The sequence below is a fragment of the Procambarus clarkii genome, chromosome 3, assembly GCF_040958095.1.
Source record: "Procambarus clarkii isolate CNS0578487 chromosome 3, FALCON_Pclarkii_2.0, whole genome shotgun sequence".
Classification (NCBI taxonomy): Eukaryota; Metazoa; Arthropoda; class Malacostraca; order Decapoda; family Cambaridae; genus Procambarus; species Procambarus clarkii.
In genome coordinates, this window is record NC_091152.1 from 45579451 (window position 1) to 45723629 (window position 144179).

The window sequence follows — 144179 nt, forward strand, 5'->3', positions numbered from 1 at the left end:
TATCGCAATAATTAAGGCAATACTCCAACTAATTTTAAAGACACGGCATTCTCCCTGGGAAATTAAACAAGAGAGGAAGCGGGCCGTGTAAACCACAGTTATCCGGAGAGTTTACAGGACGCAGAACTGGCGCTGTGGGATAAACCAAGCTTCGAGTTAAGGGGCCTAAATGAATGCTCACGCCGGAGCATTCCGGCGTGAGCATTTGACTGAGCATTCTAAATGAATGCTCAGTCGGAGCCTCGTAGAGGTGACCAACCATAACAGGGAAGATATTACCTGGTGATGCGAGGGTGTGTGGTGATGCGAGGGTGTGTGTGGTGATTGTGATTACATTTCATTACATTTACTGTGATTGGTTACATTTCAACTGACAGAATTTGAGTATAACAGATGCCAGGGTGTGTGTGTGGTGATGCCAGGGTGTGTGTGGTGATGCGAGGGTGTGTGTGGTGATGCCAGGGTGTGTGTGGTGATGCGAGGGTGTGTGTGGTGATGCCAGGGTGTGTGTGGTGATGCGAGGGTGTGTGTGGTGATGCGAGGGTGTGTGTGTGGTGATGCGAGGGTGTGTGTGTGGTGATGCCAGGGTGTGTGTGTGGTGATGCCAGGGTGTGTGTGTGGTGATGCCAGGGTGTGTGTGGTGATGCGAGGGTGTGTGGTGATGCCAGGGTGTGTGGTGATGCCAGGGTGTGTTTGGTGATGCGAGGGTGTGTGGTGATGCCAGGGTGTGTTTGGTGATGCCAGGGTGTGTGTGGTGATGCCAGGGTGTGTGTGGTGATGCGAGGGTGTGTGTGGTGATGCGAGGGTGTGTGGTGATGCCAGGGTGTGTTTGGTGATGCGAGGGTGTGTGTGGTGATGCGAGGGTGTGTGGTGATGCCAGGGTGTGTGTGGTGATGCGAGGGTGTGTGTGTGGTGATGCCAGGGTGTGTGTGGTGATGCGAGGGTGTGTGTGATGATGCGAGGGTGTGTGGTGATGCGAGGGTGTGTGGTGATGCCAGGGTGTGTGGTGATGCCAGGGTGTGTGTGTGGTGATGCCAGGGTGTGTGTGGTGATGCGAGGGTGTGTGGTGATGCGAGGGTGTGTGTGGTGATGCGAGAGTGTGTGTGGTGATGCGAGGGTGTGTGTGGTGATGCGAGGGTGTGTGTGGTGATGCCAGGGTGTGTGTGGTGATGCCAGGGTGTGTGTAGTGATGCGAGGGTGTGTGTGGTGATGCGAGGGTGTGTGTGGTGATGCCAGGATGTGTGGTGATGCGAGGGTGTGTGTGGTGATGCCAGGGTGTGTGGTGATGCCAGGGTGTGTGTGGTGATGCGAGGGTGTGTGTGTGGTGATGCGAGGGTGTGTGTGGTGATGCGAGGGTGTGTGTGGTGATGCCAGGGTGTGTGGTGATGCGAGGGTGTGTGTGGTGATGCCAGGGTGTGTGTGTGGTGATGCGAGGGTGTGTGGCGATGCCAGGGTGTGTGGTGATGCGAGGGTGTGTTTGGTGATGCCAGGGTGTGTGTGGTGATGCGAGGGTGTGTGTGGTGATGCGAGGGTGTGTGGTGATGCCAGGGTGTGTGTGGTGATGCGAGGGTGTGTGGTGATGCGAGGGTGTGTGTGGTGATGCGAGGGTGTGTGTGGTGATGCCAGGGTGTGTGTGGTGATGCCAGGGTGTGTGTGGTGATGCCAGGATGTGTGTGGTGATGCGAGGGTGTGTGGTGATGCGAGGGTGTGTGGTGATGCGAGGGAGTGTGTGTTAATGCCAGGGTGTGTATGGTGATGCGAGGGTGTGTGTGGTGATGCGAGGGTGTGTGGTGATGCGAGGGTGTGTGTGGTGATGCCAGAGTGTGTGTGTGTGGTGATGCCAGGGTGTGTGTGGTGATGCCAGGGTGTGTGGTGATGCGAGGGTGTGTGTGATGATGCGAGGGTGTGTGTGGTGATGCGAGGGTGTGTGTGATGATGCGAGGGTGTGTGTGGTGATGCCAAGGTGTGTGTGGTGATGCGAGGTTGTGTGGTGATGCGAGGGTGTGTGTGGTGATACGAAGGTGTGTGTGGTGATGCCAGGGTGTGTACTCACCTATTTGTGCTTACAGGATCGAGCATTGACTCTTGGATCCCGCCTTTCTAGCTATCGGTTGTTTACAGCAATGACTCCTGTCCCATTTCCCTATCATACCTAGTTTTAAAAGTATGAATAGTATTTGCTTCCACAACCTGTTCCCCAAGTGCATTCCATTTTTCCACTACTCTCACGCTAAACGAAAACTTCCTAACATCTCTGTGACTCATCTGAGTTTCCAGTTTCCACCCATGTCCCCTCGTTCTGTTATTATTACGTGTGAACTTTTCATCTATTTCCACTTTGTCATTTCCCCTGAGTATTTTATATGTCCCTATCATATCTCCTCTCTCCCTTCTTTTCTCTAGTGTCGTAAGGTTCAGTTCCTTCAGACGCTCTTCATATCCCATCCCTCGTAACTCTGGGACAAGCCTCGTCGCAAACCTCTGAACCTTCTCCAGTTTCTTTATGTGTTTCTTCAGGTGGGGGCTCCATGATGGCGCGGCATACTCTAAGACGGGTCTCACGTAGGCAGTGTAAAGCGCCCTAAAAGCCTCCTCATTTAGGTTTCTGAATGAAGTTCTAATTTTCGCCAGTGTAGAGTACGCTGCTGTCGGTATCCTATTTATATGTGCCTCAGGAGTTAGATTAGGTGTCACATCCACTCCCAGGTCTCTTTCTCGAATCGTTACAGGTAGGCTGTTTCCCTTCATTGTGTACTGTCCCTTTGGTCTCCTATCACCTGATCCCATGTCCATAACTTTACATTTACTGGTGTTAAACTCCAGTAGCCATTTCCCTGACCATCTCTGCAACCTGTTTAAGTCCTCTTGGAGGATCCTACAATCCTCGTCTGTCACAACTCTTCTCATTAATTTTGCGTCATCCGCAAACATTGACATGTATGATTCCACTCCTGTAAACATATCATTTACGTAAATTAGAAAGAGGATTGGTCCCCAGCACCGATCCTTGAGGTACTCCACTTGTTACTGTTCGCCAGTCCGACTTCTCGCCCCTTACCATTACCCTCTGGCTCCTTCCTGTTAGGTAGTTCTTCACCCATACTAGGGCCTTTCCGCTTACTCCTGCCTGCCTCTCAAGTTTGTATAGCAGTCTCATGTGCGGTACTGTATCAAAGGCCTTTTGGCAGTCAAGAAATATGCAGTCTGCCCAGCCTTCTCTGTCCTGCCTTATCCTTGTTACTTTATCATAGAATTCTAAAAGGTTTGTTAGGCATGATTTCCCTGTCCAGAACCCGTGCTGGTGCTTGTTTACAAACCCAATGCTCTCCAGGTGCTCAACAAGTCTTAGCCTAATTATTCTTTCAAGTATTTTGCAGGGGATGCTTGTCAGTGATACGGGTCTGTAGTTAAGTGCCTCCTCCCTATCACCTTTTTTGAAAATCGGTACGACATTTGCCTCCTTCCAGCAACTGGGCAATTCTCCCGACATAAGTGACTCATTAAAGATCATTGCCAGAGGCATGCTGAGAGCCTGCGCTGCCTCTTTAAGTATCCACGGTGATACTTTGTCTGGTCCAACAGCTTTATTAGCATCCAGTGTTGTCAACTGTTTCATTACATCCTCTGCTGTCACCTCTATATCTGATAGTCTTTCATCTTGGGTAATCTCTTCTAACAATGGGAGCTGCTCAGGCTCGGTTGTGAACACTCCATGGAATTTTGCATTCAGTACCTCGCAGATTTCCTTGTCGCTTTCTGTATATGCCCCTTCTGTTTTCCTCAGTCTTGTCACTTGGTCATTTACCGACATCTTCCTTCTTATATGGCTATGTAGTAATTTAGGTTGCTTTTTCGCTTTGACTGCAATATCATTCTCATAATTTCTTTCCGACACTCGTCTTATGTTAATGTAATCATTCCTAGCTCTGTTACATCTAATCCTGTTGTCCTCTGTCCTTTGTCTTCTGTACTTCCTCCACTCCCTCCTGCTTCTCTCCTTTGCTTCCTGACACTGTCTATTAAACCATGGGTTATTATATTACCTCCTGCTTTTTTCCTTTATTGTTGGAATAAATCTCTCTTCAGCCTCCTTGCATTTCAATATGACTTGGTTCATCATACCTTGCACTGTTTTTCCTCTAAGTTCTTCCTCCCACTGCACTTCTCCCAGGTAGTCACTTATCCTTCTGTAGTCCCCTTTTCTGTAATCAAGTCTCCTTTCCCGGACCTGTTGTCCTTTGGTCACAATTTTAAGCTCCATCATGTAGTCAAAGACTAGGACACAATGGTCACCAGCTCCTAGTGGTATTTCATGTTCCAACTGCTCGATGTCTTCTACATTCTGGGTGAAAATGAGATCTAATAGGCTGGGCGTATCCCCTCCTCTTTCCCTAGTATCTTCTTTCACATGCTGTGTTAGGAAATTCCTGTCAATAACATCTACCAGCTTCGCTCCCCAGGTCTCCTCCCCGCCATGGGGATTCCTCGTTTCCTAATCTATCTCTCCGTGATTTAGGTCCCCCATGACCAGCAGCTTCGCTCTCATTCTATGCGCTAAAGTTGCTGCCCTCTGCAGTTCATCTATACATGTCTTGTTGCTGTCCTCGTACTCCTGCCTGGGCCTTCTACTGTTTGGTGGAGGATTGTAGAGTATCAAGATTACAATCTTCTTCCCATCCACTGTCAGAGTTCCATGTATGAAGCTCGTGCTTTCATTGGTACCCGGATTTTCCAGCTCATCAAACTTCCATTTCCACTTTATTAGGAGTTCCACTCCTCCTCCCTGTCTCTGTGTCCTTTCTTTTCTTATCACCTGGTACCCCTCTGGAAAGATTGCATCCGAGATCATGCCATTTATTTTAGTTTCCACTATTGCCACTATGTCTGGGTCTGCCTCACTAACTCTTTCTTTTATCTCTTCTGCTTTATTGGCTACCCCATCAGCATTGGTGTACCAAACCTTGAGACTCTTTGTGGAAACTCGGGTGTCAGAGTTCCCCCTTTCACCAGGGGTCTGGGGGGAACTGGGGGGTGTCTGGGGGGCAAGTGGGGGCTGTGGGGGTGAATGGGGGGGTGCTAGGGGGGTGCCTGGGAGTGCCTGGTAGGCAAATGGGGTCTGGGCATCTAGGGGGGTAGGAAGGGCATAATAGGTCTGAAAGTTAGGGGTCTGAATAGCATAGGGGGGGTTGAGAAATAGAGTGAGACTGAGAGTCAGATAGAGGTTGAGAGGTTGGGGGGGGGGGAGAGGGATACTGAGGGCAGAGGGCTGAGATGAGAATGGAGCATGGGTGCTGGGAGTGGAAGAGAGGGTGTATTAGTTAGGGGGGAATCGGGGGTAGGTGGGGGTTTTGGGGTAGAAGAGGGGAAGAGGAAGATGGGTGAAGGTGTTAGGGGGTCACAAGGTGAGGGGGTTAAATGTGGGCTGGAGGTGCATAGGAGGGGTGAGGGTTGGGTGGGGTTTGGGGGTGAGTGGAAGAGGGGTGCAGTGGAAGCTGGGATGGAGTAGATGGAATTGAAGTCAATGGGGTAGAAGGGGCAGGGGAGTAGGAAGGGGTAGTTGGGGAGGGGGGATGGGAAGGTGGGTTTGGGGAAGGCATGGCTTGACCCACTGGGGTCGTTGACAGGTGTGATGTAGCAGGGGCAGGGGAATCGTTGGGGAGGTGCAAATGTGGAAGGGACAGGGGGGTTTTGGGGGGGCTGAGGCAGGGGGGAGGTATAGGAGGGCTGAGTTGGGGAGGATGCGACCTGGGAGGTGGCCTGGGAGGTGACCTGGGATGTGACCTGGGAGGTGAGACTACCTGAGAGGCTAGTTCGGTGTCGTTGTTGCCATCTATTCTTGTGGGCTATTTGCTCATCTTTCATCATAAACCTCTCTATAAACACATTGTAATGGGTTTCACTTTCTCTGAGTAAATGCTTGTTCCTCATTATGTACTACACAGCCTCCTCATTGGAGAATTGCACCAGAACAGGTCTATTCTTGGTACAATTGTAAGGTCCAACCCGGCGGCTGATATCCACCTCGTGTTCTGCCATTCCTGCTCCAATACATCTCAATATCTCATGCAATTCGTATTTTTCCGTTTCTATTCTCTCTTGTCTTGTTGGTGCTCCAGATTCGAATAATCCATGTATTATAATAGACCGTTTCCTCAGTAATTCAGTGTCATGCTGGTAGCCTGTCCCCTGGGGATTCTCCATCCCAACTGCAGTCACTAACCCATCCCCCACTAATCCTCTGTCCTTAGCCATGCTGTTAATCCTTCCTAATTCGTTTGTGATACGAACACATTCCCTCTCCCAGTCCTCTCTTCCCTTCCTAATCTCTTCCTGAACATAGAGCATAAGTTCTTGTTTCTGCCTCTCTACCGCATCCTGTATTTGCTGAAATACCTCACTTTTAATCCCTTGGATTAGATCGTCCATCCAATAGCTCCTTCTCTCTACAAATTTCCCTATTAATTTGTCTATAAATCTGTCCTCCTCCTCATCCCTGCTTGTGATTGACCTTGAACCCCTTCCTGATCTAGTCATTGCAGTAACAACCTAGCCAAAAAGGCGCTCCTCAATACCTTGCACAATCTGCAGCACAAACAGGCGAGAAAGTACTCCACGCGGCTGGTCAAGATGTGAGGTCACTGCGTCCTGCGTCACAGCTGGTGAGGTCACTAGTGGTGAGGTCACTCCGGCTCCACAATTTCACAATACCACGATGTACTCGACACTTATTTTCAGTGGCGGTGTTTGTACTGTTTTTCTTCACTTTCTTGTGGTTTGAGTGAGCTTACTAGATATTCAATCACTCATATACACTCATATACGCATATACGCTGATTATTCCCCCCAATTCACTAGCTACGCAAGAGCTTCCCAGACCCTTCTGACCTCCTTCTGTGTGTGGTGATGCGAGGGTGTGTGTGGTGATGCGAGGGTGTGTGGTGATGCCAGGGTGTGTGGTGATGCCAGGGTGTGTGTGGTGATGCGAGGGTGTGTGTGGTGATGCCAGGGTGTGTGTGGTGATGCCAGGGTGTGTGTGGTGATGCCAAGGTGTGTGTGGTGATGCGAGGGTGTGTGTGGTGATTCGAGGGTGTGTGTGGTGATGCGAGGGTGTGTGTGGTGATGCGAGGGTGTGTGTGGTGATACGAGGGTGTGTGTGGTGATGCCAGGGTGTGTGTGGTAATGCCAGGGTGGGTGTGGTGATGCCAGGGTGTGTGTGGTGATGCCAGGGTGTGTGTGTGTGGTGATGCGAAGGTGTGTGTGGTGATGCGAGGGTGTGTGTGTGTGGTGATGCGAGGGTGTGTGTGTGGTGATGCGAGGGTGTGTGTGTGTGGTGATGCGAGGGTGTGTGTGTGTGGTGATGCGAGGGTGTGTGTGTGTGGTGATGTGAGGGTGTGTGTGTGTGGTGATGCGAGGGTGAGTGTGTGTGGTGTTGTGAGGGTGTGTGTGTGTGGTGATGCGAGGTTGTGTGTGTGGTGATGCCAGGGTGTGTGTGTGTGGTGATGCGAGGGTGTGTGTGTGTGGTGATGCGAGGGTGTGTGTTTGTGGTGATGCGATGGTGTGTGTGTGTGGTGATGCGAGGGTGTGTGTGTGTGGTGATGCGAGGGTGTGTGTGTGTGGTGATGCGAGGGTGTGTGTGTGGTGATGCGAGGGTGTGTGTGTGTGGTGATGCGAGGGTGTGTGTGTGTGGTGATGCGAGGGTGTGTGTGTGTGGTGATGCGAGGGTGTGTGTGTGTGGTGATGCGAGGGTGTGTGTGTGTGGTGATGCGAGGGTGTGTGTGTGTGGTGATGCGAGGGTGTGTGTGTGTGTGGTGATGCGAGGGTGTGTGTGTGGTGATGCGAGGGTGTGTGTGTGTGGTGATGCGAGAGTGTGTGTGTGTGGTGATGCGATAGTGTGTGTGTGTGGTGATGCGAGGGTGTGTGTGTGTGGTGATGCGAGGGTGTGTGTGTGTGGTGATGCGAGGGGGTGTGTGTGTGTGGTGATGCGAGGGGGTGTGTGTGTGGTGATGCGAGGGTGTGTGTGGTGATGCCAGGGTGTGTGTGGTGATGCCAGGGTGTGCGTGGTGATGCCAGGGTGTGTGTGTGTGGTGATGCGAGGGGGTGTGTGTGTGGTGATGCGAGGGTGTGTGTGGTGATGCCAGGGTGTGTGTGGTGATGCCAGGGTGTGTGTGCTGATGCCAGGGTGTGTGTGGTGATGCGAGGGTTTGTGTGTGGTGATGCCAGGGTGTGTGCTCGGTGATGCCAGGGTGTGTGCGCGGTGATGCCAAGGGTGTGTGTGGTGAGGCGAGGGTGTGTGTGGTGATGCGAGGGTGTGTGTGGTGATGCGAGGCTGTGTGTGTGGTGATGCGAGGGTGTGTGGTGATGCCAGGGTGTGTGTGGTGATTCCAGGGTGTGCGTGGTGATGCGAGGGTGTGTGTGCTGATGCCAGGGTGTGTGTGGTGATGCGAGGGATTGTGTGTGGTGATGCCAGGGTGTGTGCGCGGTGATGCCAAGGGTGTGTGTGGTGAGGCGAGGGTGTGTGTGGTGATGCGAGGGTGTGTGTGGTGATGCGAGGCTGTGTGTGTGGTGATGCGAGGGTGTGTGGTGATGCCAGGGTGTGTGGTGATGCGAGGGTGTGTGTGGTGATGCGAGGCTGTGTGTGTGGTGATGCGAGGGTGTGTGGTGATGCCAGGGTGTGTGTGGTGATGCGAGAGTGTGTGTGTGGTGATGCGAGGGTGTGTGTGGTGACGCGAGGTTGTGTGTGGTGATGCCAGGGTGTGTGTGTGGTGATACGAGGGTGTGTGTGGTGATGCGAGGGTGTGTGTGGTGATGCGAGGGTGTGTGTGGTGATGCGAGGGTGTGTGTGTGGTGATGCGAGGGTGTGTGTGTGTGGTGATGCGAGGGTGTGTGTGTGTGGTGATTGCGAGGGTGTGTGTGTCTGTGGTGATGCGAGGGTGTGTGTGTGTGGTGATGCGAGGGTGTGTGTGTGTGGTGATGCGAGGGTGTGTGTGTGAGGTGATGCGAGGGTATGTGGTGATGCCAGGGTGTGTGGTGATGCGAGGGTGTGTGTGTGGTGATGCGAGGGTGTGTGTGCAGATGCCAGGGTGTGTGTGGTGATGCGAGGGTGCGCGGTGATGCCAAGGGTGTGTGTGGTGAGGCGAGGGTGTGTGTGGTGATGCGAGGGGTGTGTGTGGTGATGCGAGGCTGTGTGTGTGGTGATGCGAGGGTGTGTGGTGATGCCAGGGTGTGTGGTGATGCGAGGGTGTGTGTGGTGATGCCAGGATGTGTGTGGTGATGCGAGGGTGTGTGGTGATGCGGGGGTGTGTGTGGTGATGCGTGGGTGTGTGTGGTGATGCGAGGGTGTGTGTGGTGATGCGAGGTTGTGTGTGGTGATGCCAGGGTGTGTGTGTTGTGATACGAGGGTGTGTGTGGTGATGCGAGGGTGTGTGTGGTGATGCGAGGGTGTGTGTGGTGATGCGAGGGTGTGTGTGTGGTGATGCGAGGGTGTGTGTTTGTGGTGATGCGAGGGTGTGTGTGTGTGGTGATTGCGAGGGTGTGTGTGTCTGTGGTGATGCGAGGGTGTGTGTGTGTGGTGATGCGAGGGTGTGTGTGTGTGGTGATGCGAGGGTGTGTGTGTGAGGTGATGCGAGGGTATGTGGTGATGCCAGGGTGTGTGGTGATGCGAGGGTGTGTGTGTGGTGATGCGAGGGTGTGTGTGCAGATGCCAGGGTGTGTGTGGTGATGCGAGGGTGTGTGGTGATGCCATGGTGTGTGTGTGGTGATACGAGGGTGTGTGTGGCGATGCGAGGGTTAGTGTGGTGATGCGAGGGTGTGTGTGGTGATGCGAGGGTGTGTGTGTGGTGATCCCAGGATGTGTGTGGTGATGCGAGGGTGTGTGTGGTGATGCCAGGATGTGTGTGGTGATGCGAGGGTGTGTGGTGATGCGGGGGTGTGTGTGGTGATGCGTGGGTGTGTGTGGTGATGCGAGGGTGTGTGTGGTGATGCGAGGGTGTGTGGTGATGCGAGGGTGTGTGTGGTGATGCGAGTGTGTGTGTGTGGTGATGCGAGGGTGTGTGTGTGGTGATGCGAGGGTGTGTGTGTGGTGATGCAAGGGTGTGTGTGTGGTGATGCAAGGGTGTGTGTTTGGTGATGCGAGGGTGTGTGGTGATGCGAGGGTGTGTGTGGTGATGCGAGGGTGTGTGTGGTGATGCGAGGGTGTGTGTGGTGATGCCAGGGTGTGTGTGGTGATGCCAGGGTGTGTGTGGTGATGCCAGGGTGTGTGTGGTTATGCCAGGGTGTGTGTGGTGATGCCAGGGTGTGTGTGGTGAGGCCAGGGTGTGTGTGGTGATGCCATTGTGTGTGTGGTGATGCGAGGGAGTGTGTGGTGATGCCAGGGTGTGTGTGGTGATGCGAGGATGTGTGTGGTGATGCGAGGGTGTGTGTGGTGATGCGAGGATGTGTGTGTGGTGATGCGAGGGTGTGTGTGTGTGGTGATGCGAGGGTGTGTGTGGTGATGCGAGGGTGTGTGTGTGGTGAGGCGAAGGTGTGTGTGGTGATGCGATGGTGTGTGTGGTGATGCCAGGGTGTGTACTCACCTAGTTGTACACACCTAGTTGTGCTTGCGGGGGTTGAGCTCTGGCTCTTTGGTCCCGCCTCTCAACTGTCAATCAACAGGTGTACAGGTTCCTGATCCTATCGGGCTCTATCATATCTACACTTGAAACTGTGTATGGAGTCAGCCTCCACCACATCACTTCCTAATGCATTCCATTTGTCAACCACTCTGACACTAAAAAAGTTCTTTCTAATATCTCTGTGGCTCATTTGGGCACTCAGTTTCCACCTGTGTCCCCTAGTGCGTGTGCCCTTTGTGTTAAACAGCCTGTCTTTATCAACCCTGTCATTTCCCTTGAGGATCTTGAATGTGGTGATCATGTCCCCCCTAACTCTTCTGTCTTCCAACGAAGTGAGGTTTAATTCCCGTAGTCTCTCCTCGTAGCTCATACCTCTCAGCTCGGGTACTAGTCTGGTGGCAAACCTTTAAACCTTTTCCATTTTAGTCTTATGCTTGACTAGATATGGACTCCATGCTGGTGCCGCATACTCCAGGATTGGTCTGACATATGTGGCATAAAATGTTCTGAAAGATTCCTTACACAAGTTTCTAAAGGCCGTTCTTATGGTAGCCAACCTGGCATATGCTGCTGCTGTTATCCTCTTGATATGAGCATTAGGGGACAGGTCTGGCGTGATATCAACCCCCAGGTCTTTCTCTCTCGCGGACTCTTGAAGTATTTCATCTCCTAAGTGATACCCTGTATCTGGTCTGCTTCCTACCCCTATCTTCATTACATTACATTTGCTTGGATTAAACTCTAACAGCCATTTGTTCGATCATTCCTGCAGCTTGTCCAGGTCTTCTTGAAGCCTCAAGCTGTCCTCCTCTGTCTTAATCCTTCTCATAATTTTGGCGTCGTCAGCAAACATTGAGAGGAATGAGTCTATACCCTCTGGGAGATCATTTACGTTTATCAGAAACAGGATAGGTCCAAGTACAGAGCCCTGTAGGACTCCACTGGTGATTTCACGCCAGTCTGAGGTCTCACCCCTCACTGTAACTCTCTGCTTCCTATTGTTTAGGTACTCCCTTATCCATTGGAGCGCCCTACCAGTTACTCCTGCCTGTTTCTCCAGCTTATGCATCAACCTTTTTTGGGGTACTGTGTCAAAGGCTTTCCGACAGTCCAAAAAAATGCAGTCCGCCCACCCTTCTCTTTCTTGTTTAATCTTTGTCACCTGATCGTAGAATTCTATCAATCCTGTAAGGCAAGATTTACCCTCCCTGAACCCATGTTGATGGGTTGTCACGAAGTCTCTTCTCTCCAGATGTGTTACTAGGTTTTTTCTCACAATCTTCTCCATCACCTTGCATGGTATACAAGTTAAGGACACTGGCCTGTAGTTCAGTGCCTCTTGTCTGTCACCCTTTTTGTATATTGGTACTACATTAGAAGTCTTCCATATTTCTGGTAGGTCTCCCATTTCCAGTGACCTACTATACTCTATGGAGAGTGGTAGGCAAAGTGCTCCTGCACACTCTTTCAAGACCCATGGCGAGATTCCATCTGGCCCAACAGCTTTTCTCACATCCAGCTCCAATAGGTGCTTCTTGACCTCATCTCTTGGAATTTCGAACCTATCCAAGGTCACCTGGTTTGCTGCCACCTCTTCTAGCGCCGCAACATCTCCATGTTCTATTGTAAAGACCTCCTGGAACCTTTTGTTGAGTTCTTCACACACCTCTTTGTCATTCTCTGTGTACCTGTCCTCTCCCACCCTAAGTTTCATCACCTGTTCCTTCACTGTTGTCTTCCTCCTGATGTGACTGTGTAGTAGCTTTGGTTCGGTCTTGGCTTTATTAGCTATATCATTTTCATACCTTTTCTCAGCTGCTCTTCTCACACTGACATACTCGTTCCTGGTTCTCTGGTATCTCTCTCTACTTTCTGGTGTTCTGTTATTACGGAAGTTCCTCCATGAACTTTTGTTCTGCTCCTTTGCTTTCATACATTCCCTATTAAACCACGGATTCTTCCTTTGCTTCTCTGTTTTTTTCCTGACGGGCTGGGACAAACCTGCTTACAGCCTCCTGACATTTTTGGGTGACATAGTCCATCATGTCTTGTACGGACTTGGTTCCGAGTTCTGTGTCCCAATGTATATCGCATAGGAATTTATTCATTTCCTCATAGTTTCCCTTTCGGTACGCCAGCCCTTTGGTTCCCAGTTCTTTTTTGGGAGTGATAATTCCCAACTCAACCAGGTACTCAAAGCTCAATACACTATGATCACTCATTCCCAAGGGGGCTTCCAACTTAACTTCCCTTATATCCGACTCATTTAGGGTATATATCAGATCAAGCAAGGCTGGTTCATCCCCTCCTCTCATTCTTGTCGATCCCTTGACGTGTTGACTTAGAAAGTTTCTTGTTGCCACATCCAGCAGCTTAGCTCTCCATGTGTCTGGGCCTCCATGTGGGTCTCTGTTCCCCCAATCTATCTTCCCATGGTTGAAGTCTCCCATGATTAGTACTCTGGATCCGTTCCTGCTAGCCACAGAAGCTGCTCTCTCTATTATATTGATGGTGGCCAAGTTGTTTCTATCATATTCCTGTCTGGGTCTTCTGTCATTTGGTGGGGGGTTATATATGACTACTATTATAATTTTCTGTCCTCCAGTTGCTATGGTGCCTGAAATGTAGTCACTGAAACCTTCACAGATCTGAATTACCATCTCTTCGAAACTCCACCAGTTTGGTGGAGGAAACTGTGTGGTGATGCCAGGGTGTGTGTGGTGATGCGTGGGTGTGTGTGGTGATGCCAGGGTGTGTGTGTGGTGATGCCAGGGTGTGTAGTGATGCCAGGGTGTGTGTGGTGATGCCAGGGTGTGTGTGGTGATGCCAGGGTGTGTGTGTGGTGATGCGAGGGTGTGTAGTGATGCCAGGGTGTGTGTGGTGATGCCAGGGTGTGTGTGGTGATGCCAGGGTGTGTGTGGTGATGCCAGGGGGTGTGTGGTGATGCGAGGGTGTGTGTGGTGATGCCAGGGGATGTGTGGTGATGCGAGGGGGTGTGTGGTGATGCCAGGGGGTGTGTGGTGATGCGAGGGGGTGTGTGGTGATGCGAGGGTGTGTGTGGTGATGCAAGGGTGTGTGGTGATGCGAGGGTGTGTGGTGATGCGAGGGTGTGTGTGTGGTGATGCGAGGGTGTGTGTGTGGTGATGCGAGGGTGTGTGTGTGGTGATGCGAGGGTGTGTGTGTGGTGATGCGAGGGTGTATGGTGATGCGAGGGGGTGTGTGTGGTGATGCCAGGGTGTGTGTGTGGTGATACGAGGGTGTGTGTGGCGATGCGAGGGTTAGTGTGGTGATGCGAGGGTGTGTGTGGTGATGCGAGGGTGTGTGTGTGGTGATCCCAGGATGTGTGTGGTGATGCGAGGGTGTGTGTGGTGATGCCAGGATGTGTGTGGTGATGCGAGGGTGTGTGGTGATGCGGGGGTGTGTGTGGTGATGCGTGGGTGTGTGTGGTGATGCGAGGGTGTGTGTGGTGATGCGAGGGTGTGTGGTGATGCGAGGGTGTGTGTGGTGATGCGAGTGTGTGTGTGTGGTGATGCGAGGGTGTGTGTGTGGTGATGCGAGGGTGTGTGTGTGGTGATGCAAGGGTGTGTGTGTGGTGATGCAAGGGTGTGTGTGTGGTGATGCGAGGGTGTGTGGTGATGCGAGGGTGTGTGTGGTGATGCGAGGGTGTGTGTGGTGATGCGAGGGTGTGTGTGGTGATGCCAGGGTGTGTGTGGTGATGCCAGGGTGTGTGTGGTGATGCCAGGGTGTGTGTGGTTATGCCAGGGTGTGTGTGGTGATGCCAGGGTGTGTGTGGTGAGGCCAGGGTGTGTGTGGTGATGCCATTGTGTGTGTGGTGATGCGAGGGAGTGTGTGGTGATGCCAGGGTGTGTGTGGTGATGCGAGGATGTGTGTGGTGATGCGAGGGTGTGTGTGGTGATGCGAGGATGTGTGTGTGGTGATGCGAGGGTGTGTGTGTGTGGTGATGCGAGGGTGTGTGTGGTGATGCGAGGGTGTGTGTGTGGTGAGGCGAAGGTGTGTGTGGTGATGCGATGGTGTGTGTGGTGATGCCAGGGTGTGTACTCACCTAGTTGTACACACCTAGTTGTGCTTGCGGGGGTTGAGCTCTGGCTCTTTGGTCCCGCCTCTCAACTGTCAATCAACAGGTGTACAGGTTCCTGATCCTATCGGGCTCTATCATATCTACACTTGAAACTGTGTATGGAGTCAGCCTCCACCACATCACTTCCTAATGCATTCCATTTGTCAACCACTCTGACACTAAAAAAGTTCTTTCTAATATCTCTGTGGCTCATTTGGGCACTCAGTTTCCACCTGTGTCCCCTAGTGCGTGTGCCCTTTGTGTTAAACAGCCTGTCTTTATCAACCCTGTCATTTCCCTTGAGGATCTTGAATGTGGTGATCATGTCCCCCCTAACTCTTCTGTCTTCCAACGAAGTGAGGTTTAATTCCCGTAGTCTCTCCTCGTAGCTCATACCTCTCAGCTCGGGTACTAGTCTGGTGGCAAACCTTTAAACCTTTTCCATTTTAGTCTTATGCTTGACTAGATATGGACTCCATGCTGGTGCCGCATACTCCAGGATTGGTCTGACATATGTGGCATAAAATGTTCTGAAAGATTCCTTACACAAGTTTCTAAAGGCCGTTCTTATGGTAGCCAACCTGGCATATGCTGCTGCTGTTATCCTCTTGATATGAGCATTAGGGGACAGGTCTGGCGTGATATCAACCCCCAGGTCTTTCTCTCTCGCGGACTCTTGAAGTATTTCATCTCCTAAGTGATACCCTGTATCTGGTCTGCTTCCTACCCCTATCTTCATTACATTACATTTGCTTGGATTAAACTCTAACAGCCATTTGTTCGATCATTCCTGCAGCTTGTCCAGGTCTTCTTGAAGCCTCAAGCTGTCCTCCTCTGTCTTAATCCTTCTCATAATTTTGGCGTCGTCAGCAAACATTGAGAGGAATGAGTCTATACCCTCTGGGAGATCATTTACGTTTATCAGAAACAGGATAGGTCCAAGTACAGAGCCCTGTAGGACTCCACTGGTGATTTCACGCCAGTCTGAGGTCTCACCCCTCACTGTAACTCTCTGCTTCCTATTGTTTAGGTACTCCCTTATCCATTGGAGCGCCCTACCAGTTACTCCTGCCTGTTTCTCCAGCTTATGCATCAACCTTTTTTGGGGTACTGTGTCAAAGGCTTTCCGACAGTCCAAAAAAATGCAGTCCGCCCACCCTTCTCTTTCTTGTTTAATCTTTGTCACCTGATCGTAGAATTCTATCAATCCTGTAAGGCAAGATTTACCCTCCCTGAACCCATGTTGATGGGTTGTCACGAAGTCTCTTCTCTCCAGATGTGTTACTAGGTTTTTTCTCACAATCTTCTCCATCACCTTGCATGGTATACAAGTTAAGGACACTGGCCTGTAGTTCAGTGCCTCTTGTCTGTCACCCTTTTTGTATATTGGTACTACATTAGAAGTCTTCCATATTTCTGGTAGGTCTCCCATTTCCAGTGACCTACTATACTCTATGGAGAGTGGTAGGCAAAGTGCTCCTGCACACTCTTTCAAGACCCATGGCGAGATTCCATCTGGCCCAACAGCTTTTCTCACATCCAGCTCCAATAGGTGCTTCTTGACCTCATCTCTTGGAATTTCGAACCTATCCAAGGTCACCTGGTTTGCTGCCACCTCTTCTAGCGCCGCAACATCTCCATGTTCTATTGTAAAGACCTCCTGGAACCTTTTGTTGAGTTCTTCACACACCTCTTTGTCATTCTCTGTGTACCTGTCCTCTCCCACCCTAAGTTTCATCACCTGTTCCTTCACTGTTGTCTTCCTCCTGATGTGACTGTGTAGTAGCTTTGGTTCGGTCTTGGCTTTATTAGCTATATCATTTTCATACCTTTTCTCAGCTGCTCTTCTCACACTGACATACTCGTTCCTGGTTCTCTGGTATCTCTCTCTACTTTCTGGTGTTCTGTTATTACGGAAGTTCCTCCATGAACTTTTGTTCTGCTCCTTTGCTTTCATACATTCCCTATTAAACCACGGATTCTTCCTTTGCTTCTCTGTTTTTTCCTGACGGGCTGGGACAAACCTGCTTACAGCCTCCTGACATTTTTGGGTGACATAGTCCATCATGTCTTGTACGGACTTGGTTCCGAGTTCTGTGTCCCAATGTATATCGCATAGGAATTTATTCATTTCCTCATAGTTTCCCTTTCGGTACGCCAGCCCTTTGGTTCCCAGTTCTTTTTTGGGAGTGATAATTCCCAACTCAACCAGGTACTCAAAGCTCAATACACTATGATCACTCATTCCCAAGGGGGCTTCCAACTTAACTTCCCTTATATCCGACTCATTTAGGGTATATATCAGATCAAGCAAGGCTGGTTCATCCCCTCCTCTCATTCTTGTCGATCCCTTGACGTGTTGACTTAGAAAGTTTCTTGTTGCCACATCCAGCAGCTTAGCTCTCCATGTGTCTGGGCCTCCATGTGGGTCTCTGTTCCCCCAATCTATCTTCCCATGGTTGAAGTCTCCCATGATTAGTACTCTGGATCCGTTCCTGCTAGCCACAGAAGCTGCTCTCTCTATTATATTGATGGTGGCCAAGTTGTTTCTATCATATTCCTGTCTGGGTCTTCTGTCATTTGGTGGGGGGTTATATATGACTACTATTATAATTTTCTGTCCTCCAGTTGCTATGGTGCCTGAAATGTAGTCACTGAAACCTTCACAGATCTGAATTACCATCTCTTCGAAACTCCACCAGTTTGGTGGAGGAAACTGTGTGGTGATGCCAGGGTGTGTGTGGTGATGCGTGGGTGTGTGTGGTGATGCCAGGGTGTGTGTGTGGTGATGCCAGGGTGTGTAGTGATGCCAGGGTGTGTGTGGTGATGCCAGGGTGTGTGTGGTGATGCCAGGGTGTGTGTGTGGTGATGCGAGGGTGTGTAGTGATGCCAGGGTGTGTGTGGTGATGCCAGGGTGTGTGTGGTGATGCCAGGGTGTGTGTGGTGATGCCAGGGGGTGTGTGGTGATGCGAGGGTGTGTGTGGTGATGCCAGGGGATGTGTGGTGATGCGAGGGGGTGTGTGGTGATGCCAGGGGGTGTGTGGTGATGCGAGGGGGTGTGTGGTGATGCGAGGGTGTGTGTGGTGATGCAAGGGTGTGTGGTGATGCGAGGGTGTGTGGTGATGCGAGGGTGTGTGTGTGGTGATGCGAGGGTGTGTGTGTGGTGATGCGAGGGTGTGTGTGTGGTGATGCGAGGGTGTGTGTGTGGTGATGCGAGGGTGTGTGTGTGGTGATGCGAGGGTGTATGGTGATGCGAGGGGGTGTGTGTGGTGATGCCAGGGTGTGTGTGGTGTAGCCGGGGTGTGTGGTGATGCTAGGGTGAGTGGTGATGCGAGGGTGTGTGTGGTGATTCGAGGGGTAAGTGTGGTTATGCCAGGGTGTGTGGTGATGCAAGGGTGTGTGGTGATGCGAGGGTGTGTGTGTGGTGATACCAGGGTGTGTGTGGTGATGCCAGGGTGTGTGTGTGGTGATGCCAGGGTGTGTGTGGTGATGCCAGGGTGTGTGTGGTGATGCCAGGGTGTGTGTGGTGATGCGAGGGTGTGTGTGGTGATGCGAGGGTGTGTGTGGTGACGCCAGGGTGTGTGTACTCACCTAATTGTACTCACCTAATTGTGCTTGCGGGGGTTGAGCTTTGGCTCTTTGGTCCCGCCTCTCAACTGTCAATCAACTGGTGTACAGATTCCTGAGCCTACTGGGCTCTATCATACCTACATTTGAAACTGTGTATGGAGTCAGCCTCCACCACATCACTTCCTAGTGCATTCCATTTATTAACTACTCTGACACTGAAAAAATTCTTTCTAACGTCTCTGTGGCTCATTTGGGTACTAAGTTTCCACCTGTGTCCCCTTGTTCGTGTCCCACCCGTGCTGAAGAGTTTGTCTTTGTCCACCCTGTCAATTCCCCTGAGAATTTTGTAGGTGGTTATCATGTCTCCCCTTACTCTTCTGTTTTCCAGGGATGTGAGGTTCAGCTCCTTTAGCCTTTCCTCGTAGCTCAATCCTCTCAGTTCCGGGACGAGCCTGGTGGCATACCGCTGAATCTTCTCTAACTTTGTCTTGTGTTTAACTAGGTATGGACTCCAGGCTGGAGCTGCATACTCCAGGATTGGTCTTACATAAGTGGTATACAGGGTTCTGAAAGATTCCTTACACAAGTTTCTGAAGGCAGTTCTTATGTTGGCCAGTCTAGCATATGCCGCTGATGATATTCTTTTGATGTGGGCCTCTGGGGACAGGTTCGGTGTGATATCAACCCCCAGATCCTTCTCTCTATTTGATTCTTGCAGGATTTCCCCTCCCAGATGATACCTTGTGTTCAGCCTCCTGCTCCCTTCGCCTAATTTCATCACCTTACACTTTCCAGAGTTGAACTTCAGCAGCCATTTTCTAGACCATTCCTTCAGTTTATCCAGGTCATCCTGTAGTCTCTGTCTATCTTCATCCGTGTGGTCACGCCAGAGTGTGTGTGGTGATGCCAGGGTGTGTGTGGTGATGCCAGGGTGTGTGTGGTGATGCCAGGGTGTGTGTGGTGATGCCAGGGTGTGTGTGGTGACGCCAGGGTGTGTGTGGTGACGCCAGAGTGTGTGTGGTGATGCCAGGGTGTGTGTGGTGATGCCAGGGTGTGTGGTGATGCGAGGGTGTGTGTGGTGACGCCAGGGTGTGTGTGGTGATCCCAGGGTGTGTGTGGTGATGCGAGGGTGTGTGTGGTGACGCCAGAGTGTGTGTGGTGATGCCAGGGTGTGTGTGGTGATGCCAGGGTGTGTGGTGATGCCAGGGTGTGTGTGTGGTGATGCCAGGGTGTGTGTGGTGACGCCAGAGTGTGTGTGGTGATGCCAGGGTGTGTGTGGTGATGCCAGGGTGTGTGTGGTGATGCCAGGGTGTGTGTGGTTATGCGAGGGTGTGTGTGGTGACGCCAGGGTGTGTGTGGTGACGCCAGAGTGTGTGTGGTGATGCCAGAGTGTGTGTGGTGACGCCAGAGTGTGTGTGGTGATGCCAGAGTGTGTGTGGTGATGCCAGGGTGTGTGTGGTGATGCCAGGGTGTGTGTGGTGACGCCATAGTGTGTGTGGTGACGCCAGGGTGTGTGTGGTGACGCCAGAGTGTGTGTGGTGACGCCAGGGTGTGTGTGGTGACACCAGAGTGTGTGTGGTGATGCCAGGGTGTGTGTGGTGACGCCAGAGTGTGTGTGGTGATGCCAGGGTGTGTGTGGTGATGCCAGGGTGTGTGTGGTGATGCCAGTGTGTGTGGTGTTGCAAAGGTGAGCGGTCATTTGATGTTCCAAATTTTCTGATGGGAACATCAGATCATTTGGGAATGCATCGGATGAGGGAGTGGGGAATGGTGGGGAGGACGAGGGGACGTGGGGCGGGGGAATGGTGGGGAGAATTGGAGGACAGGGGAAGGTTGCTGAGCCACAACAACGTGTGACCGAGTACAGCTAGATCTAAATAAGAATGTTCCTATATGAATATATGTTATATATATATATATATATATATATATATATATATATATATATATATATATATATATATATATATATATATATATATATATATATATTATATAATATATACATAATATATATTATATATATATATATATATATATATATATATATATTTATATATATAATATATATATATTATATATATATATAATATCAAATCTAACTCTGTTAGCTTTGCCGGCCGACCAGACGGAATCACACTGCGTCCGTGGTGGGGTGGCAGACAGTTGGCATGGGACTATACTTGCGTATCCACCCTGGCAACCACATACATCAACCTCTCTTTAATATCTAATAAAATATTAGTATATTTTCGTAACCATTCTTTCTTGTAAACATATGTTGTTGAATATGACTGAAAGGGAAAGATTAATGATTCTAACACGAATCTTTCCAATATTTCTTATTTTTTTTCTTAACTGTCGAGGGAAGTTGACAAATTAACTCTCCAAAGTTCATTTTCACACTTTATTATGGTCTGACGCCTAGGGATGTATTTCGCAAGATACTCCTAACATTTTGAAAGAGAAGTTTACCATGCTTTTGTAAAGGCTTGTATTATGTTGGGGTGAGGTGGTACAGCACCTGATTGAGATAAACAAGTGGATGAAACATAGTTGGATATTAATAGGCTATTACATGCATATACATAAGCAGCTTATGTTCTTGCTGCTACTGTCTCTGTGTTGGCTCGGGGTCTTGAGGTGGCTAGAATGTTATGTTGTGTTAACTGGCTGTTGATTGTTGGTCGTGACTTTTAGATGTGTAGTGCCTCGCTGATGTCCAGACTTCTGTTGTCTTCTGAAATAATCTGTCGATTATTTCAGTGTTGCTTGTTAAGATGTCTCTGGTGATGGTCTGGTTCTGTGAGAGATTATATATTCCTTGACGCAGCCCTGTTGTTTGTGCATTGTTAATCGCCTAGAAAGAGACGTTGTTGTCTTGCCTTTATACTGAAATCTTTGGGGCTGACAGTCCCCAAGTGGGCATGTGAAGGCATAGACGACGTTGGTCTCTTTTAAGGCGTTCTCTTTAGTGTCTGGAGAGTTCTCCATAAGTAGATTGGCGTTTTTTTTGTAGTAAAATGTTAATTGTATCTTCTGATTGGCGTCTGTGGGGATAACGTTCATATTAATATTTTCTTTCAGAACTCTTTCCTCCGTTTTATAAGCTGCGGAAAAGAAGTTCCTGTAAAACAATATAATAGGCGGTACAAGTGTTGCATTAGTTGACTCTTCAGAGGGTGTATGGCGTGTCATCTTTCTTTTTATGACGTCTTCACCATAAACGTTAGAGAAGCCATTATTGACTAGGACCTGCCTTATCTACAGAGTTCCTCGTTGACCTGCATCCAACCATAGCTGTGAGTGAGAGCTCGGTCGACGTAAGTGTTGACAAAACTCCGCTTGTACCTGTCCAGGCAGTCACTGCTGGCATTAAGGCACATTCCTATGTTCGTTTCCTTAGTATAGACTGCAGTGTAGAAGCCACCATTCATTTCCACGACTGTCATATCTAGAAAGGGAAGCTTCCCATCACTCTCCATCTCGTAAGTGTAACTTAACACCAAATTTTGCTGTAATGCTTCCTTGAACTGTTGCAAACGTCTGACATCAGGTACCTGCATTAATATGTCGTCAACATATCTGCAGTATATGGCGGGTTTTAGGTCCATGTCAACTAAGACCCTCTGCTCTAATGTACCCATGTAAAAACTCGCGAACTGGACACCTAGAGAAGAACCCCTGGCGATCCCATCCACTTGTTTATACATGTGCCCATTGGGACTGAAGAAGGGTGCCTTATTAGTGCAAGCTTCCAGTAACTTCCTCAGTTCCCTCTCGGGTATGTCTAGAGGGGTACAAGCTGGATCACGATACACTCTGTCCATCATCTGAGTGAACACTTGTGCACTCTCTCATATCAACTGAGTGAACACTTGTGCACTCTCTCATATCATCTGAGTGAACACTTGTGCACTCTCTCATGTCAACTGCACATGACACTTGCAGTAAGAAGGGACATTGACCAGAGTTACAACTCTACACTTGGTTAATAGTCAACACATGAATTACACATAACTATCGATGACTAATTCATTCCTACAACATTAAATCTCTGGAATTACTTCCACAATGATTAATTACTCATCACAAAGACATTAATAATCACTGAAAGAGAGTGCACATCATTTATTAACTTATTTATTTATTTACGCATGAAAGTACATTTGTGAGAGTACATAACATTGTTGTTGTTGTTTTACAGTCTAACAAAGCCACAAACAAGCATATCGTTTCTGACAGACATATCACTAAGAAATATAACAACAATGAAATAATCATAAGTCACTGAGACAATATCGAACCCTCGCTTATGAGTCATTGAGATTCATTAACCATTGACTCACACCCAGGTCACTAAGACGAAGAATTATATCAATGTTTTATCACGCGTCACTGGAACTCCAATATTCACTGAAATTATCACACGTGACCCAGACAAATATTGACAATCAAATAGCACAGGTCACCGAGACCATACATGGACTTTACCCTGAGGTACAGAGCATTTAACTGCGCTCGGACTCGATTTTAATTGATTGACTGTTACCCTTTGTGTTCAGTTCTACAGGAAATTGAGTACCCAGCGTCCCACTTTACCAGTTATACCCATTGACCTCATCGTGTGTGCTATCACTCCATGGTCACATTTGTCGAAGGCCTTTGCAACGTCAGTGTAAACAACATGTGCATTCTGTTTTTCTTCTAATGCCTCAGTGATTTTGTCGTAGTGGTCAAGTAGCTGTGAATATCAAGTAGATATTGCACTTTAAGACAATTCCTTTCTCTTTCACTCTCCAAAGTGTATTACATCTTAAACAGAAGTTTTAAGATATAAGAGATGAAGTTCAATTTTAATATTAAAATCAATTATTAGATAATTCCTTATTACTTGTTGAAAATTAAAATTGGTCATAACGGAAATATATATATATACATTCTCGATAAGAGAGAATTTACCCACTGTGAAATAAATAATATTTGAAGAGGGAATGAGGCCATCTGTCAAGGCCAAAGTGGTGGTAGAGGCAGGAAGAAGGTGGTATGACATTAGGAACACATTAACCCTTGATCAAAGAAAGGTACGACAGTCTTCCTCGCCGCCAAAAGTCCCGAAAGATGATTGTGTTGCGGGTAGTGAGGAAGAGCAGAGTACCGTGGCCACTACTCCAGTGGTGTAGAGCAGAGTACCGTGGCCACTACTCCAGTGGTGTAGAGCAGAGTACCGTGGCCACAACTCCAGTGGTGTAGAGCAGAGTACCGTGGCCACTACTCCAGTGGTGTAGAGCAGAGTACCGTGGCCACTACTCTAGTGGTGTAGAGCAGAGTGCCGTGGCCACTACTCCAGTGGTGTAGAGCAGAGTGCCGTGGCCACTACTCCAGTGGTGTAGAGCAGAGTGCCGTGGCCACTACTCCAGTGGTGTAGAGCAGAGTACCGTGGCCACTACTCCAGTGGTGTAGAGCAGAGTACCGTGGCCACTACTCCAGTGGTGTAGAGCAGAGTGCCGTGGCCACTACTCCAGTGGTGTAGAGCAGAGTGCCGTGGCCACTACTCCAGTGGTGTAGAGCAGAGTGCCGTGGCCACTACTCCAGTGGTGTAGAGCAGAGTGCCGTGGCCACTACTCCAGTGGTGTAGAGCAGAGTGCCGTGGCCACTACTCCAGTGGTGTAGAGCAGAGTGCCGTGGCCACTACTCCAGTGGTGTAGAGCAGAGTGCCGTGGCCACTACTCCAGTGGTGTAGAGCAGAGTGCCGTGGCCACTACTCCAGTGGTGTAGAGCAGAGTGCCGTGGCCACTACTCCAGTGGTGTAGAGCAGAGTGCCGTGGCCACTACTCCAGTGGTGTAGAGCAGAGTGCCGTGGCCACTACTCCAGTGGTGTAGAGCAGAGTGCCGTGGCCACTACTCCAGTGGTGTAGAGCAGAGTGCCGTGGCCACTACTCCAGTTTTGTAGAGCAGAGTGCCGTGGCCACTACTCCAGTGGTGTAGAGCAGAGTGCCGTGGCCACTACTCCAGTGGTGTAGAGCAGAGTGCCGTGGCCACTACTCCAGTGGTGTAGAGCAGAGTGCCGTGGCCACTACTCCAGTGGTGTAGAGCAGAGTGCCGTGGCCACTACTCCAGTGGTGTAGAGCAGAGTGCCGTGGCCACTACTCCAGTGGTGTAGAGCAGAGTGCCGTGGCCACTACTCCAGTGGTGTAGAGCAGAGTGCCGTGGCCACTACTCCAGTGGTGTAGAGCAGAGTGCCGTGGCCACTACTCCAGTGGTGTAGAGCAGAGTGCCGTGGCCACTACTCCAGTGGTGTAGAGCAGAGTGCCGTGGCCACTACTCCAGTGGTGTAGAGCAGAGTGCCGTGGCCACTACTCCAGTGGTGTAGAGCAGAGTGCCGTGGCCACTACTCCAGTGGTGTAGAGCAGAGTGCCGTGGCCACTACTCCAGTGGTGTAGAGCAGAGTGCCGTGGCCACTACTCCAGTGGTGTAGAGCAGAGTGCCGTGGCCACTACTCCAGTGGTGTAGAGCAGAGTGCCGTGGCCACTACTCCAGTGGTGTAGAGCAGAGTGCCGTGGCCACTACTCCAGTGGTGTAGAGCAGAGTGCCGTGGCCACTACTCCAGTGGTGTAGAGCAGAGTGCCGTGGCCACTACTCCAGTGGTGTAGAGCAGAGTGCCGTGGCCACTACTCCAGTGGTGTAGAGCAGAGTGCCGTGGCCACTACTCCAGTGGTGTAGAGCAGTGCCGTGGCCACTACTCCAGTGGTGTAGAGCAGAGTGCCGTGGCCACTACTCCAGTGGTGTAGAGCAGAGTGCCGTGGCCACTACTCCAGTGGTGTAGAGCAGAGTGCCGTGGCCACTACTCCAGTGGTGTAGAGCAGAGTGCCGTGGCCACTACTCCAGTGGTGTAGAGCAGAGTGCCGTGGCCACTACTCCAGTGGTGTAGAGCAGAGTGCCGTGGCCACTACTCCAGTGGTGTAGAGCAGAGTGCCGTGGCCACTACTCCAGTGGTGTAGAGCAGAGTGCCGTGGCCACTACTCCAGTGGTGTAGAGCAGAGTGCCGTGGCCACTACTCCAGTGGTGTAGAGCAGAGTGCCGTGGCCACTACTCCAGTGGTGTAGAGCAGAGTGCCGTGGCCACTACTCCAGTGGTGTAGAGCAGAGTGCCGTGGCCACTACTCCAGTGGTGTAGAAGGCTCAAGAATGAGCATTTACAGGTAATATGGGGGACACCTTTAGCCAGCTGTAGGGTTGTGTAGGATGGTGTTATGCACGCTCACGCACACACGCACACGTACGCACAGAACATTTTTGGTGACGCTGCTGATGTCTAGACACCTTTGGTGATGCTGCTGATGTCTAGACACCTTTGGTGATGCTGCTGATGTCTAGACACCTTTGGAGAGGCTGCTGATGTCTAGACACCTTTGGTGATGCTGCTGATGTCTAGACACCTTTGGTGATGCTGCTGATGTCTAGACAACATTGTTATTGTTGCTGATGTCTAGACAACATTGTCGCTGATGTCAAAATAACTCTGCCGTTGCTGTAGACATCTAGATAACTGTGGTGCTGCTCAAGACGTCTTGATTACTTCGATATTGCTGTTCATGTCATGATAACTTTGGTGCTGCAGAAGACGTAAAGATAACTTTGGTTTTGTTGAAGACAACATATACGCCAACGCACCAGCATAAAGTATTATAGACCGCCCTTACTAGTCAAAAATTGTCGTTTTAATATTTTAACATTCGCTTCCCCCAGTAATCTCCTTCATGCCCCTGCGTCTTGCCTGCCCTCCTCAAGGACCTCCTCCAGGCGCCCTCCTCCTCCATTGTTACATTTTTGGGCCGGTGAGGCAATTTTGGTTATTGTGTGAATTCAATCTGCAGGTCCTCCCCAGATTAAGGCTTGAGCCCCTCATCGCCACACAAGGGGACGTGAACACAAGCCCCACTGCAACAATGACAAGCATTCACAAGAACACAGCTTTTGTCTGCAGTGCAACAACGACAAGCGTTCATAAGCAGTTTGCTTGCCACTCACCTTGGTGTGCGATAAGTCACTGGAAACAGGAGACCTGCCAGAAGTATGGAAGCCGGCTAATGTAGTCCCATTATACACAACCGTTGACAGACAAGAGGCACTGAACTGCAGGCCAGTGTCCTTAACTTGTATACCATGCATGGTGATGGAGAAGATCGTGAGGGGGAAAACTTAGTAGCACATCAGGAGAGAAGGGACTTCGTGACAACCCATCAACATGGGTTCAGGGAGAGTAAATCTTACCTCACTGGCTTAATAGAATTCTATGACCAGGTGGCGAAGATTAAGCATGAATGAAAGGAGTAGGCAGACTGCATTTTTTTGGACTGTCGGAAAGCCTTTAACAGTACCTCATAAGAGGTTGGTGCATAAGTTGGTGAAACAGGCAGGAGTAACTGGTAAGGTGCTCCAGTGGATAAGGAAGTACCTAAGCAATAGGAAGCAGAGTTACAGTGAGGGGTGAGACTTCAAATTGGCGTGATGTCACAGGTGGAGTACCACAGGGCTTTGTATTCGGTCCTATGCTGTTGCTGATATACGTAAATGATCTCCCAAAGGGTATAAACTCATTCCTCTCAATGTTTGCTGAGGACGCCAAAATTATGAGAAGGATAAAGACAGAGGAGGACAGCTTGTGGATTCAAGATGACCTGAAGGAATGGTCCAACAAATGGTTGTTAGAGTTTAGCCCAAGCAAATGTAAACTAATGAAGACAGGTAAAGGGAGCAGGAGGTCAGAAACAAGATACCATTTGGGAGATTAAATCTTTCAAGACACAGGGAGAGAATAAGACCCGGGGGTTGATATCCTGCCACACCTGTCCCCTGAAACACATATCTAGAAGATATCATCAGCGGTGTATACTAGACTGGCTGTAACAACTGAAGCTGTTTTAAAATGAAAAATTGTATGAGAGCGAGTGGGAAGGTTGGAACCAGGTGTAAGGACCTGACCCAAGCATGGCCGCATCCCTGGGGGGGATTGGCGGTGAAAATAACTGCCGCCTTTGTTCACAATTCCGTATAATGAATTATTCCACATTATTCAGTAATTTAGAGAAATTAGTCTTCATTCAAATTGTATAATATTCCTGTTTATAGTATCAAGAGTATCCTGATTGTCAGAATAATGAGTAAGTCACCATCAGTGACGTCATGAGCCGGGATTAGATTTTGCTGCGGAGTGACCTCAGTGGTCACAGGTCATCAGAGTTTCCACGTCCACTATTTCTCAAAGGTCAAATAGCCATTTTGTAATCGGAAATAGCCCTTCCTTAAGATGCTTGTGTACCTAACTTCAGTTAAAAGAATTCAACCAACCTGGGTCATTCAGTACAACAGAGATTAGTTGTTAAACTTAAGCCCTGCTAGTAACTTAGTAAACTAGGCGGAAGAATACCGATCTGTGCTTCTGGGTAGAGGAGCAAGTGGGAAAGACAGTGTGGTACCAGGAGCGGCCCGGGCAGGTGACCTTCGACCCACTTGCCCCAAAACCTAGCACTAACACAGAGCTGGTCGCCTCAAGGTAGAGTTGTTAAGAGTTTGGTATCGGGAATTTGTTCAACTCATTGCTTTCATATCAGGGAGTGCTCAGTTTAGGGAGTGCTTTGATTTAGATTTTGTTTAGTTTTGAAAAAAAACATTTAGCTAGTAAATTGTCTTCTTATTAATTTCCATTTTATGTAATTTATTTACATTGTCCCAGACGACGTGGGAAGCCTAAGAGGCCAAGTTGAGTTGGACGCATTCTAACACCGAATAAGAATTTATTATCCCTTTGATTTTATTTAATTCCACACCTAACGTAAAATTCAATTCATATATTACTAGTGGGGATCAAGCCCCGAGGTTTATTGATTAGCATGATCGATCCAGACCTCGGTCATTGCTCAGTGGTAATGGTCTGGTGGTGGCAGCGCAAGGCGATTCTAGAGTTTTGCTAGAAGTCTGTTTTCACGTCATAAGGTTGTAGAATCTTAAGCCGGTCAAAAGGTTTAAGACCACGTAGCGTGGGATCGGCTTTAGTTAGGCCCGGGGGGTCCCTTGGTTTGAAAAGCGAATAAAGATTAAGGACCAGGTGAAGGTAAAGAAGATCAAAAGAAAAAACGAATTGCCCGTGTTACAATGGTGGCAGCGGTGGGATTCGTTCTTCCTTTTAATCGTCTTTACCTTCACCCGGTCCTTAATCTTTATTTGCTTTTCAAACCAAGGGTCCCCCCAGAGCTATACTGAAGCCGACCCCACGCCACGTGGTCTTAAACCGTTAGACCGGCTTAACACTTTGGCGCACCAGGCCGGGACCTCACTACCCTAGGTGGGCATGGACGTTCCGCGGGAGCATGAGGGAGATTCTCGTCCTAAGATATTCAATTTGGTATCAATATGTTCGCAATAGAATTCCCTACAGGACTAAATGCATATAAACTCCAAACGCCTGGCTTACCATCCGCAACTAACAGAGAAAGTGAGAGAAAGTTACCCCGGAACACACAAGAGTGATAAAATGTTTACACTCTTTTCAGTTTTGTCAACTCAATTCTCGTCCTAGGTCTTTCATTTTGGTATCAATGTGTTCGCAATAGAATTCCCAACAACTCTATATGCATATAATATCAAAAACAGCAGCGATCTCCACCCGCCGACATGATGAAAACAGGCCGTGGTTACAAGAGAGTGCTGCGCCACCCCAAAGCGCTTCTCACTATGAAAAGTGAATATTCTTTTCAACTTTGTCATCTCAATTCTCGTCCTATGTTTTTCAATTTGGTATCAATGTGTTCGCAATAGAATTCTGTACATGACTAAATGCATATAAAGCCCAAAAGCCCGGCGAGAGAGTGACAAAGTGAGAGCGTGTTACCCGGGAGCGAGCCTGAGCAATAAAATGTGTACACTCTTCACTTTGGACATCTCAATTCTCGTCCTAAGTCTTTCATTTTGGTATCACTGTCTTCGCAATAGAATTCCCTACAGGAGTATGCAAATATAAAGTCCAAGAGCCCGGCGTATCATCCACAACAAGCAGAGAAAGTGACAGAGCGTTACTCCTGTGAGCGCTAATAAAGAGCAATAAAATGGGTATTCTGTTTTTAACTTTGTTACCTCAGTTCTGGTCCTAGGACTTTAATTTTGGTATCAATGTATTTGCAATAAAATTCTCTACAAGAGTATATGCATATAATGTCCAAAACCGCAGCAAGACTTTCCCGAAAAAAACGCTACTGTTACCGCATTTAGGACTCAGTGTTGAGTCCTCGCCGGACTTGCCCCTATTTAGCAGAGGACTCAATGCTGAGTTATCGCCGGGCGAAAGTGTTGATTCTACAACCTTTTGACGTGAAAACAGACTTCTAACAAAATTCTAGAATCACCTTGCTCTGCCACCACCAGACCATTAGGGTTACTTTCAGGTAATTCAGAATAAAAAATAATTATAATTTAATTTAAATTCAAAATAATTTAATTAATCAAATATGTGAAGACATGCAACCGGTGCTAGAGGAGAAAAGGCACCCTTAAGGTACAAGCCCCACTTCAGGAATTTCCTGAAATTCGTGAACCTTTAGATTGTGTGAGGGCCAATTTGATTGATTTACATCACAGTCATTCTGGGAATAGATACGTGTTGGTGCTAGTTTACCATTTGTCCAGGTACACTACACTAGTTGCATTACCTTGGAAGGATTCTCGAACGGTTGCAGATGCGTTCTTCCATAGGTTCGTTACTGTATTCGGACCTCCTAAAGTTTTAGTCTCTGACCGGGGTCAAGAATTCAATAGGAATATATTAAGGGAAGTTTGTAAGATTTTAGAGACAACTTCGGCTTTTACAACAGCCTACCACCCACAAGCAAACGGAATGACGGGACGGACTAATCGTTCAGTCAAGGATATGCTTGCAATCCTTTCTGAACATGATGCGAACTCTTGGGATGAACACCTACCCTATGTTCAATTAGCCTTGATACTGCCATCCACCAATCAATTAACACCCCACCCCTTCATTTGTTTACCGGTAATTCATGCAATTTTCCCTTAGGTCTGCTTAACAGACATAATGTTGCATACGGGGAGGACTATCCTTCAGAGGTCCTTGGAAAAATGAGAAATGCATGGAATACTGCAGCTGAAGCGTCCAAGAAGGCACGGAATCGGTATGCTCATTTTTATGACAAGAAAGTGCGCCTCTTGAGTTGAAGGAAGCCTCGTCTTCAGAGTGAATGAGGCTGCGCCCGCCAATCAGAGTAGGAAACTAGCTCCGAGGTGGCGAGGGCCATATAGAGTAGTTAAAAGGGCAGGGCCGGTTAATCTTGTTATAATAGGAGTATTCGAGGACCAGGTGGAAAGGACAATTCATGTAAATAAATTTAAACAATATCATGCTAGAGAGGAATTAGAACTGCCTTCAGCGGGTCTAGTTCCTGACTCAGCAGTGCTGACTCATGGCTTCACCAGCGAGTCAGGGGATGAGGATGACCCTCTGTCATCGCTCGTCAGTAGTCAGGTGCAATCTTGCCACCCTATGGTGACGAGATCTCGCGCTATACAGTAAACTAACTTCCTTGGTTAGTATGCCTTAGTATTCATTAGATTTTCCTGTAGAGGCAATGTGAACTATTACTATACTTAACTCGGGTAGCAGCTTTTACCATGCTCTGGGGTTCCACCTCCGCCAAACGCAGAGTATATCTATGCTTCCGCTGTGTTGTCTGTCTGTCTGTTCCCAGGTCTGATTGGTACACCGACCCAGTTGTTCCAGCCACACGTGAACCCTTGTCTGTAAAGACCGAGGGGGGAGGCACCTTACACAAAGCCCTCCCCCCACCAGACCCAGTAACCCATACATCAGTTACTTTGGGGATGAGTGACTATCCAAGAGTCACCCGGCCGACGCCTCACGTCACTAACGAGGTTGTCAGGGCCAGCGAGCTGTCCACATATAGTAGTCACCGGAGGTACCATACAACGCCGGGGTAGTTGTCTCGAGATCACCACTACCCAACTGCTGCGTCATCAAGAATGCAGCCATTCCAGCAGTGTTGGAGGAGAGGTGAAGAAATGGAAAGCACTTAGCAGTACTCAAGAGTTTCGCCGGAAGATTAATGATTATGTCATCTGAAGCAACAGGAACGCGGAACTAAGGCGGTCACAGGTGGAAGGCACGGTCTTTCTACAGAGTTCTGGGACTCGCCATAGAAGGTCGCAAAATTGTCTCCTTTGGCCTAAAGTCAGCGGTACGAGGGTATACACAGTTGGTGTTTACGGCCTAGTAACCTGGTGACATCAAGAAACGCCTGAGATGACGTGAGCAATGATGGAAGATGGGATTCACCTGTTCTGCAAACAAGCAACCCGCCTCTACGACCCTCTGACACCACTCCTGTTAAGAGACCGTTGGTACATCCAGTCCTGCTCTGCTGTGGTCATCTGCGACGTCAAGTTTAACATCAAGACTGCTGTGTGAACTGCGATTGATACGAAGGCGTGTGGACTGTCGGGAGCAAGATCAATGGTCGAAGTAACAGTATTCTACAGCTGTCACTTGGCACTCCGCTCTACTACACTCTGTCGTCATTCAAGACTACCGGATGGGAGTACAAGAGGACCAGGTATCGACGATGACGCATGGGAGAAGCAAGATTGACAACATCATCGTCAACGACTACATTCAGCGTCCAATAGCATCGTTTTTTATTACTCAATAAGAACATTTGGTACAAAAGATAAAGTTGGCTCTGAACATCTGTATAAAAACTATCTGAGCACTTTTGTTTAAATGTTGAATCACAGATTTAGAATCACAATACTTTATAAATGTTGGAAAACAGATTTAAAATAATTATTATGGTATATAATGATATGAAAATTCTACTCTATAAATTGGTCAGTGATTAAAATCGAAGCCCCTGTTTAATTGTCTAAGTCCAAAACAAACCGTTATGGAAAATATTGTGCTATTTTTTTTCAGAATGTTTGAAACACAGGAGAGGCGGACCAATATAAACATTGACACTCTTACAGTGAGTGCGAACACTTGGCTCTACAGTCAGCTGAAACCTGTGATATAGTATAGTAGGATTTTTTTTATATATATGTTAGATACATGTAATCAAAACTAGGTGTGTTACTTGAGAATGTCCAGGTGACATTGATTGGGGAGTGGATAGTACACGGACGTGAACTTAGTAGAGTTCAGTGGTACGCTCCCGGATGACTGAAAGTTCAGTTGGTAGATACAACTTTTATGTTTTATGTTGAGCACGGTGTGTCCGGTTCTAGAGGACACATGAGGTTGGCTAGTGAAGAGCCAAGAGATGTTAATAGCTAGTCTTTGCTGTTAGAGAAGGGACATGTTATTTAGTTATGTCAGTAAGTGTAGGATGTATGTTTCCTGATGTTGGAGGATTGCTGTCAGTTGACAGCCGACACATTTATGTATTTGAATATGTTTATTGTGATACTGTTGGACAATTTGATGATTGTCAAATTTTCGTAGTTAGGTTAACTTTTGTTTGTGGCATGAGTTTGAGTTTACTGAGGATTTGGATACTAAACCTCATTATTTTGAACAAATTAACAAGGTTTACTAAGTTGCTTGTGCGGTGGGGGGGGGGGGGTTGTAACAACTGAAGCTGTTTTAAAATGAATAATTGCATGAGCGAGTGGGAAGGTTGGAACCAGGTGTAAGGACCCGACCCAAGCATGGCCGCATCCCTGGGGATGATTGGCGGTGAAAATAACTGCCGCCTTTGTTCACAATTCCGTATAATGAATTATTCCACATTAATCAGTAATTTAGAGAGATTAGTCTTCATTCAAATTGTATAATATTCCTGTTTATAGTATCCTGATTGTTAGAATAATGAGTAAGTCACCATCAGTGACGTCACGAGCCATGACTAGACTTTGCTGCGGAGTGACCTCAGTGGTCACAGGTCATCAGAGTTTCCATGTCCACTATATCTCAAAGGTCAAATAGCCATTTTGTAATCGGAAATAGCCCTTCCTTAAGATGCTTGTGTAATTAACTTCAGTTAAAAGAATTCAACCAACCTGGGTCATTCAGTACAACAGAGATTAGTTGTTAAACTTAAGCCTTGCTATTAACTTAGTAAACTAGGCGGAAGAATACCGATCTGTGCTTCTGGGTAGAGGAGCAAGTGGGAAAGACAGTGTGGTACCAGGAGCGGCCCGGGCAGGTGACCTTCGACCCACTTGCCCCAAAACCTAGCACTAACACAGAGCTGGTCGCCTCAAGGTAGAGTTGTTAAGAGTTTGGTATCGGGAATTTGTTCAACTCATTGCTTTCATATCAGGGAGTGCTCAGTTTAGGGAGTGCTTTGATTTAGATTTTGTTTAGTTTTGAAAAAAAAACATTTAGCTAGTAAATTGTCTTCTTATTAATTTCCATTTTATGTAATTTATTTACATTGTCCCAGACGACGTGGGAAGCCTAAGAGGCCAAGTTGAGTTGGACGCATTCTAACACCGAATAAGAATTTATTATCCCTTTGATTTTATTTAATTCCACACCTAACGTAAAATTCAATTCATATATTACTAGTGGGGATCAAGCCCCGAGGTTTTTTGATTAGCATGATCCATCCAGACCTCGGTCATTGCTCAGTGGTAATGGTCTGGTGGTGGCAGCGCAAGGCGATTCTAGAGTTTTGCTAGAAGTCTGTTTTCACGTCATAAGGTTGTAGAATCTTAAGCCGGTCAAACGGTTTAAGACCACGTAGCGTGGGATCGGCTTCAGTTAGGCCCGGGGGGTCCCTTGGTTTGAAAAGCGAATAAAGATTAAGGACCGGGTGGGGGTAAAGAAGATTAAAAGAAAGAACGAATCGCCCGTGTTACATGGCCAACATAAGAACTGGCATCAGAAACTTGTAAAAAGAATCATTTAGAACCTTGTATAACACGTATATCAGACCAATCCTGAAATATGCAACTCCAGCTTGGAGTCTGCAGCACAAAACAAAATTGGAAAAGGTTCAACGATATGCCAACAGACTTGTACTCGAGCTGAGGGGTATGAGCTACGAGGAGAGACTACAAGAACTAAACCTCAAGTCGCTAGGAGACAAGAATTGGGGAGACATGATCGCTACATAAAAGAAACTCGGAGCAATTGATGTGTTAAATAAACTGTGTTTATTTACCCTAAGTGGAACCTGAGTGCCCAAATGAGTCATAGAGACATTATAAAGAACTTTGCAGTGTCAGAGTAGTTAACAGATGGAATGCATTAGGCAGTGATGTGGTGGAGGCTGACTCCATACAAAGCTTCAAGTATAATGATAGAGCCCAATAGGCTCAGGAATCTGAACACCAGTTGATTGACAGTCGAAAGGTGGGACCAAAGAGCCGAAGCTCAACCCCCGGAAGCACGATCAGATGAGTACAAGAACACAGCTTCCTTCTGCAGTACAACAACGACGAGTGTTCACTCTACATTGTTCACCGTTTATACACAATCATTCACATCTTTAGGGAAGAACAAAAAATGAATCATCACTGTTTTCTGAGTCTTTCTGTAAATGACCCCATTGTTGCTTGTGGGGTAACCTGACCCCATTGTTGCTTGTGGGGTAACCTGACCCCATTGTTGCTTGTGGGGTAACCTGACCCCATTGTTGCTTGTGGGGTAACCTGACCCCATTGTTGCTTGTGGGGTAACCTGACCCCATTGTTGCTTGTGGGGTAACCTGACCCCATTGTTGCTTGTGGGGTAACCTGACCCCATTGTTGCTTGTGGGGTAACCTGACCCCATTGTTGCTTGTGGGGTAACCTGACCCCATTGTTGCTTGTGGGGTAACCTGACCCCATTGTTGCTTGTGAGGTAACCTGACCCCATTGTTGCTTGTGGGGTAACCTGACCCCATTGTTGCTTGTGGGGTAACCTGACCCCATTGTTGCTTGTGGGGTAACCTGACCCCATTGTTACTTGTGGGGTAACCTGACCCCATTGTTACTTGTGGAGTAACCTGACCCCATTCTTGCTTGTGGGGTAACCTGACCCCATTGTTGCTTGTGAGGTAACCTGACCCCATTGTTGCTTGTGGGGTAACCTGACCCCATTGTTACTTGTGAGGTAACCTGACCCCATTGTTACTTGTGAGGTAACCTGACCCATTGTTGCTTGTGGGGTAACCTGACCCATTGTTGCTTGTGGGGTAACCTGACCCCATTGTTGCTTGTGGGGTAACCTGACCCCATTGTTACTGGTGGGGGTAACCTGACCCCATTGTTACTTGTGGGGTAACCTGACCCCCATTGTTACTTGTGAGGTAACCTGACCCCATTGTTGCTTGTCAGGTAACCTGACCCATTGTTGCTTGTGGGGTAACCTGACCTCATTGTTGCTTGGGGGGTAACCTGACCCCATTGTTGCTTGTGGGGTAACCTGACCCCATTGTTACTTGTGAGGTAACCTGACCCCATTGTTGCTTGTGGGGTAACCTGACCCCATTGTTTCTTGTTGGGTAACATGACCCCATTGTTACTTGTGGGGTAACCTGACCCCATTGTTACTTGTGAGGTAACCTGACCCCATTGTTGCTTGTGGGGTAACCTGACCCCATTGTTACTTGTGAGGTAACCTGACCCAATTGTTACTTGTGAGGTAACCTGACCCCATTGTTACTTGTGAGGCAACCTGACCCCATTGTTACTTGTGGGGTAACCTTACCCAATTGTTGCTTGTGAGGTAACCTGACCCCATTGTTGCTTGTGGGGTAACCTGACCCCATTGTTACTTGCAAGGCAACCTGACCCCATTGTTGCTTGTGGGGTAACCTGACCCCATTGTTGCTTGTGGGGTAACCTGACCCCATTGTTACTTGTAAGGCAACCTGACCCCATTGTTGCTTGTGGGGTAACCTGACCCCATTGTTACTTGTGAGGTAACCTGACCCCATTGTTGCTTGTGGGGTAACCTGACCCCATTGTTACTGGTGGGGGTAACCTGACCCCATTGTTACTTGTGGGGTAACCTGACCCCATTGTTACTTGTGAGGTAACCTGAACTGGAACTGGCGACCCTGGGTGGCCAGTTCCTTGGCCACCCAGTGCCAGTTAACCAGGACCTTGGCCACCCAGTGCCAGTCAACCAAGACCTTGGCCACCCAGTACCAGTCAACCAGGACCTTGACCACTCAGTACCAGTCAACCAGGAACTTGGCCACCCAGTGCCAGTCAACCAGGACCTTGGCCACCCAGTACCAGTCAACCAGGAACTTGGCCACCCAGTGCCAGTCAACCAAGACCTTGGCCACCCAGTACCAGTCAACCAAGACCTTGGCCACCCAGTACCAGTCAACCAGGACCTTGACCACCCAGTGCCAGTCAACCAGGACCTTGGCCACCCAGTACCAGTCAACCAGGAACTTGGCCACCCAGTGCCAGTCAACCAAGACCTTGGCCACCCAGAACCAGTCAACCAAGACCTTGGCCACCCAGTACCAGTCAACCAGGACCTTGACCACCCAGTGCCAGTCAACCAGGACCTTAGCCACCCAGTACCAGTCAACCAGGAACTTGGCCACCCAGTGCCAGTCAACCAAGACCTTGGCCACCCAGAACCAGTCAACCAGGACCTTGACCACCCAGTGCCAGTCAACCAGGACCTTGGCCACCCAGTGCCAGTCAACCAAGACCTTGGCCACCCAGTACCAGTCAACCAGGAACTTGGCCACCCAGTGCCAGTCAACCAAGACCTTGGCCACCCAGTACCAGTCAACCAGGACCTTGACCACACAGTGCCAGTCAACCAGGACCTTGACCACCCAGTGCCAGTCAACCAGGACCTTGGCCACCCAGTGCCAGTCAACCAGGACCTTGGCCACGCAGTACCAGTCAACCAGGACCTTGGCCATCCAGTACCAGTCAACCAAGACCTTGGCCACCCAGTACCAGTCAACCAGGACCTTGGCCACCCAGTACCAGTCAACCAGGAACTTGGCCACCCAGTGCCAGTCAACCAGGACCTTGACTACCCAGTGCCAGTCAACCAGGACCTTGGCCACCCAGTGCCAGTCAACCAAGACCTTGACCACCCAGTTCCAGTCAACCAGGACCTTGGCCATCCAGTACCAGTCAACCAAGACCTTGGCCACCCAGTACCAGTCAACCAGGACCTTGGCCACCCAGTACCAGTCAACCAGGAACTTGGCCACCCAGTGCCAGTCAACCAATACCTTGGCCACCCAGTACCAGTCAACCAGGAACTTGGCCACCCAGTGCCAGTCAACCAGGAACCTTGGCCACCCAGTACCAGTCAACCAGGAACTTGGCCACCCAGTGCCAGTCAACCAGGAACTTGGCCACCCAGTGCCAGTCAACCAAGACCTTGGCCACCCAGTACCAGTCAACCAAGACCTTGGCCACCCAGTACCAGTCAACCAGGACCTTGGCCACCCAATACCAGTCAACCAGGAACTTGGCCACCCAGTGCCAGTCAACCAAGACCTTGGCCACCCAGTACCAGTCAACCAGGAACTTGGCCACCCAGTGCCAGTCAACCAGGACCTTGGCCACCCAATACCAGTCAACCAGGAACTTGGCCACCCAGTGCCAGTCAACCAAGACTTTGGCCACCCAGTACCAGTCAACCAGGACCTTGGCCACCTAATACCAGTCAACCAGGAACTTGGCCACCCAGTGCCAGTCAACCAGGACCTTGGCCACCCAGTGCCAGTCAACCAGGAACTTGGCCACCCAGTACCAGTCAACCAGGACCTTGGCCACCCAATACCAGTCAACCAGGAACTTGGCCACCCAATACCAGTCAACCAGGAACTTGGCCACCCAGTGCCAGTCAACCAGGAACTTGGCCACCCAGTGCCAGTCAACCAAGACCTTGGCCACCCAGTGCCAGTCAACCAGGAACTTGGCCACCCAGTACCAGTCAACCAGGACCTTGGCCACCCTGTACCAGTACCTTGACCACCCAGTGCCAGTAGCTTGGCCACCCAGTGTCAGTACCTTGGCCACCCAGTACCAGGACCTTGGCCACCCAGTACCAGTCAACCAGGACCTTGGCCACCCAGTACCAGTCAACCAGTACCTTGGCCACTAGTACCAGTCAACCAGTACCTTGGCCACCCAGTGCCAGTCAACCATTACCTTGGCCACTAGTACCAGTCAACCAGTACCTTGGCCACTAGTGCCAGTCAACCATTACCTTGGCCACTAGTACCAGTCAACCAGTACCTTGGCCACCCAGTGCCAGTCAACCATTACCTTGGCCACTAGTACCAGTCAACCAGTACCTTGGCCACTAGTGCCAGTCAACCATTACCTTGGCCACTAGTACCAGTCAACCAGTACCTTGGCCACCCTGTAACCGGGTCAGATCTGAATTAACTTCTCTTGTTTAGCTACAACAGGTCGTTATGTACTGTGATGTATGATGATCACCAGAGTTGCGGCTTGCTGTAACCTTCAGTCCAACTCCTCGGACCTGAAGCGTTTGATCTCCTACCTGTCACGACACGAGAACCTTGTACCTTAGTGAATTGCCTGGTATTAGAGACTTAAAGAACGCCGCCACCACCTGACTTAATTCCTTTACTGACAATCCCCCTAACTGACGGTGAAGCAGGAAACTGTCAATTAGCACTTGATCCCTGAATGTGGATCACCAATTATCCGAAAGGGGAGATGAGATTTACTTTAAATGTGCTGTTTGACTCGACAAAAGGGCTTATAGTGAATAGAATAAGAGATGCACCACGGGGACCTAACAAGTCCACGTGGTGTAGTGGTAAGACACTCGCCTGGCGTTCCGCGAGCGCTTTGTCATGGGTTCGTATCCTGGCCGGGGATGGTTTACTGGGCTCAAATCCTTTACTGTAGCCTCTGTTTAACTCAACAGTAAAATGTGTACTTGGATGAAAAAACGATTCTTCGCGGCAGGGGATCGTATTCCAGGGACCATAGGATTGAGGACTTGCCCGAAACGCTACGCGTACTAGTGGCTGTACAAGAATGTGACAACTCTTGTATATATCTCAAAAAAAATATTTGTACAGTTCAGAGGAGTGTATTCGATAATCAGGGGCGTGAATAAACCTTATCGAAATAAACGAATATAACATATACACTGGGGAAAATTCCACTAAATACTATAAATTCTAAACAAGATCTATTAAAACATAAATAATTATTATGGAACAAATGAATATTCCACGCTGAATTTATTCCTAACGAAAATTCTTCTTAAAGTAGAGGAACTGATTAATGAATTTAAAAGGAACTGAACCAACTTGTAAGCACTTTATCCAGACGGCCGCTCCTCACACTGCTCTAACACTCACTCTGACCTGTGAAGCTGACCTGGGCTAGTTGACAAACCTCACTAACAAGCCTAGTTATCAAGGGTAACTCAGTGTACTGGTCACTTACGATGACAAGATTCATATTTCAAAATTGATGACAAATAACATAGGTACTTGAGTCATGGTGATTATTAATTATAATATTGAATAATACTTCATGGAAATTATCAATTCAGAGTAACAGACAAGATGATCAGCACATATTTTCCACCTCGTGGATGTTCTCATCCTAAGATAACATCCTAATTGTCGTTAAATTAACAGTTAACAAGGAACGTTATTAATATACCACTATTAATTACTTCTACTATCTGAATTTCTCTAAACCTGATGAATTAATTCAGGGGAAGGCTGTAGCACTCGTGCCTGCCTCACTCCCCTGCTATTATCTCGGGACACCCTTATCTTGAGAGCCTTTCTGGGAACAGCTTAAGTACAAACTTCCCTGAAACTCCAAAACCTAGATTATCCCTGTCTACAATACTATACAAGGTCTCTAAGCTTCTAAAACAGCTTAGACTGTTACAGCTCTCTTGATCACATGTTTAGGTAACATTGTTTTTAATCTAAAACACGATGATTATTATCCTAATCCGTTACATTACAAAGAAAAATTTAACCAAATGCCTAAAAAAAGTCTACGGTACCTTAAAATCACTACAATCAGAAGTTTGTATCACAATAAACATTTAAAACATGCAGATCCCAGCATTTGAATCTCGACTGTCAGGCTAACAGTCCAACAGTTACCAGTCAGGTGGACGAAGGGGAGGGTGGACGAGGGGAGGGTGGACGAGGGGAGGGTGGACGAGGGGGAGGGTGGACGAGGGGGAGGGTGGACGAGGGGAGGGTGGACGAGGGGGAGGGTGGACGAGGGGAAGGGTGGACGAGGGGGAGGGTGGACGAGGGGGAGGGTGGACGAGGGGGAGGGGGGACGAGGGGGAGGGTGGACGAGGGGGGGGTGGACGAGGGGAGGGTGGCCGAGGGGAGGGTGGACGAGGGGGAGGGTGGACGAGGGGGAGGGTGGACGAGGGGAGGGTGGACGAGGGGGAGGGTGGACGAGGGGGAGGGTGGACGAGGGGAAGGGTGGACGAGGGGAGGGTGGACGAGGGGGAGGGTGGACGAGGGGGAGGGTGGACGATGGGGAGGGTGGACGAGGGGAGGGTGGAAGAGGGGGAAGGTGGACGAGGGGGAGGGTGGACGAGGGGGAGGGTGGACGATGGGGAGGGTGGACGAGGGGAGGGTGGAAGAGGGGGAGGGTGGGCGAGGGGAGGGTGGACGAGGGGGAGGGTGGACGATGGGGAGGGTGGACGAGGGGAAGGTGGACGAGGGGGAGGGTGGACGAGGGGGAGGGTGGACGAGGGGGAGGGTAGACGAGGGGGAGGGTGGACGAGGGGGAGGGTGGACGAGGAAGGGGGTGGACGAGGGGAGGGTGGAAGAGGGGGAGGGTGTGCGAGGGGAGGGTGGACGAGGGGGAGGGTGGACGAGGGGGAGGGTGGACGAGGGAAGGTGGACGAGGGGAAGGGTGAACGAGGGGGAGGGTGGACGAGGAGAGGGTGGGCGAGGGGAGGGTGGACGAGGGGGAGGGTGGACGAGGGGGAGGGTGGACGAGGGGAGGGTGGACGAGGGGGAGGGTGGACGAGGGGGAGGGTGGACGAGGGGAAAGGTGAACGAAGGGGAGGGTGGACGAGGGGGAGGGTGGACGAGGGGGAGGGTGGACGAGGGGGAGGGTGGACGAGGGGAGGGTGGACGAAGGGGAGGGTGGACGAGGGGAGGGTGGACGAGAGGAAGGGTGGACGAGGGGAGGGTGGAAGAGGGGGAGGGGGGACGAGGGAGGGAGGGTGTGGACGAAAGGGGGAGGGTGGACTTGGGGGAGGGTGGACGAGGGGGAGGGTGGACGAGGGGGAGGGTGGACGAGGGGAGGGTGGACGAGGGAGAGGGTGGCCGACGGGAGGGTGGACGAGGGGGGAGAGTGAACGAGGGGGAGGGAGGACGAGGGGGAGGGTGGACGAGTGGAGGGTGGACGAGGGGGAGGGTGGACGAGTGGAGGGTGGACGAGGGTGGGGGGTGGACGAGGGGAGGGTGGACGAGGGGGGAGAGTGAACGAGGGGGAGGGAGGACGAGGGGGAGGGAGGACGAAGGGATGGTGGACGAGGGGAGGGTGGACGAGGGGGAGGGTGGACGAGGGGGAGGGTGGACGAGGGGGAGGGTGGACGAGGGGAGGGTGGACGAGGGGAGGGTGGACGAGGGTGGACGTGGGGGAAGGTTGACGAGGGGGAGGGTGGACGAGGGGGAGGGTGGACGAGGGGGAGGGTGGACGAGGGGGAGGGTAGACGAGGGGAGGGTGGACGAGGGGGAGGGTGAACGAGGGGAGGGTGGACGAGGGGAGGGTGGACGAGAGGAGGGTGGACGAGGGGGAGGGTGGACGAGGGGAGGGTGGACGAGGGGGAGGGTGGACGAGGGGAGGGTGGACGAGGGGAGGGTGGACGAGGGGGAGGGTGGACGAGGGGGAGGGTGGACGAGGGGAGGGTGGACGAAGGGGAGGGTGGACTTGGGGGAGGGTGGACGAGGGGGAGGGTGGACGAGGGGGAGGGTGGACGAGGGGAGGGTGGACGAGGGAGAGGGTGGCCGACGGGAGGGTGGACGAGGGGGGAGAGTGAACGAGGGGGAGGGAGGACGAGGGGGAGGGTGGACGAGTGGAGGGTGGACGAGGGGGAGGGTGGACGAGGGGGAGGGTGGACGAGTGGAGGGTGGACGAGGGTGGGGGGTGGACGAGGGGAGGGTGGACGAGGGGGGAGAGTGAACGAGGGGGAGGGAGGACGAGGGGGAGGGAGGACGAAGGGATGGTGGACGAGGGGAGGGTGGACGAGGGGGAGGGTGGACGAGGGGGAGGGTGGACGAGGGGGAGGGTGGACGAGGGGAGGGTGGACGAGGGGAGGGTGGACGAGGGTGGACGTGGGGGAAGGTTGACGAGGGGGAGGGTGGACGAGGGGGAGGGTGGACGAGGGGGAGGGTGGACGAGGGGGAGGGTGGACGAGGGGAGGGTGGACGAGGGGGAGGGTGGACGAGGGGAGGGTGGACGAGGGGAGGGTGGACGAGGGGAGGGTGGACGAGGGGGAGGGTGGACGAGGGGAGGGTGGACGAGGGGAGGGTGGACGAGGGGAGGGTGGACGAGGGGGAGGGTGGACGAGGGGAGGGTGGACGAAGGGGAGGGTGGACGAGGGGGAGGGTGGACGAGGGGAGGGTGGACGAGGGGAGGGTGGAAGAGGGGAGGGTGGACGAGGGGGAGGGTGGACAAGGGGAGGGTGGACGAGGGGGAGGGTGGACGAGGGGAGGGGTGGACGAGGGGAGGGTGGACGAGGGGGAGGGTGGACGAGGGAAGGGTGGACGAGGGGAGGGTGGACGAGGGGGAGGGTGGACGAGGGGAGGGGGGACGAGGGGAGGGTGGACGAGGGGAGGGTGGACGAGGGGGAGGGTGGACGAGGGAGGGTGGACGAGGGGAGGGTGGACGAGGGGGAGGGTGGACGAGGGGAGGGTGGACGAGGGGAGGGTGGACGAGGGGGAGGGTGGACGAGGGGAGGGTGGACGAGGGGGAGGGTGGACGTGGGGAGGGTGGACGAGGGGAGGGTGGACGAGGGGAGGGTGGACGAGGGGAGGGTGGACGAGGGGAGGGTGGACGAGGGGGAGGGTGGACGAGGGGAGGGTGGACGAGGGGAGGGTGGACGAGGGGGAGGGTGGACGAGGGGAGGGTGGACGAGGGGGGAGGGTGGACGAGGGGAGGGTGGACGAGGGGGAGGGTGGACGAGGGGAGGGGTGGACGAGGGGAGGGTGGACGAGGGGGAGGGTGGACGAGGGGAGGGGTGAACGAGGGGAGGGTGGACGAGGGGAGAGGTGGACGAGGGGAGGGTGGACGAGGGGAGTGTGGACGAGGGGAGGGTGGACGAGGGGGAGGGTGGACGAGGGGAGGGTGGACGAGGGGAGGGTGGACGAGGGGGAGGGTGGACGAGGGGAGGGTGGACGAGGGGAGGGTGGACGAGGGGGAGGGTGGACGAGGGGAGGGTGGCCGAGGGGGAGGGTGGACGAGGGGAGGGTGGACGAGGGGAGGGTGGACGAGGGGAAGGGTGGACGAGGGGAGGGTGGACGAGGGGAGGGTGGACGAGGGGAAGGGTGGACGAGGGGAGGGTGGACGAGGGGAGGGTGGACGAGGGGGAGGGTGGACGAGGGGGAGGGTGGACGAGGGGAGGGTGGACGAGGGGGAGGGTGGACGAGGGGAGGGGTGGACGAGGGGAGGGTGGACGAGGGGGAGGGTGGACGAGGGGAGGGTGGACGAGGGGAGGGTGGACGAGGGGGAGGGTGGACGAGGGGAGGGTGGACGAGGGGAGGGGTGGACGAGGGGAGGGTGGACGAGGGGAGGGTGGACGAGGGGGAGGGTGGACGAGGGGAGGGGTGGACGAGGGGAGGGTGGACGAGGGGGAGGGTGGACGAGGGGAGGGTGGACGAGGGGAGGGTGGACGAGGGGAAGGGTGGACGAGGGGAGGGTGGACGAGGGGAGGGGGGCCAGCGCACCAACAATACTCATATTAACGGTTCAGACAACATCACAATAATTCAGACAAAACCTGTTATCAACTTGAGGACCCAACTTGAGGCCGCCTGTCACAGATAACTGTACCTCAGATGTCCTGTCATGTGAGTTGTGGGAGCGTGTCTCCCGGGGTGGTGGCTCCCGCTTAACAACTCTGCCACAATACATGAACGGCACTATTGTAGCACAATACATGAAGGCCACTATTGTAGCACAATACATGAACGGCACTATTGTAGCACAACACATGAAGGGCACTATTGTAGCACAATACATGAAGGGCACTATTGTAGCACAATACATGAAGGGCACTATTGTAGCACAATACATGAAGGCCACTATTGTAGCACAATACATGAAGGGCACTATTGTAGCACAATACATGAAGGGCACTATTGTAGCACAATACATGAAGGGCACTATTGTAGCACAATACATGTAGGGCACTATTGTAGCACAATACATGTAGGGCACTATTGTAGCACAATACATGAAGGCCACTATTGTAGCACAATACATGAAGGACACTATTGTAGCACAATACATGAAGGACACTATTGTAGCACAATACATGAAGGCCACTATTGTAGCACAATACATGAAGGCCACTATTGTAGCACAATACATGAAGGGCACTATTGTAGTACAATACATGAAGGCCACTATTGTAGCACAATACATGAAGGCCACTATTGTAGCACAATACATGAAGGCCACTATTGTAGCACAATACATGAAGGGCACTATTGTAGTACAATACATGAAGGCCACTATTGTAGCACAATACATGAAGGGCACTATTGTAGCACAATACATGATGGGCACTATTGTAGCACAATACATGAAGGCCACTATTGTAGCACAATACATGAAGGCCACTATTGTAGCACAATACATGAAGGCCACTATTGTAGCACAATACATGAAGGGCACTATTGTAGCACAATACATGAAGGCCACTATTGTAGCACAATACATGAAGGGCACTATTGTAGCACAATATATGAAGGGCACTATTGTAGCACAATACATGAAGGGCACTATTGTAGCACAATACATGAAGGGCACTATTGTAGCACAATACATGAAGGGCACTATTGTAGCACAATACATGAAGGGCACTATTGTAGCACAATACATGAAGAGCACTATTGTAGCACAATACATGAAGGCCACTATTGTAGCACAATACATGAAGGGCACTATTGTAGCACAATACTTGTAGGGCACTATTGTAGCACAATACATGAAGGGCACTATTGTAGCACAATACATGAAGGCCACTATTGTAGCACAATACATGAAGAGCACTATTGTAGCACAATACATGAAGGCCACTATTGTAGCACAATACATGAAGGCCACTATTGTAGCACAATACAGGAAGGCCACTATTGTAGCACAATACATGAAGGGCACTATTGTAGCACAATACATGAAGAGCACTATTGTAGCACAATACATGAAGGCCACTATTGTAGCACAATACATGATGGCCACTATTGTAGCACAATACATGAAGGGCACTATTGTAGCACAATACATGAAGGCCACTATTGTAGCACAATACATGAAGGGCACTATTGTAGCACAATACATGAAGGGCACTATTGTAGCACAATACATGAAGAGCACTATTGTAGCACAATACATGAAGGCCACTATTGTAGCACAATACTTGAAGGGCACTATTGTAGCACAATACATGAAGAGCACTATTGTAGCACAATACATGAAGGCCACTATTGTAGCACAATACATGAAGGCCACTATTGTAGCACAATACATGAAGAACACTATTGTAGCACAATACATGAAGGCCACTATTGTTGCACAATACATGAAGGCCACTATTGTAGCACAATACATGAAGGGCACTATTGTAGCACAATACTTGTAGGGCACTATTGTAGCACAATACATGAAGGCCACTATTGTAGCACAATACTTGTAGGGCACTATTGTAGCACAATACATGAAGAGCACTATTGTAGCACAATACATGAAGGCCACTATTGTAGCACAATACATGAAGGCCACTATTGTAGCACAATACATGAAGGGCACTATTGTAGCACAATACATGAAGGGCACTATTGTAGCACAATACATGATGGCTGTATCACAAGACAGGGAGGAGGTACAGGGAGGATGTATCCTGGATACATGCACCGTAACTCAGTGCCCGGATGGTTGAATGGTTATAAACTCACAGGTAGGGAAGATCGTCTAAACAAAAATTTGAACACTTGCTCTGCGTTGATGCGAAGGTAGGGCAACGAGGCTGTTGTGGTTGGGTCGGTGCATTGATGTTGCAGAATTGAACCGTGATGGTCTGCCAGCGTATGTAAATCCCTGGAGCAATTCTCGGTAGCCAAACATAATTTTCCATTAATATTTATCTTCGGCCAATTACCTTGGCTAGTGAGAGCTTGTCCTCAGAGAGAAACTGCCTTGTAACTTCTGCTTGAAGTTAGTAGTTGACTGTATTGCTGAACCTGTAGCCGACAGTATTGCTCCAGCTGTATTGTTGTGCTGTAATTGCCACATATTCAACAGCCCTGAGAGTTCCCTTGCGCCCATCACTTGAAATTGTCGTTGGTTTTCATCCAAGAAACATATACAAATAGTAGGTATTTTTTGTAATATTTTCTATGTCATAATCATGTTTTGTTTGTTAGTCCTGGGACCTGCTGCTCACCTCAGAGATCACTGCACTAACTCACTAAGGAACACCTACACCTCTGGACCTGCTGCTCACCTCAGAGATCACTGCACTAACTCACTAAGGAACACCTACACCTCTGGACCTGCTGCTCACCTCAGGGATCACTGCACTAACTCACTAAGGAACACCTACACCTCTGGACCTGCTGCTCACCTCAGAGATCACTGCACTAACTCACTAAGGAACACCTACACCTCTGGACCTGGTGCTCACCTCAGAGATCACTGCACTAACTCACTAAGGAACACCTACACCTCTGGACCTGGTGCTCACCTCAGAGATCACTGCACTAACTCACTAAGGAACACCTACACCTCTGGACCTGGTGCTCACCTCAGAGATCACTGCACTAACTCACTAAGGAACACCTACACCTCTGGACCTGCTGCTCACCTCAGGGATCACTGCACTAACTCACTAAGGAACACCTACACCTCTGGACCTGCTGCTCACCTCAGAGATCACTGCACTAACTCACTAAGGAACACCTACACCTCTGGACCTGGTGCTCACCTCAGAGATCACTGCACTAACTCACTAAGGAACACCTACACCTCTGGACCTGCTGCTCACCTCAGAGATCACTGCACTAACTCACTAAGGAACACCTACACCTCTGGACCTGCTGCTCACCTCAGAGATCACTGCACTAACTCACTAAGGAACACCTACACCTCTGGACCTGCTGCTCACCTCAGGGATCACTGCACTAACTCACTAAGGAACACCTACACCTCTGGACCTGCTGCTCACCTCAGAGATCACTGCACTAACTCACTAAGGAACACCTACACCTCTGGACCTGGTGCTCACCTCAGAGATCACTGCACTAACTCACTAAGGAACACCTACACCTCTGGACCTGCTGCTCACCTCAGGGATCACTGCACTAATTCACTAAGGAACACCTACACCTCTGGACCTGCTGCTCACCTCAGAGATCACTGCACTAACTCACTAAGGAACACCTACACCTCTGGACCTGCTGCTCACCTCAGAGATCACTGCACTAACTCACTAAGGAACACCTACACCTCTGGACCTGCTGCTCACCTCAGGGATCACTGCACTAACTCACTAAGGAACACCTACACCTCTGGACCTGCTGCTCACCTCAGGGATCACTGCACTAACTCACTAAGGAACACCTACACCTCTGGACCTGCTGCTCACCTCAGGGATCACTGCACTAACTCACTAAGGAACACCTACACCTCTGGACCTGCTGCTCACCTCAGGGATCACTGCACTAACTCACTAAGGAACACCTACACCTCTGGACCTGCTGCTCACCTCAGGGATCACTGCACTAACTCACTAAGGAACACCTACACCTCTGGACCTGCTGCTCACCTCAGGGATCACTGCACTAACTCACTAAGGAACACCTACACCTCTGGACCTGCTGCTCACCTCAGGGATCACTGCACTAACTCACTAAGGAACACCTACACCTCTGGACCTGCTGCTCACCTCAGAGATCACTGCACTAACTCACTAAGGAACACCTACACCTCTGGACCTGCTGCTCACCTCAGAGATCACTGCACTAACTCACTAAGGAACACCTACACCTCTGGACCTGCTGCTCACCTCAGAGATCACTGCACTAACTCACTAAGGAACACCTACACCTCTGGACCTGCTGCTCACCTCAGAGATCACTGCACTAACTCACTAAGGAACACCTACACCTCTGGACCTGCTGCTCACCTCAGAGATCACTGCACTAACTCACTAAGGAACACCTACACCTCTGGACCTGCTGCTCACCTCAGGGATCACTGCACTAACTCACCAAGGAACACCTACACCTCTGGACCTGCTGCTCACCTCAGGGATCACTGCACTAACTCACCAAGGAACACCTACACCTCTTCTGTGTAACGACTTGTATAATGTGTTAGGAATAATGTTTATGTTTCTGACTCTGATAATATACACTGAGAACAGTACTTTAGTTCTGACCCCCATGTTCAGGACTATAGTTGGCTTGTTGGCTGGTCGGAAATAGGCCTTCCTCGATGATAGGCCTTGAACCCAGCACTATACCAGCCGTCTCACAGTAGTCGTGGGCAAGTACTTCACCGTAGACGGCTGCATCTGTTCACCGCTGAAGTATCTATATGCGGAATCACTCATATTACTGTAATTTTGAAGTTTTCCTACGTTAGTTCATCAATAATAAAGCCACTTGAGCTAGACGGTAGAGCGACGGTCTCGCTTCATGCAGGTCGGCGTTCAATCCCCGACCCTCAAAGTGGTTGGGCACCATTCCATCCAGCCGTACCATCCCAAATCCATATCCTGACCCTTTCCCAGTGCTATGTTGTCGCAATGGCTTGGCGCTTTTCCCTGATAATTACAATACCTTACCCCAACAATGGTGACAAAACGGACTAGTAAAACCCTATACAAATGTGTTATACTCAAATTCTGTCAGTTGAAATGTAACCAATCACAGGCAAGTAGGCCTCTGACGTCATGCCAGACAGAGGAGCATCAAGCATGCTCCCAGCAGCCTCAGTTATCCTCACAGACCCAGAGTAGGTGGACCTCGGCTGGCCAGTTATACACCTGTTTGCCTCACTCAATAAATATATACAGAAGCGACTACTGTGTCTACATTCAACCCGAACAAGGCAAACGAATACTGGTAGCAGCGGTGGGATCCAGAAATTTTTTTCTGGAAGCAAAAGTTCCAGTACCCAGCATCGCCTCGTGTTCCAGCCAAAACCGCCGCCACCGCCACCGCCATAAGCCGCCGTCCTGCCACCCACGCATCAAATATTGTGCCAGACCGGGGTCCTGCCATCAACCACTACTCCAGGCTAACGTTTTAGAAGTAAGGGTCAATATTTTCCTGTGAGAACGTTCACTCATCTCATCAGTGAGGAGGAAGGAAGCTTCCCGCGCCAGCCATTTTTGAACCTCGCGCCACCACGTGGGAACCACCTATTACACCCACCACCACCACCACCGCCACCCAAGCTGACAGTATCAAGCTTCGTGAGGGTGCAAGCTACTGCAATCGTCGTCAGCCATCGTCGCAAGTATCAACTGGTTATTCCATCGTCGCAATATTGTCGTCGTCAGAATTTATCTTCGTGCCTCTAGCCTGAACAGTGTGGGGTCCCTGAGTCTCGCGCCACCGCCGCCAGGAGCGCTGCCGTCGCATCCAGTTTGTAAACACGCCTCACATGGGCCTCTTCAGATCTTCACGACGCTTCTCCTACTTTGGCTACTGGTGATCCTCATAAATTACAACCCTGAGATAAGTAATTGCTAGTTGAGAACAACGTGCCAAGTGTTAAAAAGTGACTTATGTAATAATTCCCATAATATCCTGTGAATTAACCATTCAGTGACTTGTTAAATATTGGAGCTGGTTCAGTACTGCACTCCCCACAGTTTTCCTGTGTGATTTCAACATTCCTGCTTCTTACAGTAATTTCATTGAATTTTCATTGTTCTCCTAGAGTGTTATTGGTAAATTCAAATTCCAGTGAATTAAGAAATCCTTGTTTTAGTAGCAGTTAAGGATTTGTGCAATATAATTTTTTTTAATTTCTCCAGACCTAACTTGAAATTTATCCTTTAAGCATTTTATTTTAAACTTTTACCATAGGAGTTATATACATTCCTGTGTCCAGTTTATGTGCTACATCCATATTTCTTGCATTGCCACTTGTTGTGTTGAATCTTTTTTAATGAAATTTTGCAATTGCATTTCCCAGTTTTTATTCTAAATTGCTGTGCTTAGTCTGGTTTAATTAATTTACATACATCTAATTCCAGTCATTTTTTAATGAAAGATTGCTAAATTTAGTTTACAATTGCTTGTTCTTAATTATTTTCTTGCCTAGCCCAATTTAATAATTTTATTTCTGCCATTTTTACTTTAGCCAAGTTGATATTTTTTGTGTTTATTTTTGTGTATACTATTTCTGATGCCAGGTGCACTTAATTATAATCTGCGTTCAAATATTACTTCCACGGCTGTGACAATGCCTACCACTGTTGAAACCCCTTCAGAATCAATGGGAACAGTTGCTTGTCCCAATGGCCAGAGATCAGCTCAGGAAATGGCTATTCCTCTTTTTGCTGGGGAATCCCGCTTATTAGAGTCATGGTTTAGTAAGGTTGAAGCGAAAACTGTTGCACGTTTTTCTAAGCCTACTGATGCCGAATACTTAGCAATTGCACGGTCAGCTGTGGACACAACCAAAGGTGATGCACGTTTTGTTGTTGATGAGAAAGCCATTGTTAGCCTCCAGTCTTGGCCTGAATTTAAGGATTTCTTTCGCCGTCGCTTTGTTAATAAAGGAGACCTTGACCCATATAGGTTAGTCAAGAAAATTGCCAATGCCACCATGCAGCCTGGTGAATCGTTTAATGCGTTTACTAGCCGTCTCGATCAGTATCTGTATGCCTTAGTTTCTGCTATGAATAATTCAACTTGGTTAGATAAAGACAATAATCTGTCCCCTGAGGCTATGGCCAAAATGATAGCATTTGGTACTTTAATGCATTTTGCCCCCGAGCATACAAAACCAATCGTTGAGCAACAAAATTTTGGTGTTAAACATGAAATTGGTGAAGTGTTTGAGGCTATTAACAATGCCGCCGATAAACTAGCTCCCCGAAGTGCTCAACTGTTGCCACCCTCTGATGCTGTAAATGTAGTCACAAGCTCTCAGCATCCTCCCACAAATTCTCAAAACTCTTGGTCGCAGAAGCGTACCTATGCTCGTAGCCCCCAGTCAAATTCGCCGCCTCATAAAATGCCGAAACGCCATAGTCCACAACCATCCACTCCCTCATGTTGGCATTGTGGTAAGAGTAACCACCTTGCAAGGGACTGTTGGTCCGCCCCTAGATCATCACCTCCTAGACAATTCTCTCGGCCCCCTCATCAATCTAATCATTCTAGGCTTCCATATTGCACGTACCATAAACAAGTTGGTCACCACACTGCGGATTGTAGAGCTAGGCAAAGGACATCTCCACCTCGTAACTCCCATGGTCAGTCTTGGCGAGGCTCACAGCGTCCAAGACATTATCAGAACTCTCGTAATTACAACTCCCAGCCCAGCTATAATGCAATTTCAAATTATAATGCTCAGTCACAGAATGCTGGAGCTCAGAATGTTCACTCCATGTCGTCGGGAAACCCCCAAGGCCATCCGCTAACCAATTCAAGCTAGCCAATCCTAGTGCCCTCCCTGTGTATTCAGTAGCTACCCAAAATAGATTTGGACACTTGACAGAGGAGGACACTGACTCTAGACCAGTTGTAGATGTTGACGGATCCACAGTAAATTTGACACAAACAAGACGCAGATATCCCAGACAACATAAGTCAAAAATAGTAACTTGTCCAGTCTCAAGTGATGGTCCCCTTGTATCAGCCATTGTACATGGTAGAGTTTTAAAAGTTTTTCTTGACTCAGGTGCAAAAATTAATATTGTCAAGCCCTCAGCTCTTAGAGACATTGAAAGTAAGCACCCTACTATTTTAAAACAGTCACACATACCTTTTCTAAGTGGTATTTCAGGAAATAAAGTAAAAGTTCAGGGTGAAATTGACCTCCCACTCAAGTTCAATGATGTCACATTGTCTATAACATGTTTAGTTGTTGACATTATTCATTTTCCTGGAGACATTCTCTTAGGTCTGTACACCATGATTGATGAAAATATTGCATTGTTTCCCCATCGTTGGAACATAAGTATCAAAGACCATGTCATACCTTTGTGTAGCATGTATCGACAGGGCCATGAGTTCAACCTTCAATCAGATTACGTTAATTTTGTTGACACCCGCCTTGCTAGCGTAGGTTTGTCAGATCATTGTCGTGGTAGCATACCCGAGAAAACAGGCACTCGATTGAAGCATAGTAGTTGTACAGTTGTTAAGGAGAATGAGTATCGGGACTTTCTGGAAGGGGACGCCCTAACGGATTCTCGTTGTCTCGCTCGCCTGGCAGCTTCCATCTCTGAAGTCAGTGGTTCCACGGCTACTGACACTGTGCTACACCCTCATTCTCTCACCAGAATAAGAGTTAAGGTTCAGGGAGTGCCTGAGTTGTCGGATGTGATTGCGGAAAGTGAAACATGTAAAGTGAATGGTACATTTGTTGAACCCTCCTGGCACACAGTGCAGGATGGTACTGTCTCACTTTTTATCGCGAACACAAGTAATGCCGATATCCATCTCCAGTCTGGTACCCATGTTGTAGATTTTGCCCATTACTCGTTACCGGTGCGAGTTGTGGATGATGTCTCCATGGATCATACTGTTTGTACACTCACACCAGGAGAACAGGGATCTCAGCCAGAGGTGCAAGCGCAACACCTCAGTCCTACTGATTTTCCTGACTCTGTGGCTCAGCTTTTGAAAATTTTGAACAAGAATAGAGCTGTTGTTGCTCTACCAGGAGAAAAATTAGGTCTCACTCCTCTCATTACACATAAAATTCCCCTTGAACAAGGAACTACGCCTATTTATGTACCAGCTTACCGTCTTCCCCATTCTCAGAGAGCAGAAGCAGATAGACTTGTAGAGGAAATGTTACAGAGTGATGTAATTGAATCGAGTAATTCGCCATGGAACGCTCCATTGATTCTTGTACCAAAGCGAGATGGGACTTGGAGACCTGTAATCGATTATCGCAAGCTTAACAGAGTAACAATACCTGATCGTTTCCCACTTCCAGTTCTCAATGATTTGTTGCAAAGTATTGGTCGAAACAAAGTATTCTCAACGTTAGATTTGTTGCAGGGATTCTGGCAAATCCCCCTTGATGAGGAAAGTAAACAATTGACAGCCTTTAGTACTCCCAATGGTCATTTTCATTTCAAAAGAATGCCGTTTGGTTTGCGTAGTAGTCCAATAACCTTTTCACGGCTCATGACAAATCTATTTCGTAGATTGATAGGAAGTACGCTTCTAGTTTACCTTGATGATCTCATAATCATGTCGCAAGATGTTCAGACTCATTTCCAGAACCTTGAAAAAGTACTTGCAAAGCTCGCTGAAGCTAATTTAAAAATAAAGCTTGCAAAATGTTCATTTTTAAAGCAAAAGATTAATTTCCTAGGTCATACAGTTACACCTTCAGGTATTACATTGAATGAATCAAAAATTATTGCTGCCCGTGATTTTCCAACACCTCGTACCGCAGAAGCCGTAAGACAGTTCACAGGTCTTGTAGGATTTTATCGTTCATTTATTGCTGGATTCTCTATTATAGCCGCTCCGCTTTACAAGTTGCAAAGAAAAGATGAACCCTTTGTTTGGGGAGAGGCCCAGGATCAGTCATTCAAAAAACTCAAAGCAGCCTTGATTTCGTCACCTGTCCTTAGGTATCCAGATTTTTCTAAACCTTTTACGTTGGTTACAGATGCTAGTGACATAGGTCTAGGTGCTGCATTACTTCAAACAGAAGGTCACAGAGATCACGCAATAGCTTATGCTAGCCGCACATTATCCAAAGAAGAGAAAAATTATAGTGCAACAGAACGAGAAGCCTTGGCAGTTGTTTGGGCACTTAAACATTTCAAGGATACAATTTATAATTACCCAGTTCATGTTCTTACAGATCACCAACCATTAATTCCCTTGTTCAAAAATAAGAATCCAGTTGGAAAGTTTGCTAGATATTTGCTCACAATTCAAGAATTCAATCCCACATTTGGTTATATTCCAGGAAAGCAAAATGTTGTAGCCGATGCGTTTTCTCGACACGTAGCTGCGATTCAGTTAAATTACCCAGCATTAGATGCTACAGTAGTAGAAACGGAACAAAGACAAGACCCCATATGGGCACCCGTCATTAAATTTTTGATTAAGCAAGACACTCGCCCGATTCATAAACCGCCAGTACCATTGAAAGAACTAGTTATGTTGGACAATTTACTGTGTAGAGTAGTAAAGCTAGGGACAGCCCCGAGGAAATGTTGTCAGTTAGTTGTTCCAGCTGTCTTGGTACCAACTGTGTTAAAAATTATCCATGATGCTCCTGCAAGTGCACATCCAGGAAAGGATCGTACACTCCAACAAGGTCGATTGAAATATTTTTGGCCAAAAATGGCTAAGGAGATTGCTCATTATGTTGACAGATGTTTAACTTGTTTACAGCACAAGGGACATGTTTCAGGACCTAATCCAATTCAGGTGTACCCAGCAACTAAAGCTCCTTGGGAACGAATATCGATGGATTTATTGACAAATTTTGCGGAAACAGAGAAAGGGAACAAACATTTGCTTGTAATGGTCGATAATTTTTCACGGTTTTGCGAACTAGTTCCTATCCCGAACAAAACAGCAGAAACCATAGCCAGCGCATTCCATGACCAAATAATTTGTAGATATAGTATGCCTAAAGTAATCCTTTCAGATAATGGACCAGAATTCAGTAATAGTATTCTAACTAGCTTGTGTGATTTATATAACATCAAAAAATGTAGCATTATGCCTTACCATCCGGCAAGTAATGGACTAGCTGAACGTACTAACAGGAAAGTGTTAGATGCCTTGAGAGTCACGTTGAATTTTGATAACAACAATTGGGATGATTTTATACCCTTAATTCAGTGTGCTATAAATTCTTCAATTAATGTTTCTACTGGTGACACACCTCACGCTATTCTTTATGGTACAGATAAGATCCTCCCTAATGAATTGATTAACGTACCTCCTACTCCCTTATATAACGTAGATGATTTTGTTCAAGTGAAGCGTAGACAAATGCAATTAGTATTCAAGAAAATACGAGAACAACTGTCCAAAGCAACAGCCGAGTTCACTCTAGCAAGGAATGCACGAGCTAAACCCAATAAAATAACTATTGGATCTGTAGTAATGATACTTAACCAACACAGGTCTGGTCCTATGTACAAGTTAACTAAGAAATTTTTGGGTCCATATAAGGTAATCGAGCTTATTAAAGGTAACAAATACAGACTTAAGAACTTGTTAACAGGAGAGTATATAAATGAACATTTAGACCACATGAAGTTAGCTAAAATGACTGTTGACGAGACTGATGAGGAAGATGACAATGAACTTACCCAGACAGATACTCCTACTCGGACACCACCTCCTGTGGTTGACAGACCACTGGATGTTCAGCAACCCCATACTAGCAATTATAATCTTAGATCTAGACCTCTCGTTTCAACCGTGCACTCACCACACGTCCATTGGCTAGATGTTAACGAGGATATCTCTCAAGATGATAGTTTGTCACATGAAGTTTCATCTGTTCCGGACCTTCAGTCAGAGCCAGAGTTGTATAGTGCTTTGGATGAGCTAGGTGTAGATATCCGCAGAATTTATAATTGATTGCACTCTGCAGTTATTCTGTTTGTTTTGAAAAAAAAAAAAATCATTTGCAGTATTTCTACCACATGTGTCTTATTATTACCATTATATATAATGTATAGTTTTTCTCAACTTTATTTTGTTATAAATTAGATGCCATTGTTAAGTCTACTACCATTTGTATTTTTACAGTGCTTGTCATAAGAGTTATTATTGTTCTAGCAACCACATTGTGGCCAGTGAATCCTGACTGCTATCACGCAGATGTTAGTCTTCTTGATCCAGGTCTTGTATATGCTTGTAAATATATTGCACATTATATATATTGTACATTGGTCTTGTAAATATATTGTATATTTCGAAAAAAAAAAAAAAAAGAGAAAAAAAAAAAAAAATTATCTATCTTGAAATTCAATTGTGGTTGTTAGGTCAGAACTTTGTTCCATTAATGTAATAATTGTTTAATTTTGTATGGTTTTCAAGCACATGCCATTGACACATGTTAATAATTTTGTTTAGGCAATACCTTGAGTTGTATTGTTCATATCTGATCAGTAGACATACACATGTTCTTAATACTCTGATTTAATCAAAGCATTGTTACCATGATTTTCACCTATTATGATGAATTTTTTTTTTGGTGCATATATGCCGAGTTGTTTGTATTACGCACACCGGATCTTCTTTCAATGTTTTATTATGCAAATTTCACATGTAAGCCATTATTGTATGCCACCGAGGTCCTTTCAGTATCATTGTAACTATATAGCTAGCCAGAGCTTGTCGACAAGGGACGTCGACTTGGTAGCGTGTCCGAGCGGTGTTATACTCAAATTCTGTCAGTTGAAATGTAACCAATCACAGGCAAGTAGGCCTCTGACGTCATGCCAGACAGAGGAGCATCAAGCATGCTCCCAGCAGCCTCAGTTATCCTCACAGACCCAGAGTAGGTGGACCTCGGCTGGCCAGTTATACACCTGTTTGCCTCACTCAATAAATATATACAGAAGCGACTACTGTGTCTACATTCAACCCGAACAAGGCAAACGAATAAATGCTGCTTATGATATATATATATATATATATATATATATATATATATATATATATATATATATATATATATATATAATATAGCGAAGAGTTATAAGATACAATGATGAGCATTGTTGACAAAAATATATTTATGAACAAAAATGTAATATAATCAAAACAAAAATGTAAATATATATTTTCCTGTTTATTTATTTAATCAGAATAAATTATAATCAGGAATGGTTAACATCTGAAGGCCACTGAACGTCTGAACGTTGACTTTAAGCAGATTTTGTCTGAGAAGATATACGTTCTGAGGTGTTCATGGAAAGTCACAGAGAGCCCCACTAGAGAGTCCCGCTGGCGAGTCCCACTGGAGAGTTAAGTTTTAGTTCTTTTATTCACAAAGTTTACAGTTCAGTTTCTTTTCTTAATCATCAAAGAATACTCCAGGTATTATAGAACACAGGTGCTCCAGGTATTATAGAACACAGGTGCTCCAGGCCTTATAGAACACAGGTGCTCCAGGCCTTATAGAACACAGGTGCTCCAGGCCTTATAGAACACAGGTGCTCCAGGCCTTATAGAACACAGGTGCTCCAGGCCTTATAGAACACAGGTGCTCCAGGCCTTATAGAACACAGGTGCTCCAGGTATTATAGAACACAGGTGCTCCAGGCCTTATAGAACACAGGTGCTCCAGGCCTTATAGAACACAGGTGCTCCAGGCCTTATAGAACACAGGTGCTCCAGGCCTTATAGAACACAGGTGCTCCAGGCCTTATAGAACACAGGTGCTCCAGGCCTTATAGAACACAGGTGCTCCAGGCCTTATAGAACACAGGTGCTCCAGGCCTTATAGAACACAGGTGCTCCAGGCCTTATAGAACACAGGTGCTCCAGGCCTTATAGAACACAGGTGCTCCAGACCTTATAGAACACAGGTGCTCCAGGCCTTATAGATCACAGGTGCTCCAGGTCTTATAGAGCACAGGTGCTCCAGGCCTTATAGAACACAGGTGCTCCAGGTCTAATAGAACACAGGTGCTCCAGGCCTTATAGAACACAGATGCTCCAGGCCTTATAGAACACAGGTGCTCCAGGCCTTATAGAACACAGGTGCTCCAGGCCTTATAGAACACAGGTGCTCCAGGCCTTATAGAACACAGGTGCTCCAGGCCTTATAGAACACAGGTGCTCCAGGCCTTATAGAACACAGGTGCTCCAGGCCTTATAGATCACAGGTGCTCCAGGCCTTATAGAACACAGGTGCTCCAGGCCTTATAGAACACAGGTGCTCCAGGTCTTATAGAACACAGGTGCTCCAGGTCTTATAGAACACAGGTGCTCCAGGCCTTATAGAACACAGGTGTTCCAGGCCTTATAGAACACAAGTGTTCCTGGCCTTATAGAACACAGGTGCTCCAGGCCTCCAGAGAGGGTCGAGGCCTCGGGTGAGTGAGCTTCATCAACAGAGGCAGTAGAATCATGGGCAGATAAGAAGCGGAGGTCAGGTGACGAATAAGCTTGGTCTAGTGCTGGAGAAGTTTGCATGAGTCAGTTGAGACGTCATGTTGAGGAGGCGTAGGAGCGCCTGGAGTGGCAGCGTGCAGAGGTGGTGCAGGAGCTGTAGCAGGGGAGGTGGTGCAGGGGGTGTAGCAGGGGAGGTGGTGCAGGGGGTGTAGCAGGGGAGGTGGTGCAGAGGGTGTAGCAGGGGAGGTGGTGCAGGAGCTGTAGCAGGGGAGGTGGTGCAGGAGTTGTAGCAGGGGAGGTGGTGCAGGAGGTGTAGCAGGGGGGGTGGTGCAGGGGGTGTAGCAGGGGAGGTGGTGCAGGAGCTGTAGCAGGGGAGGTGGTGCAGAGGGTGTAGCAGGGGAGGTGGTGCAGGAGCTGTAGCAGGGGAGGTGGTGCAGGAGCTGTAGCAGGGGAGGTGGTGCAGGAGGTGTAGCAGGGGAGGTGGTGCAGGAGCTGTAGCAGGGGAGGTGGTGCAGGAGGTGTAGCAGGGGGGTGGTGCAGGGGGTGTAGCAGGGGAGGTGGTGCAGGAGCTGTAGCAGGGAGGTGGTGCAGGAGGTGTAGCAGGGGAGGTGGTGCAGGAGCTGTAGCAGGGGAGGTGGTGCAGGAGCTGTAGCAGGGGAGGTGGTGCAGGAGCTGTAGCAGGGGAGGTGGTGCAGGAGCTGTAGCAGGGGAGGTGGTGCAGGAGCTGTAGCAGGGGAGGTGGTGCAGGAACTGTAGCAGGGGAGGTGGTGCAGGAGCTGTAGCAGGGGAGGTGGTGCAGGAGCTGTAGCAGGGGAGGTGGTGCAGGAACTGTAGCAGGGGAGGTGGTGCAGGAGCTGTAGCAGGGGAGGTGGTGCAGGAGCTGTAGCAGGGGAGGTGGTGCAGGAGGTGTAGCAGGGGGGGTGGTGCAGGGGGTGTAGCAGGGGAGGTGGTGCAGGAGCTGTAGCAGGGGAGGTGGTGCAGGGGGTGTAGCAGGGGAGGTGGTGCAGGAGCTGTAGCAGGGGAGGTGGTGCAGGAGCTGTAGCAGGGGAGGTGGTGCAGGAGCTGTAGCAGGGGAGGTGGTGCAGGAGCTGTAGCAGGGGAGGTGGTGCAGGAGGTGTAGCAGGGGGGTGGTGCAGGGGGTGTAGCAGGGGAGGTGGTGCAGGAGCTGTAGCAGGGAGGTGGTGCAGGAGGTGTAGCAGGGGAGGTGGTGCAGGAGCTGTAGCAGGGGAGGTGGTGCAGGAGCTGTAGCAGGGGAGGTGGTGCAGGAGCTGTAGCAGGGGAGGTGGTGCAGGAGCTGTAGCAGGGGAGGTGGTGCAGGAGCTGTAGCAGGGGAGGTGGTGCAGGAACTGTAGCAGGGGAGGTGGTGCAGGAGCTGTAGCAGGGGAGGTGGTGCAGGAGCTGTAGCAGGGGAGGTGGTGCAGGAACTGTAGCAGGGGAGGTGGTGCAGGAGCTGTAGCAGGGGAGGTGGTGCAGGAGCTGTAGCAGGGGAGGTGGTGCAGGAACTGTAGCAGGGGAGGTGGTGCAGGAGCTGTAGCAGGGGAGGTGGTGCAGGAGCTGTAGCAGGGGAGGTGGTGCAGGAGCTGTAGCAGGGGAGGTGGTGCAGGAGGTGTAGCAGGGGAGGTGGTGCAGGAACTGTAGCAGGGGAGGTGGTGCAGGAGCTGTAGCAGGGGAGGTGGTGCAGGAACTGTAGCAGGGGAGGTGGTGCAGGAGCTGTAGCAGGGGAGGTGGTGCAGGAGCTGTAGCAGGGGAGGTGGTGCAGGAGCTGTAGCAGGGGAGGTGGTGCAGGAGCTGTAGCAGGGGAGGTGGTGCAGGAGCTGTAGCAGGGGAGGTGGTGCAGGAGCTGTAGCAGGGGAGGTGGTGCAGGATCTGTAGCAGGGGGCCGAGGGTGGGCGTCAGCAGGGAGGAGATCTGCCTGTGTATCTGGAGAGATGGTGATGTCAGAGGCTAAAGCAGTATTAGTGGCTGAAGTCGTAGTGGTGGCAGTGGTTGAGGCTGTAGTCGTGAGGAGTTCCTCAGGAACATTAAACGTCGGTAGACCATTAGCAGCGTAGAGTATGCTCAGAAGTTGTACGAATACCTTGTAGTTTGCGATAATTTCTGCCAGGCGTGTAAGTTTAGTGACGGTACTATGAACGGTGTTGGGGCCAGCTACTGGTATGGTAAAGGCTGGCTTGATAATTGGCCAGAGAGAGGTTGTGGCTGTTGCGGCTGAGTCGATGATTGGTTGGCGGACTGGGAGGTAGGTCCCCATTGGCTGGCTGGCTGCATGGTAGCTCCTGCACCACCCAGAAGCTCCGGGAAGTGGGCGGCTTGCACGTTGACAGTTGTTGGTGCACTGCGAGTGGTGTTGACCCGCCTGGCGTCGGACATGTTGATTTCTGCAAGTCTTCGGGAGCACTCAGCGGAGACGGCAGTGTGTTCACCTTGACAGTGATGGCTGTGGAGAAAGTGGTTGGTGCAGTCTGTGAAGTGGTGGTTCCCGGCGCACTTGCCGCACCGTTGGTCTTGAGATGTACAATTCTTTGTGAAGTGCTCGTAGCTATAGCACTTATACCATCGTCGAAGCCGGTAATAGTGTTCTTTGGTGATCTGTCGAGGTGTACTGGCGATACCAAAGCACCGGAAGCCGTTGTTAGCAGCATTAGTAGCTTCCTCAGGCGCTGTAAAGGTGACCTTCATGATGGAGGGTCACTCTCCGAACAAACACCGTCGTGGCTGCGAGGTAGTGACGTGGTGGGGTGAGGATCATGTGCGCCTCCTCATGAGCGGTGAGCGTGGTGGGGTGGAACAGACCCTGTACAGCTGCGGCACTGATGAACACCAGTTGGGGTCCTTCATCGTCGGTGACGTCCAGGGCTGCAACAGTAGTTCTTGTAGTGATCAAGTCCAGGATCTCTGGCCGGGTAAGCCTCGGAGTAAGTACCGGGTAAGGGAAGGTCCCCCTCTGAATCGCACGTTGATCCTGTAGATCATGGTACACAGGCTGGGCAAAAGTCGGGTGAGGTAGCGCGGCAGTGGTAGTGCTTCTTCATTCTTGGTAGGAACAGTCTGTCCTCTGGTGGTGTCTTCATTCTTGAGTCTTCTTTCTTCTTACTTCTTGTTTCTATTTGTTCCTACTTGTTCCTTCTTCGTCCTTCTTTGATTGGCTTCTTGTCATCATTTTTTGTTTATATTCCTGGTAATCATTTGGTATAAGTAATGGTTCGGGAGTGGCTTCATCACATAGTTCCTAACTTAACTGAGGTTGTAACCAAAAGGTGCGCGGCCGTCGAGTACTGGACAGGTCTGGGTCTTATATCTTTAACAAGATATAAGACTCCAAATAAAATAAAGGGAGTTTTATGGCTTAAACCGAGATTTGAATCCATTTTCCTTTATGCTATTAAATCCATTTATATATTTATTTATTTATGTATACAAGAGTTCCTATATACTAGTTCTTATATCTTATATAAGATCTTATATTCGAGTTATTGTTTATTATAATTTTATTATTTCTTATTAGTATATTATTTTTTAATTATCAGTATTAATACTAATATTAGTACTTATTATTTACGAGTTCTTATATATCGAAAAGCCACTAGCACGCATAGCGTTTCGGGCAGGTCCTTAATCTTAGTTTTCCTTAATACGACCAGATAATTCGTTTAACAACCATGTGCCTATTCACTGCTGGGTGAACAGAGGGGTACAGTTTAGGATTGGCGCCAAGTCAATCCTCCCCGGCCAGGATACGAACCCAGGCCAAACGCGGCGAGTGTTTTACCACTGCGCCATGGGGGACTGCTTCTATATATTGCAGCTGCAGTTATATCAAGATACTTGCCAGCTAAGTAAAAGATACTTGCCAGCTAAGTAAAAGATACTTGCCAGCTAAGTAAAAGATACTTGCCAGCTAAGTAAAAGATACTTGCCAGCTAAGTAATAGATACTTGCCAGATAATTAAATATAACTAGCTAGGTTAATTAATACTTAAATTATACAGTGCAATTGTTTAAAAATTAATATAATTTGCAATAAATGAAATCTCCTCAAAAAGAATTAGTCACCATGTTTGTCATTGTTTATATATATATAAATGATCGAACCAGGGCACACTACATTAAAAGTAAGGTTTAATCTCACAACCTGAAAGAAATGTATTCACGAATCAAGTAATTGAGAACAGCGTCATTCCTTCAGTTCTCCCTCAGAGAAGAGGGAACCACTTCAGGATTACTCGAGAAGAGAAGTCAAATTATCTACTTCTAACAAACAGTTAAGATATAAATTGGTTTTTGAGTTATCCGGAAAATGCTACAGACACACACACACACACACACACACACACACACACACACACACACACACACACACACACACACACACACACACACACACACACACACACACACACACACATTGCCCACAGAGCCCACAGATCCCACAGATCCCACAGATCCCACAGATCCCACAGATGCCCACAGATCCCCCCTGCCCCCAGTCATCCCCCAGACACCCCCCAGATCCCCCAGATCCCCCCTGCCCCCAGTCACCCCCCAGACACCCCCCAGATCCCCCAGACCCCCAGAGAAAGGGAGAACTCTGGTACAAGAGTTTCCATGAAGAATCTCAAGGTTTGGTACACCAATGCTGATGGGGTATCTAATAAAGCAGAAGAGATAAAAGAAAGAGTGAGTGAAGCAGATCCTGACATAGTTGCAATTGTGGAAACTAAAATTAATGACATGATCTCAGATGCAATCTTTCCTGAAGGGTACCAAGTGATACGAAAAGAGAGGACACAGAGACAGGGAGGGGGAGTAGCACTCCTAATAAAGCGGAAATGGAAGTTTGAAGACCTGGGAAATCGAGTTACCAATGAGTGCACAAGCTTCATACATCGAACTCTGACAGTAGATGGGAGGAAGATTGTGATCTTGGTAATCTACAATCCCCCACCAAACAGTAGAAGACCCAGGCAGGAGTATGATGACAACAACAAAGCATGTATAGATGAACTGCAGAAGGCAGCAACACTAGCCCACAGAATGAGAGCGAAGCTGCTGATCATGGGGGACCTAAATCATAGAGAGATAAATTGGGAATCAAGGAATCCCAATGGACGGGACGAAACGTGGGGAGCAAAATTAGTAGATGTTATAGACAGGAATTTCCTGACACAACATGTGAAGGAAGACACAAGGGAAAGAGGAGGAGATGCACCGAGCCTATTAGACCTGATTTTCACCCAGAACGTAGAAGATATCGAGAATTTAGAGCATGAAATACCTCTAGGGGCCAGTGACCATTGTGTCCTAGTCTTTGACTACATGATGGAATTCAAACTTATGACCATGGGACAAGAGATCTGGGAAAGGAGAGCTGACTACAGGAAAGGGGACTATATGAGGATAAGGGACTATCTGGGTGAAGTGCAGTGGGAGGAAGAAATTAGAGAAAAAACAGTCCAAGATATGATGGACCTAGTCATACAGAAATGACAGGAGGCCGAAGAGAGATTTACACCAACAGTAAAGGAAAAAAAAAGGAAGGAATATAATAACCCATGGTTTAATAGACAGTGTCGGGAAGCAAAAATGGCCAGCAGGCGGGAGTGGAGGAAGTACAGAAGACAAAGAACAGAGGACAACAGGATCAGATACAACAGAGCTAGGAACGATTACATTAACATAAGACGAACATCGGAAAGGGACTATGAGAACGATATTGCAATCAAAGCAAAAAAACAACCTAAGTTACTACACAGTCATATAAGAAGAAAAATGTCGGTGAACGACCAAGTGACAAGACTAAGGAAGACAGAGGGGGCATATACTGAAAGTGACAAGGAAATCTGCGAGGCACTGAATGCCAGTTTCCATGGAGTGTTCACTATCGAGCCTGAGCAGCTCCCATTGTTGGAAGGGGTTACCCTAGATGAAAGACTATCAGATATAGAGGTGACAGCAGAGGAGGTAATGAAACAGTTGACAACTCTAGATGCAACATCTAGACATCATCTAGATAGATGATGTCTGGTCCAACTAAAGCAGTTGGACCAGACAAAGTATCACCGTGGATACTAAATGAAGCAGCACAGGCCCTCAGCGTGCCTCTGGCAATGATCTTTAATGAGTGACTTATGTCAGGAGAATTGCCCAGTTGCTGGAAGAAGGCAAATGTCGTGCCGATCTTCAAGAAAGGTGATAGGGAGGAGGCACTTAACTATAGACCTGTATCACTGACAAGCATCCCCTGTAAAATACTGGAAAGAATAATTAGGCTACGACTGGTTGCACACCTGGAGAACATTAGGTTTGTGAACAAACATCAACATGGGTTCTGGACAGGGAATTCGTGCCTAACAAACCTTCTGGAATTCTATGATAAAATAACGAGGATAAGACAAGACAGAGATGATTGGGCAGACTGCATATTTCTGGACTGCCAAAAAGCCTTTGATACAGTACCGCACATGAGACTGCTGTTCAAGCTCGAGAGGCAGGAGGGGGTGGGGGGAAAGGTCCTAGCATGGATAAGGAACTACCTAACAGGAAGGAGCCAAAGAGTTACGGTAAGGGGCGATAAGTCGGACTGGCGAACAGTAACAAGTGGAGTACCACAAGGATCGGTGCTGGGACCAATTCTATTTCTTGTATATGTTAACGACATGTTTACAGGCGTAGAGTCCTACATGTCGATGTTTGCGGATGACGCAAAGTTGATGAGAAGAGTTGTGACAGATGAGGATTGCAGGATCCTCCAAGAGGACCTGAACAGGTTGCAGAGATGGTCAGAGAAATGGCTACTGGAATTCAACACGAGCAAATGTAAAGTTTTGGAAATGGGACTAGGAGATAGGAGACCAAAGGGACAGTACACAATGAAGGGGAACAGCCTACCTGTAACGACGCGTGAAAGAGACCTGGGGGTGGACGTAACACCTAATCTATCTCCTGAGGCACATATAAATAGGATAACGACAGCAGTGTACTCTACACTGGCAAAAGTTAGAACATTATTCAGAAACCTAAGTAAGGAGGCATTTAGGGCGCTTTACACTGCCTACGTGAGGCCAGTCTTAGAGTATGCCGCCTCATCATGGAGTCCCCATCTGAAGAAACACATAAGAAGACTGGAAAAGGTTCAGAAGTTTGCGACGAGGCTTGTCCCAGCGTTACGAGGTTTGGGATATGAAGAGTGCCTGAAGGAACTGAGCCTTACGACACTAGAAAAAAGAAGGGAGAGGGAGAATATGATAGGAACGTATAAAATACTTAGGAGATTGACAGAGTGGAAATAGACGAAATGTTCACACGCAATAGTAACAAAACGAGGGGACATGGGTGGAAGCTGGAAACTCAAGTGAGACACAGAGTTGTTAGAAAGTATTCTTTTAGCGTGAGAATAGTGGAAAAATGGAATGCACTTAAGGAACAGGTTGTGGAAGCAAATACTATTCATAATTTTAAAACTAGATATGGTAGGGAAATGGGACCGGAGCCATTACTGTGAACAACCGATGGCTAGAAAGGCGGGATCCAAGAGTCTATGCTCTATCCTGCAGGCACAAATAGGCGAGTACAAATAGGTGAGTACACACACAAATACACACACAGAGGAGGTTAATTAAGCCTCTTGAGGAACAAGACTTCCCCACTATTACCCCCCAACAGCCACCTGTGTGTCCTGGGGTAATTAGCCTCGCGCCTCTAAGTCATCGCTGACTTTTATCTGTAATTCACGGATTATATTTGTAAATATTTTGAACAATATCACTAAATACAAATCTGGAAGCACCTTAAGTGTATCGTATGTGCTTCAATGTATCGTATGTGCTTCAGTGTATATCGTATGTGTATATAGAGCATAAACCTCAATTTGAAACCAATCTATTAAGCGCATTATATTACACCATCAAAGTCAACCTTCAGAGGTTTCGCCAGAATAATACCCAGACAGAGCTTAGAACAGTATGGTTGCTTACAAGCTGATTCTTCTTCTTCTTCTTCTTCTTCTTCTTCTTCTTCATAATATTATTATTATTATTATTATTATTATTATTATTATTATTATTATTATTATTATTATTTTCTACCACAGATGTGGCCACATATTTACAATGGTAACCACATATATACATTTTCTTCTGTCTTCCATGGACAGGGTTAGAGATCTGTTAAATATATAGTTCAGTGATATTGAACAATCAACCACAGAAGGTGATTGTAGAGCTTTTAAAATGTTAATCCAATCTACATACCTAAATATATTGATTTACGTCTCTCTTACATAAACAGCGTTTGAGGTATGTCTTTTTACAACATAATGTGATTAATGTATGTTTACATAGATGAAGTTCTGACCAGCTTACACAAACCCTGTGTGCACATGCACACATATGTGCGTAACGTTTGCATGATCCTCCCTATCTAATATACATCCGAAAACTCTTGACCCCTGAAGGACACGAACCCGGTCAACTGGGGTCCCCATGTCCCCCAGCAGTCCGGTGCTGTAACCACTCAGCCACTGAGGGCTGTAATTACTTCCCAAAAGTATTGGGAAGTGGCGAGACCTTCAGGCACCCCAACACCCGGCAACACTCGTGGCATGACTTCCCAATACTTTTAGTCAGTCGTTGGATGAGTGGTTACAGCTTTGGACTGGCGAGAGCATGGAGACCCTGGCTGACCAGGGTTCGAGTCCTTAACGGGTGAAGAGTTTTCGGATTGGTCGCCCGGATGGTATCACAGTGAACCCCTGGAAGAATGGCAAGCAGTTGGTATGGGACTACACGTGCGTATCAACCCTGGCTAACACCTACATTAACCTCAGTGTTGCACAACCAGGTGGCGCTGCCACCCACAGGGAAGCAGCCAAATCCCGTAAGTATAGAGAACTGGATCACCACTACAATTTTGTCCCCATTGCTTCTGAGACACTCGGCGCCTGGGGTAAAAGTGCTACCAGTTTTTTGAAGGAACTGGGTTCTAGGCTCATTGAAACAACAAGGGACCCAAGAGCTGCAAGCTTTCTTTTCCAGCGCCTCAGTGTGGCGATACAGAGGGAAAATGCGCACTGCATCCAGGGTTCCTGCCCGCCATTTGAGGAGCTGGAGGAACTCGACAACCTATGATAACCATCTTTGTAACCCATATGTAACTCCTTTTTTGTAACAAAGTTCAAATAAAGTAAATATATATGTGTACATACAAAATAATGGGGGTGGTAGGAGAAGATAATATTAGTGTTCAGTGAGAAACCACAAGGTCTCCTCTGAATACTTTTTATTTTCTTCTCCGAGGCTATGGGTCCCCACATTGGCACCAGAGGTGGTACCCTCACAAACTATATATATATATATATATATATATATATATATATATATATATATATATATGTATATATATATATATATATATATATATATATATATATATATATATATATATATATATATATATATATATATATATATATATATATATGTCGTACCTAGTAGCCAGAACGCACTTCTCAGCCTACTATGCTAGGCCCGATTTGCCTAATAAGCCAAGTTTTCCTGAATAAATATATTTTCTCAAATTTTTTTCTTATGAAATGAAAAAGCTAACCATTTCATTATGTATGAGGTCATTTTTTTGTTATTGGAGATAAAATTAACGTTGATATATGACTACCTAACCTATGACTACCCTACCTAACCTAACCTATCTTTATAGGTTAGGTTAGGTTAGGTAGCCGAAAAAGTTAGGTTAGGTTTGGTTAGGTAGGTTAGGTAGTCAAAAAAAAATTAATTCATGAAAACTTGGCTTATTAGGCAAATCGGGCCTTGCATAGTAGGCTGAGAAGTGCATTCTGGCTACTAGGTACGACATATATATATATATATATATATATATATATATATATATATATATATATATATATATATATATATATATATATATATATATATATATATATATATATTGTGACGGTAAAGTGTTGGAGTGTTGATGTTCGGCAGTCCTCCAATGGCAGGTGGCAATGCCTTGTCACATTTACAGAAAAAAAAGAGACTGCTTGCCTGTTTGTCTGTGGTAAGATAATGGGAAGACACACAAAACACAAAATATAAACAATGAAATTTTAATTACTTTAGAAAACAAGATATGAACAAAGACAATCCCTTGGCTTACGTAAAATTCAAAACAAGTAAACAAACAAAACATGAATAATTGATAAATGTGAAATTTACTCTAAAACAAAATGAAGTGCAAGACAATAATAATATTAATCAGGTGCTGAGAATACTGGCTAAAGCTGCCACCTCCCTTAGTACACGACAGCCAGGGCTTAGTCTACCAGAGAGAGATGTCAACTTCTAAGAGCACAGAGATATTCTGAGGAGTACGGCGTGAGCTGGCCCAGACGTCGACTCAGGTAGAAGGCGTGAGTGCAGGTGCAGGTGCGGTCGGCGATACACCAGCCAATCAGTAGCAGGCAGGCGGAGAATGGGTAGTTTGCTCATTGACGATGGGCGGAGCCGGCGTGTCGGGTGGTGCAAGGTACGCTTTGCTTCCTGGGCAAAACGTTTGGCGATACTGGTGGACGTATCTTCATAATAGTATCTTGTACTTGTAAAATGACGTGAATGATATAGGGAAGAGCAGGCTCAATCTCTCTTGAAAGAGATTATCGTCACAACTCTCCCCCGAAGCCTGCGGTTCGGGAAGAAGTTACGTCTTCATGTGGTAGAGTGATAGGTGGAGTTGCCTCTACTTCATAGACTTTGGAGAGGGCGTCGGCTATGATGTTGTCAGAACCTTGATGTAGAAGATCTCCAGGTTGAAATCTTGTAGATATAAAGCCCATCGTAGAAGACGTTGGTTATTGAATTGGGCTTGATGTAAGAAGCGGAGAGGATTGTGGTCTGAGTAGATGGTGGTAGACCTGGCACCTTGTAGGTATGGAGCAAAGTGCTGTAGATTCAGGACGATGGAGAGTAGCTCCTTCTCGATAGTGCTGTAGTTCTTCTGGTGGGGTTTCAACTTGTAGCTGTAGTAGCTAACAGGTAGAACCTCCTCGCCTCGTTGCTGCATCAGGACACCCCCGATGCCGGTACCACTGGCGTCGACATGGAGGATGAAAGGCTTGGTGATATCTGGCGAGCGAGAATAGGATTAGAACAGAGCAGGAATTTGAGTTGTTCGAAAGCAACGGTTTGCTGAATGGTCCAATTATACCGTTGCTTTGGACTGGTTAAAGTGATTAATGGTGTTGCTACCGTACTAAAATTCTTCACAAACCTACGGTAGTAGGAGGCAAGACCAAGGAAGCGCAGGAGCTGCTTCCTGGTGGTAGGCTGTGGATAATGCTTGATGGCTTGAGTGTGTATGTTTAACGGAGCTAGGCTGCCACTCCTAGTGAGCGTGTTAGTGAGCCGTGTTGCCCCGGTCTTTAGACTCAGCGTGGGCCCTGGCTTTTCCCTCTGCTTCTTCCCATTTGTTCCTTACGGATTTTTCCCAGTTGTCTGCTGCTGCTCATGTTGTGATTTTTTTGCTGCACTCTTGTGTCATTGTGAGGGATAGTCTCACTGCCCTGGCAGTTGGTTGAGTCAGAGTCTTGCCTGCTGTTTGTTGTGGTGGGTCTTCTCTGGTGTTGGCAGCCGGGTCCGTTGCGCTTTCCCTAGCCGGGTCCGTTGCTTGGGACTGGTTAAAGTGATTAATGGTGTTGCTACCGTACTAAAATTCTTCACAAACCTACGGTAGTAGGAGGCAAGACCAAGGAAGCGCAGGAGCTGCTTCCTGGTGGTAGGCTGTGGATAATGCTTGATGGCTTGAGTGTGTATGTTTAACGGAGCTAGGCTGCCACTCCCTATTACATGACCCAGATAACGTACTTTACCTTTGGCAAATGTGGACTTGCCCAGGTTGATGGTGAGGCCGGCTGTCAGGAGCTTGGCGAACAGTCGTTGCAGCTGAAGCAGATGTTCGCTCCAGGTGTTGGAAGCTACAACGATATCATCCAAATAGGCGTAGGTGTTATCCAAGCCCTGGATGACGCGGTTGACAGCTCTCTGAAAGATGGCCGGGGTATTACATAGTCCAAAGGGAAGGCGTTCATACCTGAAAAGTCCAAAGGGAGTGATAAAGGCAGATATTTCTTTGGCTCGCTCTGTTAAACACACTTGGTAATACCCCTTGAGCAAGTCCACTTAGGACAAGTACCGGGCATTACCAATGGCGTCAAGAATGTCATCTATCCTTGGCAAGGGGTATGCATCCTTGACAGTCACATTATTTAATTTCCGATAGTCGGTGCACAATCTAACCTTACCTTGGGGTTTTGGCACCAAGATACAGGGTGAGGCCCATGGGGACTCACAAGGTGTGGCCAGTCCATGATCCAGGAGGTACTGTACCTCAGCACGCATGACTTCCTTCTTGCTAGGGCTGATTCGGTAGAAGGGTTGACGAATCGGCCGGGTGTCAGGGAGCAGTTGGATGTCGTGCTGAGTTACATTACACTTTTGGGGGTCATCTCGGAACAACTCCTGATGTTCCTTGAAGATTTTGATGAGAGGTGCACTATTATTGTCCTGAAAATAGTTATGAAGATCAGTTAGGATTTCCGAATTGGAAAGCGCTGACTCAGTGTCAGTGCTTTCGGGAGGAGAAGCAGAGAAGGTCTCACTGTGGATGTATGGACCTTTAAAGGTAGAATATGCTATTAACACAGTGGGAGGAGTACCGTTATATAGCTTCAGGAGGTTGACGTGGCACAACTGGGTCTTCCGCCGCCTATCTGGAGTCTCTAGAACGTAGTTGTGGTTGTTTCTGCACTCCTTGATGCGGAAGGGTCCTGAAAACCTGTTTTGCAAGGGAGAACCTGGGATAGGGAAGTAGGCAAGCACGAAGTCTCCCGGTTTAAATTTCCTTACTTTGCTGGTCTGGTCGTAATGAGTCTTCATCCTCTCCTGTGCTTTCAATAGATTATCCTTAGCAAAGTTATGCACCCTCTCTAGAATGTGTTGTAGGTTTTGAAGAAACTGGGGCACATTCTGATGCTCACTGAAGGTGGCATCACGTAGAGAGTCTTTAAAAGCTTTGAGAGGAGTACGGCACTTACGTCCGTAGAGCATCTCATAAGGAGATACTCCTAGAGACTCATTGGGAAGACTTCTAAATATACACATGATTAAATCTATTTGCTTATCCCAATCCTTAGAGGTTTCATTGCAAAACTTCTTCAGGAGTGCTTTAATAGTCTGATGACTACGCTCAAGAGAACCCTGTGAAGCAGGATGATAGGGGCTGGACAATACCTGTGTGATGTTGAACTCTTCCAGTGTCCTCTTGAAGAGATCACTGGTGAAGTTGGTGCCACAATCACTCTGAACCTCCCTTGGAAATCCATACTGGGTGAAGATCTTCAATAAGTGTTTCACAACCGTAGCAGCCGTAATGTTCTTTACTGGAACTGCTATGGGGAATCTGGTGGTAGGACACAGGATGGTTAGTATATAGGCGTTGCCAGAACTGGTCCGAGGTAAAGAACCAACACAGTCTATAATAAGTCTGTGGAAAGGTTCTGCAGGCACCTGGATGGGTGTCAGTGGTGCTCTGGAGATAGAGAAGTTCGGTTTACCTGCCAACTGACATGTATGACACTGTTTGACGTACTGTTTGACGCTATTTACCATACCTGGCCAGTAGTAGTCTTGACGGATTCCGTGGTAGGTCTTGTTAAATCCGTAGTGCGAGAGTGCTCCATGGGCCAAGTGTAGAATAGTGGGCCGCAGGCTGGCAGGAATCACTAATTGTTCGACGTTGGCCCAATCGTCCTCCTCCTTCAGTTTACTGGGTCTGTATCTGCGGTAGAGCAACTCGTTCTCTAGGAAGAACCCAGAAATACTGTCAGGTTGAATCTCAGCCTGGAAGAATAATGGTGTCAAGGTAAGATCTTCCCTCTGTAACTTACGGAACTCCAACGTGGTCAGATTCGGGGGTAGTTTCTGAGGGTCTTGAGGGACAGCGGTAGCAGTAGAGTCAGCTGGCTGTGGTCGTGCAGCTTGTGCACGGGTGGTCACTAAAACCGGAGGAGAAACTTCATCACTCTCTTGAACCTTTGCTGGAACATACTCAAACATGGGATTATCCATTACAGAGGTACACACCTGGGGTTTGTCCATGACGATCAGGTTGGTCGGTTGCAGGTCTTCTGCCAAGTCGTTGCCCAGGAGAAGTTGCACTTCAGGCATGGGAAAAGGCTTTTCCCTGATGCCGGCTTGGACTTCACGGGTCACGAAGGGACAATCCAGGTGGACTCTGGCGAGAGGATAAGGAGTGGTAGCAGTGAGGTCAGTGATGAAGACGGTTTCCCCAGTGTAGGCGATATTGGGCACAGCTGATTTCAAAATAATTGATTGAAGAGCGCTGTGTCCCTCAAGATCTTCAGTTGGAAACGTCTCTCCGGATCTAAACCGTTGGTAGAGACAGTTCCAGGATACAGGTGTCTACTGAAGAGAGAAAGATCATTAACATGAACACCAACATTCATCACAGGCTTACCGGACTTAGGAGGAGTCTGTTTGGGTTTAGTGGATTCAGTATTACCTTTGTATTGAGACTTACCACATTTATCTATGGTATGTCCATAGAGTCTACAATACTTACAGTACAATTGCGAGCCAGCTTGATCGGTACTCACTTTCTCGTAACTGTACCAAGACTTCTTACTGGAAGGTGGTTCTGGTGTCAGCCGGTGGATGAGGCTGTAAGTGTCAGCCGACTTAGCACACTTTAGGTAGTCGGTCTCTTCTCTATCTGCTAAATATAAACGGACAGGAGGCGGCACACGCCTCAAGAATTCTTCAACTAGCATGAGGTTGACGAGTTCTGCAAAGGTAGAGACATGTGCTGCTTCCAGCCATTTCATAAAATATCTCCTTTTGGTATTAGCAAATTCTAGAAAGGTGGTGGTACTTGCCTTTAGGTGGTCACGGAATTTTCTTCGGTAGCTTTCGGTGGAGAGAAGGTAGGCGTCCAACACTGCTTGTTTCAGAGTCTGGTAGTCATTCTCAGACGCCAAAGTACTGAGTGTAACTGCAGCTCTACCTGTGAGATGTACTTTGAGAAGGGTAGCCCATTGGTCGGCAGGCCAACTAAGTTGATTAGCAAAGGTCTCAAAGGTGGTAAAAAATACGTCGACTTCTGTCTCTACAAATGGTGGCATTAACTTACTTGCATGGGAGATATTGAAACTTACAGGAAGATTGGCAGTAGCTTGCTGGCGTTGAGTGAGGTGTGTAGTTCCAATGCGAATTCTTGTTGACGACATTCCATAGCCAGAGCTGCTTGTTGTTTGTCATGCTCGCGTTGCATCTCCAGGTGGCGTTGTTTTGCTTCAAGCTGTACTTGTTCACGCTCACGGAGTATTGCAATTTCACGTTCCTTGAGGGCGATTTCACGTTCCTGTTCTTCTTTCCTCATTGCAGCTTCTCGTTCTTTTATTTGTAGGGCTTCTTTTTGTTGTTCTCGCTCGATCTTGGCAAGCTCTAGTTTGAGTTTCAGAGCTGCCAAATCAGGTTTATCTGCAATAGAGTAAGTTTCGTGAGTTTCAGAGTCAATCTTACCTTCCTCTAAGAGATAACCCAGTAACATGTTATGCAGTTCATTTTTGTTGGCTCCATGGGGAACGTCTAGTCGATACTCATGTGCAAGAGTTTGTAATTCAGTCCTCTTGGCACGACTTAAGTTCCCTATTGCACCTGATGGATCTGCACGGAAAGCTTGGAGACGAAACATGGTGAAATTAGCAAATAAATGCACAACGAATATACTGTTGTGATATGGTGAATGTCAGAAACAGGACAACGTGGCAACTGGTACCTATCCTGTGGAATCTTTAACAATTAATGTTAATTTCAAGATGATAAATGATTAATAAATCAAGATCGCAGGAAATCTTGTACCCGGTACTCAATGTAAGAGGATAAGGGCAAGAAAATCCTACTAAGTAAGCGAAACTGAGTTTCTAAAACAAATGAAACATTTAATTGCCTCAAAAGTGAATTAGGTAGTCCAAGAATGTAGGCATAGCTTGCCGAGTCTCTATAGGACATAAGCAAGTTTTTCCCACTGAAATGAAATATGATACTTACAGAATTAGCGAACTTTTGTGCTGTGAAAAAAGAAGGCTAATTCCCTACCTAGGTAAATATCATCATCTCTGACCGACGTGTAGGGGTGCGAGGTGTCAACTGGTGACGAGAACTGCTGCTGAGGTCCCAATTCAGCAACTAAAGTTCGTGCTAGAGGAACTATGGTCCTCTTTATCCTTATACCGTCGGATTGCAGAAGATTAGGTGCTCTTGACCCGGGGACAGACCACAGTACCAGGGTACCAATATGATGATCTGCCGAAAATATGAGAAATATCCTAGGGACAAAAGATGGTAAACACGAGTAATAACACGGAGGGAGAGATGACCAATTAAGAGAATGACTGAGGCCTACAGTCACCACGCAATCCAAAGTTGTCTCACACTCACCATATGCTACTCTCGGAATGCACAATACACACAGCACCATATGAAAATAAAATTGAATATTGAAAATAGTGAAAAGCTACTGTACCAAAGCCAAGTACGCTTACCACAAATTTACGGTCTGGTACTAGTACCTGAGTGAAGCTCCTTGGACAGGCCCCCATGAAATGTGACGGTAAAGTGTTGGAGTGTTGATGTTCGGCAGTCCTCCAATGGCAGGTGTCAAAGCCTTGTCACATTTACAGAAAAAAAAGAGACTGCTTGCCTGTTTGTCTGTGGTAAGATAATGGGAAGACACACAAAACACAAAATATAAACAATTAAATTTTAATTACTTTAGAAAACAAGATATGAACAAAGACAATCCCTTGGCTTACGTAAAATTCAAAACAAGTAAACAAACAAAACATGAATAATTGATAAATATGAAATTTACTCTAAAACAAAATGAAATGCAAGATAATAATAATATTAATCAGGTGCTGAGAATACTGGCTAAAGCTGCCACCTCCCTTAGAAGGTGGAAGGTGGACAACAGCCAGGGCTTAGTCTACCAGAGAGAGATGTCAACTTCTAAGAGCACAGAGATATTCTGAGGAGTACGGCGTGAGCTGGCCCAGACGTCGACTCAGGTAGAGAGCGTGAGTGCAGGTGCAGGTGCGGTCGGCGATACACCAGCCAATCAGGAGCAGGCAGGCGGAGAATGGGTAGTTTGCTCGTTGATGACGGGTGGAGCCGGTGTGTCGGGTGGTGCAAGGTACGCTTTGCTTCCTGGGCAAAACGTTTGGTGATACTGGTGGACGTATCTTCAATATAGTATCTTGTACTTGTAAAATGATGTGAATGATATAGGGAAGAGCAGGCTCAATCTCTCTTGAAAGAGATTATCGTCACAATATGTATATATATATATATATATAAATATATATATATATATATATATATATATATATATATATATATATATATATATATATATATATATATATATATATACATATATATATATTATTAAATATGACCGAAAAAGTAAGATTAATAATTCTAACACGAATTTTCTCAATCTTTCGTACATTTCTTTTCACTGTTGGAGGTAAATCAAAAATCAATTCTCCAAAATTCATTTTTATTTCTAGTCTGACGCGACACGAGCGAGTTTCGTAAAACTTATTACATTTTCAAAGACTTTAGTTTACAAATACACAACTGAATAGAACTTACGCATCTCCGATTTTATATCTACATTTGAGTGAGGTGGATGGGGTGAGGTGGCATTAATAGGGTATTAATTTCATCAACACAAGACAGAACAAGAGGTGGCATTAATAGGGTATTAATTGCATCAACACAAGACAGAACACGAAACAATGGGTATTGAATAGAAGTGTTTGTTGAAAGCCTATTGGTCCATATTTCTTGATGCTTCTATATTGGAGCGGAGTCTTGAGGTGGGTAGAATAGACTCCGCTCCAATATAGAAGCATCAAGAAATATGGACCAATAGGCTTTCTACAAACACTTCTATTCAATACCCATTGTTTCGTGTTCTGTCTTGTGTTGATGAAATTAATACCCTATTAATGCCACCTCTTGTTCTGTCTTGTGTTGATGAAATTAATACCCTATTAATGCCACCTCACCCCATCCACCTCACTCAAATGTAGATATAAAATCGGAGATGCGTAAGTTCTATTCAGTTGTGTATTTGTAAACTAAAGTCTTTGAAAATGTAATAAGTTTTACGAAACGCGCTCGTGTCGCTTCAGACGAGAAATAAAAATGAATTTTGGAGAATTGATTTTTGATTTACCTCCAACAGTGAAAAGAAATGTACGTAAGATTGAGAAAATTCGTGTTAGAATTATTAATCTTACTTTTTCGGTCATATTGAATAATATATGTCTACAGGAAAGACTGCTACCAAAATATACTAATATATATATATATATATATATATATATATATATATATATATATATATATATATATATATATATATATATATATTATATATATATATATATATTGTTAAATATGACCGAAAAAGTAAGATTAATAATTCTAACACGAATTTTCTGTTTCTTATATTTCTTGTCACTGTTGATGGTTACTGAAAAATCAATTCTCCAAAATTCATTTTTATTTCTAGTCTGACACGACACTTGAACGCGTTTCGTAAAACTTATTACATTTTCAAAGACTTTAGTTTACACACACACAGCTATAACTGAACAGAGTTCAAACAGCTTCGATTTTATACTTGCATTTGGGTGAGGTGATATGTTAGAACAGTTTTGTATGAGGTGAAAACAAACTTTCAACACAAGACAGAACACGAAACAATGGGTATAATATTTTGTAAGATAAAGGGAAGAATGGAAGTAACTGCAAAGGGTCTATTGGCCCATATTTCTTGATGCTTCTAAATTGGTGCGGAGTCTTGAAGTGGGTAGAATATAGTTGTGCATTAATTGGCTGTTGATTGCTGGTGTCGACATCTTAATGTGTAGTGCCTCGCAGATATCAAGCCGCCTGCTATCGCTGTATCTATCGATGATTTCCGTGTTTTTTGTTAAGACTTCTCTGGTGTTGGTCTGGTTGTGGGATGAGATTATATGTTCCTTAATGGAGCCCTGTTGCTTATGCATCGTTAATCGCCTGGAAAGAGATGTTGTTGTCTTGCCTATGTACTGAATTCTTTGAGGCTTACAGTCCCTAAGTGGGCATTTGAAGGCATAGACGACATTGGTCTCTTTTAAAGCGTTCTGCCTTGTGTCTGGAGAGTTTCTCATGAGTAGGTTGGCCGTTTTCTTGGTTTTGTAGTAGATCGTCAATTGTATCTTCTGATTTTTTACTGTAGGGATAACGTTTCTATTAACAATATATTTCAGGACCCTTTCCTCCGTTTTAGGAGCTGTGGAAAAGAAGTTCATTTCGATGTTACGGACCCGAGCCCAGCGTCGGAGCACGGAGCAGTGACGACAACGCCATCTGTGAGTCCGCTCCTGAAACCTCCTCCAAATGGACGACGCCATCTAGTGGTGACAGGATATGCCGGCAATAGGTGCTGGATTCCCGTCTTAATCGGCTCATGACGTAGCCGCTGCTGACCTCTGGTGAGGTGGCGCCTAGACAGCAACGCCATCTATAGAGGGAAGAGGTGGACGTTTCTGTCTAAGCTAGTAAGTGAGGTTTCCTTGTGGTCCCAGGTAGTGTCCCCAGTACTGATGACGTGTCTGGTTTCAGAGTCGACCTAGGACTGCTGTGTTGGACGTTGGGGCAGCCTACCCAAGGCAGCCAGGGTCTCCTCACCAGTCTGCTTTGAAGAAGCTGTGAGCCACCCCTGGACGAACTCTGTTGAGAGTAAAAGCCTGCCTGAGGAGTGGCAGTGTTGGGAATCGCCTTATCCGGGGTTGGCTGGTGGAAGAGACCATCCACTGGGGTGTTGTATGAGGAGAGTGACCAGCGAGTCACACGAGGTTCCTGGCTAGGGCTCGCAACCCTAAGTATCGGTCGTGGAGTGGCCTATACAGCGGAGCTGATCGGTACCTGCCAGCTACAGGCTGGATTGTGGTTGAAGGCCTCCACGACGAAGCACCCAGTGGGACTGTGATTTGGCTGGCCTGTGGCCAGTGTAGATTCGGGGTAGTCAGCGTGGATTCATCGTGGGCCACAGAAGAAGGAACCAGGGACACCCAGAGTGAGCACCGTTGAGCATCCAGTGTCTTCAGAGGAAGACGCAACTGTATATATTATTGTGTAGTAATAATCCCCGCGTGCGACTGTTATTTATATATATATATGGTGGTGGAAAATATATCAGAAAACTGGAATATTTGTATCCCTCCCCCTTTAATTTTACTTGTATTACGGAGCTCACCCCTTGAAAGCCTCTACTAACTTGGGGCTGGATACCCATACTCTAATACCATCAGAGAAGAACCCGGTTGCGTCCCAGTAGGGCCGTAACAGTCGACTAAGACCTTTTGTTCGATGGTACCCATTTAGAAGTTCCCAAACAGGGTTCAGCATTTCTCAGCCAAGGAGGGCAGAAGCCAGTCAGTGTGGGACATTCTACAATATAATGTTCGAGGGAATACATTTTTACTTTTACAAGTGAATATGTAATTTTGAGGAAGATTATATGTGTGAAATACTGCGATAGTGCGGACCTGGTTTGAGCAGAGGATAGGTGGCCAGACGGTGCGATGTGTGACCTACAAGGACCTGTGTGTCCAGCAGAGGGTAGGTACCCAGCAAGGACTAGGTGGCCAGCAGAGGATAGGTGGCCAGCAAGGGATAGGTGGCCAGCAGGGGATAGGTGACCAGCAGGTGGAGATATGCTCCTGGCGCAGAATATATCTGGAGTAGATTCACACACCTTCTACAGGACGTATACTACCTTGCGACACATGTGGCAACTCCTCTAGCCTAGCCTCACCTCTAGCCTAGCCTCACTTCTAGCCTAGCCTCACTTATAGCCTAGCCTCACTTCTAGCCTAGCCTCACTTCTAGCCTAGCCTCACTTCTAGCCTAGCCTCACTTCTAGCCTAGCCTCACTTCTAGCCTAGCCTCACCTCTAGCCTAGCCTCACCTCTAGCCTAGCCTCACCTCTAGCCTAGCCTCGCCCCTCACACCTCCGTCCCACTCTCTCTATCCAACCCGTCGTCCTAACAGAAGGTCGCATGTTGGTCGACCTAAGGCCAACAATCTACTGTTCCAATGATTATCGTCTCCCTGACAGAGACCTGTAGCAAGATGCTCCACAAAGCAATCCCAACACTGGAACAGACCAACCCTCCGTCAAGGACGGAAATGTTAAGAGGTTAAAAAACAATCTACTGAACTTATTTCCTCCACACATCAACAAGCCCTACCTCATAATGTTGTCAAAATCGAAAAAGGTGACGAAATTGAATTTTTTCAGCACACAATGGCAGTCAAGAAGGCACAGGCTGTCGGTGAAATTAGCACATTAGAAACCACCATTGACTCAATGGATTCAACAATATAAAGTACAATACGACAGTCTCAAGATTACATGATGGATCATTCAAGGATTCAAAAATAAAGCACAAACACTTAGAGCAGAGCCTCTCAAGGACATGATATTGTTTTACTTCAAGAAACATTTACTGGTATAAGTATCAATATTCCAGAATATCAAGGTTACCACTGCCCAATTGCACAAGGTGGCACCAGAGGCATTTTAATACTGGTAAGAAATCATATCAATGCCACAGCAATCACAGACCTGCTTGACTATGGCGAGGGCGTCGATGTTGTGAGAGTTAATCTCACAATGAGGAACACAATGCTGTCCTTCTTCACTGTATACAGGATTCATAGAGAACACGACATGGATCTCTCAGTAGTCTTTGAAATAGTAGTCACCACACCTGCTGTCATCTCGGGTGACTTCAACGCTCATAGTGAATTACTACTTGATTCACCAAGAACCGCGGCCAACGGAAGACATATTGTACACCTTTCGGATGAAGTGCCTGAAGTCAGTCCGCTTAACTCGACGGAACCAACCCACACTGGTGGAGGGAAGCTGGACCTCACGTGTGTCTCCACCAGTATTAATGAGTTGTGTTATTGGTCAGTTGACTATGTACTGACTAGTGACCACTTTGCTACAAGAACAGTTATTAACCCGGATGGGATTTTATCAGAGCAGATTGGACGACGTTACAAGAATCTCTCGAAACTTGGCACCAAAACTACACTCCTCTTGACGACACTGAAGATATGGAAAAAAGATTTATTAAATACACTACATAGAGCAGCAAATCACTCCATCCCCAAGAAGAAAACAGCTACCTATCAATAAAAGAACATTGGTATTACTGTGATAGGATCAAAGAACTACGTAACAGACCAAATTGTACACGAAAGAGTTTCAGAAGTGATAGAACTGAAGCTAATATAGGACTTCTTAGAGCTGTCCGAGATCATGTGCATGAAGAAACAACAAAAAATCAGAGAAGAAAAACGGTCCGAGTGGTGAGCCAAGCTAAATCAGCACACATCCTTGGGCGACATTTGGAGGCAGATCAACAGGGTCGAAGGAAAATTGCCTCCTGCTCCGCTCCATCATGTTCATCCAGAGCAAGAAGCAGAGAGATTAGCAAATCTCTTTACTTCAAGAGCCAGTTCCACTCAACTTCCTCAAGCAACTCTGACTCACCAACAAAGACTTCAAGCAGCAAGATGGTAAAAAATAGACGATACTTTAGCCTTACCTGACGAACTAGACCAACCTTTCAATCTGAAAGAACTCAGAAGCTCTACAAAGAAAACTAAAAATACAGCTCCAGGTGAAGACAAAATCACTTACATCATGCTGGCCAAGCTAAGAGAAAAAGGGTGAAGAAGCCTTCTTGAATCTCATCAACAGAGTATGGGTCACAAGAACCCGACCACTCTCTTGGAACAGTGCAATTATAGTTCCCATTCCAAAACCTAAAGACCCAGGAAATCCAAGACCAATTACATTAACATTAATTAAATCATTAACAAGCTGTCTGGACAAAACTGTGGAAAGAATGGCTCTTAATCAAATTGAATGGAAAGCCAATCCACTGCACCAAAATATGTTTGCTTACAGAAAAGGTGTTGGAACCACAGAATGCCTCACCTCCCTCCTGGATCAAATCAATGACAAACCTGGAATCCTTATTTTTCTGGACCATGTAAAAGCCTTTGAGCTAGCCAATACTCCAGCTACACTGTGCTGCCTGGTGGACAAGGAAATCAAAGGACACACTCTTGCCTTTGCCAAAGGAAGCCTGCTTAGCCGAGAAGTTACTGTCAAATTCCTAGGAAAAACATCCTCCTCAAAGAGGCTGGAAAATAGAACTCCGCAGGGAGGAATACTAAGCCCTTTCCTCTTCAACTGTCTCATGGAACAATTCATGAAGCTCAAATTACAAAAAATCCAAACTGTTTAACTATGCAAACGACTTTGTGGTCATTATTGATTGCAACGGCGCCAGGAACTATGCACAAAATTCCCTAGACATCATTAACAGTGAAGTGGAACGCATAGCAGTGAAAATAAACCGCAATAAAACCAAAGCAATGGCCGTTAAAATTAGAACTCAAGACATCAGTCTTGCAATTCAAGGACACGAAATTCAGTAGCTTACCTCTTTTTAATACCTTGGAGTCATAAGAGTCATTTGAAATTCACTCAAGAAATTGAATATCTTCGGCAACGTTGCAAAGCCAGACACTCATCTTTGTGCTCCCTGACAAGTCTTAAGAGATGGTGCAGCTCTACCAGTACTCAATATGTTCTACGTTCAAGCAGTTAGGTCACTCATTGACTATGCTGCTCCTGCTCTTACATTCCTATGATAACCAATGGGAGAAAATGGAAGTGTCACAAAATGATGCTCTCAGAACAATCCTGGGAGCACCTAGGTGGAAGTAACGTGAGAACCTAAGAATGGAAACCAACTTACCAGTCTTAGAAAACAGGATCAAACAATAAATAGCCATAACAGCAAAACTTGTTGGAATCACCGCCAGACTGTCAGTCAAAGACAGCATATGCAGATCGTTTCACAGAGACCTTCAGTATAGAACAAGAGCATGGACGGATAATCTGGTCAAGATTCTAGAAAAAGTGGACTTGAAACTGACCATTAGAAACAAAGAAGATGGCACATATCAACACTTTCGGCAGCCTCCTCCATGGGAAGAATCGAGTCAAAAGATAATCGTTGAAGGATTACCAATACAAAAATCAGCATATGACTCGCAGAGGCTCAAAGCAGTTATAGAACAACAAATGAAAACTCTCTCAAGACCAACAACCACTCAAATCTTCATAGACGTATCAGTTGATCAAGAAAGAGGTTCTGCTGCGGCAGCAGTTTACACTACCAACCATGAAGCTTACTGGAGCATGAATTGTGGGTGTTCAACAGTGCAAACAGTGAGAGCAGTGAGAGAGGCCATCAGTTATGCAACTGAGAATAATTTACAAGATATCATCCTTCATACCGACTCTGAACCTTCGCTGCAGGCATTGTTATCCAGCCAGCACAAATATAATGTACAACTCATCCCATAATTCCTTCATGCAGGAAAGAAAGCACACAATCTAGGGCTGTCAATCACCCTAAATTGGATACCAAGTCACATTGGCGAAGATGGTAATGAAAAGTCAGACTCACTAGCAAAAGCTGCCACTGCTCTACCTGTTGAACAGGTTAAAATACCTGCAATTTCTCACAGATTAAGGAGCAAATCAAGAAGAGATAAGAGATATCGTAGAAGGGAAGGGGAAAGCGCCAAGCCCTTAAGACTATATAGCACTTGGAAGGGGTCAGGATAAGGATTTGGGATGGGATGGGGGGAAGGAATGGTGCCCAACCACTTGGACGGTCGGGGATTGAACGCCGACCTATAAGAAAATACTCCCAACTATCAAACGTCGCCACAGAGCCAAAGTACAGGAAAGCAGAGCCACTGCGGTATGGTACGAACAAGCCATTGGGTACTACTCTTTCAAGCCTGGCAAAAAAATATCCAGAGACATTGCAGTAGCCATACACAGCGTCAGACATGGCTACAAGTGCTGCTGGGAGGTAATAAACCTAATACATAAAGAGTCTCATATCTGTGGAACAAAACCAGAAATGCCACTATTACATTACTTACTGGAATGTGAAGCAACTGAAGCCCTGCACATCACACTCAACATTCATCCAACGACAACAGCTGTATTAAACGCAAAATCCGCAGCGACTACAATGGTCAGAAGAGCGGTTGAAGAATGGGACACAGTAGTGAACACTCTGCATCTATATCCGCCAAGATAATCTTAATAAAACAAAAGACTAAAATGTTAAAACAGAAGTAGAAAAGAAACGGGAGAAAAGGAAGAAAAAATATTTCCATATAAAACAGACCCAAATATCACATTAACAATGTTATCGCGAATAACTGAACACAATTACGGGCTCAGTGGTCCTGCTACACGGACATTGTCGTACTAGAAAATGGCAGCGGCTCGCGAAATTGACATACTGTCCCGTTTTCTGTTTTGGGTCCTCAGGTAGGTTAGGATAAGGGAACTTTAATACAACAGTTTATTGATGTTGGGAAACCTTAGGAGGACGAGCTGGTTTATCAGTTATCAAGATTCAGATTCTGTATAAATATTGGTCATCATCAGTGATAAAATACCAGAGTAGAGGTGACTCAAACATAATGTATCAATGACATATAATGACAAGAAAACACTTATCATTCAGAAAGTGTAACAGCCTAGACAAAATTAGACACTAGGCGCTCGTGGCCCACTTAACCGCAATGTGCACATGACTACAGTGTACTCGCTCTTGAGTGTCACTAAACCAAATTCTGAGCAGCAACTTGAGACACAAGTCAGTGAGGCTGAGTACAATAATTCTGTATGTTAACTGTAACCTCACATTACATATAATACTTCACACCGATATCTCGAGTCGTAACTAGGCTATCACAATCAACTTTGAATTCCACCAAACTCGAATACTTTCACAGATACATCTTGAGATGATTTCGGGGCTTAGTGTCCCAGCGGCCCGGTCCTCGACCAGGCCTCCACCCCCAGGAAGCAGCCCGTAGCTGTCTAACTCTCAGGTACCTATTTACTGGTAGGTAACAGGGACATCAGGGTGAAAGAAACATTCCGCCCATTTTTCTCCGCCTCCACCGGGGATCGAACCCGGAACGTCAGGACTACGAATCCGAAGCGCTGTCCACTCAGCTGTCAGGCGCCCAGGTAAACACAATTACGAAAATAATTCATATAATATTAGCACAGTTCAGTATACGTATGGCCTAATATCACTCCTATGAAGGACACTAACTCTGGGGTTCGTCAGGAAGTTACTATCGGAGTCCTTCTTGCATGCAAGCGGCCACAACCTGCAACTGGTGACTGCATCTCTCTATTTAGCACTTGATGGCGTTGATCTGTTATCTCGCCCAGAGAAATGCTGCAATGTTCCTTATCCTGGACGGCCGGATAACATGGAGCACAATGGGAGGTAGACCTGTCATTGTCCCCACACGAGTAGATGGTAGTGGAGCATATGGTCGTAGGAGTACGTCATATAGGTAGATGATGAGTAGTGTGGATCAACTCCGGGGCTCCAGGGGTTCATCCAGTCTACTTGCTGACTAGAGGTAGACCGGATCACACGGATGACTGCCTGACAACTGCAAGTAACTGGCGTGTCAACTGGCACCCTCCCAGGCCCTCTATGTAACAATGTGGCGTTGCAGATCATGTTGCTCTTCCTCCTAGCTAACGCTCCACACATCACTGGTGTCTAGTAGCTCTACCTAGCTCGTCCCTTAACATGAATGTCACTGTACACTGTCTGTGCCACACTGACACAGACAGTGTGGCAGTAAGTACTGCACATTTCCTCCTTCACAGCTCACTGCACTGTTCTTCACTGGCTAATAATGTCACTGGAGGCTCACTTGGCATCATTTACCTGCACTTTCCTTACCCTCCAGCCTCATCCGGTCTGGGGCTTCGGCAACGTTGCTGTGTTGTATTAGGCTGTGTTGTATTAGGCTGTGTTGTGTTAGGCTGTGTTGTATTAGGCTGTTGTATTAGGCTGTGTTGTATTAGGCTGTGTTGTATTAGGCTGTGTTGTATTAGGCTGTGTTGTATTAGGCTGTTGTATTAGGCTGTGTCGTATTAGGCTGTGTCGTATTAGGCTGTGTTGTATTAGGCTGTGTTGTGTTAGGCTGTGTTGTATTAGGCTGTGTCGTATTAGGCTGTGTTGTGTTAGGCTGTGTTGTATTAGGCTGTTGTATTAGGCTGTGTTGTATTAGGCTGTGTTGTATTAGGCTGTGTTGTATTAGGCTGTTGTATTAGGCTGTGTCGTATTAGGCTGTGTCGTATTAGGCTGTGTTGTATTAGGCTGTGTTGTATTAGGCTGTGTTGTATTAGGCTGTTGTATTAGGCTGTTGTATTAGGCTGTGTTGTATTAGGCTGTGTTGTATTAGGTTGTGTTGTATTAGGCTGTTGTATTAGACTGTGTCGTATTAGGCTGTGTTGTATTAGGCTGTGTTGTATTAGGCTGTGTTGTATTAGGCTGTGTTGTATTAGGCTGTGTTGTATTAGGCTGTGTCGTATTAGGCTGTGTTGTATTAGGCTGTGTTGTATTAGGCTGAGTTGTATTAGGCTGTGTCGTATTAGGCTGTGTTGTATTAGGCTGTGTTGTATTAGGCTGTGTTGTATTAGGCTGTTGTTCTAGGCTGAGTTGTATTAGGCTGTATTGTATTAGGCTGAGTTGTATTAGGCTGTGTTGTATTAGGCTGTGTTGTATTAGGCTGTGTTGTATTAGGCTGTGTTGTATTAGGCTGTGTTGTATTAGGCTGTTGTATTAGGCTGTGTTGTATTAGGCTGTGTTGTATTAGGCTGTGTTGTATTAGGCTGTGTTGTATTAGGCTGTGTTGTATTAGGTTGTGTTGTATTAGGCTGTGTTGTATTAGGCTGTTGTATTAGGCTGTGTCGTATTAGGCTGTGTTGTATTAGGCTGTGTTGTATTAGGCTGTTGTATTAGGCTGTGTTGTATTAGGCTGTGTTGTATTAGGCTGTTGTATTAGGCTGTGTTGTATTAGGCTGTGTTGTATTAGGCTGTGTTGTATTAGGCTGTGTTGTATTAGGCTGTGTTGTATTAGGCTGTGTTGTATTAGGCTGTTGTATTAGGCTGTGTTGTATTAGGCTGTGTTGTATTAGGCTGTTGCATTAGGCTCTTGTATTAGGCTGTGTTGTATTAGGCTGTGAAGAAGTTCTACAAAACTCTGCTCTAAAGAGCGCGCAGAGTTCCGTAGAACGCCGTGATCTTAGCTGCTCACTGCTCAAATGACGGAGTCAATGCAGCCATTTTCAGAAAATTAGTTGATAGATAAACCCCCTTTCCCAGAGTGTCCTGAAAACGTCGATTTCTTGTAAACCGTTCAACTTGCAAACTTCCTGTTTGACCTGAATTGGTCTCCTGGGCCGTCATGTATATACGAGTGGTGGGAAAATGGCTCTTGAAGTGCTCATCAAAATATAATGATGATACAACATTCATAGAAGATACGGATGACGGTGTAGCCTCTACGACTCTCAAGGGTAGTGAAGATGGAATTCTTTGTAAATATAGAGCACGTTTCCCTGTTGCGGTGATTTATCATGCAAGAAACTCTTTCACGACACTAAATTTAACCTTTAAATAGCTTACATTTCGGACAACAAGTTGATTGTTTTGAAAAAAAATACAAAAGAGAAAAAAATTATATCCTCTGGTGGGTGAAGTTTCAATGAAAACTATCAGTTTTGTGGACCGCACATTTCACTGCAATAAAAACCACAGCGCCTGGCCACCTGGCGGAATGACAGCGATGGACACAATAAAATGTCACTTTTTCAGTGCGCTCCTACAGTGAAACAGTCGCTTAAACGACTTACGCTGCGTGTCCTCAGAGCACCGATATATCACCCGACATTTTGACAAATTAAAAGAGTGCTGGCAGTGCAATTATTATATAGTGCAAAATTATTCATTATATTATTTTTGTTAATATATTCAATGTCAATATGCGGGGCGGAGTTGTAAAACAATTCCAAATATACAGAGACAACATTGTTACCAGAGAAAAATGTAATAAACTGAGCAGAGCTGGTCCATGTTGGTATACGTATACACTCCCATGTTTGTATATGTATACACTCCCATGTTGGTATACGTATACACTCCCATGTTGGTATACGTATACACTCCCATGTTGGTATACATATACACTCCCATGTTGGTATATGTATACACTCCCATGTTGGTATATGTATACACTCCCATGTTGGTATACGTATACACTCCCATGTTGGTATACGTATACACTCCCATGTTGGTATACGTATACACTCCCATGTTGGTATATGTATACACTCCCATGATGGTATACGTATACACTCCCATGTTGGTATACGTATACACTCCCATGTTGGTATATGTATACACTCCCATGTTGGTATATGTATACACTCCCATGTTGGTATATGTATACACTCCCATGTTGGTATATGTATACACTCCCATGTTAGTATACGTATACACTCCCATGTTGGTGTACATGTACTCTCCCATGTTGGTATATGTATACACTCCCATGTTAGTATACGTATACACTCCCATGTTAGTATACGTATACACTCCCATGTTGGTGTACATGTACTCTCCCATGTTGGTATACATGTACACTCCCATGTTGGTATACATATACACTCCTATGTTGGTATACGTATACACTCCTATGTTGGTATATGTATACACTCCTATGTTGGTATATGTATACACTCCTATGTTGGTATATGTATACACTCCTATGTTGGTATATGTATACACTCCCATGTTGGTATACATATACACTCCCATGTTGGTATATGTATACACTCCCATGTTGGTATATGTATACACTCCCATGTTGGTATATGTATACACTCCCATGTTGGTATACATATACACTCCCATGTTGGTATATGTATACACTCCCATGTTGGTATACATATACACTCCCATGTTGGTATATGTATGCACTCCAATGTTGCTATACGTATACACTCCCATGTTGCTATACGTTTACACTCCCATGTTGCTATACGTATACACTCCCATGTTGGTATATGTATGCACTCCCATGTTGGTATATGTATACACTCCCATGTTGGTATACGTATACACTCCCATGTTGGTATTTGTATACACTCCCATGTTGGTATACGTATACACTCCCATGTTGGTATACTATACAATCCCATGTTGGTATACATATATACTCCCATGTTGGTATATGTATGCACTCCCATGTTGGTATACATATATACTCCCATGTTGGTATATGTATGCACTCCCATGTTGGTATACATATACACTCCCATGTTGGTATACATATACACTCCCATGTTGGTATACGTATACAATCCCATGTTGGTATACGTATACACTCCCCATGTTGGTATACGTATATACACTCCCCATGTTGGTATACGTATACACTCCGCATGTTGGTATACGTATACACTCCCATGTTGGTATACGTATGCACTCCCATGTTGGTACACGTATGCAATCCCATGTTGGTATACGTATACACTCCCATGTTGGTATGCTACCGTCTCTCCTGACCCCACTACTGTCTCTGCTGACCCCACTACCGTCCCCCCTGACCCCACTACCGTCTCTCCTGACCCCACTACTGTCCCCCCTGACCCCACTACCGTCTCTCCTGACCCCACTACTGTCTCCCCTGACCCCACTACCGTCTCTCCTGACCCCACTACCGTCTCTCCTGACCCCACTACTGTCTCCCCTGACCCCACTACCGTCTCTCCTGACCCCACTACCGTCTCTCCTGACCCCACTACTGTCTCCCCTGACCCCACTACCGTCTCTCCTGACCCCACTACCGTCTCTCCTGACCCCACTACCGTCTCTCCTGACCCTACTACCGTCTCCCCTGACCCCACTACTGTCTCCCCTGGCCCCACTACCGTCTCTCCTGACCCCACTACCGTCTCCCCTGACCACACTACCGTCTCCCCTGACCCCACTACTGTCTCCCCTGACCCCACTACCGTCTCCCCTGACCCCACTACTGTCTCTCCTGACCCCACTACCGTCTCTCCTGACCCCACTACCGTCTCCCCTGACCCCACTACCGTCTCCCCTGACCCCACTACTGTCTCCCCTGACCCCACTACCGTCTCCCCTGACCCCACTACCGTCTCTCCTGACCCCACTACCGTCTCTCCTGACCCCACTACCGTCTCCCCTGACCCCACTACCGTCTCCCCTGACCCCACTACCGTCTCTCCTGACCCCACTACTGTGTCTCCTGACCCCACTACCGTCTCCCCTGACCCCACTACCGTCTCTCCTGACCCCACTACCGTCTCCCCTGACCCCACTACTGTGTCTCCTGACCCCAGTACCGTCTCCCCTGACCCCACTACCGTCTCACCTGACCCCACTACCGTCTCTCCTGACCCCACTACTGTGTCTCCTGACCCCAGTACCGTCTCCCCTGACCCCACTACCGTCTCTCCTGACCCCACTACCGTCTCCCCTGACCCCACTACTGTGTCTCCTGACCCCAGTACCGTCTCCCCTGACCCCACTACCGTCTCACCTGACCCCACTACCGTCTCTCCTGACCCCACTACTGTGTCTCCTGACCCCAGTACCGTCTCCCCTGACCCCACTACCGTCTCTCCTGACCCCACTACCGTCTCCCCTGACCCCACTACCGTCTCTCTTGACCCCACTACCGTCTCTCCTGACCCCACTACTGTGTCTCCTGACCCCAGTACCGTCTCTCCTGACCCCACTACTGTCTCTCCTGACCCCACTACCGTCTCCCCTGACCCCACTACCGTCTCTCTTGACCCCACTACCGTCTCTCCTGACCCCACTACTGTGTCTCCTGACCCCAGTACCGTCTCTCCTGACCCCACTACCGTCTCTCCTGACCCCACTACCGTCTCCCCTGACCCCACTACCGTCTCTCTTGACCCCACTACCGTCTCTCCTGACCCCACTACTGTGTCTCCTGACCCCAGTACCGTCTCTCCTGACCCCACTACCGTCTCTCCTGACCCCACTACTGTCTCCCCTGACCCCACTACAGTCTCTCCTGACCCCACTACCGTCTCCCCTGACCCCACTACCGTCTCCCCTGACCCCACTACTAACTCTGCTCCGTCCCGTCTCCATACTGGACCATCTACCTCTAACACCACACAAAAGAACGCCGTGCTTGAGGCACAGCCTGCAGGGTCCTCGGTACTAATGGCCGCTCCACCTCCCCTCTGCTGTAGTGGAGAGACTCACTCTACCTAATTATCCAAATGTGGATAGCCGACGCCCAGGATTTTCGTTTTACCCGAAATCGATTTAAAATTAATTCAGTATTACAGATAAATGATATGGGAATGTTGAGGGAGAGGCGGAGAAGAGAGGTGAGAGATGGGGAAGGGAGAGGGGGAGCTGGGGATATTCCCAGGGTGCAGCCTGGCTCTTCCCCTTCCCTCTAGTCTATATCTTAAAATACAATATTTGGGTCTTTACCTGGTTAATGTTGGTGGCATTATATTTGGGGCTAACCTTACATTATTTGACACGGGGAGTGATGACTTTATGGGGCGACTCTTAAGGCGGTCTGGGTCGGCCCCGATGCCACCTTTAAGGTGGCATCGGTCTTCCTACACACCCGTCACCCAGAAAGGCAATGGGAATCTTGCTCTTCTAAAAGAATTCACACTTGAAACAATTGTTTCCTCCATCGACAATTGAAGATCTCAGGAGTGCCTACACCGACGGCTCAGTCCAGTCTTCTACTGGACGGACTGCAGCAGCATGTAGGTTTTATAGAAATATTAGCACACAGATTATCAGTGTCAGGTTAAACAACTGGCTGACCTACACACAAGCAGAACTAGCGGCACCACAACCAGTACATTAAAAAAACATAAGAGGAGAAGGAAAGATATTTTGTGATTCAAAGTCTGCTCTGCAAGCAATTGAAAACTTCTGGAAGATCGACAGCAAGAACCTCACACTACCAATTATAAATGACCTAATGACTGCACAGAGTAAAGAGTTTCGAATCTCCTTTGTATGGGTACCATCACACATAAATATAACCCATCATAATGACACAGACATTGTAACCAAATTAGCGTGTAACAAAGATGAAGTTGAGTTAGACCAAGGTATCCCCATCTCTGCTGTCAAGACTATATTGCGCCAAACACTCAGGTCTGATAGGAGAGCAATTACTGACTCCCAACGACCTGAAAGCACCAGTATAAAAATCTATGATTCGTTCAGATCTGAAAAATATGTTTATGGGCAGCACAAAACGTCAACCAGACTGTGAGACACAGTGATTGCCAGGATCAGGTTGGGTTACCGTTACCTGTGGCAGGTGGCTACGTTAACTGTGGCAGGTGGCTACCGTTAACTGTGGCAGGTGGCTACCGTTACCTGTGGCAGGTGGCTACCGTTAACTGTGGCAGGTGGCTACCGTTAACTGTGGCAGGTGGCTACCGTTAACTGTGGCAGGTGGCTACCGTTAACTGTGGCAGGTGGCTACCGTTAACTGTGGCAGGTGGCTACCGTTAACAGTGGCAGGTGGCTACCGTTAACTGTGGCAGGTGGCTACCGTTACCTGTGATAGATGGCTACCGTTACCTGTGGCAGGTGACTACCTTTACCTGTGACAGGTGGCTACCGTTACCTGAGGCAGGTGGCTACCGTTACCTGTGGCAGGTGGCTACCGTTACCTGTGGCAGGTTACTTCAGTTACCTGTGACAGGTGGCTACGGGTGACGGATCTCCCAATCCTGAGCACTGCAGGTGTACACTCTATGAGCAGGAACTGCTGCATGATCCCTCACACTACATCACCGAATGTCCAATTATTAGACTATTCAGACCCGTTGGCATGAGGTACCTGGAGCTTTGCAATTACTTTATTCACTCTCGTATTCTTGAAGATATCCTCACAGTGTACCCAAAATTTGCCAGTGCAGACTGCTGAACATATGGCCCTGTATGACTAACCATCCTGCGAGATGGGGACTTTTAGTACCACTGCTGCCTTATTCACTCTTGTGTTGATGATGACACACTCATACACAATCATAGGGTGTGTATGAGATAGGGTGTATATGATGGGGGTAATGGGAAGGGTGTGTGTGGGCAGTGGAAGGGAGAATATGCAGATCTTCACAGTGATGAAGAATGTGAGTGGTGATAATGGTTACAGTGATGCGGTGAGAGTGGGAAGGTGTGTTGTGAGGTGTACGGGGGAGGGTGTGGGTGTGGAGGAGACAGGGAGGGTGTGGGTGTGGGGGAGACAGGGAGGGTGTGGGTGTGGGGGAGACAGGGAGGGTGTGGGTGTGGGGAAGACAGGGAGGGTGTGGGTGTGGGGGAGACAGGGAGGGGTGTGGGTGTGGGGGAGACAGGGAGGGGTGTGGGTGTGGGGGAGACAGGGAGGGGTGTGGGTGTGGGGGAGACAGGGAGGGGTGTGGGTGTGGGGGAGACAGGGAGGGTGTGGGGGAGACAGAGAGGGTGTGGGTGTGGGGGTGACAGGGAGGGTGTGGGTGTGGGGGAGACAGGGAGGGTGTGGGGGAGACAGGGAGGGTGTGGGTGTGGGGGAGACAGGGAGGGTGTGGGTGTGGGGGAGACAGGGAGGGTGTGGGTGTGGGGGAGACAGGGAGGGTGTGGGGGAGACAGGGAGGGTGTGGGTGTGGGGGAGACAGGGAGGGTGTGGATGTGGGGGAAACAGGGAGGGTGTGGGTGTGGGGGAGACAGGGAGGGTGTGGGGGAAACAGGGAGGGTGTGGGTGTGTGGGAGACAGGGAGGGTGTGGGTGTGGGGGATACAGGGAGGGTGTGAGTGTGGGGGAGACAGGGAGGGTGTGGGTGTGGGGGAGACAGGGAGGGTGTGGGTGTGGGGGAGACAGGGAGGGTGTGGGTGTGTGGGAGACAGGGAGGGTGTGGGGTGTGTGGGTAACAGCCAACGGGTGAATTGTGAGAGTACGGAGAGTGTCACTGGTGGAAATACGGTTGAAGCCCTTGTCCTCCTAAAGTAGGAGGGGCTCCTATTGCGACAATCATCGCCTCTTCTCATGTTCGAAATATGGGTTTGATTGTCCATAGAGTGATTAAGCAGATTTGGCTGCTGTATCTACTAACCATCCTGTGTGATGGGTATTTTTTAGCATCACCTAGTTAGGTTTTTGACACACTGTACTCCACTTCATATAGTCTAGGGCAGCTGCACTACTGCAGATGTACCTAATGTGTTAATAAAAAAAATGTATCGACGTACTAACCATCCTGTGTGATGGGGATTTTATAGCATCACGTAGTTAGCTTTTTTGACACTGTTCTCCACTTCATGTAGTCTAGGGCAGCTGCATTAATGCAGATGTACCTAATGTATTAAAAAAAATGTTATCGACATAGAATCAGAGAGAGAGAGAGAGAGAGAACTTGAGTGAAGGAAGGAGTGAGCAGAATGGAGGAAGGGAGAGAAAATAGAGGGTGGAACAACGGGAGGGAGGGAATATGAGAGGGAGGGGATAAATGAGTGTGAGGGAAGGAAGGAGTGAGGGAGAATGGGAGGAAGGGAGAGGGAATGTGTAAATAAGAGGTTGGGAGGGAGAGACCAAGACAGAAATGCTGGAGGCTAGTTTCCCCCAACTTTGCATGGTGACTGAACATTGTATTGGGAGTGTCATAGGTTGGTCGGGGCCGGCCCCTGTACCACCCATGAAGACTAACCTGCCTCCTCCTCGCCTCCTTCAACAGTCACAGTATATAAACTCTGCCTCCAGAAGTGTGTTGAGCTCAGAAGTGAGAATTGAGTTCTCTCACTTGAGAACTGAGTTCACCAGTTGATTGTTCAGTTGAGAGATTTGCATTCTAGGACACTCTTTTGATTACGGTGATGTAGTGTATAGTGAAAATGTTGACAGTGATAAAGGGTGTGTATGGAGAGTGTGGGTGTGAGGGTCGGGGGAGATGGGTAGGGGGCGTGGGGCGAGTGATGGGTAGGAGCCTTGTGCCGGGAAATGGGGAGAGTGTCTTTAAGGGGGGGGGGGTAGGAGAGGGAGCTGTAATGGTGTGTGGGATAGGCGCATGGTTATAAGGGAAGACCCCGGGCACCGCCGGTTACCCCATATAAAGTGTCATATACGAAACAGTTCACGGTGCTCTGGGTAATAATAATTCACTTGGGTCATCAAGAATTTCAACTGACGACTGAAAATCATCACATCATCACTATCACCACCAGGCCAAGATGCTCTCTTCCTCATCCCAACTTTAGTACTCAATTGGGAAAGTAAACCTTCATTTTAAAGTTAGTCTACCAATGACTGGCACTCACTACTCTCACGCTATAAGAAAACTAACATCTCTGTGACTCATCTGAGTTTCCAGCCTCCACCCATGTCCCTTTGTTCTGTTTATTTCCACTCTTAATCCCCCCCTCAGTATTTTGTATGCTGCTATCATATCTCCCCGCTCTAACGTCGTCAGGTTCAGTTCCTTCAGTCGCTCTTCATATTCCCTCAAATGCAACTTCGGGACGAGCTTCGTCGCAATTTTTTTAACCTTTTGTAATTTTCTAATGTGTTTCTTCAGGTGGGGGCTCCATGATGGTCCTGCATACTCTGTGCGTGTGTGTGTGTGAGTGTGTGTGTGTGTGTGTGTGTGTGTGTGTGTGTGTGTGTGTGTGTGTGTGTGTGTGTGTGTGTGTGTGTGTGTGTGTGTGTGTGTGTGTGTACTCACCTATTTGTGTTGCGGGGGTTGAGCTTTGACTCTTTGGTCCCGCCTCTCAACTGTCAATCAACTGGTGTACAGATTCCTGAGCCTACTGTGCTCTATCATAACTACATTTGAAACTGTGTATGGAGTCAGCCTCCACCACATCACTGCCTAATGCATTCTACCTGTTAACTACTCCGACACTGAAAAAGTTCTTTCTAACGTCTTTGTGGCTAATTTGGGTACTCAGTTTCCACCTATGTCTCCTTGTTCGCGTACCACCATTGTTGAATAGTTTATCCTTGTCTACCCTATCAATTTTCCTGGGGATTTTGTACGTAGTGATCAGGTCTCCACTCACTCTTCTGTCTTCCAGTGTCGTAAGGTGCATTTTCCGCAGCCTTTCCTCGTAACTCATACCTCTTAGTTCTGGGATTAGTCTAGTGGCATACCTTTGAACTTTTTCCACCGTCTTGTGCTTGACAAAGTACAAGCTCCGTTCTGGGACCGCATACTCCAGGATTGGTCGTACATATGTGGTATGCAAGGTTCTGAATGATTGCTTACTCAGTTTCCTGAAGGCTGTTTTGATGTTAGCCAGCCTCGCATATGCCGCAGACGTAACTCTTTTTATGTGGGCTTCAGGAGACAGGTTTGGTGTGTGTATGCGCGTGTATTTCTGTCTATCTGCCTGTCTATGTCTTTCGTGTGTGTTTGTTCTTTGGGCGACGGCCCCTGATCTCTAACACCGCGCCCCTTTTCCCCCAGCAGTAACCGGGACCCAGGATGAAGACCAAAGGGTCCGTTGTTTTCCACGACAAAATAATTTGTCGGCCAAATCTGATAATAAGGTATAGGAAGGAATGCTCTTAGGCAGCTGACAATAGCCGCCGGACCTCATACCTCCAGGTATTAGGTAGATATACCTTATACCGGTTGGTATAAAGTATACCATATACCTTAAAAATGAGGGACCACTGTATGTGAGAGTAAGGACTACGACACACAGGAATAAGTGAGATCAGGAAAGGTCAAGGACAGGTATAAGTGACAGCAGGAAAGGTGTAAGGCAGGTATAAGTGACAGTAGGGAAGGTGTAAGGCAGGTATAAGTGACAGTAGGGAAGGTGTAAGGCAGGTATAAGTGACAGCAGGGAAGGTGTAAGGCAGGTATAAGTGACAGTATGGAAGGTGTAAGGCAGGTATAAGTGACAGTAGGGAAGGTGTAAGGCAGGTATAAGTGACAGTAGGGAAGGTGTAAGGCAGGTATAAGTGACAGCAGGGAAGGTGTAAGGCAGGTATAAGTGACAGTAGGGAAGGTGTAAGGCAGGTATAAGTGACAGTAGGGAAGGTGTAAGGCAGGTATAAGTGACAGTATGGAAGGTGTAAGGCAGGTATAAGTGACAGTATGGAAGGTGTAAGGCAGGTATAAGTGACAGTAGGGAAGGTGTAAGGCAGGTATAAGTGACAGCAGGGAAGGTGTAAGGCAGGTATAAGTGACAGCAGGGAAGGTGTAAGGCAGGTATAAGTGACAGCAGGGAAGGTGTAAGGCAGGTATAAGTGACAGCAGGGAAGGTGTAAGGCAGGTATAAGTGACAGCAGGGAAGGTGTAAGGCAGGTATAAGTGACAGCAGGGAAGGTGTAAGGCAGGTATAAGTGACAGCAGGGAAGGTGTAAGGCAGGTATAAGTGACAGCAGGGAAGGTGTAAGGCAGGTATAAGTGACAGTAGGGAAGGTGTAAGGCAGGTATAAGTGACAGCAGGGAAGGTGTAAGGCAGGTATAAGTGACAGCAGGGAAGGTGTAAGGCAGGTATAAGTGACAGTAGGGAAGGTGTAAGGCAGGTATAAGTGACAGCAGGGAAGGTGTAAGGCAGGTATAAGTGACAGTAGGGAAGGTGTAAGGCAGGTATAAGTGACAGTATGGAAGGTGTAAGGCAGGTATAAGTGACAGCAGGGAAGGTGTAAGGCAGGTATAAGTGACAGTAGGGAAGGTGTAAGGCAGGTATAAGTGACAGCAGGGAAGGTGTAAGGCAGGTATAAGTGACAGTAGGGAAGGTGTAAGGCAGGTATAAGTGACAGTATGGAAGGTGTAAGGCAGGTATAAGTGACAGCAGGGAAGGTGTAAGGCAGGTATAAGTGACAGTATGGAAGGTGTAAGGCAGGTATAAGTGACAGCAGGGAAGGTGTAAGGCAGGTATAAGTGACAGCAGGGAAGGTGTAAGGCAGGTATAAGTGACAGCAGGGAAGGTGTAAGGCAGGTATAAGTGACAGCAGGGAAGGTGTAAGGCAGGTATAAGTGACAGCAGGGAAGGTGTAAGGCAGGTATAAGTGACAGTAGGGAAGGTGTAAGGCAGGTATAAGTGACAGTATGGAAGGTGTAAGGCAGGTATAAGTGACAGCAGGGAAGGTGTAAGGCAGGTATAAGTGACAGTAGGGAAGGTGTAAGGCAGGTATAAGTGACAGCAGGGAAGGTGTAAGGCAGGTATAAGTGACAGTAGGGAAGGTGTAAGGCAGGTATAAGTGACAGTATGGAAGGTGTAAGGCAGGTATAAGTGACAGCAGGGAAGGTGTAAGGCAGGTATAAGTGACAGTAGGGAAGGTGTAAGGCAGGTATAAGTGACAGCAGGGAAGGTGTAAGGCAGGTATAAGTGACAGTAGGGAAGGTGTAAGGCAGGTATAAGTGACAGCAGGGAAGGTGTAAGGCAGGTATAAGTGACAGCAGGGAAGGTGTAAGGCAGGTATAAGTGACAGCAGGGAAGGTGTAAGGCAGGTATAAGTGACAGTAGGGAAGGTGTAAGGCAGGTATAAGTAAGAGTAAGGTCGACCTACTGCAAGTCTCAGGGAGAATTAGAAGCAGGTAGATCTTCCTACAACAAGTAATTCCCTGGTAACCACAGAGGCAGGTTGCTGCTGTAGAATAATGTATCAACAACTTCGTCTCTCTGGATATTTCTGAAGTATTGACACAGCAATTCATATATTTTTCTCCCACAAGATTGCTTTATGAAATGGAAACTCTCATACTGGACTTTAACTCTGTTAACTGTGCCGTAAACTGTCATTTTTTTGGACAGTTCCGTTCCCACTGGGGTTACTGTGAGGTACCTGTCATGTTGTGTAGTGGTACTGTGAGGTACCTGTCATGTTGTGTAGTGGTACTGTGAGGTACCTGTCATGTTGTGTAGTGGTACTGTGAGGTACCTGTCATGTTGTGTAGTGGTACTGTGAGGTACTTGTCATGTTGTGTAGTGGTACTGTGAGGTACCTGTCATGTTGTGTAGTGGTACTGTGAGGTACCTGTCATGTTGTATAGTGGTACTGTAAGGTACCTGTCATGTTGTATAGTGGTACTGTGAGGTACCTGTCATGTTGTGTAGTGGTACTGTGTGGTACCTGTCATGTTGTGTAGTGGTACTGTGAGGTACTTGTCATGTTGTGTAGTGGTACTGTGAGGTACCTGTCATGTTGTGTAGTGGTACTGTGTGGTACCTGTCATGTTGTGTAGTGGTACTGTGAGGTACTTGTCATGTTGTGTAGTGGTACTGTGAGGTACCTGTCATGTTGTGTAGTGGTACTGTGAGGTACCTGTCATGTTGTGTAGTGGTACTGTGAGGTACTTGTCATGTTGTGTAGTGGTACTGTGAGGTACTTGTCATGTTGTGTAGTGGTACTGTGAGGTACCTGTCATGTTGTGTAGTGGTACTGTGAGGTACTTGTCATGTTGTGTAGTGGTACTGTGAGGTACTTGTCATGTTGGGTAGTGGTACTGTGAGGTACCTGTCATGTTGTGTAGTGGTACTGTGAGGTACTTGTCATGTTGGGTAGTGGTACTGTGAGGTACCTGTCATGTTGTGTAGTGGTACTGTAAGGTACCTGTCATGTTGTGTAGTGGTACTGTGAGGTACCTGTCATGTTGGGTAGTGGTACTGTGAGGTACTTGTCATGTTGGGTAGTGGTACTGTGAGGTACTTGTCATGTTGTGTAGTGGTACTGTGAGGTACTTGTCATGTTGGGTAGTGGTACTGTGAGGTACCTGTCATGTTGTGTAGTGGTACTGTGAGGTACTTGTCATGTTGGGTAGTGGTACTGTGAGGTACCTGTCATGTTGTGTAGTGGTACTGTAAGGTACCTGTCATGTTGTGTAGTGGTACTGTGAGGTACCTGTCTTGTTGGGTAGTGGTACTGTGAGGTACCTGTCATGTTGTATAGTGGTACTGTGAGGTACCTGTCATGTTGGGTAGTGGTACTGTGAGGTACTTGTCATGTTGGGTAGTGGTACTGTAAGGTACCTGTCATGTTGTGTAGTGGTACTGTGAGGTACTTGTCATGTTGGGTAGTGGTACTGTGAGGTACCTGTCATGTTGTACAGTGGTACTGTGAGGTACCTGTCATGTTGTGTAGTGGTACTGTGAGGTACTTGTCATGTTGGGTAGTGGTACTGTGAGGTACCTGTCATGTTGTGTAGTGGTACTGTAAGGTACCTGTCATGTTGTGTAGTGGTACTGTGAGGTACCTGTCATGTTGGGTAGTGGTACTGTGAGGTACTTGTCATGTTGGGTAGTGGTACTGTGAGGTACTTGTCATGTTGGGTAGTGGTACTGGGAGGTACCTGTCATGTTGTGTAGTGGTACTGTGAGGTACTTGCCATGTTGGGTAGTGGTACTGTGAGGTATCTGTCATGTTGTGTAGTGGTACTGTAAGGTACCTGTCATGTTGTGTAGTGGTACTGTGAGGTACCTGTCATGTTGGGTAGTGGTACTGTGAGGTACCTGTCATGTTGTATAGTGGTACTGTGAGGTACCTGTCATGTTGGGTAGTGGTACTGTGAGGTACTTGTCATGTTGGGTAGTGGTACTGTAAGGTACCTGTCATGTTGTGTAGTGGTACTGTGAGGTACCTGTCATATTGTGTAGTGGTACTGTGTGGTACCTGTCATGTTGTGTAGTGGTACTGTGTGGTACCTGTCATGTTGGGTAGTGGTACTGTGAGGTACTTGTCATGTTGGGTAGTGGTACTGTAAGGTACCTGTCATGTTGTGTAGTGGTACTGTGAGGTACCTGTCATGTTGTGTAGTGGTACTGTGTGGTACCTGTCATGTTGTGTAGTGGTACTGTGAGGTACCTGTCATGTTGTATAGTGGTACTGTGAAGTACCTGTCATGTTGTATAGTGGTACTGTAAGGTACCTGTCATGTTGTATAGTGGTACTGTGAGGTACCTGTCATGTTGTGTAGTGGTACTGTGAGGTACCTGTCATGTTGTGTAGTGGTACTGTGAGGTACCTGTCATGTTGTGTAGTGGTACTGTGAGGTACCTGTCATGTTGGGTAGTGGTACTGTGAGGTTCTTGTCATGTTGGGTAGTGGTACTGTGAGGTACTTGTCATGTTGTGTAGTGGTTCTGTGAGGTACTTGTCATGTTGGGTAGTGGTACTGTGAGGTACCTGTCATGTTGTGTAGTGGTACTGTGAGGTACTTGTCATGTTGGGTAGTGGTACTGTGAGGTACCTGTCATGTTCTGTAGTGGTACTGTAAGGTACCTGTCATGTTGTGTAGTGGTACTGTGAGGTACCTGTCATGTTGGGTAGTGGTACTGTGAGGTACTTGTCATGTTGGGTAGTGGTACTGTGAGGTACTTGTCATGTTGTGTAGTGGTACTGTGAGGTACTTGTCATGTTGGGTAGTGGTACTGTGAGGTACCTGTCATGTTGTGTAGTGGTACTGTGAGGTACTTGTCATGTTGGGTAGTGGTACTGTGAGGTACCTGTCATGTTGTGTAGTGGTACTGTAAGGTACCTGTCATGTTGTGTAGTGGTACTGTGAGGTACCTGTCTTGTTGGGTAGTGGTACTGTGAGGTACCTGTCATGTTGTATAGTGGTACTGTGAGGTACCTGTCATGTTGGGTAGTGGTACTGTGAGGTACTTGTCATGTTGGGTAGTGGTACTGTAAGGTACCTGTCATGTTGTGTAGTGGTACTGTGAGGTACTTGTCATGTTGGGTAGTGGTACTGTGAGGTACCTGTCATGTTGTGTAGTGGTACTGTGAGGTACCTGTCATGTTGTGTAGTGGTACTGTGAGGTACTTGTCATGTTGGGTAGTGGTACTGTGAGGTACCTGTCATGTTGTGTAGTGGTACTGTAAGGTACCTGTCATGTTGTGTAGTGGTACTGTGAGGTACCTGTCATGTTGGGTAGTGGTACTGTGAGGTACTTGTCATGTTGGGTAGTGGTACTGTGAGGTACTTGTCATGTTGGGTAGTGGTACTGTGAGGTACCTGTCATGTTGTGTAGTGGTACTGTGAGGTACTTGTCATGTTGGGTAGTGGTACTGTGAGGTACCTGTCATGTTGTGTAGTGGTACTGTAAGGTACCTGTCATGTTGTGTAGTGGTACTGTGAGGTACCTGTCATGTTGGGTAGTGGTACTGTGAGGTACCTGTCATGTTGTATAGTGGTACTGTGAGGTACCTGTCATGTTGGGTAGTGGTACTGTGAGGTACTTGTCATGTTGGGTAGTGGTACTGTAAGGTACCTGTCATGTTGTGTAGTGGTACTGTGAGGTACCTGTCATGTTGTGTAGTAGTACTGTGTGGTACCTGTCATGTTGTGTAGTGGTACTGTGTGGTACCTGTCATGTTGGGTAGTGGTACTGTGAGGTACTTGTCATGTTGGGTAGTGGTACTGTAAGGTACCTGTCATGTTGTGTAGTGGTACTGTGAGGTACCTGTCATGTTGTGTAGTGGTACTGTGTGGTACCTGTCATGTTGTGTAGTGGTACTGTGAGGTACCTGTCATGTTGTATAGTGGTACTGTGAGGTACCTGTCATGTTGTATAGTGGTACTGTAAGGTACCTGTCATGTTGTATAGTGGTACTGTGAGGTACCTGTCATGTTGTGTAGTGGTACTGTGAGGTACCTGTCATGTTGTGTAGTGGTACTGTGAGGTACCTGTCATGTTGTGTAGTGGTTCTGTGAGATACCTGTCATGTTGGGTAGTGGTACTGTGAGGTTCTTGTCATGTTGGGTAGTGGTACTGTGAGGTACTTGTCATGTTGTTTAGTGGTACTGTGAGGTACTTGTCATGTTGGGTAGTGGTACTGTGAGGTACCTGTCATGTTGGGTAGTGGTACTGTGAGGTACCTGTCATGTTGTGTAGTGGTACTGTAAGGTACCTGTCATGTTGTGTAGTGGTACTGTGAGGTACCTGTCATGTTGGGTAGTGGTACTGTGAGGTACCTGTCATGTTGTATAGTGGTACTGTGAGGTACCTGTCATGTTGGGTAGTGGTACTGTTATGTACTTGTCATGTTGGGTAGTGGTACTGTGAGGTACTTGTCATGTTGGGTAGTGGTACTGTAAGGTACCTGTCATGTTTTGTAGTGGTACTGTGAGGTACCTGTCATGTTGTGTAGTGGTACTGTGTGGTACCTGTCATGTTGTGTAGTGGTACTGTGTGGTACCTGTCATGTTGGGTAGTGGTACTGTGAGGTACTCGTCATGTTGGGTAGTGGTACTGTGAGGTACTTGTCATGTTGGGTAGTGGTACTGTAAGGTACCTGTCATGTTGTGTTGTGGTACTGTGAGGTACCTGTCATGTTGTGTAGTGGTACTGTGTGGTACCTGTCATGTTGTGTAGTGGTACTGTGAGGTACCTGTCATGTTGTATAGTGGTACTGTGAGGTACCTGTCATGTTGTATGGTGGTACTGTAAGGTACCTGTCATGTTGTATAGTGGTACTGTGAGGTACCTGTCATGTTGTGTAGTGGTACTGTGAGGTACCTGTCATGTTGTGTAGTGGTACTGTGAGGTACCTGTCATGTTTTGTAGTGGTACTGTGTGGTACCTGTCATGTTGTGTAGTGGTACTGTGAGGTACCTGTCATGTTGTGTAGTGGTACTGTGAGGTACCTGTCATGTTGTGTAGTGGTACTGTGAGGTACCTGTCATGTTGTGTAGTGGTACTGTGAGGTACCTGTCATGTTGTGTAGTGGTACTGTGAGGTACCTGTCATGTTGTGTAGTGGTACTGTGAGGTACCTGTCTTGTTGTGTAGTGGTACTGTGAGGTACCTGTCTTGTTGTGTAGTGGTACTGTGAGGTACCTGTCATGTTGTGTAGTGGTACTGTGTAGTACCTGTCATGTTGTGTAGTGGTACTGTGAGGTACCTGTCATGTTGCGTAGTGGTACTGTGAGGTACCTGTCATGTTGCGTAGTGGTACTGTGAGGTACCTGTCATGTTGTGTACTGGTACTGCGAGGTACCTGTCATGATGTGTAGTGGTTCTGTGAGGTACCTGTCATGTTGTGTAGTGGTTCTGTGAGGTACCTGTCATGTTGTGTAGTGGTACTGTGAGGTACTGTGAGGTACCTGTCATGTTGTGTAGTGGTACTGTGAGGTACTGTGAGGTACCTGTCATGTTGTGTAGTGGTACTGTGAGGTACGTGTCATGTTGGGTAGTGGTACTGTGAGGTATCTGTCATGTTGTGTAGTGGTACTGTAAGGTATCTGTCATGTTGTGAAGTGGTACTGTGAGGTACCTGTCATGTTGGGTAGTGGTACTGTGAGGTACCTGTCATGTTGTTTATTGGTACTGCGAGGTACCTGTCATGTTGGGTAGTGGTACTGTGAGGTACTTGTCATGTTGGGTAGTGGTACTGTAAGGTACCTGTCATGTTGTGTAGTGGTACTGTGAGGTACCTGTCATGTTGTGTAGTGGTACTGTGTGGTACCTGTCATGTTGTGTAGTGGTACTGTGTGGTACCTTTCATGTTGGGTAGTGGTACTGTGAGGTACTTGTCATGTTGTGTAGTGGTACTGTGAGGTACCTGTCATGTTGTATAGTGGTACTGTGAGGTACCTGTCATGTTGTATAGTGGTACTGTGAGGTACCTGTCATGTTGTGTAGTGGTACTATGAGCTACCTGTCATGTTGTGTAGTGGTACTTTGAGGTACCTGTCATGTTGTGTAGTGGTACTGTGAGGTACCTGTCTTGTTGTGTAGTGGTACTGTGAGGTACCTGTCTTGTTGTGTAGTGGTACTGTGAGGTACCTGTCATGTTGTGCAGTGGTACTGTGTAGTACCTCTCATGTTGTGTAGTGGTACTGTGAGGTACCTGTCATGTTGCGTAGTGGTACTGTGAGGTACTGTGAGGTGCCTGTCATGTTGTGTAGTGGTACTGTGAGGTACTGTGAGGTACCTGTCATGTTGTGTAGTGGCACTGTGAGGTACCTGTCATGTTGTCTATTGGTACTGTGAGGTACCTGTCATGTTGTGTAGTGGTACAGTGAGGTACCTGTCATGTTGTGTAGTGGTACTGTGACGTACCTGGCATGTTGTGTAGTGGTACAGTGAGGTACCGGTCACGTTGTGTAGTGGTACTGTGAGGTACCTGTCATGTTGTGTAGTGGTACTGTGAGGTACCTGTCATGTTGAGTAGTGGTACTGTGAGGAACCTGTCTTGTTGTGTAGTACTGTGAGGTACCTGTCATGTTGAGTAGTGGTACTGTGAGGTACCTGTCATGTTGTGTTGTGGTACTGTGAGGTACTTGTCATGTTGGGTAGTGGTACTGTGAGGTACCTGTCATGTTGTGTAGTGGTACTGTAAGGTACCTGTCATGTTGTGTAGTGGTACTGTGAGGTACCTGTCATGTTGGGTAGTGGTACTGTGAGGTACTTGTCATGTTGGGTAGTGGTACTGTGAGGTACTTGTCATGTTGGGTAGTGGTACTGTGAGGTACCTGTCATGTTGTGTAGTGGTACTGTGAGGTACTTGTCATGTTGGGTAGTGGTACTGTGAGGTACCTGTCATGTTGTGTAGTGGTACTGTATGGTACCTGTCATGTTGTGTAGTGGTACTGTGAGGTACCTGTCATGTTGTGTAGAGGTACAGTGAGGTACCTGTCATGTTGTGTAGTGGTACTGTGAGGTACCTGTCATGATGTGTAGTGGTACTGTGAGGTACCTGTCATGTTGAGTAGTGGTACTGTGAGGTACTGTGAGGTACCTGTCATGTTGTGTAGTGGTACTGTGAGGTACCTGTCATGTTGTGTAGTGGTACTGTGAGGTACCTGTCATGTTGTGTAGTGGTACTGTGAGGTACCTGGCATGTTGTGTAGAAGTACTGTGAGGTACCTGTCATGTTGTGTAGTGGTACTGTGTGGTACCTGTCATGTTGTGTAGTGGTATTGTGAGGTACTGTGAGGTACCTGTCATGTTTTGTAGTGGTACTGTGTGGTACCTGTCATGTTGTGTAGTGGTACTGTGAGGTACTGTGAGGTACCTGTCATGTTGTGTAGTGGTACTGTGAGGTACCTGTCATGTTGTGTAGTGGTACTGTGTGGTACCTGTCATGTTGTGTAGTGGTACTGTGAGGTACTGTGAGGTACCTGGCATGTTGTGTAGTGGTACAGTGAGGTACCTGTCACTTTGTGTATTGGTACTTTGAGGTACCAGTCACGTTGTGTATTGGTACTTTGAGGTACCTGTCACTTTGTGTATTGGTACTTTGATGTACCTGTCATGTTGTGTAGTGGTACTGTGAGGTACCTGTCATGTTGTGTAGTGGTACTGTGTGGTACCTGTCATGTTGTGTAGTGGTACTGTGTGGTACCTGTCATGTTGGGCAGTGGTACTGTGAGGTACTTGTCATGTTGGGTAGTGGTACTTTGAGGTACCTGTCATGTTGTGTAGTGGTACTGTGAGGAACTGTGAGGTACCTGTCATGTTGTGTAGTGGTACTGTGAGGTACTGTGAGGTACCTGTCATGTTGTGTAGTGGTACTGTGAGGTACGTGTCATGTTGGGTAGCGGTACTGTGAGGTATCTGTCATGTTGTGTAGTGGTACTGTAAGGTACCTGTCATGTTGTGAAGTGGTACTGTGAGGTACCTGTCATGTTGGGTAGTGGTACTGTGAGGTACCAGTCATGTTATTTATTGGTACTGCGAGGTACCTGTCATGTTGGGTAGTGGTACTGTGAGGTACTTGTCATGTTGGGTAGTGGTACTGTAAGGTACCTGTCATGTTGTGTAGTGGTACTGTGAGGTACCTGTCATGTTGTGTAGTGGTACTGTGTGGTACCTGTCATGTTGTGTAGTGGTACTGTGTGGTACCTGTCATGTTGGGTAGTGGTACTGTGAGGTACTTGTCATGTTGTGTAGTGGTACTGTGAGGTACCTGTCATGTTGTATAGTGGTACTGTGAGGTACCTGTCATGTTGTATAGTGGTACTGTGAGGTACCTGTCATGTTGTATAGTGGTACTGTGAGGTACCTGTCATGTTGTGTAGTGGTACTGTGAGGTACCTGTCATGTTGTGTAGTGGTACTGTGAGGTACCTGTCATGTTTTGTAGTGGTACTGTGTGGTACCTGTCATGTTGTGTAGTGGTACTATGAGGTACCTGTCATGTTGTGTAGTGGTACTGTGAGGTACCTGTCATGTTGTGTAGTGGTACTGTGAGGTACCTGTCATGTTGTGTTGTGGTACTGTGAGCTACCTGTCATGTTGTGTAGTGGTACTTTGAGGTACCTGTCATGTTGTGTAGTGGTACTGTGAGGTACCCGTCTTGTTGTGTAGTGGTACTGTGAGGTACCTGTCTTGTTGTGTAGTGGTACTGTGAGGTACCTGTCATGTTGTGTAGTGGTACTGTGTAGTACCTCTCATGTTGTGTAGTGGTACTGTGAGGTACCTGTCATGTTGCGTAGTGGTACTGTGAGGTACTGTGAGGTGCCTGTCATGTTGTGTAGTGGAACTGTGAGGTACTGTGAGGTACCTGTCATGTTGTGTAGTGGCACTGTGAGGTACCTGTCATGTTGTCTACTGGTACTGTGAGGTACCTGTCATGTTGTGTAGTGGTACAGTGAGGTACCTGTCATGTTGTGTAGTGGTACTGTGAGGTACCTGGCATGTTGTGTAGTGGTACAGTGAGGTACCGGTCACGTTGTGTAGTGGTACTGTGAGGTACCTGTCATGTTGTGTAGTGGTACTGTGAGGTTCCTGTCATGTTGAGTAGTGGTACTGTGAGGAACCTGTCTTGTTGTGTAGTACTGTGAGGTACCTGTCATGTTGAGTAGTGGTACTGTGAGGTACCTGTCATGTTGTGTTGTACTGTGAGGTACCTGTCATGTTGTGTAGAGGTACTGTGAGGTACCTGTCATGTTGTGTAGTGGTACTGTGAGGTACCTGTCATGTTGTGTAGTGGTACTGTAAGGTACCTGTCATGTTGTGTAGTGGTACTGTGAGGTATTGTCATGTTGTGTAGTGGTATTGTGTGGTACTGTGAGGTACCTGTCATGTTGTGTAGTGGTACTGTGAGGTACCTGTCATGTTGTGTAGTGGTACTGTGAGGTACCTGTTATGTTGTGTAGTGGTACTGTGAGGTACCTGTCATGATGTGTAGTGGTACTGTGAGGTACCTGTCATGTTGAGTAGTGGTACTGTGAGGTACCTCTCATGTTGTGTAGTGGTACTGTGAGGTACCTGTCATGTTGTGTAGTGGTACTGTGAGGTACCTCTCATGTTGTGTAGTGGTACTGTGAGGTACCTGTCATGTTGTGTAGTGGTACTGTGAGGTACCTGTCATGTTGTGTAGTGGTACAGTGAGGTACCTGTCATGTTGTGTAGTGGTACTGTGAGGTTCCTGGCATGTTGTGTAGTGGTACTGTGAGGTACCTGTCATGTTGTGTAGTGGTACTGTGAGGTACCTGTCATGATGTGTAGTGGTACTGTGAGGTACCTGTCATGTTGAGTAGTGGTACTGTGAGGTACTGTGAGGTACCTGTCATGTTGTGAAGTGGTACTGTGAGGTACCTGTCATGTTGTGTAGTGGTACTGTGAGGTACCTGTCATGTTGTGTCGTGGTACTGTGAGGTACCTGGCATGTTGTGTAGAAGTACTGTGAGGTACCTGTCATGTTGTGTAGTGGTACTGTGAGGTACTTGGCACGTTGTGTAGTGGTACAGTGAGGTACCTGTCATGTTGTGTACTGGTACTGTGAGGTACCTGGCATGTTGTGTAGTGGTACAGTGTGGTACCGGTCACGTTGTGTAGTGGTACTGTGAGGTACCTGTCATGTTGTGTAGTGGTACTGTGAGGTACCTGTCATGTTGAGTAGTGGTACTGTGAGGTACCTGTCTTGTTGTGTAGTACTGTGAGGTACCTGTCATGTTGTGTAGTGGTACTGTGAGGTACCTGTCATGTTGAGTAGTGGTACTGTGAAGTACCTGTCTTGTTGTGTAGTACTGTGAGGTACCTGTCATGTTGAGTAGTGGTACTGTGAGGTACCTGTCATGTTGTGTTGTACTGTGAGGTACCTGTCATGTTGTGTAGTGTTACTGTGAGGTACCTGTCATGTTGTGTAGTGGTACAGTGAGGTACCTGTCGTGTTGTGTAGTTGTACTGTGAGGTACCTGGCATGTTGTGTAGTGGTACAGTGAGGCACCTGTCATGTTGTGTAGTGGTACTGTGAGGTACCTGGCATGTTGTGTAGAGGTACAGTGAGGTACCTGTCATGTTGTGTAGTGGTACTGTGAGGTACCTGTCATGATGTGTAGTGGTACTGTGAGGTACCTGTCATGTTGAGTAGTGGTACTGTGAGGTACTGTGAGGTACCTGTCATGTTGTGTAGTGGTACTGTGAGGTACCTGTCATGTTGTGTAGTGGTACTGTGAGGTACCTGTCATGTTGTGTAGTGGTACTGTGAGGTACCTGGCATGTTGTGTAGAAGTACTGTGAGGTACCTGTCATGTTGTGTAGTGGTACTGTGTGATACCTGTCATGTTGTGTAGTGGTATTGTGAGGTACTGTGAGGTACCTATCATGTTTTGTAGTGGTACTGTGTGGTACCTGTCATGTTGTGTAGTGGTACTGTGAGGTACTGTGAGGTACCTGTCATGTTGTGTAGTGGTACTGTGAGGTACTGTGAGGTACCTGTCATGTTGTGTAGTGGTACTGTGAGGTACCTGTCATGTTGTGTAGTGGTACTGTGTGGTACCTGTCATGTTGTGTAGTGGTACTGTGAGGTACTGTGAGGTACCTGGCATGTTGTGTAGTGGTACAGTGAGGTACCTGTCACTTTGTGTATTGGTACTTTGAGGTACCTGTCACGTTGTGTATTGGTACTTTGAGGTACCTGTCACTTTGTGTATTGGTACTTTGATGTACCTGTCATGTTGTGTAGTGGTACTGTGAGGTACCTGTCATGTTGTGTAGTGGTACTGTGTGGTACCTGTCATGTTGTGTAGTGGTCCTGTGTGGTACCTGTCATGTTGGGTAGTGGTACTGTGAGGTACTTGTCATGTTGGGTAGTGGTACTGTGAGGTACTTGTCATGTTGGGTAGTGGTACTGTAAGGTACCTGTCATGTTGTGTTGTGGTACTGTGAGGTACCTGTCATGTTGTGTAGTGGTACTGTGTGGTACCTGTCATGTTGTGTAGTGGTACTGTGAGGTACCTGTCATGTTGTATAGTGGTACTGTGAGGTACCTGTCATGTTGTATAGTGGTACTGTAAGGAACCTGTCATGTTGTATAGTGGTACTGTGAGGTACCTGTCATGTTGTGTAGTGGTACTGTGAGGTACCTGTCATGTTGTGTAGTGGTACTGTGAGGTACCTGTCATGTTGTGTAGTGGTACTGTAAGGTACCTGTCTTGTTGTGTAGTGGTACTGTGAGGTACCTGTCTTGTTGTGTAGTGGTACTGTGAGGTACCTGTCATGTTGTGTAGTGGTACTGTGTAGTACCTGTCATGTTGTGTAGTGGTACTGTGAGGTACCTGTCATGTTGCGTAGTGGTACTGTGAGGTACCTGTCATGTTGCGTAGTGGTACTGTGAGGTACCTGTCATGTTGTATACTGGTACTGCGAGGTACCTGTCATGATGTGTAGTGGTTCTGTGAGGTACCTGTCATGTTGTGTAGTGGTTCTGTGAGGTACCTGTCATGTTGTGTAGTGGTACTGTGAGGTACTGTGAGGTACCTGTCATGTTGTGTAGTGGTACTGTGAGGTACTGTGAGGTACCTGTCATGTTGTGTAGTGGTACTGTGAGGTACGTGTCATGTTGGGTAGTGGTACTGTGAGGTATCTGTCATGTTGTGTAGTGGTACTGTAAGGTACCTGTCATGTTGTGAAGTGGTACTGTGAGGTACCTGTCATGTTGGGTAGTGGTACTGTGAGGTACCTGTCATGTTGTTTAGTGGTACTGCGAGGTACCTGTCATGTTGGGTAGTGGTATTGTGAGGTACTTGTCATGTTGGGTAGTGGTACTGTAAGGTTCCTATCATGTTGTGTAGTGGTACTGTGAGGTACCTGTCATGTTGTGTAGTGGTACTGTGTGGTACCTGTCATGTTGTGTAGTGGTACTGTGTGGTACCTGTCATGTTGGGTAGTGGTACTGTGAGGTACTTGTCATGTTGTGTAGTGGTACTGTGAGGTACCTGTCATGTTGTATAGTGGTACTGTGAGGTACCTGTCATGTTGTATAGTGGTACTGTGAGGTACCTGTCATGTTGTATAGTGGTACTGTGAGGTACCTGTCATGTTGTGTAGTGGTACTGTGAGGTACCTGTCATGTTCTGTAGTGATACTGTGAGGTACCTGTCATGTTTTGTAGTGGTACTGTGTGGTACCTGTCATGTTGTGTAGTGGTACTGTGAGGTACCTGTCATGTTGTGTAGTGGTACTGTGAGGTACCTGTCATGTTGTGTAGTGGTACTGTGAGGTACCTGTCATGTTGTGTAGTGGTACTGTGAGCTACCTGTCATGTTGTGTAGTGGTACTTTGAGGTACCTGTCATGTTGTGTAGTGGTACTGTGAGGTACCTGTCTTGTTGTGTAGTGGTACTGTGAGGTACCTGTCATGTTGAGTAGTGGTACTGTGAGGTACTGTGAGGTACCTGTCATGTTGTGTAGTGGTACTGTGAGGTACCTGTCATGTTGTGTAGTGGTACTGTGAGGTACCTGTCATGTTGTGTAGTGGTACTGTGAGGTACCTGGCATGTTGTGTAGAAGTACTGTGAGGTACCTGTCATGTTGTGTAGTGGTACTGTGTGATACCTGTCATGTTGTGTAGTGGTATTGTGAGGTACTGTGAGGTACCTGTCATGTTTTGTAGTGGTACTGTGTGGTACCTGTCATGTTGTGTAGTGGTACTGTGAGGTACTGTGAGGTACCTGTCATGTTGTGTAGTGGTACTGTGAGGTACCTGTCATGTTGTGTAGTGGTACTGTGTGGTACCTGTCATGTTGTGTAGTGGTACTGTGAGGTACTGTGAGGTACCTGGCATGTTGTGTAGTGGTACAGTGAGGTACCTGTCACTTTGTGTATTGGTACTTTGAGGTACCTGTCACGTTGTGTATTGGTACTTTGAGGTACCTGTCACTTTGTGTATTGGTACTTTGATGTACCTGTCATGTTGTGTAGTGGTACTGTGAGGTACCTGTCATGTTGTGTAGTGGTACTGTGTGGTACCTGTCATGTTGTGTAGTGGTCCTGTGTGGTACCTGTCATGTTGGGTAGTGGTACTGTGAGGTACTTGTCATGTTGGGTAGTGGTACTGTGAGGTACTTGTCATGTTGGGTAGTGGTACTGTAAGGTACCTGTCATGTTGTGTTGTGGTACTGTGAGGTACCTGTCATGTTGTGTAGTGGTACTGTGTGGTACCTGTCATGTTGTGTAGTGGTACTGTGAGGTACCTGTCATGTTGTATAGTGGTACTGTGAGGTACCTGTCATGTTGTATAGTGGTACTGTAAGGAACCTGTCATGTTGTATAGTGGTACTGTGAGGTACCTGTCATGTTGTGTAGTGGTACTGTGAGGTACCTGTCATGTTGTGTAGTGGTACTGTGAGGTACCTGTCATGTTGTGTAGTGGTACTGTGAGGTACCTGTCTTGTTGTGTAGTGGTACTGTGAGGTACCTGTCTTGTTGTGTAGTGGTACTGTGAGGTACCTGTCATGTTGTGTAGTGGTACTGTGTAGTACCTGTCATGTTGTGTAGTGGTACTGTGAGGTACCTGTCATGTTGCGTAGTGGTACTGTGAGGTACCTGTCATGTTGCGTAGTGGTACTGTGAGGTACCTGTCATGTTGTATACTGGTACTGCGAGGTACCTGTCATGATGTGTAGTGGTTCTGTGAGGTACCTGTCATGTTGTGTAGTGGTTCTGTGAGGTACCTGTCATGTTGTGTAGTGGTACTGTGAGGTACTGTGAGGTACCTGTCATGTTGTGTAGTGGTACTGTGAGGTACTGTGAGGTACCTGTCATGTTGTGTAGTGGTACTGTGAGGTACGTGTCATGTTGGGTAGTGGTACTGTGAGGTATCTGTCATGTTGTGTAGTGGTACTGTAAGGTACCTGTCATGTTGTGAAGTGGTACTGTGAGGTACCTGTCATGTTGGGTAGTGGTACTGTGAGGTACCTGTCATGTTGTTTAGTGGTACTGCGAGGTACCTGTCATGTTGGGTAGTGGTATTGTGAGGTACTTGTCATGTTGGGTAGTGGTACTGTAAGGTACCTGTCATGTTGTGTAGTGGTACTGTGAGGTACCTGTCATGTTGTGTAGTGGTACTGTGTGGTACCTGTCATGTTGTGTAGTGGTACTGTGTGGTACCTGTCATGTTGGGTAGTGGTACTGTGAGGTACTTGTCATGTTGTGTAGTGGTACTGTGAGGTACCTGTCATGTTGTATAGTGGTACTGTGAGGTACCTGTCATGTTGTATAGTGGTACTGTGAGGTACCTGTCATGTTGTATAGTGGTACTGTGAGGTATCTGTCATGTTGTGTAGTGGTACTGTGAGGTACCTGTCATGTTCTGTAGTGATACTGTGAGGTACCTGTCATGTTTTGTAGTGGTACTGTGTGGTACCTGTCATGTTGTGTAGTGGTACTGTGAGGTACCTGTCATGTTGTGTAGTGGTACTGTGAGGTACCTGTCATGTTGTGTAGTGGTACTGTGAGGTACCTGTCATGTTGTGTAGTGGTACTGTGAGCTACCTGTCATGTTGTGTAGTGGTACTTTGAGGTACCTGTCATGTTGTGTAGTGGTACTGTGAGGTACCTGTCTTGTTGTGTAGTGGTACTGTGAGGTACCTGTCTTGTTGTGTAGTGGTACTGTGAGGTACCTGTCATGTTGTGTAGTGGTACTGTGTAGTACCTCTCATGTTGTGTAGTGGTACTGTGAGGTACCTGTCATGTTGCGTAGTGGTACTGTGAGGTACTGTGAGGTGCCTGTCATGTTGTGTAGTGGTACTGTGAGGTACTGTTAGGTACCTGTCATGTTGTGTAGTGGCACTGTGAGGTACCTGTCATGTTGTCTACTGGTACTGTGAGGTACCTGTCATGTTGTGTAGTGGTACAGTGAGGTACCTGTCATGTTGTGTAGTGGTACTGTGAGGTACCTGGCATGTTGTGTAGTGGTACAGTCAGGTACCGGTCACGTTGTGTAGTGGTACTGTGAGGTACCTGTCATGTTGTGTAGTGGTACTGTGAGGTACCTGTCATGTTGAGTAGTGGTACTGTGAGGAACCTGTCTTGTTGTGTAGTACTGTGAGGTACCTGTCATGTTGAGTAGTGGTACTGTGAGGTACCTGTCTTGTTGTGTTGTACTGTGAGGTACCTGTCATGTTGTGTAGTGGTACTGTGAGGTACCTGTCATGTTGTGTTGTGGTACTGTGAGGTACCTGTCATGTTGTGTAGTGGTACTGTAAGGTACCTGTCATGTTGTGTAGTGGTACTGTGAGGTATTGTCATGTTGTGTAGTGGTATTGTGTGGTACTGTGAGGTACCTGTCATGTTGTGTAGTGGTACTGTGAGGTACCTGTCATGTTGTGTAGTGGTACTGTGAGGTACCTGTCATGTTGTGTAGTGGTACTGTAAGGTACCTGTCATGTTGTGTAGTGGTACTGTGAGGTACCTCTCATGTTGTGTAGTGGTACTGTGAGGTACCTGTCATGTTGTGTAGTGGTACTGTGAGGTACCTGTCATGTTGTGTAGTGGTACTGTAAGGTTCCTGGCATGTTGTGTAGTGGTACTGTGAGGTACCTGTCATGTTGTGTAGTGGTACTGTGAGGTACCTGTCATGATGTGTAGTGGTACTGTGAGGTACCTTTCATGTTGAGTAGTGGTACTGTGAGGTACTGTGAGGTACCTGTCATGTTGTGTAGTGGTACTGTGAGGTACCTGTCATGTTGTGTCGTGGTACTGTGAGGTACCTGGCATGTTGTGTAGAAGTACTGTGAGGTACCTGTCATGTTGTGTAGTGGTACTGTGAGGTACTTGGCATGTTGTGTAGTGGTACAGTGAGGTACCTGTCATGTTGTGTACTGGTACTGTGAGGTACCTGGCATGTTGTGTAGTGGTACAGTGAGGTACCGGTCCCGTTGTGTAGTGGTACTGTGAGGTACCTGTCATGTTGTGTAGTGGTACTGTGAGGTACCTGTCATGTTGAGTAGTGGTACTGTGAGGTACCTGTCTTGTTGTGTAGTACTGTGAGGTACCTGTCATGTTGTGTAGTGGTACTGTGAGGTACCTGTCATGTTGAGTAGTGGTACTGTGAGGTACCTGTCTTGTTGTGTAGTACTGTGAGGTACCTGTCATGTTGAGTAGTGGTACTGTGAGGTACCTGTCATGTTGTGTTGTACTGTGAGGTACCTGTCATGTTGTGTAGTGTTACTGTGAGGTACCTGTCATGTTGTGTAGTGGTACAGTGAGGTACCTGTCATGTTGTGTAGTGGTACTGTGAGGTACCTGGCATGTTGTGTAGTGGTACACTGAGGCACCTGTCATGTTGTGTAGTGGTACTGTGAGGTACCTGGCATGTTGTGTAGAGGTACAGTGAGGTACCTGTCACGTTGTGTAGTGGAACTGTGAGGTACCTGTCATGTTGTGTAGTGGTACTGTGAGGTACCTGTCATGATGTGTAGTGGTACTGTGAGGTACCTGTCATGTTGAGTAGTGGTACTGTGAGGTACTGTGAGGTACCTGTCATGTTGTGTAGTGGTACTGTGAGGTACCTGTCATGTTGTGTAGTGGTACTGTGAGGTACCTGTCATGTTGTGTAGTGGTACTGTGAGGTACCTGGCATGTTGTGTAGAAGTACTGTGAGGTACCTGTCATGTTGTGTAGTGGTACTGTGTGGTACCTGTCATGTTGTGTAGTGGTATTGTGAGGTACTGTGAGGTACCTGTCATGTTTTGTAGTGGTACTGTGTGGTACCTGTCATGTTGTGTAGTGGTACTGTGAGGTACTGTGAGGTACCTGTCATGTTGTGTAGTGGTACTGTGAGGTACCTGTCATGTTGTGTAGTGGTACTGTGTGGTACCTGTCATGTTGTGTAGTGGTACTGTGAGGTACTGTGAGGTACCTGTCATGTTGTGTAGTGGTACTGTGAGGTACCTGTCATGTTGTGTAGTGGTACTGTGAGGTACCTGTCATGTTGTGTAGTGGTACTGTGAGGTACCTGGCATGTTGTGTAGTGGTACAGTGAGGTACCTGTCACTTTGTGTATTGGTACTTTGAGGTACCTGTCACGTTGTGTATTGGTACTTTGAGGTACCTGTCACTTTGTGTATTGGTACTTTGATGTACCTGTCATGTTGTGTAGTGGTACTGTGAGGTACCTGTCATGTTGTGTAGTTGTACTGTGAGGCACCTGTCATGCTGTGTAGTGGTACTGTGAGGTACCTGTCATGTTGTGTAGTGGTACAGTGAGGTACCTGTCATGTTGTGTAGTGGTACAGTGAGGTACCTGTCATGTTATGTAGTGGTACTGTGAGGTACCTGTCATGTTGAGTAGTGGTACTGTGAGGTACCTGTCATGTTGTGTAGTGGTACAGTGAGGTACCTGTCATGTTGTGTAGTGGTACAGTGAGGTACCTGTCATGTTGTGTAGTGGTACTGTGAGGTACCTGTCATGTTGTGTAGTTGTACTGTGAGGTACCTGTCATGCTGTGTAGTGGTACTGTGAGGTACCTGTCATGTTGTGTAGTGGTACAGTGAGGTACCTGTCATGTTGTGTAGTGGTACAGTGAGGTACCTGTCATGTTGTGTAGTGGTACAGTGAGGTACCTGTCATGTTGTGTAGTGGTACTGTGAGGTACCTGTCATGTTGAGTAGTGGCACTGTGAGGTACCTGTCATGTTGTGTAGTGGTACTGTGAGGTACCTGTCATGTTGTGTAGTGGTACTGTGAGGTACCTGTCATGTTGTGTAGTGGTACTGTGAGGTACCTGTCATGTTGTGTAGTGGTAAAGTGAGGTACCTGTCATGTTGAGTAGTGGTACTGTGTGGTACCTGTCATGTTGTGTAGTGGTACTGTGAGGTACCTGTCATGTTGTGTAGTGGTACAGTGAGGTACCTGTCATGTTGTGTAGTGGTAAAGTGAGGTACCTGTCATGTTGAGTAGTGGTACTGTGTGGTACCTGTCATGTTGTGTAGTGGTACAGTGAGGTACCTGTCATGTTGTGCAGTGGTACTGTGAGGTACCTGTCATGTTGAGTAGTGGTACTGTGTGGTACCTGACATGTTGTGTAGTGGTACTGTGAGGTACCTGGCATGTTGTGTAGTGGTACTGTGAGGTACCTGTCATGTTGTGTAGTGGTACTGTGAGGTACCTGTCATGTTGTGTAGTGGTACTGTGAGGTACCTGTCATGTTGTGTAGTGGTACTGTGAGGTACTGTCATGTTGTGTAGTGGTATTGTGTGGTACTGTGAGGTACCAGTCATGTTGTGTACTGGTACTGTGAGGTACCTGTCATGTTGTGTAGTGGTACTGTGTGGTACCTGTCATGTTGTGTAATGGTACTGTGGTACCTCTCATGTTGTGTAGTAGTACTGTGTGGTACCTGTCATGTTGTGTAGTGGTACTGTGAGGTACTGTGAGGTACCTGTCATGTTGTGTAGTGGTACTGTGTGGTACCTGTCATGTTCTGTAGTTTTACTGTGGGTGGTACCTGTCATGTTGTGTAGTGGTACTGTGAGGTACCTGTCATGTTGTGTAGTGGTACTGTGTGGTACCTGTCATGTTCTGTAGTGGTACTGTGGGTGGTACCTGTCATGTTGTGTAGTGGTACTGTGAGGTACCTGTCATGTTGCGTAGTGGTACTGTGAGGTACCTGTCATGTTGTGTAGTGGTACTGTGAGGTACCTGTCATGTTGAGTAGTGGTACTGTGAGGTACCTGTCATGTTGTGTAGTGGTACTGTGAGGTACCTGTCATGTTGTGTAGTGGTACTTTGAGGTACCTGTCTTGTTGTGTAGTGGTACTGTGAGGTACCTGTCATGTTGTGTAGTGGTACTGTGAGGTACCTGTCATGTTGTGTAGTGGTACTGTGAGGTACCTGTCATGTTGTGTAGTGGTACAGTGAGATACCTGTCATGTTGTGTAGTGGTACTGTGAGGTACCTGTCATGTTGAGTAGTGGTACTGTGAGGTACTGTGAGGTACCTTTCATGTTGCGTAGTGGTACTGTGAGGTACCTGTCATGTTGTGTAGTGTTATTGTGAGGTACCTGTCATGTTGTGTAGTGGTACTGTGAGGTACCTGTCATGTTTTGTAGTGGTACTGTGAGGTACCTGGCATGTTGTGTAGAAGTACTGTGAGGTACCTGTCATATTGTGTAGTGGTACTGTGTGGTACCTGTCATGTTGTGTAGTGGTACTGTGTGGTACCTGTCATGTTGTGTAGTGGTACTGTGAGGTACTGTGAGGTACCTGTCATGTTGTGTAGTGGTACTGTGAGGTACCTGTCATGTTGTGTAGTGGTACTGTGAGGTACCTGTCATGTTGTGTAGTGGTACTTTGAGGTACCTGGCATGTTGTGTAGTGGTACAGTGAGGTACCTGTCACGTTGTGTATTGGTACTTTGAGGTACCTGTCACGTTGTGTATTGGTACTTTGAGGTACCTGTCATGTTGTGTAGTGGTACTGTGAGGTACTTGTCATGTTGTGTAGTTGTACTGTGAGGTACCTGTCATGTTGTGTAGTGGTACTGTGAGGTACCTGGCATGTTGTGTAGAAGTACTGTGAGGTACCTGTCATATTGTGTAGTGGTACTGTGTGGTACCTGTCATGTTGTGTAGTGGTACTCTGTGGTACCTGTCATGTTGTGTAGTGGTACTGTGAGGTACTGTGAGGTACCTGTCATGTTGTGTAGTGGTACTGTGAGGTACCTGTCATGTTGTGTAGTGGTACTGTGAGGTACCTGGCATGTTGTGTAGTGGTACAGTGAGGTACCTGTCACGTTGTGTATTGGTACTTTGAGGTACCTGTCATGTTGTGTATTGGTACTTTGAGGTACCTGTCATGTTGTGTAGTGGTACTGTGAGGTACCTGTCATGCTGTGTAGTGGTACTGTGAGGTACCTGTCATGTTGTGTAGTGGTACTGTGAGGTACCTGTCATGTTGTGTAGTGGCACTGTGAGGTACCTGTCATGTTGTGTAGTGGTACTGTGTAGTACCTGTCATGTTGTGTAGTGGTACTTTGAGGTACCTGTCATATTGTGTAGTGGTACTTTGAGGTACCTGTCATGTTGTGTAGTGTTACTGTGAGGTACCTGTCATGTTGTGTAGTGGTACTGTGAGGTACCTGTCATGTTGTGTAGTGGTACTGTGAGGTACCTGTCATGTTGTGTAGTGGTACTTTGAGGTACCTGTCATGTTGTGTAGTGGTACTGTGAGGTACCTTTCATGTTGTGTAGTGGTAGTGTGAGGTACCTGTCATGTTGTGTAGTGGTACTGTGAGGTACCTGTCATGTTGTGTAGTGGTACTGTGAGGTACCTGTCATGTTGTGTAGTGGTACTGTGAGGTACCTGTCATGTTGTGTAGTGGTACTGTGAGGTACCTGTCATGTTGTGTACTGGTACTGTACACAGGCACACCACAGTAGAGGAGAGGTGTACACAGTGTTATGAAACACGGTCACCTTAAACATTCATCATTTGCAGATATGAGAGTTATTCCTCGTACGTGGCATACTATTATCTGACCCTGGAGGTATAGGAGAGTTTACAGTGTAGAGTAAATGTTGGGTTTAGGAGAGGCAGCCTAGTTTGAGGCATAGTTTGGTATACAGCAACATCTTGATTTACATGTAAGATGGCAACAGTGGAAGACAGAAATTGATGTCACAAATAGCCAATAGGAGAGGGGCAGGAGTGTGACGTGGCAAAAGCTGTGAGTCTACGATTGGCTGGGGGCTCAGTCGTGTGGAAAGGGTCAAGGGGGAGACACGCTTTTCGTTGCCTCACGGGTTTTAAGCTCAAAGTTTTACTGGCATCAAAGAGAAGAGGCCGAGAAATAGTGACAGGAAAACGAGCTGTAGAGTAGAAGGGAAGAGCAGTGTTGTCACCCTTTATTCCTGAATTACAAGAGCCTAAAAGGGTGAACGTGACCCCACACACACAAGTTAAAGAACAGAGAATCAGAGGCGGCTATAGGAGAAAGAGAGAGCCTTTGACAGTACCAAACAAGAGGCTAGTGAATAAGCTGGAGATGCTGGCAGGGGTGAAAGAGAAGGTATTCCATTGGATAAGGGAGTACCTAAGCAACAGAAGACAGCGAGTCACTGTGAGGGGTGAGGTCTCAGAGTGGCGAAACGTCACCAGTGGAGTCCTGCAGGGGTCAGTCCTTGGACCTATACTGTTTCTGATACATGTAAATAACCTCCCAGAAGGTATAGAATCGTTCCGCTCAATGCTTGCTGATGATGCAAAAAATATGAGGAGGATTAAAACAGAGGAAAATAGTAGGAGGCTACAAGATGACCTTGACACACTGAAGGAATAATACAACAAAAGGCTACTAAAGTTCAACCCGAGTAAATGCAAAGTCATGAAACAAGGCGGTGGACACCGGAGGCCAGACACAGGATACCGTATGGGAGATGAAGTACTTCATGAAACGGACAGAGAGAAAGATCTAGTTGATATCATACCAAACCTGTCTCCTGAAGCCCACTTAAAATAAATTACATCTGCGGCATACGCGAGGCTGGCTAACATCAGAACAGCCTTCAGGAACCTGTGTAAGGAATCATTCAGAACCTTGTATACCGCATATGTAAGACCAATCCTGGAGTATGCGGCCCCAGCATGGAGCCCATACCTTGTCAAGCACAAGACGAAGCTGGAAAAACTTCAGAGGTATGACACTAGGCTAGTCCCAGAACTAAGAGGCATGAGTTACGAGGAAAGGCTGCGGGAAATGCACCTCACGACACTGGAAGGCAGAAGAATAAGGGGCAGATATGATCACTACCTACAAAACTCGCAGAGGAATTGGCTGGGTAGATAAAGATAAACTGTTTAGCACTGGTGGTACGCGAATAAGGGGACACAGGTGGAGGCTAAGTACCCAAATGAGCCACAGAGACGTTAGGAAGAACTTTTTCAGTGTCAGAGTAGTTAACAGGTGGAATGCATTAGGCAGTGATGTGGTGGATGCTGACTCCATACACAATTTTAAATGTAGATATGATAGAGCCCAGTAGGCTCAGGAATCTGTACACCAGTTGATTGACAGGTAAGAGGCAGGGCCAAAGAGCCAAAGCTCAACCCCCGCAAGAACAATTAGGTGAGTACACACACACACACAAGTGCTCGGTGTATTTTGTGAATTTAATCTTAAGTAATTTCTGCAAATTACTTCTGCAAACGAATGACCATTGATACGAATAATCGTACAAACGAATGAACTTGCACACGAATGGTCTTCCACACGACTGACCTCACATAGGAATAAACTTGCACACACAAATGTCTCCCATCAAATATGAGACTAATCTCCCCACTAATGTGTCTCCTGAACACAGTTTCCTCCACACGGTCTTGTAGCAGTAAATAAATCTGTAATTTTATATCTTAAAACGACATGAAATTTGCGAGACAACTGCGGCAAGGTGAAACTTTTGCAGGAAATTGCATATATCCTGTGAGCGGCCGCCTTAAGTAACTTTTCCCAGCACAAGTGTTTACAGCGTGACGCTGAATGATTCACACAGGCTGGACGCTGCCCGGCTCCCTGGCACTCCCTGAGTGTCAAGATGCTGACCTCTGGCACTACAGTCTCTTATTCAGCTGAGGTTTATAAGGATGTAGGAGGGAACTTGTGCAGTTTGAGAGATAATATATCTCTATGAGAGATATATTATCAACAAATAATATTATTGTTTACATGTCTGGGAGATGCCGGGTGGTCTGATAAGTCTTAAAACAGCTGCACAAGTTGCTTTGGCACTGTTGGGAAAAAATTACTTTAACAAAGTAAATTTCATATTGTTTGGGGGATTATATAACTATTTGTCCCCTAACTCCCCTTGACACTTCGGAGGAGTATAGGGTATTTTTTTTATATAGCTTCAGGGCACCAATCCCCTCAGCCACTGGGCATGGCGAGAAGGCACCCCTAAGCATATCTAATTCCCTATCAACACAAACTAACATATCTAAAAAAAAATGGTGGATGGTCACATCAACCCACAAGAGTTAAGATGATAATAATATGTAAAAATGGAAAATTATTTTGTGTTCTGTTTTTCTTATATGGGACACAGCACACAAAGGGAGAGGTGCACAGTATATCATTAAAAAAGAACTAAAGCTGAGGGCAAAACAACAAGCTGCCTAAGCGGCAGGATTGGTGACTTGACAGCAACATACATGGAAAACAATTCAAAGCAGAAGCTCCTAACAAGGCCCCGGAGCGGGAGGGTAGTCATGTATGCGCATGGGGGTCCCTCCGGCCGCCGCCTTACCCACTCGTGGGCTCCGGCCAGGTCATCCACCCTCCTGTGAGGAACCATTCGGTGAAGTGGTACTCCAGATGACGACTCTGCTTAGATAGTTAGCTGTCAGCTATCCTGGCTGCGGTTCACCTAAACAAGACTATATTAACCCTTATGCACCCATTACACGGTGATTCTGGGACTAAGGTGGTCTGCCCCTTGATTTGGTCTTGTACCATATTCTGTAGATGGAATATGTCCAGGTTAAGGTTTTCACAGTGCAAATCTCAAGATCGCTCTTCGTGAGTCCCATATCCTGTAGACCACGCGCACTCTCCTTGCACCATCCTCCTCTCCAATTAAGGGTTATCGAAGAGGTGGATGCTGTGTGCTTACCGGAATATTCCCTCACCTTTTGAAGGATCTCTGGGGTGCCGTACTTGTCGCACTTGCTCTGCTGTAGACGGGTGAGTGGGAAGTTATCAGCAGGGACCTGGCTGTCTAATATGAAGGCCTTGACCTTTGCAAGCGATGATGTCGGGCTTGCAGAAGGTCCCGCCATCCGGTATACGAACCTCACGTTCCACCTCGAAACCTCTCTGCCGCAGGCGGCCGGCTACGAACCAAGTGATATCATGACGTTTCAGCCGAGCCCCATGCGTCTTATAGCATGCCTGGGATTTGTGGTCCAGGGTCCCTGGTCTCTGACAAGCATCGCAAAGACCAGAAGCAGCAGCCACTCCGTCTAGCTGCTCTAGACGGAGTGGCTACAGCGTTTGCCCTAATCTGGATGGCACGAGCAGAATCTTCTCCACTTAGCAGACGGGTACCAGATGAGACCCACTTGTGGCAGGAAGGAACCTCACAAGTAGACGCAAGGCCGGCACCGTCAACAATGCTGTACAGTTTTGCTTTCCAACTTCTAGAGCTCTCAGTCGTTCCGTTAGAAGGGGTTCCGGCGGCCGTGGTCGGATCTACCCATCGACGCATTTGCGCTTGGAATGCGGGTAGGAGACCCGCTGCCACTACCACTGGACCTTCCGACTCTAACCAACGCCCCGTGCCGCTTGTTCTTATGTAGGCGGATTGTTGTATCAAAGTCGGGAATTCCTAGTCCACCGTCCTTCACGTCGGCATGAAAGAAGGCATTAGGGGTATCGTGAGGCAGTCGCAGCCAGCCACGAATGGCGCGCCGCAACCGCTTGTCTAACCTCGCTAATTCCGTCTTAAACACGCGTCCGAGGACAAGCCGGTGGTTCTTCTTGGGGATTAGGTGGTGTTTGAGTAAGTATAACCTCTGTTAGGGTTTGAGGGGGCCTGGGTGATGTTAGTCAGGCCGTCCTCAAAGAGGGAACCATAGGATAGGCGTCCGCCTCCGGCTCCGATAAGTATTCCTAAGCAATTGTACTCATCCGACAAAGTCATAGTCCCAATTTCATTGTCCCAGACGTAGTATGCCCTCCTGGTGGGGACATGCCAAGTGCCCAACCACTTGGATGGTCGGGGATTGAACGCCGACCTGCATGAAGCGAGGCCGTCACTCTACCGTCCAGCCCAAGTAAGGAGGAGGAGGAGACTGAAGGAGCAATATGCAATATGTTCAACGTACTGCATTCTGCACGCCAGGATGCCAGGCGGATGTTCACTGAGACTAATCAATATGGTCTCAGTATGACCACATGGGTATGAGGTATGTTCCTCTTCAGGTCTAATATGGTCCACGATGGACCAAAACGGCCTCACTTTCCTTCCATGTCGTGTTTTGTAATTATTATTTATTACTAGAAATAGTAAACCATTTACTGCATGTGAGAAGGGTGGCCAGGGCCACCGTAGCGTTACTGATATATAGGCAGGTGTTGTTGTAACACTGCTGCCAGTAACATGGTTGTGGAGAGTATTATATAACACTCGGTGTCACCACCAACCACTAAGTAACGAGGCTGGTCCACTCTACACCCACAATTGATAACGCTCAATTGTTATTGTTCCCGTTCAATACTTTACTTCATATAATGGAGTCCCGGCCGTTGGCCCCGGAGAGGTTAACATTGTTAACTAATGGGCTTCATGTGAGGGCTGAGGAATTATAGTTATTAACTTTATTAAATGGAATTTCTGTTCGTCTGTCTCTCTCTGCTTCTATCTGCCCATTTGTCTGTCTATTTCACTGCAGGTCTTTGTGTTTGTCCAAGAATGGAGGCCGATGCTTGGGGCTAGTCTCACATAACATTGCACGGTGATTTGTAATTGGATGACGAGTGTGGTAGCGTGGTTGGGGGCCAATTCCCCTTGGCTACTTTAAGTAGGAGTGGCCGCTACTGAAACAACTAACGACTCTAAGAAAGCTAATATGTAGCTTAGATTATCCGTACCCTGTTAACCATAGTGGGAGAGAGAACCCTGAGAAGGGAGTGAGATAGAGAGGGACGGAGAGAGAGAGAACAGGAGAGAGAGGAAAGTGAAAGACTGGAAGGAACGGAGAAACAGCCGCTATATACAGTTAAAATATATTTACAAAGACAAAATAATATTCACTTGGTGGGCTCCTACACCACACTCCTGTAACTTTAGTTAAGGTGCAAAACACACAAATAATAGTATAGGAAAAAATCTTCACAATATGACTTCTTATCTAACATAGATAAGTAAAGTGAGATAACGTGGGTAACATAGACACCTTAGCCTAACAAACACATAATTTTATTGTTAATCTATTCAGGTATGATCATTAAGAACACATAGAAATATCATGAAATTTGAACTCAATATAAGTGCTCCATGTTGTTCCAAAGTCTATAGGATGTAAATTAGTGAGAATTGTGGCTTACCTGATTGTCTGGCGTAGTGAAAACCGCTCGACTCGGGAGCCTCTGGCCAACTGTACATGCATACTCTGTGTTCCGCCATGTTCTGGTCTAGTTTATTGAGTACGTTCTGTGACGTTCTGTGACGTCCTGTGACGTCCTGTGACGTTCGCACCTCAAAACCAGATGTCCAATCAACACTGAAGAAGTCGCGAATATCCCATTTAACAAGACTTTACTTGTAGTAAATATAAAGGTGTCCACTTCTCATTAACAAAAAGATTAATATTTATTCTACAAGTTATCCATGATCACAAAATATATGAAGGCACTACTTTGCTGGGCGCAGGAATAATGGCGACCTGCGGTCTGCCAGTTGACAGCTGACATAACGGCGGGAGTAACGAGTTGTTTGTATAATGTTTCTCTCTACACAAAATACTAGATAAGATATATGACAGATTAGGTTAGGTTAGTTTAGGTTAGGTTAGGTTGGATCAGGTTAAGTTAGGTTAGGTAATGTTAGGTTAGATTAGGTTAGGTCAGGTCAGGTTAAGTTAGGTTAGGTAATGTTAGGTTAGGTTAGATGAGGTCGGGCCAGATCAAGATACATTTGATGTTACAAAATCATGCTGTTTCAATATTTAACAAAATACAGTATTAACAAGTTAATGCCTTTTTTGGGGAAATCTGGCTCTAGTTTAATGCTAATAAAATGTATAATTCTATGAATGCAAAATAATAATTAATTCTAAGATTGCTCGAAGGACCAGAATTCTATTCTAAATAAGAGAACCAGTGGCTTATGGATCTCTATGAATAAATGCAATAAATTGTATTATTCTTTTATGCCATGAACTGTATATTCTATACATTCTAGAACCAGACTCCCATGACACATTTTGGGGGTCTTCTATGAGGTTAGTCTACATGATGCATATATAATAATTGTATACATGATAATGATGATAATATGCACACACACACAGATTATATTGATTAGTAAATTGTAGTGCAAAAATACCACTGCACGCTAAAGATTAAATATGTAATCAATATGCAATATAGTTTGTATTGACTCTCACAACTGAGAGAGAACTATCTACAATAAGAACTAATTTAATCTCAGCTGTGACAGAGGAACGTAGTTGGAGTCTAATCTCTACAACAGTCTGGAATCAGCTCTGAGATAGTGACCCTTGGAACACGTGACCATATGAACATTCACACGCCTCCTCAGTTGTGTTAATCCGTGCTGCAATAATTAACTTCCATAATTTCCACTCCAGATTAATATTTACACACATAAATGCAATATGAAAATAATTGGAGGGGAGGAAACAGCACTTACATGGGGTTTATTTTTGGCGTGCAGCATCACGACAGGGCACCTACATGAATATTATCTATGAGCTCACAATAATAATACAAGAGGGAATAATGCCTGCTGATACTGGAAAGTTGGGTCTTCAATCTGAAGCCCAAGGATGTACCGATGCTTGTAGGATTGTCTGATATAGAAGGACAGCTTCGGAACACCGTACTGCCAGTGGATCTAATGTGGCGAGAGTCTTGAGGACTCTCAGGTCTCTCTCCCCTGACTCTCAGGAGAGAAAGACCTGAGTCCTGAGTTCTCAGGAGAGACTCTCTCTTCTCAGGACTCTCAGGTCAGAAAGGATCGCGATCCTTTCCCCTTGGAGGACGCGCATGCGCAAAAACTCCCAGTAGGGAGCCCAAGCATAAATGCTTTTCATTAATTAATAAAGGAAAGTAAATGGTTGAACTCTGTTGGGTTTACAGATATGTGGAAAGTTATTCCTTGTGGCTGGCTGACACAATACTGCCACGATTCTAAGGAAAACTATATGACGTTTCACATCCTAATGCAATGAATTCTGTGATACTAAACTACGGATTAGTAGTGTTAGTTAGTTAAGACACTTAGTACAGGAAATAAATCCCATTGTACTAAGGATTAGTAAATGAGTTTTAAATGATTATGACGCCTAATACAGGAAATACATCCTATTGTATTTGGGGTGAGAATAACTGTTGGAAATTTCCAGCACCTTTTCACTCCTACTTAACAGTGATCCGTATTTATCCAAACTCCAGCTTATAGTATATAAATTAATTAATATTTTTCATGTTTTCGAAAGAAGTAAATATGAAAATATTCCCACTTACAACTTACGAACGCGCGAATAAGTAAATGCTTGAACAAGAAAAATGTTCACACAAATAATATAAATTAATACAATAGTGATTGCTTTTCGCGTTATTGTGCAGCTATAATTCTCACACTTTTAATATTGATATAATAAATTTAGTGAGCTGTCGATACAGCTAAACAGGTTAAATTAGGCTATTTGAACCAGATAGTTATAATAAGGGTTTTTAATTAAAAGCTAATGTTTATACCTCGTATGTTCAGGTCTGTGGCTTGATGTTGACACTTGGTGCCCATCAACCTTTGGAGAGTCATTGGGGCCAACCACAATAGTTTACTAAACAACCAGAAAGTTTATACTCCTCAACAGTGAACAGAACCAAGGTAACCTCTTAGTGTAAATACATCAAGATGCGAGGGTACCTTTTTGTGTATATGGATGAGGTGGGAGATATATTCTTGGTGTATATGGATGAGGTGGGAGATATATTCTTGCTGTATATGGATGAGATGGTAGAGATATTCATGGTGTATATGGATGAGGTGGTAGATATATTCTTGGTGTATATGGATGAGGTGGGAGATATATTCATGGTGTATACGGATGAGGTGGGAGATATATTCTTGGTGTATATGGATGAGGTGGTAGATATATTCTTGGTGCATATGGATGAGGTGGTAGATATATTCTTGGTGTATATGGATGAGGTGGGAGATATATTCATGGTGTATACGGATGAGGTGGGAGATATATTCTTGGTGTATACGGATGAGGTGGGAGATATATTCTTGGTGTATATGGATGAGGTGGGAGATATATTCATGGTGTATACGGATGAGGTGGGAGATATATTCTTGGTGTATATGGATGAGGTGGTAGATATATTCTTGGTGCATATGGATGAGGTGGTAGATATATTCTTGGTGTATATGGATGAGGTGGGAGATATATTCTTGGTGTATATGGATGAGGTGGGAGATATATTCATGGTGTATACGGATGAGGTGGGAGATATATTCTTGGTGTATACGGATGAGGTGGGAGATATATTCATGGTGTATATGGATGAGGTGGGAGATATATTCTTGGTGTATACGGATGAGGTGGGAGATATATTCTTGGTGTATACGGATGAGGTGGTAGACATATTCTTGGTGTATACGGATGAGGTGGTAGACATATTCTTGGTGTATACGGATGAGGTGGTAGACATATTCTTGGTGTATACGGATGAGGTGGGAGATATATTCTTGGTGTATATGGATGAGGTGGGAGATATATTCTTGGTGTATATGGATGAGGTGGGAGATATATTCTTGGTGTATATGGATGAGGTGGGAGATATATTCTTGGTGTATGTGGATGAGGTGGCAGATATATTCTTGGTGTATATGGATGAGGTGGGAGATATATTCTTGGTGTATATGGATGAGGTGGGAGATATATTCTTGGTGTATGTGGATGAGGTGGCAGATATATTCTTGGTGTATGTGGATGAGGTGGGAGATATATTCTTGGAATATTACATCTCTCATTTCATCTCCCTATCTCTGTCTCGATGGAAGGAGCATAGTGGTGTGAAACAAAGAAATATGGTAAGTTAGAGGTTTATTCTGAACCCGAAGGAAGGTGGTGAGCTGGTCTTGTATAAGAGCGGCAGTGGGAGTAAAGGTGGCTGAATTGAAGAATTTTATGGGACAACTGCCAAAGTATGATTAGCAGAAACTTTTTCTTAATTTTCCCAACATCAGTGAATAATGTATAATAATGTCGTTGGAAAAAAAAATATATATACATGATTTTTTTGTAAATACTGTCCAGGCACAGTCGGCGACCCAAAAATCGTGGTGAGGATCAGTAAACCACCGTAGCACTCTGCTCTCTCTTCAGTTGTGGCGACGCCGACCAGCCTATGTCCGTCCAGTACCCCAGACCCTTCACCCTGTAATGTTGAGTGAAGCTAGCGCTAAGTGTCCGGTACCCATCCTTGGACAGACACAGCCAGACATTCTCTTTTATGGATGGAAATGTGTCTGTCTGTTCGAGATTGGAGGGCAGACTGGAAATGGGAATGGATGGGGAAAATGGGTAGGAGAGAGTGGGGCGGGAGAGGTGGGGTGGAATGGGGGGGTTGAGGGGAACTGACAGACTATCCTGGGCACCACTCGAAACCCCATTTATTACCATATATAAAAAGTATCAAAAAGGGACCATTAACAGGCAACAACTACCAGTGCTGCTGTATATGTCATTAACCAATAGCCGTGCAACGTTAGACAGTGAAGTATTGGTAACTGGCCTAATACACACACTACTAAGTATACTCTCCTCGTACATCACTTGGACAGGAGAGAGTGACATACTATTCTACTGTATAAAATACTACACACAGGCTTGAGAAAGATCTGCTTTGAAATTCTAATTAACTGTTACGATATTATTGCAATGTATCGTACTGGTATAGAATATCAGTAGCTTTACAATACACTGTAAAGTTACTGGCTTTATGAAAAAATTAATAAGCAAAAAATAATTAAAAATAATTAAAAATATGAGATTAAAATTAATATTTATATGTTTAATTTCTTTTATTATTTCATTTTATTTCGGTTAAGGTTGTTTATCAAGAACCTCGTAATTCACAAGTTTGTGGTGATGATCATGGTTGTGGTGATGATCATGGTTGTGGTGATGGTCATGGTTGTGGTAATGGTCATGGTTGTGGTGATGGTCATGGTTGTGGTGATGGTCATGGTTGTGGGTGATGGTCATGGTTGTGGTCATGGTCATGGTTGTGGTGATGGTCATGGTTGTGGTGATGATCATGGTTGTGGTGATGGTCATGGTTGTGGTGATGGTCATGGTTGTGGTGATGGTCATGGTTGTGGTGATGGTCATGGTTGTGGTGATGGTCATGGTTGTGGTGATGGTCATGGTTGTGGTGATGGTCATGGTTGTGGTGATGGTCATGGTTGTTGTGATGGTCATGGTTGTGGTGATGGTCATGGTTGTGGTGATGGTCATGGTTGTGGTGATGGTCATGGTTGTGGTGATGGTCATGGTTGTGGTGATGATCATGGTTGTGGTGATGGTCATGGTTGTGGTGATGGTCATGGTTGTGGTGATGATCATGGTTGTGGTGATGGTCATGGTTGTGGTGATGGTCATGGTTGTGGTGATGGTCATGGTTGTGGTGATGGTCATGGTTGTGGTGATGGTCATGGTTGTGGGTGATGGTCATGGTTGTGGTAATGGTCATGGTTGTGGTGATGGTCATGGTTGTGGTGATGGTCATGGTTGTGGGTGATGGTCATGGTTGTGGTCATGGTCATGGTTGTGGTGATGGTCATGGTTGTGGTGATGATCATGGTTGTGGTGATGGTCATGGTTGTGGTGATGGTCATGGTTGTGGTGATGGTCATGGTTGTGGTGATGGTCATGGTTGTGGTGATGGTCATGGTTGTGGTGATGGTCATGGTTGTGGTGATGGTCATGGTTGTGGTGATGGTCATGGTTGTGGTGATGGTCATGGTTGTGGTGATGGTCATGGTTGTGGGTGATGGTCATGGTTGTTGTAATGGTCATGGTTGTGGGTGATGATCATGGTTGTGGTGATGGTCATGGTTGTTGTAATGGTCATAGTTGTGGTGATGGTCATGGTTTGGTGATGTCATGGTTGTGGTGATGGTCATGGTTGTGGGTGATGGTCATGGTTGTTGTAATGGTCATGGTTGTGGTGATGATCATGGTTGTGGTGATGGTCATGGTTGTGGTGATGGTCATGGTTGTGGTGATGGTCATGGTTGTTGTAATGGTCATGGTTGTGGTGATGGTCATGGTTGTGGTGATGGTCATGGTTGTGGTGATGGTCACGGTTGTGGGTGATGGTCATGGTTGTTTGTCAAGAACCTCGTAATTCACAATTTTGTGGTGATGGTCATGGTTGTGGTGATGGTCATGGTTGTGGTGATGGTCATAGTTGTGGTGATGATCATGGTTGTGGGTGATGATCATGGTTGTGGTGATGGTCATGGTTGTGGTGATGGTCATGGTTGTGGTGATGATCATGGTTGTGGGTGATGATCATGGTTGTGGTGATGGTCATGGTTGTGGTGATGAGTCATGGTTGTGGTGATGGATCATGGTTGTGGTGATGGTCATGGTTGTGGTGATGGTCATGGTTGTGGGTGATGATCATGGTTGTGGTGATGGTCATGGTTGTGGTGATGGTCATGGTTGTGGTGATGGTCATGGTTGTTGTGATGGTCATGGTTGTGGTGATGATCATGGTTGTGGTGATGGTCATGGTTGTGGTGATGGTCATGGTTGTGGTGATGATCATGGTTGTGGTGATGGTCATGGTTGTGGTGATGGTCATGGTTGTGGGTGATGATCATGGTTGTGGTGATGGTCATGGTTGTGGTGATGGTCATGGTTGTGGTGATGGTCATGGTTGTGGTGATGGTCATGGTTGTGGTGATGGATCATGGTTGTGGTGATGGTCATGGTTGTGGTGATGGTCATGGTTGTGGTGATGGTCATGGTTGTGGATGATGGTCATGGTTGTGGTGATGGTCATGGTTGTGGTGATGGTCATGGTTGTGGTGATGGTCATGGTTGTGATGATGGTCATGGTTGTGGTGATGGTCATGGTTGTGGGTGATGGTCATGGTTGTGGTGATGATCATGGTTGTGGGTGATGATCATGGTTGTGGTGATGATCATGATTGTGGTGATGGTCATGGTTGTGGTGATGGTCATGGTTGTGGGTGATGATCATGGTTGTGGTGATGGTCATGGTTGTGGTGATGGTCATGGTTGTGGGTGACGGTCATGGTTGTGGGTGATGGTCATGGTTGTGGTGATGGTCATGGTTGTGGGTGATGATCATGGTTGTGGTGATGATCATGGTTGTGGTGATGGTCATGGTTGTGGTGATGGTCATGGTTGTGGTGATGGTCATGGTTGTGGGTGATGGTCATGGTTGTTGATGATCATGGTTGTGGGTGATGGTCATGGTTGTGGTGATGATCATGGTTGGGGTGATGATCATGGTTGTGGTGATGATCATGGTTGTGGGTGATGATCATGGTTGTGGTGATGATCATGGTTGGGTGATGGTCATGGTTGTGGTGATCATGGTTTGGTGATGATCATGGTTGTGGTGATGATCATGGTTGTGGTGATGATCATGGTTGTGGGTGATGGTCCATGGTTGTGGTGATGGTCATGGTTGTGGTGATGATCATGGTTGTGGTGATGATCATGGTTGTGAGTGATGAATCATGGTTGTGGTGATGATCATGGTTGTGGTGATGATCATGGTTGTGGTGATGATCAGTGTTGTGGTGTGATCATGGTTGTGGTGGTGGTCATGGTTGTGGGTGATGGTCATGGTTGTGGTGATGATCATGGTTGTGGTGATGATCATGGTTGTGGTGATGGATCATGGTTGTGGTGATGATCATGGTTTGTGGTGATGATCATGGTTGTGGTGGATGGTCATGGTTGTGGTGATGGATCATGGTTGTGGTGATGATCATGGTTGTGGTGATGATCATGGTTGTTGGTGTATGGTCCTCATGGTTTGTGGGTGATGGTCATGGTTGTGGTGATGGTCATGGTTGTGGTGATGATCATGGTTGTGGTGATGGTCATGGTTGTGGTGATGATCATTGTTGGGTGATGATCATGGTTGTGGGTGATGATCATGGTTGTGGGTGATGATCATGGTTGTGGTGATGATCATGGTTGTGGGTGATGATCATGGTTGTGGTGATGATCATGGTTGTGGTGATGGTCATGGTTGTGGTGATGATCATGGTTGTGGTGATGATCATGGTTGTGGTGATGGTCATGGTTGTGGTGATGGTCATGGTTGTGGGTGATGGTCATGGTTGTGGTGATGGTCATGGTTGTGGTGATGATCATGGTTGTGGTGATGGTCATGGTTGTGGTGATGGTCATGGTTGTGGTGACGTCATGGTTGTGGGTGATGGTCATGGTTGTGGTGATGGTCATGGTTGTGGTGATGATCATGGTTGTGGTGATGATCATGGTTGTGGTGATGGTCATGGTTGTGGTGATGGTCATGGTTGTGGTGATGGTCCATGGTTGTGGGTGATGGTCATGGTTGTGGTGATGATCATGGTTTTGTGGTGATGGTCATGGTTGTGGTGATGATCATTGTTGGGGTGATGATCATGGGTTGTGGTGATGATCATGGTTGTGGGTGATGATCATGGTTGTGGTGATGATCATGGTTGTGGTGATGTTCATGGTTGTGGTGATGATCATGGTTGTGGTGATGATCATGGTTTGTGGTGATGATCATGGTTGTGGGTGATGGTCATGGTTTGGGGGATGGTCATGGGTTGTGGTGATGATCATGGTTGTTGTGATGATCATGGTTGTGAGTGATGATCATGGTTGTAGGTGATGATCATGGTTGTGGTGATGATCATGGTTGTGTGATGATCATCGGTGTGGTGGTGATCATGGTTGTGGTGGTGGATGATGGTTGTGGTGATGATCATGGTTGTGTGCTGATCATGGTTGTGGTGATGATCATGGTTGTGGTGATGATCATGGTTGTGGTGATGATCATGGTTGTGGTGATGCGTCATGGTTGTGGTGATGTCATGGTTGTGGTGATGATCATGGTTGTGGTGATGATCATGGTTGTGGTGATGGTCATGGTTGTGGTGATGGTCATGGTTGTGGGTGATGGTCATGGTTGTGGTGATGATCATGGTTGTGGTGATGGTCATGGTTGTGTGATGATCATGTTGGGTGATGATCATGGTTGTGGTGTGATGTCATGGTTGTGGTGATGATCATGGTTGTGATGATCATGGTTGTGGTGATGATCATGGTTGTGGTGATGATCATGGTTGTGGGTGATGGTCATGGTTGTGGGTGACGGTCATGGTTGTGGTGATGGTCATGGTTGTGGTGATTATCATGGTTGTGGTGATGATCATGGTTGTGGCGATGGTCATGGTTGTGGGTGATGGTCATGGTTGTGGTGATGGTCATAGTTGTGGTGATGATCATGGTTGTGGTGATGGTCATGGTTGTGGGTGGTGGTCATGGTTGTGGTGGTGGTCATGGTTGTGGTGGTGGTCATGGTTGTGGTGATGGTCATGGTTGTGGTGATGATCATGGTTGTGGGTGATGATCATGGTTGTGGTGTGTGATGATCATGGTTGTGGTGATGATCATGGTGGTTGTGGGATGATCATGGTTGTGGTGATGATCATGGTTGTGGTGATGGTCATGGTTGTGGTGATGATCATGGTTGTGGGTGATGATCATGGTTCTGGTGATGATCATGGTTGTGGTGGTGGTCATGGTTGTGGTGGTGGTCATGGTTGTGGTGGTGGTCATGGTTGTGGTGGTGGTCATGGTTGTGGTGGTGGTCATGGTTGTGGGTGATGGTCATGGTTGTGGTGGTGGTCATGGTTATGGTGATGATCATGGTTGTGGTGGTGGTCATTATTGTGGTGATGATCATGGTTGTGGTGGTGGTCATGGTTGTGGTGATGATCATGGTTGTGGTGGTGGTCATAGTTGTGGTGGTGGTCATGGTTGTGGTGATGATCATGGTTGTGGTGATGGTCATGGTTGTGGTGGTGGTCATGGTTGTGGTGATGGTCATGGTTGTGGTGGTGGTTCATGGTTGGTGGTGATGGTCATGGTTGTGGGTGATGATCATGGTTGTGGGTGATGATCATGGTTGTGGTGGATGGTCATGGTTGTGGTGATGGTCATGGTTGTGGTGATGATCATGGTTGTGGTGATGATCATGGTTGTGGTGATGATCATGGTTGTGGGTGATGATCATGGTTGTGGTGATGATCATGGTTGTGGTGATGAGCATGGTTGTGGTGGATGATCATGGTTGTGGTGATGATCATGGTTGTGGTGGTGTCATGGTTGTGGGTGATGGTCATGGTTGTGGTGATGATCATTGTTGTTAGGGTGATGGTCATGAGTGTGGGTGATGATCAGTTGTTGGGTGATGATCATGGTTGTGGTGATGATCATGGTTGTGGGTGATGATCATGGTTGTGGTGATGATCATGGTTGTGGGTGATGATCATGGTTGTGGTGATGGATCATGGTTGTGGTGATGGTCATGGTTGTGGTGATGATCATGGTTGTGGTGATGATCATGGTTGTGGTGATGGTCATGGTTGTGGTGATGGTCATGGTTGTGGTGATGGTCATGGTTGTGGGTGATGATCATGTTTGTGGTGATGGTCATGGTTGTGGTGATGGTCATGGTTGTGGGTGACGGTCATGGTTGTGGGTGATGGTCATGGTTGTGGTGGTCATGGTTGTGGGTGATGATCATGGTTGTGGTGATGATCATGGTTGTGGTGATGGTCATGGTTGTGGTGATGGTCATGGTTGTGGTGATGGTCATGGTTGTGGGTGATGGTCATGGTTGTGGTGATGATCATGGTTGTGGGTGATGGTCATGGTTGTGGTGATGATCATTGTTGGGGATGATCATGGTTGTGGTGATGATCATGGTTGTGGTGATGATCATGGTTGTGGTGATGATCATGGTTGTGGTGATGGTCATGGTTGTGGTGATGATCATGGTTGTGGTGATGATCATGGTTGTGGTGATGATCATGGTTGTGGGTGATGGTCATGGTTGTGGGTGATGGTGTGATGGTGGTGTGGTGATGATCATGGTTGTGGTGATGATCATGGTTGTGGTGATGATCATGGTTGTGGTGATGATCATGGTTGTGGGTGATGATCATGGTTGTGGTGATGATCATGGTTGTGGTGATGATCATGGTTGTGGTGTGATCATGGTTGTGGGTGATGATGGTTGTGGTGATGATCATGGTTTGTGGTGATGATCATGGTTGTGGGTGATGATCATGGTTGTGGTGATGATCATGGTTGTGGTGATGATCATGGTTGTGGTGATGGTCATGGTTGTGGTGATGGTCAATGGTTGTGGTGATGATCATGGTTGTGGTGATGATCATGGTTGTGGTGATGGTCATGGTTGTGGGTGATGGTCATAGGTTGTGGGTGATGGTCATGGTTGTGGTGATGATCATGGTTGTGGGTGATGGTCATGGTTGTAGTGATGATCATTGTTGGGTGTGATGATCATGGTTGTGGGTGATGATCATGGTTGTGGAGTGATGATCATGGTTGTGGTGATGATCATGGTTGTGGGTGGATGAATCATGGTTGTGGTGATGGTCATGGTTGTGGTGATGGTCATGGTTGTGGTGATGATCATGGTTGTGGTGATGATCATGGTGTGGTGATGATCATGGTTGTGGTGATGGTCATGGTTGTGGTGGATGGTCATGGTTGTGGTGATGTCATGGTTGTGGTGATGATCATGGTTGTGGGTGATGATCATGTTGTGGGTGATGATCATGGTTGTGGTGGTGGTCATGGTTGTGGTGATGATCATGGTTGTGGTGATGGATCATGGTTGTGGTGATGATCATGGTTGTGGTGATGATCATGGTTGTAGGTGATGGATCATGGTTGTGGTGATGATCATGGTTGTGGTGATGATCATGGTTGTGGTGATGATCATGGTTGTGGTGATGGTCATGGTTGTGGGTGATGGTCATGGTTGTGGTGATGATCATGGTTGTGGGTGAGGGTCATGGTTGTGGTGATGATCATGGTTGTGGGTGATGATCATGGTTGTGGTGATGATCATGGTTGTGGTGATGATCATGGGTTGTGGTGATGATCATGGTTGTGGTGCTGATCATGGTTGTGGTGATGATCATGGTTGTGGGTGATGGTCATGGTTGTGGTGATGGATCATGGTTTGTGGTGATGGATCATGGTTGTTGTGATGGTCATGGTTGTGGTGATGATCATGGTTGTGGTGGATGGTCATGGTTGGTGGGTGATGATCCATGGTTGGTGGTGATGGTCATAGGTTGTGGTGATGATCATGTTGTGGTGATGAGTCATGGTTGTGGGTGATGGTCATGGTTGTGGTGTGGTCATGGTTGTGGTGATTGGTCATGGTTGTGGGTGATGTCATGGTTGTGGTGATGGAGTCATGGTTGTGGGGTGAATGGAATCATGGATTGTGGTGGATTGAGATCCATGGTTGGGGTGATGATCATGGTTGTGGTGATGATCATGGTTGTGGGTGATGGATCATGGTTGTGGTGATGAGCATGGTTTGTGTGATGGTCAGGGTTGTGGTGATGATCATGGTTGTGGGTGATGATCATGGTGTTGGTGATGATCATGGTTGTGGTGGTGGTCATGGTTGTGGTGGTGGTCATGGTTGTGGTGGTGGTCATGGTTGTGGTGGTTTTCATGGTTGTGGTGGTGGTCATGGTTGTGGGTGATGGTCATGGTTGTGGTGGTGGTCATGGTTATGGTGATGATCATGGTTGTGGTGGTGGTCATGGTTGTGGTGATGATCATGGTTGTGGTGGTGGTCATGGTTGTGGTGATGATCATGGTTGTGGTGGTGGTCATGGTTGTGGTGGTGGTCATGGTTGTGGTGATGATCATGGTTGTGGTGATGGTCATGGTTGTGGTGGTGGTCATGGTTGTGGTGATGGTCATGGTTGTGGTGGTGGTCATGGTTGTGGTGATGGTCATGGTTCTGGGTGATGATCATGGTTGTGGGTGATGATCATGGTTGTGGTGGTGGTCATGGTTGTGGTGGTGGTCATGGTTTTGGTGATGGTCATGGTTGTGGTGATGATCATGGTTGTGGTGGTGGTCATGTTTGTGGTGATGATTATAGTTGTGGTGGTGGTCATGGTTGTGGTGATGATCATGGTTGTGGTGGTGGTCATGGTTGTGGTGATGATCATGGTTGTGGTGGTGGTCATGGTTGTAGTGATGATCATGGTTGTGGTGATGATCATGGTTGTGGTGATGATCATGGTTGTGGGTGATGATCATGGTTGTGGGTGATGATCATGGTTGTGGTGGTGGTCATGGTTGTGGTGGTGGTCATGGTTGTGGTGATGGTCATGGTTGTGGTGATGATCATGGTTGTGGTGGTGGTCATGGTTGTGGTGATGATCATGGTTGTGGTGGTGGTCATGGTTGTGGTGATGATCATGGTTGTGGTGGTGGTCATGGTTGTGGTGATGATCATGGTTGTGGTGGTGGTCATGGTTGGGGTGATGATCATGGTTGTGGTGGTGGTCATGGTTGTGGTGATGATCATGGTTGTGGTGGTGGTCATGGTTGTGGGTGATGTCATGGTTGTGGTGGTGGTCATGGTTGTGGGTGATGATCATGGTTGTGGTGATGATCATGGTTGTGGTGATGGTCATGGTTGTGGTGATGGTCATGGTTGTGGTGATGGTCATGGTGTGGGTGATGGTCATGGTGTTGTGATGATCATGGTTGCTGGGTGATGGTCATGGTGTGGTGATGGATCATTGTTGGGGTGATGATCATGGTTGTGGTGATGATCATAGGTTGTGGTGATGATGCATGGTGTGGTGATGATCATGGTTGTGGTGATGGTCATGGTTGTGGTGGATCATGGGTGTGGTGATGATTCATGGTTGAGTGTGATGATCATGGTGTGGTGATGATCATGGTTGTGGTGATGGTCATGGTTGTGGTGATGATCATGGTTGTGGTGATGATCATGGTTGTGAGTGATGATCATGGTTGTGGGTGATGATCATGGTTGTGGTGATGATCATGGTTGTGGTGATGATCATGGTTGTGGTGGTGATCATGGTTGTGGGTGATGATGGTTGTGGTGATGATCATGGTTGTGGTGATGATCATGGTTGTGGTGATGATCATGTTGTGGTGTATGATCAAATGGTTGTGGTGAATGATCATGTTTTGGGGTGATGGTCATTGTTGTGTGATGGTCATGTTGTGGTGATGATCATTGTTGTGGGTGGATGGATGCATGGTTGTGGTTGAATTGGGTCATAGGTTGTGGGTGATGGTCAGTGAGATTGTGGGGTGATGGTCATGGTGTGGTGATGCATAGGTTGTGGGTGATTGATCATAAGGTTTGGTGGTGTGACTGTACATTGTTGTGGTGCTGGATCATATGTGGGGTGATGATCATGTTTTGTTTGTGGAGTGGATGTATGCTATGTTGTGGGTTGATGATGCATGGTTAGTGTAGATGATTCATGGTTGTGGTGATGATCATAGGTTGTGTGATTGATCATGTTGTGGTGTAATGGTTCTATGGATTGTGTTGATGATTGCAATGGTTGTGGTGATGATGCATGGTTGTGGTGATGGGGAGAGGGTTGTGGTGGATGGTCATGGGGTATGGTGATGGTCATGGTTGTGGTGATGGTCGATGGTTGTGGGTGATGGATAATGGTTGTGGTGATGGTCATGGTTGTGGTGATGCGGTCATGGGTGTGGGTGACGGTCATGGTTGTGGGTGATGAGTCATGGTTGTGAGTGATGGTCATGGTTGTGGGTGGATGATCATGGTTGTGGTGATGATCATGGTTGTGGTGATGGTCATGGTTGTGGTGATGGTCATGGTTGTGGTGATGGTCATGGTTTGTGGGTGACTGGTCATGGTTGTGGTGATGATCATGGTTGTGGGTGATGATCATGGGTTGTGGTGATCGATCATGTTGTGTGGTGATGGTCATGGTTTGTGGGATGATCTAATGGTTTGTGGTGATGAGTCATGGTTGTGGTGATTGATACATGGTTGTGGGTGATGGTCATGGTTGAGGGTGATGGTCATGGGTTGTGGTGATGATGCATGGTTGTGGTGATGATCCATGGTTTTGAGTATGATCATAGTTAGTGGGTGATGATCATGGTTGTGGTGATGATCATGGTTTGTGGTGATGATCATGGTTGTGGTGATGATCATGGTTGTGGGTGATGATCATGGTTGTGGTGATGATCATGGTTGTGGTGGATGGTCATGGTTGTGGTGATGAGTCATGGTTGTGGTGATGGTCATGGTTGTGGTGATGATCATGGTTGTGGTGATGGTCATGGTTGTGGTGATGGTCATGGTTGTGGTGATGATCATGGTTGTGGTGATGAGTCATGGTTGTGGTGATGGTCATGGTTGTGGTGATGGTCATGGTTGTGGTGATGGTCATGGTTGTGGTGATGATCATGGTTGTGGGTGATGGTCATGGTTGTGGTGATGATCATGGTTGTGGTGGTGGTCATGGTTGTGGGTGATGGATCATGGTTGTGGTGATGGTCATGGTTGTGGTGATGAGTCATGGTTGTGGTGATGATCATGGTTGTGGTGATGATCATGGTTGTGGTGATGATCATGGTTGTGGTGATGGTCATGGTTGTGGTGATGATCATGGTCATGGTTGTGGTGATGGTCATGGTTGTGGTGATGTCATGGTTGTGGGTGATGATCATGGTTGTGGTGTGGTCATGGTTGTGGTGATGGATCATGGTTGTGGTGAGTGGTCATGGTTGTGGGTGATGATCATGGTTGTGGTGGTGGTCATGGTTGTGGTGATGATCATGGTTGTGGTGGTGTTCATGGTTGTGGTGATGATCATGGTTGTGGTGATGGTCATGGTTGTGGTGATGATCATGGTTGTGGTGATGGTCATGGTTGTGGTGATGATCATGGTTGTGGTGATGATCATGGTTGTGGTGATGATCATGGTTGTGGTGATGATCATGGTTGTGGTGATGATCATGGTTGTGGTGATGGTCATGGTTGTGGTGATGATCATGGTTGTGGGTGATGATCATGGTTGTGGTGATGATCATGGTTGTGGTGGTGATCATGGTTGTGGTGATGGTCATGGTTGTGGTGATGGTCATGGTTGTGGTGATGATCATGGTTGTGGTGATGATCATGGTTGTGGTGATGATCATGGTTGTGGGTGATGATCATGGTTGTGGTGATGATCATGGTTGTGGTGATGATCATGGTTGTGGTGGTGATCATGGTTGTGGGTGATGATGGTTGTGGTGATGATCATGGTTGTGGTGATGATCATGGTTGTGGTGATGATCATGGTTGTGGTGATGATCATGGTTGTGGTGATGATCATGGTTGTGGTGATGGTCATGGTTGTGGTGATGGTCATGGTTGTGGTGATGATCATGGTTGTGGTGATGATCATGGTTGTGGTGATGGTCATGGTTGTGGGTGATGGTCATGGTTGTGGGTGATGGTCATGGTTGTGGTGATGATCATGGTTGTGGTGATGGTCATGGTTGTGGTGATGATCATTGTTGGGTGATGATCATGGTTGTGGGTGATGATCATGGTTGTGGTGATGATCATGGTTGTGGTGATGATCATGGGTCATGGTTGTGGTGATGATCATGGTTGTGGTGATGATCATGGTTGTGGTGATGGTCATGGTTGTGGTGATGATCATGGTTGTGGTGATGGTCATGGTTGTGGTGATGATCATGGTTGTGGTGATGGTCATGGTTGTGGTGATGGTCATGGTTGTGGGTGATGGTCATGGTTTGTGGTGATGGTCATGGTTGTGGGTGATGATCATGGTTGTGGTGATGGTCATGGTTGTGGGTGATGGTCATGGTTGTGGTGATGATCATGGTTGTGGTGATGGTCATGGTTGTGGTGATGATCATGGTTGTGGGTGATGATCATGGTTGTGGTGATGATCATGGTTGTGGTGATGGTCATGGTTGTGGTGATGATCATGGTTGTGGTGATGATCATGGTTGTGGTGATGGATCATGGTTGTGGTGATGGTCATGGTTGTGGGTGATGGTCATGGTTGTGGTGATGATCATGGTTGTGGTGATGATCATGGTTGTGGTGATGGTCATGGTTGTGGTGATGATCATGGTTGTGGGTGATGATCATGGTTGTGGTGATGATCATGGTTGTGGTGATGATCATGGTTGTGGGTGAATCATGGTTGTGGTGATGATCATGGTTGTGGTGATGATCATGGTTGTGGTGGTGTCATGGTTGTGGTGATGATCATGGTTGTGGTGATGGTCATGGTTGTGTGATGATCATGGTTGTGGTGGTGGCATGGTTGTGGTGATGGTCATGGTTGTGGTGATGATCATGGTTGTGGTGATGGTCATGGTTGTGGTGATGGTCATGGTTGTGGTGATGGTCATGGTTGTGTGGTGTCATGGTTGTGGTGATGGTCATGGTTGGGTGATGATCATGGTTGTGGTGATGATCATGGTTGTGGTGGTGGTCATGGTTGTGGTGATGATCATGGTTGTGATGATCATGGTTGTGGTGATGATCATGGTTGTGGGTGATCATGGTTGTGGTGATGATCATGGTTGTGGTGATGGTCATGGTTGTGGTGATGATCATGGTTGTGGTGATGGTCATGGTTGTGGTGATGATCGGTTGTGGTGATGGTCCATGGTTGTGGTGATGGTCATGGTTGTGGTGATGATCATGGTTGTGGTGATGATCATGGTTGTGGGTGATGATCATGGTTGTGGGTGATGTCATGGTTGTGGTGATGATCATGGTTGTGGTGATGATCATGGTTGTGGTGATGATCATGGTTGTGGTGATGATCATGGTTGTGGTGATGATCATGGTTGTGGTGATGATCATGGTTGTGGTGATGATCATGGTTTGGTGATGATCATGGTTGTGGTGATGATCATGGTTGTGGTGATGGTCATGGTTGTGGTGATGGTCATGGTTTGTGGTGATGATCATGGTTGTGGTGATGTCATGGTTGTGGTGATGGTCATGGTTGTGGGTGATGGTCATGGTTGTGGTGATGTCATGGTTGTGGGTGATGGTCATGGTTGTGGGTGATGGCATGGTTGTGGGTGATGATCATGTTGTGGGTGATGATCATGGTTGTGGTGATGATCATGGTTGTGGTGATGATCATGGTTGTGGTGATGATCATGGTTGTGGTGATGATCATGGTTGTGGGTGATGGTCATGGTTGTGGTGATGATCATGTTGTGGTGATGATCATGGTTGTGGTGATGATCATGGTTGTGGTGATGATCATGGTTGTGGTGATGATCATGGTTGTGGTGATGATCATGGTTGTGGTGATGATCATGGTTGTGGTGATGATCATGGTTGTGGTGATGATCATGGTTGTGGTGATGGTCATGGTTGTGGTGATGATCATGGTTGTGGTGATGATCATGGTTGTGGTGATGATCATGGTTGTGGTGATGATCATGGTTGTGGTGATGATCATGGTTGTGGTATGATCATGGTTGTGGTGATGATCATGGTTGTGGTGATGATCATGGTGTGGTGATGATGGTTGTGGTGATGATCATGGTTGTGGTGATGATCATGGTTGTGGTGATGATCATGGTTGTGGTGATGGTCATGGTTGTGTGATGATCATGGTTGTGGTGATGATCATGGTTGTGGTGATGATCATGGTTGTGGTGATGATCATGGTTGTGGTGATGATCATGGTTGTGGTGATGGTCATGGTTGTGGGTGATGGTCATAGTTGTGGGTGATGGTCATGGTTGTGGTGATGATCATGGTTGTGGGTGATGGTCATGGTTGTAGTGATGATCATTGTTGGGGTGATGATCATGGTTGTGGGTGATGATCATGGTTGTGGTAGATGATCATGGTTGTGGTGATGATCATGGTTGTGGGTGATGATCATGGTTGTGGTGATGATCATGGTTGTGGTGATGGTCATGGTTGTGGTGATGATCATGGTAGTGGTGATGATCATGGTTGTGGTGATGATCATGGTTGTGGGTGATGGTCATGGTTGTGGGTGATGGTCATGGTTGTGGTGATGATCATGGTTGTGGTGATGATCATGGTTGTGGTGATGATCATGGTTGTGGTGATGATCATGGTTGTGGTGGTGATCATGGTTGTGGGTGATGATCATGGTTGTGGTGATGATCATGGTTGTGA